The sequence below is a fragment of the Heterocephalus glaber genome, unplaced genomic scaffold (assembly GCF_053883595.1).
Source record: "Heterocephalus glaber isolate CG9 unplaced genomic scaffold, H.glaber_assembly_v1.0 deba00001442, whole genome shotgun sequence".
Classification (NCBI taxonomy): domain Eukaryota; kingdom Metazoa; phylum Chordata; class Mammalia; order Rodentia; family Bathyergidae; genus Heterocephalus; species Heterocephalus glaber.
The window spans coordinates 34,061,430-34,205,608 of NW_028258296.1; the positions used below are offsets into that span (position 1 = coordinate 34,061,430).

General features: G+C 36.2%; 1 protein-coding gene and 1 pseudogene across 7 annotated transcripts; both read right to left on the minus strand.

Annotated features, from left to right (window-relative positions):
• Positions 1-4,122: 4,122 nt before the first annotated feature.
• On the minus strand, positions 4,123-115,932 carry Plppr5 (phospholipid phosphatase related 5). 6 transcript variants are annotated; one of them, XR_002390679.2, is made up of 8 exons: positions 115,213-115,932; positions 114,627-114,815; positions 70,712-70,844; positions 67,300-67,550; positions 37,117-37,293; positions 28,100-28,234; positions 5,105-5,231; positions 4,123-4,866 (listed from the first exon to the last, which is right to left on the minus strand). XR_002390679.2 is itself a non-coding variant. In XM_021247842.2 (6 exons), the coding sequence occupies exons 1-6, from the start codon at positions 114,861-114,863 to the stop codon at positions 4,834-4,836; spliced, it is 951 nt and encodes a 316-aa protein (XP_021103501.1). In that variant the 5' UTR covers positions 114,864-114,953; the 3' UTR covers positions 4,123-4,833. The 6 variants fall into 6 exon arrangements, 3 of the variants coding, with proteins under 3 accessions (XP_021103501.1, XP_004869161.1, XP_087069299.1); XR_002390678.2 differs by lacking the exon at positions 115,213-115,932 and having other exon boundaries at positions 28,115-28,234; positions 114,627-114,955; XR_002390677.2 differs by lacking the exon at positions 115,213-115,932 and having other exon boundaries at positions 114,627-114,955.
• On the minus strand, positions 9,189-25,377 carry LOC147827683 (gametocyte-specific factor 1 pseudogene; annotated as a pseudogene). Its single transcript, XR_015452009.1, has one exon. The product of XR_015452009.1 is annotated as a gametocyte-specific factor 1 pseudogene (transcript).
• Positions 115,933-144,179: the final 28,247 nt, after the last annotated feature.

Consider the following 144,179-nt stretch of genomic DNA (forward strand, 5'->3'; position numbering starts at 1 on the left):
CACTAGCATAATAATGAAAATAAAAACCAAAAAGAGGAGTCAAGAATCAAAATGAAAATTAAAAAAATTCAATAGGTTTACAAAACCTAATACTTAGAACTAGCAAAAATATGAGGATATAATTCACAATATAACAAAAATTTGCAAGTTACTTAGATATAAATTTAATATTTTTCTAGACATCTATGAACAAGACTATAAAACTACTGAAAAGTCATTAAAGTATTGCTGATCTAATGAGGAAACATCCCCAATCCCTGGACCTCAATAATGTAGAAAGGGTAGTTTTCCACAGCTTAATCTGGGTATTGCATTTCAATCAAATGCCAATGATATTTTTAATGGAATTTGACAAGCTGATTCAAAGGTACCAAAAAAAAAAGTTTATCTGGAAAACAATAAATATTTTCTTCAAAAGGAAGAGGAGAGCTTTTGCTATCATTTAAGAAAACATAGCAGGGTCAGGGATTTAGTTCAGTGGTGCTGCTGCCTGCCTCATAAGCGCAAGGTTCTGAGTTTGATCCCCTGTACAAAAAAAAAGAAAGAAAGAAAACAGCAAAGCTGATTTAAGGAGTACAGCATTAACACAGGGACACTTAAATAAATCAAAGGAAAAATAATAGAGGATTCAAATTTATACACCTAAGAATAAATTGGGATTTCATTATGATAAATGTAGAAATTCAAATTAGGAGTAAAAAGCTAGATTCTATGAAACAAATCAGACATCTGTTTATCATAGTGTTTCTCCTGTGTAATAAACCCAAAAGGTAAATAAGGACCAAAATAGATGATAGATATTGGGAAGTAGTAAGAAAATGTTCAAATGGAAGGGGAAAAAATGAAGGGGGAAGAGAAATGAAAGGGAAGGAAAATAGGGATAAAAAATGAAAAATATAGAAGGAAAACAATAGAAACATAATTTTCTAAAGGGAGAGGGGAAGAAGGACTGAAAGGAAGGGAAAGGAATGAGGAAGAAAAGAATTGAGATATATTATGTACAGGCACAAATTCCCTATGATGAATTTGATCATTATGCACATCAAAAGTATACCAATAAAATTAATTCTAAAAAAATAAATGCCAACAACATCGATTTCCCAGCTACTAATACAGTTAGATCCTTACCTCATATTGTATATAAAAAGAAATTTCAAATGGATTACAGACAAAATAAAAATAAATTTATCCAAGTATAAAGTAATAGAGAAAGAGAACTTTTACAATATGGAGATGAAGAGAGCCATCCTAAGAAAGGCACAAAAATCATAAAGAAAGTAAAAACTGATTTAACACACTAATTTTAAAAGCCTTTATGGTAATATTACTCATGATTCTATGCATTTAAAAAATGGCTAGCTGGAGAAAATATTTGCAAGAAAATTGACAAAAAATATTCAGAAAAGATAAAGCTCTTCCATAAGAAAAGATAAGGAATCCAGATGAAAACTATGTAAAATATATGAATGTAATAGACAAAAAGAGCTATTAAGGACTTAATAGACAAAAAGTATCCTTTTTTTTTTGAGACAGGGTCTTGCTATGTAGTTTAGGCTGGCCTCGAACTCAATATGCAGGCCAGGCTGGTCTTGAATTCTAGACAATCCTCCTGCCTCAGTCTCCCAAGTGCTGGAATTACAGGCGTGCATCACCATAATCAGCAAAAATATACAGTACATTTTAAAAATAAATACATGAAAAGATCAAGAAAATAAAAAAGTGTGAATGTCAACTAGTTCTAGTTTGGGTGGGAAGGGGTGAATTTGGTAGAATTCATCCAGAATTGTGAGACATTCTCCAAGTCACATGCTTTTTGAAAATGTGGGTTATTAAAGGTACATACATAAGATGCCATTTATTTTAAAAATTGTAGATTTTTTAAAGGATGTTAATGATTATTTCTGGGGAGGGGAGAAGGGTTGGTGGTGGGGCAGATGTGGGGGCTCTGCAGACATGTCTGATGAATTTTCCCAGTAGACCACACAAGTATGTAAATAATAACCCACAAGGATCCTTTATTCCTCCATCCACAGTACAGACCAACACACAAAGAAAAAATCATTTTTAATTTAATTTTTAAAATTTTATTTGAAAAATACAATACACAGCAGAGAATTATTTCCCTCTCTACTGCTTTTTCACAAAGGAAACTCTATGATAAATGTAGCTGAGATACTTGACTAGCTATATCCTGAGAAGAGAGGCCCAGTTAGAAGTAGAGTGGACAAAGTCTGTCAAAGAAGGTTCACCTCTCTTTTAACATAAAAGAGCCTTTTAAGTTATCTTAGGAATCAGATAAAACATGTGCAGAATTTCTGCCATGCAAACAGACACTACTGAAATTTTCAGGTTGATCAATTTATACTGACCTGGGCCCCAAGGAAATAGAATAAAAAGGATGTCTTTATCAGAAAGATATGTTTGCCTGCCATATATATATAGGTATATATACATATATAATTTTTGTCAAATGTACTTTTCATTATTCTTGGTAATAGGATCATGGTTAAAGGTTTTGTGTTTTGGCTGGCTTTTGCCTTATTCACATGTATCTTCCTTTTTTTCCTGGTTTTCTTCATGATAGAATCATTCATTGAGCAATCTTGGATCCATGATGTTTAAATATTAAAAGTGACCTTACTCTGATTCCAGGTTACATCCTGGGTTTTTGAAGAATTTACAACTCCTGTATTCAGACCAGGTTTAGCAGCGTACAAAGATACAACACTGACATACTAATTTATAGCTAAGGCTTCCAATAGGAAAATATTTCTGCTTGGATCCTTAGAAAGCTGATGTGGAACCAATAGAATCAATCAAACTTTAGAAGCCTTATTGGTGATCCAGCCTCCTAAAGCATTATGATCACCCCTCACAACCACTGCCAATAACTGAATTCCCCATTGCTGTTATTATTTAAAACCTTATTCTCTGAAGAGGGTCAAAGCATTCAAAGCTTTTTCATGTTCTAAATTTCCAACAGAATTGAATTGCTATAGATATTTGAAATTGGTAGAAATATAATTTACTTTATTTGGCCCTAGTAAATATTTTAAGTCCTACCTTTGGAAATGGACAAGTGGCATCCATTTGGAAGCAATGGATGAATTTTGGTTATATATATATATATTTCTTTTTTTTCTGATTTCTTTTGAATTACATAATGAATTAAAAGTTCACTTTCTTTCAAGACTAGAAAGATTTGTTTCAACTGATTGCTGCTCATATAAGACAAAGTTAATCAGGTTAGCTTTAAAGTTGGCAAGGAGACTGTTGAGGAGCTCATCGTCTTCCTTTCTATGGTAATTTCTACCCTTAATTCCACATGCTCATTGTAAATCATGGCCCTCAGGTCTTCTGAATGGGTCTGGGGTCTGGAGTTGAGAGTGGAAGGAAAGACACTTGGTTCAGGCTTCATTTATAAAGGGCCTCCAATCCAGGCCTTCTACATTAATTATTTACAAACCAGATTACAAATAGGTTACTGTGTCACTGTGTATTTAAAAAATGTGCATTCTTAAAAAGTAAACATTTAAAATATAGCAGTTTTTGTAACCCTCTTTTGGTATTTCTGCATTTGTTGAAACATAGGTAGTTGCCCAGTACTTAATGACCTCTCAAAGGCCTTGGTATCCAAAGATCGCATGACAGCTGTGGCATCTTGGAAATGTTTGGGGTCATAATATCTAAATTTGGTTTTGACGCTGCCTTTTCCTAGTTGTGTAGGATCAGGCATGTTGTTCACCCCATCTTGGCTTCATTTTTCTCATCTATGAAATAAAGCCATACTTGTAATATTTACATGGGGTGATTGTGAGGATTAAATGAAATCATAAAGCAAATGTATTTCATACTGTAAAGCACTAACAAAGGCAAAGTCAAATATTTTAATTCTATTTCTAGCAGTTATCTAATTTAAATTGTGTCGGGGTGGTTCTTTCCCATTTGAATAATGTAAAATCTGGCCCAGTAAAAAATATCTAAGAATGGGACCCATTGACCACACTTGAGACACTGTTGTCAATGGAAAATTATTCCATAATCAGCTGGATTTACTCATTTAACTGATCCTAAACACTGCCAGCATTCAGAAACTACAAATCAAAAATTAAACCACAACTGTCAGGAGAAAAACTCCAAATAAATAATTTTTAATTATGATACATTACTTATTACAGTAAAAATTGGCATTTTCCCCTTCAAAAGCAGAAGCACCAGTCTTCGAATGTATAGTATGAATGGTATTTTAAGTGACAAATAGCATAATATAATGTGCAAACATTATTTAGTAGTATAGGACATAGTTTTTAAAAGTAATTTCACACGCTGAAATCTGTTAGAATGAGAATGTCATGCTGAATAATAAAATAAAACCCCCATGACTTTCAAAGTCCACTTCAATTTATATATGATATGCTACTGAACAGATAATATGAAAAATTAAAAAGTTTAGCCCCAAATAGTGGCTTTTCTAATACAAATGTGACTCATGTCAAGGTTTCTTTTTACAGTCTCAGAGATTTTTGAGAAACTAAAGTGAAAATTTGATTTAAGAATTAATTTGTTCATTTGATCATCTCATTTTATTGAACACCTACTTTGTGCTAGGTTTTGTTATAGGTGCTGGGGATACAGAAAAGGAAGACACGGTCCTGCCCTCGAGGAGCTCACAGTCTAGTGGGGGAAACAGATACACTGAAATTAATTTGAAAATTATAAAAATTATTAGACAATGTTATAAACTTTTAAAAAAATCAAACAAATTTTGGGTGTTATGAATGGATGGTAAAAAGAGATGATGTCCAATGCAGGGAAAAACCATCTACTTCAATATCATGTGACTTCCGCGAAGGCAGCGATGTGGTTCTGTAAAAGAGAAAAGGAATTAGAAAGTGAGAGCCTTGGGAAAATTGGATTTGTCAAATATTTAGAGCCTTTCCACATAATCACTAGAATAGTATAAAACTGTAGCCCATGTATGTCTAAGTTGCCAAAACATACAGCGTTATTCAACTAAAGTCGGTGTAGTATTACATAATTTGAGCCGCTAATTATATATTTTATTCAATATTCTCAATTAACAGAATAGATTAAAATGTTATACCTGCTTTATTCAAAATTGACACTGGAATTTGGGGAGATGAAAATGGCAATGCCAGACACGTTAATATTCTGCTCCAGTGTTAATGGAATTTTAATGCTGCACATTGGAGTTGCAGATTAATTGCTCCCTGTGAGACAGATGGCATAAAGTGAGGTGGGGAAATGCTCAGACTGAAATGGCATTTGTTAGTTGACAAAAATCTACTCAAATACTTCATTTTTGATGCACGAATCCAGACTCCATACAGGCTACAATCTCTGTTTTTTACTGCAATCACAGGATTCATTATAAAGCCCCATTTTTCTGTTTTTTCTTCTTAAAGCAACAAATTGTATACTAAGACACACCGTGGAATGGCTGATATTTAAATAGATTCAGGCATGCAACAGTCCATGTCATAACTGCTGAAACACTGCAGTGAAAAACTGATGCTACATAATTAATTATGCCATAGGATTGCAATCTGGACATATGGGATTCTGTCAAGATATAACATGAGTGATAACCTCAGTACATAGCAGCAACTTTGCAAAAGCACTCTATTCCACATGACCCATTTGGGTTGTTTTTCACAGTAGTTGTTGCATAGGCTCTTTGTAATACAATGATATTACAGGCAGAATTTCATATGTTGAATGTGTGCCATAAAATGTCTTCAACATACATTCAGCTCTTTTCAAGTTAAAGTGTTTTAACTAGTTAAAACATACTTAAAATGCGTGTAATGAAATTAAAATTCATTTTTATTAAACTTAGGTATATGAAACCACAACTCAAGTATATTATTAACTACAATTTAGAACATTATTGTCTAGGCTTGACTTAATACTAGAGAAAAAGAATATTAGTAGGAATCAGAAATGAGCATAGCATGATTCAAACAAACTACTGATAACACTTTAAGAACTTTAATTTCCCATTTAAAAAACTTTATGATAAAAACCTTCAGAAATTCAGCAATTTGTCTTTAAGTTTTCTTGATAAAAGCTCAGTCAGGACTTTAGGACAAGAAAGACTTACCAGAGTTATACAATGCACTATGATTGAATAAAAATTATAAGAAGTCTGGAAAGAATACAGTTTTACAGAGTTTCAGTTTTACTTCCAGTGCTCCCATGGGGAACTGAAATCAGTAAACTGAGAAAAGACAATTTGATAAAGAGTGTTTCAGTACAGAAGTGACATGAGAGTCACACCCCTGGATAGGACCCAGGACAAAATAACTGCTAGAAAGATGTTAAGATAAAATTTGAAGACCAGTCAAAAGGTGGGTTGGGAATAGATGAAGAAGAGATGACAGGAAGAGAAGAAGAAAAGATTAAAAAAAAATTGAAACTAGATGATATTCCAAAGACCCATTGGTGTAGGTCTCCGTGTCCTGGCTGTTGACCCTAATAATGAAAGGAACATGGGCTCATTTAATTTCCTAAAGGCAATTTTAAGTGAAGAGGAGTGAGACAGAACTAAATATTAAAAATACTAATAAAGCACAGAAATAAATTAGTAGAAACAAACTACTGATGAGGGGCTAGGGATATAGCTCAGTGGTGCCACCCCTGCCTGGTAAGTGCAAGGTCCTGAGTTTGATCCTGGGTACCGGAAAAAACAAACAAACAAACAAACAAGCAAGCAAACAAAACCACTGATGAGCAATACCAAGCTTGACAGCAGCAGAGAAAGAACAAGTGTATTAGAAAAAGCTGGGGAGAGCAACACAAAAGGTACAGAAACTGGCCAGACCAAGTGAGTTGTTGTTTAATCTGGGCATACAGGAGGGTAAAAAGGATGCTAATCATAAACAAAGACAACAGGCATAAATCAGGAGTGTGACTCAAAGAGATAAGCATATGCTGTTATTTGAATGTGTCCCTCAAAAACATATGCTGCAGTTTATCCTCAATGTAACTGTGGGAAGTGGAGCCCAGCGAAGTGATTAGGCCATGAGCATTGAGCCCTTATAAGTGGGGCAATGACACAATTGTGGGAGTGGGTTCCTTATAAAAGCTCTAATTCAGTCCCCCTGTCTCCCTTGCAAGCTCTCCCTCCCCCTACTTTCCTCCCTCCTTCTCTTTACCCTTTATCAAGGGATGACAGTGCTATAGAAGATCCTCACCAGATCTTGCCCTTTTGGTCTGAGATTTCCCAGCCCTCAGAAATGTGATATGAAGGGCCAGGGATTTAGCTCAGTGGGTTTGCCGCCTGCTGCACAAGCACAAGGACCCGAGTTCGATCCCTGGTACCAAAAAGAAAAAAAAAAGAAAGAAATGTGGTACGAAATATTTCTATTCATTGTAAATTAACCAGTCTATTGTATCCTGTTGTAGACACCTTAATAATGATCCAATGAACATATGTGTTGTAAAAAATGGAAGAATTCAGTCTTGTTTTTTAAAATCACGTGTTTCAATAGCCTCTAGCTTGCCTTTCATTGCCCATAAGTTCCAAATAATATTCCCCTTCTTTACTACCACATTAAAATATAAGACGAAAGGTCTGTCTATAGATAAACTACATTCTTAGATCCCAGGTTCTGGAAGAAACTCCTGTGCTTTTTTAAAAAAGCATTCTTGTCATTTCTCACTACATTAAGTTTCAACCTGCCAGATGATGGCTCCTTCACTGGAATGAGAAGGTTCCATTTAGGGCTCCTCACCTCAAGTTTGTGGTGAGAAGAGAGACAGATGAAAATAAACATTGAATGGGGAAGAAACAAATAAGGAGAAATTTAATAAAAGGCTTAAATACATGAGTGCATAAAGAGTATTGAGACCCTCTGTTTATCAACTTCACTTTCTAAGAGCAAAAGAACCTATACTGTAAAATGAAAGAAATGGATTCTTTCTTTCAATAGGCTTTTATTATTTTTCTAACATAAGGGTGATTTTCCCTGAAGGCACCTAGTGAAGAAACAAGGTAATTATATAATAAGATACGATGTTACCATCCATTAGACTATGATTCTATATTATACAACTGACATTAGTAAGGTAGGCAAATGCATAATTTGAAATCCATTATACAGACATAATAATTCCTGTGCAGGATATTATGATGTTGCTTACTTCTCTACCAACATTTTTGTCAGTAATATAACAAAACCAGAACTGCATTTAATATTTTCAAATCCCATTTGACCACCAATTAATCTGTATGAATTCTTAATAAGCAACACTAATCTTCACTTGCAGATCACAGCACAAGCAGGCAATAGGCACCCCCAAATCCATGCGTAGGAGCAGTCGTAGAATTTATCAGCACCCGGTGCTTTCCTCCATTGCACATTCAGAGGCTTACGGTGGAGAGGACAGAGCTAGAGCCCACTTGATGAAGATTAGAATATGTTACATAAAGAATGGTTCATTCAAATCCACAGCAAATCAGTGAGCAAAATACTGAACCTAGTCCTTGAGTGCAGGGATTCCATGGAAAAACAAGCGTTTTGTTTCTTAAAACTGTTCTTGGATTTTAAAATTTGGAAAATTCTAATGTCTATAGCATGTCTGCTTTCAATGTGTCAAGTTCTATGTGAGAATACCTAATTTATTATTTTATAACTCTATAGAAAATGAATATTTAATAGTAAGGATCCTATTTAGAACAAAGCTGTCATGTATTTGTGACACAAAATTTGATAATAACTTGCTACCTGATAAAACCTGCCATTCAACATATCCCTTTTAAAATAGGGAATTAAAAAATAAGGACTTTGGAAAAATGTTCACAATTATAGCTATAATGAGCCATTATTAGGGTTATTTAGTTAGGAAATGATAAATTCACATTGAATGAGAAAGAAAACATATCTGAAAGACTGATGATAAGAATAAACAAACTGTATAGTTTTTAGATTCTTTTTGGTTAAAATGGAAGCCTGTACAGAAGGACACACGTTCTCTGTATTTGCCTTAGCTTCACAACCCAACTCCCACACGGTGCACTCCAGTGCACACACGTTTATTGCCTTAATTGAAGATGTCCACAGTGGCTTATTCCCATTATCCAGTTGAAGAGCCTTGCAAGACAGTCTTTAAAGGAACTTCCCTGGGAATTTTCTTCTTGACCATTCTCAATAGGTTGATGTTGGGATACCTACAAAATGTGTTTTGCATATTATTTAAGTACTGACTTCTTTACTTAGACCAGGTATGAGTTTATTTAAAGTTCTATGTTGTTACCTTGTTAGACATTAGCATTTATGCTAAAATTAAATACCATTTCAATTCCATTCTTTCAAGGTGGTTATTATAAAAAGATTTTGTGTTTTAACAAGAGATTGTCAAGAGTCAGCTTAGATTTTTAACCTAAGTATAAAATGGGATCTATGTACATGATGTCGTTAATTCCATGAGTTGAGTCATTGGCCCTCTTGGTAAGAAAGCAGCATGGCACAGGGACTTTGCAGTCCAGTAATTTAAATGGCAAATCTCTGAATGTGGCTCCATCACAAAGGAAATTTTCACAAGAAGTTTAACCGTATGAGGCAGCTTTCTCACGTGGGAAATAAAGATAATCCCATTAAATTGACCTTTGTTAAGGTTAAATGAGATTAAATACACAATGTTCTTTGTCCTTACTGAAACATATCCACTATTCATTTATTGTTTAGAAAAACCACAGAAGCAAGCTGAAAGTAAGTAAAAAAGAAAGATGAAACAGTAAGAAAAAGAAATGATTTTTAAAAAGACTTTTTGAAATTTTATAAATAAAATTCACCAATTATCCATTTGATCATGAAGTCCACAATTTTACAAGTTTATAATTCTAATATCCAAACAAACTTTAAAATACAAACGTGTCTTAGATGATCAGTGTGAACTCATTTGGTGGCAAAAAACTAACCTAAACTGATAAGCCATACATTTTGCTGCACACCCTTCTTTGATTACAAAATGATCCTACAGACCCCACTTGTGTAACAGAGTAACAAATTTATAAAATATAAAATATTTTGCTTCCTGAAAAACACCTGTCACAAAGGATTTAGGATGAGGAATCATGGTCCTATAATTCAATCAATCAGTGGTTCTGATGTTATAGAGACACAACTTAGATTTTTATCAGGGGAAGAGAGTTGGGTGTCAAAATCCCAAATATTGGTACTCTTTTTTATTTGACATTAGCTTCCCAACTTCATTCACTGTGTCCATAGAGGACAGTGAAGAGGCAAGAGAAGAAAGAAAAGAGAGGGTATAGGAAAGGGAGTCTGTACTCTAGGATCTTACCTTGTCACAATTAAGTTTTCCTCCTATTAAGTTGTGTAATTGTAGGGCACTTTTGTAAAAAAAAATAATAATAATGTTTAGGTCTATCTAATAAGAAACTATTAGTGGAATTCAGATTTGGAGCTATGAAGTTTATTGTAAAATTTATGTTAAGCAATTTCTTGTTATTTGGAGAAGTTAGGGTTATGGAGACATAAATGTTAAATTTTGAAAGAAAAAGGTTTCCTTGAAAAAGAAGATTTTTATTGGACCATTTCTTTCCCTACGGTAGTTCTCTCCCTCAGTGCAGAGTATTACATTAGTTCAGTTTTGTTTCCATTGAGGAATTTCCTTTCTGTACTATTCAGAAAAGGCCTTAACATAACTTTCTGAGAGGATACATTCTCCCTAGAGAAAGTCTCTAGGTGGCTTTCTTTGATAAACTAATTAAACCAAGGCAGGCTAGTTTTTACTGGAGCACTAGCTACAGATCTTCTGAAGTGTTTTCAAATCCTGAGAAGCCAAAGAAGTTGAAGGCTTTCCACACCAAATCTTTAGGGGCACTGGTTCTCATCCATGGTTTTACGTGAGGAGTGTAAAGAAAATACTGATTCAGTCCTGGAGATTTAGATTTAATTGGTCTGAGGCACGCTCTGATCACTGGAGTTTGTAAAGGCTCTCTGGATGAGTCTAACATGTGGCCAATATTGAGAGACACTGCATCAGAAATTCTGCTGGCCCTGGATCCAGGGCAGGTGGTGGCTCCATCCTCAAATCACCTCAGGTGGCAGATACAAGGTACCTGATTTGTATAGTCCAGATCCAGAGACCCAAACCAGGGCCTACTGGATTGGAATCTCTTGGTCTGTATCCCAGAAACTTGCCATAAGAAATTAATTAGCAAAATAAGCATTGCCAGGCATATAATATCAATTCTTACTGTAATGTGCTACTTTTCACTGGTAAAAAAAAACAAAACTGCCTAAAACAAGTAGTAGTCCTGAATGATCCTAAGAAACAGCTTAGTGTTCAAACCCTTTGCAACAGTACACGTCATATGCCTTGCTTCAAGCTTTTCAATACGTAAGAGAAAGGCTGTAGCAAAGGCTTTCGTTTCACTCTAACTCAGTGTTTCCCTGATGTGATATGAAACTTCATATAAGCAAATCAATGAATATTATTGTACTTAAGGGACTTGGTGGCTGCTTCATATTTATTTATTTTTTTTCTATTTGACTTCTTTATTGAATTGTATTGCATTAACAGTCACACTTCTAACTTGGGTTTTTCTAAACTAGTTAGGATATCCTGATTACAAGTATAATATGGATAGCCTTGTCATCACTACCAAAACAAACAAAATCAAAAGTTTTGTATTTTCTAGAAATATGACTATTTTAAAAGAAAGTTCAGTTATTGTGACGTGTTGATTAACGCACACAGAAATGGTTAGAGCTGGGGACATATAGTGTTTATTTTCCCCCCAGTGTATTATACCTCTACAGAAGAAATGGTCTAGTGAGTTGCTTAAGACCATACAGCTATAAACAGAAAGAATATTATACTGGGCCTTATCTTGGAATTGTTTTTAGTTTAGAACTAAATAAACAAGACAGCTCTGCTCTATCAGGACAGAATCTTGTTTTGTGTAAAACTCATGGAAAGAGACATTTTTCAAAATCCCATTCCCCTTTCTTTTTTTCTTTTCTTTTTTTTGGTACCAGGGATTGAACTCAGGACCTTGCACTTGGGAGGCAGGCGTGGTGCCACTGAGCTAAATCCCTGGCCCCCATTCCCCTTTCTTATCTGTCATTATCTGTCACTTGCAAACAACACTAGAGAGGTTATTTTTTGAAATATTTGTCAGTATACATTATTCAAAACCCTATCTATGCCAAATCCAGAATCCTTTTCCATGCTATGAAGTTTTAAAACCAAACCAAACTAAAGCTGAAAACAACCAAAAATGGTCTTGAAAGGCTAGAGGTGGAGCTCAGTGGTATAGCATGTGGTTAATATGCACAAAGTCCTGGGTTTAATCCCTAGCACCAGAGGATAAAAACACAACAACAACAAAAAAACCCAAAACAACAAACTCCCACAAATGTTGGTCCAGGGAGATTATGAAGTCTCCTTATAAGGGATCACAAGTTGCTAGGGTAGTCACAGCCTTTGGTGTTTGAGAAATCTAAACTGTTACACACATCCCAGAGCAGTCATCAATGCCCTCATACATTTAAACTTTGAAGTTTAATCAGATTTCACACAGGTGGAAAGCTTATCTTTCTTCTGTATGTGTACATTAGTTCCTCCTCTTTATTCCAATCTTTATCCTTACAAAGTCTACACCTAGTTTGACAGCTAGTAAGTTTTCTAGCTGGAATGTAGGGAGATAAATACAAAACAAATCTAACCTATGTTGGAAATATTCAGGCAGCAAGATGTCCCGAGGATTCTGAGCAAAAAACAAGAGTATTCAGAAGATGTTCTTCTGAGTATGAGGGTTCAAATTAGTGAAGACTCAAAGAGTGGAGGGGGAAAAAAGGCACTTGTCAGTTTGAAAGTCACAGACAATTTTTATCATTCTCTAATTAGATAAGAAGAAAAAAGCAAGAAGCAAGAGTCTTTGAGAGTCTGGCATTTGAGAAAGATACTCAGTTACTGTGCATTTCCATTGTTTTTCCATGGCTGAACATACGGCAGGGAACTTGCATGCCTGAAGCCAGGTTGCTCTTATGTTTCATAACTATATTGCTAGCAGGACTGTTGTTGCCACAGAAGCTGGCTATGCCCAGATAATTGGGGTGCTAGTTTGTTCCCACAAATCTTTGTCTCAATCTTCATTGCAAGGGGGACAACTGCCACGTGCTTTCAGTCAGAGTCTCTTGGCCAGGGTTTCTGGTCTGGTTGACCACGTCCTGCTCAGTGCAACTCTTGTCATCACAGCTTGAGATATGGTGACTGATTTCTGCCCGAGGAACCTGGTGGTGAGCACTGAAGGGACAAGTAACCAATTTGCTACATCAGGATGATTCTTTCTGCACTTGATAGGATAATAAGGAACCCTGCAGGCCCTGATCTGGTGGTTTTCATCATAGGGACACTATAATAGCTTTTCAGGGTCCAAGGAGCCAATGTAAATGTCTTCCATACCGAAAACGAAGGAGTTTATTTCAAGGGCTCAGCAGTGCCACATTCGCCCCACGGCCACTTCACCCCACAACCACGCCTGCTTTGTATTTACGGACTCTGTTCTCCAAGTTTCTTACCCCAAGTCACAAGATGTTCCTGTCTACCACCATCTTATCCCATATGTACCCAGATATACTCTTTGTTTTTTCAACTTTTTTATTAGTACATGTTTCCACTACATAATGATCACATTCCTCATGAGGAGGTGATATTTGTACATTGCACATCTGAAATCTTTTTGTTTAACCCCTTTCTCCTCCTCTTCCTCCATCGCTTGGTCCCCTTCCCATCTGCAAAAACTCTGTCTCCCTATGTCCTATTATCTGTCTTTTATTTTGCTCTTTATTTACATCTTGGGTTTCTCATATAAGAGAAACCATGCAACATTTAACCTTGTGCATCTGATTCATTTCACTTAGCACTATGGTCTCTTAGCTATATTCTTAACAATTAATCTTACTAGGAATATAAACTCTTAGTTTACTTCCTGTCCTACCTCCCTGAAACTCACACTACAAAGTTTCTTTGGACATTGTCTGACTGCTAATTTATCCACCTGCCCTAGACTGTTCATCATGAATTCTACTTTAATCTTCCTCCCTCCTTTTCTCTGTTCCCTTTCCTTCCCTTCTTTGTTTCCTTTCTATTTGTGTGGTACTGAGGATCCAACCCAGGGCCCTGTGCATGCTAAACAGGAGCTGTACTACTGATTTACATCCCCAGTATTATGGCTTGTGTCTAGTTATCCCCTCAAAGCCTCATGTGCTTCTAGGTGGGGAATTTCAAAGATGACTGGATTAGGGTGTGTGAATGAGGATTAAGGGTGTAATACTAGGATGAAGAGTGTTGGTAATGAAAGCCCCATGCTGGATATGAATGACACTAACCAACAGGCTTACAGCCTGTATGAAATATAATGGGACAGAAAGAAAGCAGGCTTGCTGTTGCTGCTTGCTTCTTTGCTGATGGGTACCTGTTGTGGACTATGTCTCCTCTGCCATGTCCCTCTGCCATGCCACCCTGCCTTGGGACCAGTTGATTATGGACTGAAACCTCTGCAAACTGTGAGCTGAAATAAACTTTTCCTCTTTTAACTTTGGATGTCCAGTAATTTGTCTCAGCAATGAGAAAAGAAGACACCCAGGCCATGAATTACTGTTTTGCACCCATTCTGGACCCCCAGTCGATCATCTGAACAGCCTTTAACAGCCTCATTTAGTCTCTGCCTCATGTTCTTACTTTATTTGCCAAACAAAACCTTTGCACTAATTGGCTCCTTATCTGAAAATTCTCTTGTCTCCTCCTCACTTGGACAGTGGTTCTTGAGATCTCCCATAGTTGACCCTGAACTCATTGCTAAGTTTAGACTAACACCCACATGGCTCCTGTAGCATAGCCATCATCACTCTTTCGCATTTGCTTTTAAAAACTTACCTCTTGCCCCAGTACACTATAAGGTCATGAGTCCTGGAAAATGTACCACAGTACTTAATTGATACTTATTCATTGATATTTATTAATTACAAATAAAATTCTGGTGCACATAGCAAATGATGATAATAAAGTCAATTTATTCAGAAACTGTACTCATGTCTTGTTTTATACTAGTATTTTAACCTAACAAAATTTTTTCCTTATTTCATTTCTCTTTAACTTTTCAAAATACTTAGAATTTACTAAGTCACAGCCTTATGCCACCCAATAGAGAAAAATAAGAGGATGCAAATAGTACATCAAGTGGATAATAAATTCTTTATAAGCAGGAGCTGACTAAAATTCATTTAAAATCTTGCTGATTTTCACAAACAAGCACCAGTCAGTAAAAGTCTACATAAGCCGCATCAAGAAACTTTTCAGAAATACTCAAAGCCACAAGGGATATTAGTAGGATAGTCTGGAAATCTTTTATAAAGGCAAATATACACTTATCATACCATAAAACCATATAACCCAGCAACCACACTCCTAGGTATACATACAAAAGAAAAAATTCATATAAAATCTGTACATGAATGTTCATGCCAGTTTTATAATTGGCCTAGTGGAAAACAATCCAAACGTCCTTTAATTTGCTAAAAGGAAAACAAGCTGTGATATATTCACACAACATAATACTACAAAGCAATAAAAGCAGAGGACTATGGGTACATGTAACAAGGAAGTTGGATTCAAAAGGCTGTAGAGTACATCTGTCCATTTATAGGATAACTTGGGAACAGAAAACAGATCAATAGTTGGCAGGAGAGTCTACCTACAAAGGGGAAGGAAAGATTTTGGAGTGACAGAAATGTTCTATAACTTGATAATGCTGATGATTACATGACGGCATACATTGGTCAGAACTCTTAAAACTGTGTGCTTCTGAAGTAGGGAATTTTATAGGATGTAAATTATGCTTTAATATACTCAAAATTTAAAAAAGATCAGGGCTACTAGCCATGAACTAAGTCAAAAGGCCAGTGGCAACTAGAATTTGATTTGCCATCTGCTGAGTCATTATTTCAATATCTGATGGTTTCAGTCACAAAAAATACAAAATAAATTTATTGTAAAATATTGAAATAACATATTAAAATGAAATGCTTCATTTATTTTTGGCCTATAAGATTCATTAATATTATGAAGAACAATATTTTCCATTGTTGGGGGGACACAGACATTAATTAAACCACGAGCTTGAAGAATATTCATATTTTTTCAGTATTTCCCCTTCTATGAATTTATCTTAAATCATTATTTGGTTTTTCAAAGATATTTATTGTAATGATCCTTACCCTTGTAATGTTTATAATTGTGGAAAACTGGAAGTGGAAGCAATTTTTATGCCAAGCAAAGGTAATGGCTATACAATTTATATGAACTGAAACTTTTTCAAATATAAGTTTATAGTATAAGTGATAATGAGTTGGATCCCTGAAGTAACAAATATGAAACATATTTCCATACAAATAGAAACAGTTTTTATGTCCTTGTTTCAAAGCATAGGCCAATTGCGTGACCTTGGGCATCTTAATCTCTGTCTATTTCTCAGTTAAACAAATGTAACACACTCTGAAATTATTTCTATAAAAACTTAAATGACATTTTATGTGTGAAGTTCTCCTCACGTTTCAAGACAAATATTAAGTTCTGACTGAGGAACAGCTTTTACTTGTTGGCTTGATATGATTATTGTATTTATTGATCTAGAACCACATCTATGGTGTATTGTTATGTGAATGGAACCAGGCTACCAAAGAAGTCATAGCAGGGGACCCTGTACATGCACAGCCTATACACACACTCACAGAGGCCTGAAATTTACTTTAAGAAAATGTTTAACACAGATCCCTATGATGAGTGAGATATGGATACTTTCTTGTGGCAATTAGGCTGGATTGTCAATTTGATGGACTTGGGAGCCACCAGCAGATTAATAAAGCACACTTCTGGGTGAGTCACAGATGTGTGACCTTGAGTCAATATCTAGTGCTGGCCCCTTCCTCTTTGGCACCATCTCCCTGCTCTGCTTCCTGGCCAGCTATGCTGAATATCTTCACTTTGCCACATCCTTCAGCCACGATGTTTCTTCCTTGGAGTCAGCTGAGCAGGGACTGAGTTCCCTGAATCCGTGAGCAAAATTTAACCTCTCCTTTAAATTGTGGGTGTTGGTTATTATGTCCCAGTGACAAGAAAGCTAACACATGCCTATTCTTGTTTTTTTTTTTTTTTTTTAGGTTTGTTTTTGGAGTGCTGGGGATCAAACTTAGGGTTTTGTGCATGCTAAGAAAGCACTCTACCACTAAGCTACTCCCCCACCTTAAATTTTCAAATTTTAAATCATACATACAGATTGTTTACTTTTTGGTTGAATCCTTAACCAACACAATAAAAATCAACATTTTTTTTCTCATAAGATTAACTTGAGTCACTGTTTATTTTATTTTCCTAGTTTTAGTTCAAATTTTACATTTTTTTCTAAAGAAAGTTTTCATAGTATTGTGGTGTCCCTGATTGACTTGAAGGCCTCAATACAGGTTCTAGGATGGTCTACCCTAAGGAAACAGATCTGAGAGAAGGGGGGTTGAATAGCTGTGAGCAGTTTCTCTTTATAGTACAAAATGTTATATATAATGTATAGAACTAATTATGTATCCATCAGAAATAAATTTTAATGTATTATTGTTTATTTTTCCTTACCTAATAGCTTTAATAAATCACATAATTTTGAGATGCAGTAATCAACTGTATATAAATTCACACAAATGAAATGAGAATGCTTTTTACCTACAATGAAAACTGAAAGAAGCATTTATAAAAGATCTACTGAAAACTGTGGAAAAACTGGCCTTTATTCTTCGTGTAGTGTATTATGATTCATAAATAGTGTGAAAAAATAAATACTGAATATACAGGCATGCAAAGAAGAAAAATGACATATGGCAAAGTAATGACAGAATGTGCTATTTTTATCCTAAAAATGCTAATGCCTTTTGGAATTTTTATGTTTCTCTTTCAGTCTATTTTTTAAAAGCAAAATTAAACAAATGAGAACAGAGTATAGCATACAAATATTGATTTACTTCAAAATTTTTCATAAATGTTCAAAGTTTAGATTAAGGCACAATGCCTAAAATATGAATATACAATATTTAGTGCCACTAACTTCCAATATTTAAACTCTAATAAAGCTGCTTTGACATGATCCTATATAACATTTATATTACAACTCGGCATTTATAACATTTATATTACAACTCTCTGTAAAACAAAATTTCCATTATAGAAAAGCAACTGAACCCTAAATAGATTGCCGGTGTTCTTCATGCACAACATTCAAAAACACTCAAAGAGATTATCACAGGGAGCATGGTAATGTATAATCATATTTGTCTTGGCAAGAACCACAAGATTGTTTTGCTGTTGCTATGGCACTAATGTATGCAACATTTTATACTGTAATATTTATGCCACATGTCCTATGTATGAAACAGACAATGTGCACCAACTTTAAAGTTCATTAAATATTTTTTTCATTAAATATTTTTGTAGGGCTGTTCTAGTCTGAATGAAGTCAACAGAACTCTCATTAAGGGCATTACTATTGCTGCAGGAAGGAATTTGTGTGAAGCACCCACTGTACACTGTTTACCTGTGACCTGTTAATTCCAAAAATCACCCTCATGGAAACCACCATTGTATCAAGTTTTTAGATAAAAAGAAGAACAGTTTATCTAACTCTACCTAGTTATTATGTAGATGAACCTGACTTCAAACACAGGAATTCTGTAGCTAAAGGGTAGCTCTCTTTCCAACCCCCATCTGATTAAATTTCAGCTCATGATTCACCATGATTTCTATAATCTGCAAAAGAATCAATATAAAGGTCAATGCATATGTTTTCCTGGGTCATTGTGAATTCTCTTAGAATTTCACTAGCTATATAATTTGCTTTTGCAATTACCACAAGAATGAAATATGGTAATTTCCATCTGTAATTGTTTGTTCTCACTATGACATTTCTAGAGCTTTGGATTGTTATCACTGCTTACAATTATTTTTCAGCCAATGCATCTGTTAAGCTGCATGTTCTTTGTTTTTTGGTACAGGTTAATGAAAATTTCCTTACCCTGAGTATAAAATTAAGTTTGTTTCTAAACTATACCTGTCACTACCTTCTTTCTCTTATTGGCAAGAAGGAATTTCTTTTGGTTCAACTGATCAAAATCATATCAGCTAAAGTGAAAATAATACCCGGGTTCAGATGGCAAACAATTCTTAAAAAGCATTTTGTATACTTGACTCTACCAATCTGAGCTTTCAAAGTTATCCCAAATTAGCCATGAGTATCTACAGTGGCCTGCTACAACTGTCTTAATAAGTCTATGTGGATACTAATTCTTGTTAAATCTATTGGAAATATTATATTATCTATAAAATTCTTTCACCCATATATTTATTTTTAAATGTGTTTTTTCTCTTGACAGATAAAGGGCCTCTTTCCTTCAATCTTCTAAATGGCATCAGTTAAAATCAACAATGTGCACATTATTTTCCATGTGCTGACCTACACTAACCTATGAATGTCAGCGTCAGGCTTCAGCAGAGAACAAATACAGGCAAAAAGAGAGGGAAAGGACTAAGTCCTCAATGCTTGACTGTGGGCATGATGCAGCTTGACCCAAAAGAACCACTTATGGATGGCCATGAATACCTTACCCCTCAGAATTAGGAGCAGGAGAAATCTCAGTAAAGTAGTCAGGAACACAGTGGAGGGGTCAGCACATTCCCTGAGGTGAGGGAGAGGTGGCTTCTTAGGCACGCTAGTTAGCAAGCAGCCCATTTCCACTGTGAATCATGGGGATGGTAAGATAACTGCTCTGGTCAGAATCCTAACCTGACTAAAAACAGACTTTGCCAAAAGATACCTGGGTAGTCAGAATGATAGGACGGCTTTATTGATACCTGGTCGACATCATGTTAGAATTCAACTTGAGTTTCATAATATCTTTGGAGATTATTTCGGTTTTGATTTCTATCCAATGTTGCCCTTCAGTTTATTCTCCATTCTGAACATGTTCCTTCCTTAAAATTATGGCTCCCAGTTGTTCAAAGGGTAAACATCAACTTTTTAAGCTCATATGAGACTCCTCATGAATTTTTATCCAAAATGACAGAGAACATCTTTCTACGTAGTTCTGTTCCATGTGTATTTAATCCCTAATGATTTGACTATTCATGAACTTTACCCATTTTTCAATTAGAATGCTTTATATATTATAGATGTTGACATTTTGACATGAGGGTGGTTTATACTATATACTCTGTGATCAGGTTTTTCTACATTGTTTAAAAGTACTCTTGGCAACTTTGTTCTACAGAATGCTTGAATTTTTTTTACTAAGCAGTAGTAAAATCTGAAAATCTTCAGTCTTATACATTTGCTGGTGTTATTTAGATTTGTTTTACTTTGCCCTTATTTTCTTTTGTTATATATCATGTTTAAAATAAATTTTATAATTTGCAGTATTTCTATTAGCTTATTTTACTATGGGTTATTCCAGTTCTGTATTTAAATGGCCTCCCATCTGGCATAGTGGTGCACACCTGTAATCTCAGCATTTATGAGGCTGAGGCAGGAGGATCACAATGAGTTCAAAGTCAGCCTGGGCTACATAGTGAGACCTTACCTAAAAAAAAAATGGCTTCCATTCTTTGTCAATTCATTCATCTCATGACTTTCCTAATTTGAGAGCTCTGGACACTGGTGCATTACTCAGCTGGTAACTATTTTCTGGTAACTTTTTATGAATAGTATAGTTTGTGACTTCTGACACAGCTGATATTTTGCAGTAATCTTTATATTTAAATGACCTTTTGAGTGGGACTAGAGCTCCTAATGTCACAAACTTACTCCTTGCAAACTCTGAAGACCTCACTCCATCTACCATAAGTGGAATCAAATAGATCTTACATCTGATGTTATGGAGAAGTCTGGGGCCAACATGGTGTTAGTCTTGGGTTAGGTAACTTCCTTTTCTGACTGGTGTTTATATGGTTGCATGCTCATACTATGCTGTATGACACCCTCAGAATCTTAATGGCTTCTAACAACAAATAATTCTCCTACTACATGTTGCTGGCTGGGTTCTATGGTTCTGTTCAGGCTACAGCTTGGTTGCAGGCCTGCTTCCCATGTCTTCCCACTCTGGTCTAGGCTGAGGGGACAATCATTATCTAGAACATAGGCTTCTCCAGGAAGAAGGCACAAGATCAATGTGGCTTTGACTGATGAATCAGTTCTATTCCCATGCTATTGATCATGCAACTGGAGCAGGAAGAACCCTGTGCCAAAGGAAGGAAGCAGTAATTGTGAACAATAACACTGTCCATTACAGTATGTGCAGGATTCATTCTTTAGTTGAAATCCAAACACTTCAATGAGAAATATCTAACTTCTCTATATATTTTAATTTTACATTGTGTCTGGTTAATCTCTCAAATTAAGGATTCAAGTGTTTATTTGGAAGAAGTTTCCTTAAAGTGTATCTCTGAGTGTTGTTATGGCCCCATTTGTCCTCTTCTTCAGAACATACATGTGTTAGGTTTCTGTGGTATGCCTTCTATATCTATTATCCTTCCTTAGATCAATTTCATTCTCTTGTTCTTAAAACCTGTTGTTAATGTAAGTGGTTGGACTTTCTTTGGTGTGGATTTTCTTTGTTATGATTTTTAGTATTGGTTTTACTCCCTCCTTGGGATTATTTGTTTTCTTACATTTGTTACTTAATTGTACCAGTTATCTTTGACCTTGGACTTCACATGGTTTCTTTAATTTCCTTGACTGTCAAAAGGAGATACCATCTATAATAAATGTAATTAAATTTCTTACAGTTAATCTTTGAAATAAGGACACACTTTCTTTCTCTCCTGTGTCACAAAACATTTGAAGGGATTTAAGTTCTTATCCTGATTATTCATGCTTGAAGCAGGATAGATTTGCTCAATGTATTTTCCTGAAATGAGTGAGAGAGGATTCGTCAATGATCTTGTAACTATTTCCATGCATAGCGAGGAAATCCTCTACATAGATTCTGAGTGGAAGAGCTGGATGATATAGTTTTAAATCATCATTTTTATAATTTACTACAATGTGAGAAGAAGTTGAGGCTATAGGCATATCCAGGAAGATAACTTTATTTCTATACAGTTTTATCCCCATGTTTGTTGACTTCTACTCCAGAAGGGTAGATGCTATTCTGGGAGACAATTGTTTTCTTTTTTTGCTTTTTAAAAAACTTTTTATTTTTTGCGTAAGGGTAACTGCACATCCAGTTTTGAGTACCCATTCAGCTTAGAAAAGGTCTCTTCATCTAGTACTAGTCTGTGTTAATAAGAAGCCGAATCAGAAGAAAGCTTCTTACTGGAAGACTTTTTGTGGGTAAGTATTAGCTTATCTTTAAAATCTGCCTCAAAATGGTGTTGGTACAAAATGTTGAAATACACTCTAAGTGGAATGGATTCCTCACTGTCGTAGAACTTCCTCCTGTCTCCCATCATCACTTGAATTGTTAGTATGACTCCAGAATTTTAGATACTCCTGTATGCTCCTCTAACAGCAAATAAAACATCTTATCCTTTGGGGGAATTTCTTCAAACTTGGTTTACTTAACAGGATACTCAGTAGAAATTCCCAACATTATACTCTATCTAGTTCTCATTCTTGGTGACACAGCTATTAAGATATTAATTCTTTCTGATACAAAAGACTAGGGAAAGTGAAAATGTCAATGGGTCCATTTCTAGAAGGAGAACTAGACTTGTTTCTTGGACTCCCAAGGGAAGTTGATGGTTCATGTTTCTGGTAACATACTGAAGGCAGCAACAGTGAAGATTTTCTTTGGAATCCCTCAGTCCTTGAAGGAGGAGCCAGAAAACTGTGCTTCTCATGAAGACGTGGAATGGCCCATGAAGAATTGGCTCCAAAGTCCTTGGGTGGGTGGGAACATAGCAGATCCTGCACATAAGAGGCATTTGCACATAGCTGACATGTAGGAGCTCAGGGCTGACAGGACCTACCAGGGGTATGGCTGCAGGTGTGCCAAGGAAAGTGGGACCCATGGAGCCAGGGTGTGGAAGCTACCTGCAACCAAGACTCCCATGCTTAATTTGGCAGAGAAAAATAATCCAAACATTTTCAGAAATGTCATGTCAATTGGAAGAAAGGAGTACAGGAATTTAAATTACTCTAAGGGAATTTCTCTCAAGGGATTTTGGTCAATCTAAGCATATCAGTTTGCCAATCTCATGCAGAAGCATAAGCAAAACCTTAGAAAGAAGCTTAAGTTAACTGAATACTTTAAAATTGTAATTATTCTTAGATATATAGTTATTCATGAATAGTATGACATTTCATATGTAAACATATAGAGGGGAGAAAGGGAGGGTGGGTGAGGAAGGGAAAAGAAAAGAATGGTTGAGGAATGTAAAGTCACTCCGCTGTCTGAGCCTTCTCTTTAGGTTTGAGCATTGCTTTAATTCCCCCCGCCCCCCGCCACTTTCTCTCTATCTTTCTCCTTCTCTCTGCCTATATTTGTGTCTGTCAACTTCTTATCTCCATATTACTTTCTGTGGTACTGGAAATAAATAGCTCATGTCATATTTTTAATAACTGGCTTCATTGTACACATACACACATTATATGTATACAGTGGTTCCTCAGTTCTTGAATGCTTTTGTTCACAATTTGGTTCATAAACAAAAGCATTTTGCAAAATTTTGGTTTTTTTTACAAACTACGTTGAGGGACAAACATGTCCATCTGTCCCATACAAACACAAACATGGGGCTGGGGATTTAGCTCAGAGATTCCACTGTCTGCCCCACAAATGCAAGGACGTGAATTCAATCTCCAGTACCACAAAAAAAAAGTCCCACTGTAAACACAAACATGACCATCTTTTCCAAAATTGTGGAACAAATTAAGTTCATGAACCAAGGTACCACTACATAGGCATATATTTTTTCTTAAAATCTTTTTCTATATATTGGAAAACTTTTCAAATCTTGAGTTACTTTCTTCATTTTAACTCTTAAAGAATAATAATAATAATTGGTAATTATTAAGAATATCATAGGTGCCAAATGCTATTTTAAGTGTTTTACTATTATTTTACTGAATTTTCATAAAGACCAATTTGTGAGAGAAAAATAGAGTCACTGAGCATTTCAGTAAGTTATCTAAAGCCAAAAATCCCAGCCAGTTCACCTCCAGGACCTATGAGCAGAAGCACCATACTAAAATATACTGAATCTCTTTATAGGAAGGAGCCACCATTGCTTTAACAATTCACTACAGATGTACATTTAAGCTTTTCATGATTTTACATGATTAACACATATAATATAGTTAGTGGTAATGTGAATATTTAGTGGACATTGAGATATGAGGGATCAATTTCCACAGATGACTATTTCTTTTCATAAAATCTAAGTGTAATAAATGTTCAGATTTACATAGCTTTCAAAAAAATCATGAATTTTCCTCATAAACTATGGTAATTAACCATATGACAAACTCCCTATAATTAAGGGATAAATTGCTGGCATAAAAATAAAGCATGCTTGCATGCTATAATTACTCAGTAGCATATAGTTTATCAAATATGTACTTTGAACTGAAAGGTTATATAAGTACAGAACTTCTAGAAGAAATCCTTCGCTTTCTCCACACAAAACTGACAAGAAAATCATAGCTTGGCATAACAGTGCTAAAACTATTGGCCATGCCTGTGGGCCAAACTTTAAGTAAGGCTTCCTTTGTCTCCTAACTAATATCACTGTTCAACAATCAGTTACTAAAATCAAAGTGTTTGGGAAGAATTTTGCATCACTTTATTTACCAATGTGAACTATATCAAAGCAATGTATTTAATTTATATACTCCTTATCACAAGAAAAGTAGAAAAAGCTACTGCAGGCTACTCTTAAGTGATGATCTTCCTCTCTTTCTGGCTGATGAGCATAAATAATTTTTGCAGCACAGCTGGAACCTATATTCCTAGCATCTCACTTCCTAATCTACCTGTGGTCTGTGTGTGTGTGTGTGTGTGTGTGTGTGTGTTTGTGTTTATGTGTGTAGGAGCAGACCACGCCCAGTGCTAAAAGCATCCTTTCTGAAATGGAATAAACAGAGAGGGGGCCCATACACCCCCAAAAGTGAGAGTCAGTCAGTTTGAAACTATCTTCATTCCCCAGTACCAGAGTAAAACCAAAGCACAGGGATTTGACATGAAAAACAGCAACAAAATTAATAAAAGAAAGAAGTTAGTAAGTACTTATCTCTGGTAATTTATCAATTCTAATGGAATTGTTTCCTTTCACCATTTAATATTTTAAAACTCACTGTAAATAAAAATGAATTAGCATAAAATCAATAGGAATGTTGAAATCATTTAATATAAGGAATAATGTAATAGTATATAAAATATTTGACAACATTGGAAGCTAATAAAAACTATAATGCAAACAAATATGCTAGAAAGTAGAAGACTGGTTATTATTCCAGTAAGTTTCATAGGAATACAAATAGAAAAGACTCCAATTGTTACATGAATTATTTTCTTCAAAATATATTTAAGATCTTTTCCTTAATTCCATTACTTTCTATCTTTATTTATTAAGTTAAACAAGATCTAATTTTGTATATATTATTTAGTTTTTATAACACAATTTTTTTCACATTAGATATGTGTCTCATAGCATTACACTGTATAATTTTTCTGTTGTTTATCACTTGGAAATTCAATTTCTTAACTGTAAATGGGAAAATTTATTATAATAGGATATCAGCTAAGCTCCTGTAGAAGAGAAATTTAAATAATCAAATGGCTGTGCTCACTTCCATAGCACGTAAACAATCAAAAGGCTCAGAAGAAAAAGCAGAAAGAGCAGCTTCATTTCTTTTTTGGAACCATCTAGTAGTGCAGGGTGTGTGGCCTCTGCTCTAAGAGTTCATCTAGTCACCTGAGCTGGCAGGGTAGATCGGTCCTCTTACCAAGGGACTTCCAGGATGGTTCCAGTCCTTAGCTTATCCATTTAGTGAGTATGGGTAGAGAACACCCAGGCAAGAGTCTTTAAGGAAGCACACCAGAGACTGAACTTATTCCTTTTGCTCACATTTCATTGTTCTAAACTTGATCACTGGACATACCTAAAGGCAAGAGAAGATGGGGAGTATAGACTACAGCTGGGCAGCTGGACCAGCATAGCTATATTGAGGGAGTCAACTAAAAAGGAAGAAGGGAAGATGGACTATTGCTGGTCTATGAGCAGTCTTTGCCACTATACTGAGGCCCAACTTTAAAAATTGTTATGAGGCCTGAGAATATATTTGTAGAGCACAGAAGTGTTTTCAGGGAACTTACAGAAACCGTCAGCACAGTATTTGACATTCACTTATATAAGATTATTAAATAGTAGCCATTATTAGCATTGAAATTATCATTATTATAATAAATTAGTATCTCTAGCCTCAATTAAATGTTTGAATTTCCTTCCATAGGATCACTGATAAGTGATTATTTAGCTATTCTGGAACTGCTTCAGTAAAAGGAAATAATTGCTCTTAGGGCAGTCATTCCAATTGAGAAAGTTCTTTTTCTCTTCTTTCCAGCCATTACTTATCTTCTTAAACCCACATTCTTTTCTTTTGTCCTGTTTGTCCTCTCTGAGGCCTTATAGAACAATTCTCATTAATTCATCTTACAATAGTCTTTCAGATACTTATAGAAAACTATGGCTTCTTCCATGAGTTTTCTTTCTCTTTAGTCTAATCATTTTTTGTTCCTCCAACAGTCTCTCATTATACATGATTTTTAATCCCTTCACCATCCTGGACCCATTCATTCACTCATTTAAAGCATATCAAGTGCTGGCTATTCTATTGTATCAATCTCCATCTGAAAAGTGTGTTGCCAAGGGCAGTTCAGAGTATTCCAGTTATTCTAACCAGAAATGAGCACAGCAGATCTTTGGTCTTCTCATTCAGGATATCAGTTTCCCTAAATGGGCCTTAAGATCATAGAGATTATTTTGGCAGCTATATCATGCTGTTGACATATGCTTGATAGTGGCCTTCTGTCCCCGCTGAGCATTTTTCATCTGTGCAGTAAACCTAAACGCGCCCTAACATACACAAGAACTTCCTTTTTGATCTAAATACAAAGCTTTTCTTTCTTTTTAGCAAATTAATTGTACCTTACTGAATTCTCTCAAGAACTCACATTCTTTCATCCAATTAAGCCTCACTGATTCCCACCCTCTATATACCTGATTAGCATGTCACTGAGCTCCTTATCTAAAACACTGATTAAAATGTAGAAATGGGCAGAACTGGGGAGAAGGCATGAGTAACCCTCTGGGAAATCATTTAACTAGTTATAAATACATGCAACCACATCAATATTATGAAACAGAAATATCCTTTCTGTTTACAAAAATCTCAAGAAGAGTTTTTGTTAAATCTCTGGCTCTGTACTCACTGCCATGCCAGGTGAGGCCATGGCTCTCTACTCAAAGTGCTCTATGATCTGGTTGCACCCAGCCCAGCCTGACCCTCAGTGTCTCCTTCACCAGGAAAGTGTGCCTGCTGTTTTCCTGCTGTCAGGCCTTTGTATGTTGAGGTTCAATAAATATTTATCGAGCCCTGATTGTGTGCCAGGAATTGTATAAACACTTTCTCATAAACATGGAGCATGGAATAAATGAAAAATTTCGTGAAAGAAATGCATATATTTTCAAGTGAAAGCATTTTATTATTTTGTCTATATGTGAAAGCAGTGCACCATATTTTTGACATGGAAGCGGTGCCAAAGTATTGCATGGATTCCACATGGAGGACTCAGCTCTGGGCATGAGGGATGCAGACAAATATTTTAAATGTGATAAGGATTTTTCTAAGATAATCTATTCAATGACTAAGTTCTTGCTAAATAGCACATCAAACTGTGAAGTTAAGTACACCAGCAATAGCTGTGCAGGCACTTTCCTGATACATGCGCAGAAATAATTATTAATTTGCTCTCAATAACAATGACAGTTTAGAATTTAAACTAGAAATCACCTGTACAGATGTTACCTTTTCCAAAGGACTTTCTACTCGAGGAATGCTGATCATTGGCATCTGGGCCAGGTTATCCATGTGTATATGTTCATTTTCTGGTTGTCGTCCTTTGAAATTATTTACCACACACACGACCTAAAATTTAAAATTAATTATAGGTAAGTAAAACCATAAATCTCTTGACTATCATTCTTTTGATTAGTATAATGCATTTAGATATAGTAATAAAGTATAAAATTACTTAAGAATTATGTATGTAAACTTTGATTTATTTCATATAAACTTTAATAGCTACTTCAATGCAGATAGGCTCAAAAATTTATCAATTAGTATGTAGCTCAATTAATAATGACAAATTCATCATTCCAAAATTTTCATTATAGTTAATTTTCAAATCAACCCCAAAATAACACCATAACCTTATAAAAATTCATAGCAAGCTAACCTTTCCCTAATGTGGCTAACCTACAAGTCAATTTAAATGCTAATTACTTTCCATTGCTTCAAGATTATTACATTCATGATAAACCTTTTACAATTGCCACTCTAATTCAGTAACATCCCTTTAATTAATCTACTTCATTGTCTATTATTATGCCACATATATACTTGGCATTTCAACAGTATCTAGGCTACTACTGAAATAGACGACCCTTTGCATAAAGGAAATTGACCCTTGTTTAAATTGATTATATCCCAGAGATGAAAGAATTTGAAGTCAACCAGAGTTTTTCATACTTTGTGTCCATAAAAATAATTTTAGCATTGTGAAAAATGCTAATTGTTATTCCCTCCTCTAGAGTTTTTCATATAGTAGGTTAAGAATGGGCCTAGCAGTTGGTACTATTAAATAGATAATGTGAAATCAAAAGGAAAGGTCCAAAGGGGAAGGGGAAGTTGCAGAGGTAGGGGAAAAGAAAGAAGGGAAAGGAATAAGTATGAGAAAAGGAAAAACTGGAAACAGTCTTTGTAAATAGGGAGGGGTGGAGGAGTTCAAGGGAGGGCAGGGGAATGGGGAAAAAAACAAGAACCAAGATATATCATGTAAACATACAAATTCCTAATGATGAATGTTATCATATTATATATCTAAAATGTACCAATAAAATTAATGAAAAAATACATTCTAGAATTTTCTGATGCAAATTGATCATATTTAAGAAATGATAAATTAAACACAGGAAAATTATTTGCTACTGTTTGCTTATGTTAACTGGTGGGCAAAATAGTGAGTATTCTTTTCATGAGTTGCATATATTATAAACCAAAATACAGAATTTACTTGCAGTTACAACCTACCATTCATTTTTTAAAAATAAATGTGTAACCTATAATAATACATTTACACAAAACACTAATTCTTCATTAGAAAGCAGAAATACTTGTTAATGAATATTTTTAAATATCCTTGGTTATTTTCCAACTTTTTAAATAAAATCTACAAATCTCCACTAACACTCTGTGAAATATCAGAAAAATATTTCCTTGCAAACTGCTATTTATTTCTTATCCTTCTGCTTTCTAAAAGAATTACAAGTTAGAAACATAAATCCTAATTATTTGATAACTCAGCTTTACTGATGTCACCAAGATCTGCAAGTAAGGAATGATAAGGGCTTGACTACGGGTACTTGGTAAATCCGCTGTCAAATGATGTTGCCAGCTTTGCCACCCCACAAAAGACTAATAGATACTGATTGCTGAGGAGATAGTCAGAAATTTTTGTCGGGAAACAAAAGATAGTATTTTTGGCTTTACAGGCTTACAGTCTCTGTGGGAACTTCTCAACTCTGCCCTTCTGATACAAAGCAGTCACCGACAGTTGATGAGTGGGTATGTTAATATTCCAATAAACTTTCTTTACAAAAACAAACAGCAGGTCAACTTTGGTTTGTAGGCTGTAGTTTACTGATTAACCACTGTCTACAATACAAAGGATATAATCAAGAATTTTAGCTGACAGTTAAAACAAAATAAATAGTCATCTCACATCTGCCCCACAAAACACAAACACATGCATATATTTTCTATTTCATTACTAAATAAATTATTGGAAAGTTGGATAGATGAAACATTGCTAAAAAATCTTCTGAAGTAGAATTTATTGAAATGCTGTAACTATGTACATAGACATTAAGAATTCATGGAATGAAGTTCATCTAGAGTTAATATAGGTATCTGAAACTAGTATAACTGGGTTTTTTTTAACATTATTTAGGTTTGGAAAACTCTTTGAAGGAATCTATGGGTTATCTCTTTGCCTTCATGAAAAGTTAGGTTCAGCTGGGTGTAGTGCTGCCTGCCTGTAGTCCCAGCACTCTGGGAGAATGAGGCAGGAATTCAAGCCCAGCCTGGAAAATTTAGTAATTTAGGAGACCCTGTCTCAAAATTTCAAAATTAAAAAGAAGAGTGTTGCTGGGATGTAGCTCAGTGCAAAGGCTGAGTTTAATCCCCAGTACTGAGAGAGAGAGAGAGAGAGAGAGAGAGAGAGAGAGAGAGGGAGAGAGATATGCTGAGAGAATTCATATGAGAAAAATTTAAGCACCTAATCCATAATAGAGACTGAATAAATGGCATATATTGACATAATAATTATTCTTCTTCACTCTTGGTATTTAAATCATAAGGAAGGAAATTACCAGATCTTCTTTAGAGTCATATTCAAACATTTAATTTTATTTATTTTATTTTGTTTTTTATAAATTTAATTTTATCCCATTTCCACCTCCAGCCCCCTTATTCAAACATTTAATAAGTTATCTGCTAACATCCACAAGTTCAGAATTGATTTATATTAGTAAAAACAAGAAAAAACAAGAGTCTGATTTTTTGATCCTGAATCTGTATTTTCTCAGACAGTTCTCCCGGTCTCAATTTCCTCATTAGAAGAGATTGAAACCCATCACTAAGTCAACTCCATTTATTTTTTTGGCAAAGGTATGACAAATTCAACAAACATTCAGCACTGAATCCAAAATTCACTCATCTCCTGCACCACTTCTGGACCCTCCAGGGAAAGGCCACGCCCCTCACCCAACCTTCACCACAATGCAGTTGTCTAAGGCTTAAAACTTTGGTTTATCTTTTACACTTCCTATACTCAATCACTGACTGAATCAGCTCAACTTTACTTCCTAAAATCCTTGATGATTAGAAATTTCATTTGAGCTAGCTATTCCTCAAAATGCTAAGGGTATCATATTACAATGCCAATATTTATAGCTGCAGAATTCATAATAGTTAAATTCTGGAAGAAGCCTGTATGTCCATCAACAGACAGATGGATAAAGAAAATGTGGCATCTATACACAACAGAATACTACTCAGTTACAAAGGACAACTGTCTAGATGTATAAATATGGATATATCTGGAAAATATAATATTAAATGAAGTATATCAGACACAGAAGCTTAAATACCATATGGTATCTCTCACATGAGTAAGGTAAAGTGTAAATACAGAGCAAATACAGGTTTGATAGAAGAAAACGGTGAGCTAGATATCATACAAATGGGAAGGAATCAAAGAGACCAGGGCAAGGGAGGGGAGCAAGAGAAAGGGAAGTAAAAAGATTTAAGATGTCTCATGTACATGTACCAAATACCTACAATGGAGGTTAACATTTTAAGTCATACATATGAACTAGAAGTAATAATATTAACAAATGAGGAAAGAGAATCTGGAAACAGAGGGAGGAAGGTAGATGAGGATGGGAAGGGGAATAAAACAGAATCAAGATATATTACGTATATGTACCTACTCCCTAAGACAAATGTAAACTTTTTGTATTACAAACATGTACTAATAAAATAAAATGTTTAAAAAACTGGATTTTGTCTATCTGCTTCATTCTATCTCCACCCTCAACTAAGTAATCACCACCTCTTGCCCACATCCCTGCATAACTTTCAAAGCTGTCCCCCTAAACCCAGTCTCACCAGTCTACAATCCATTTTCTGTAATAATGTGAGAATGATCTCTCTAAATGCAAATTGGATTACCTCATCCCTTTAGAGACATTTTGTGCCTGGGCCAGAGTGTCTATTTTGTGAGCTATTTAATACAATTTAGGTCTCCATTTTTAATATATGCAAAATGAGAACAATAACTACATTTCAGGGAGATGTTTGTAAGTATTAATGGCGTTAAGGTAGTAATGCCATGAATAACTTAGTGTTAGTATTGTATAAGGTAATAACTTGGTGTTATTATTATATAAGTTAAATATGATAAACTATTGTGGTTCAATAATTTGAACTATTCTGGATGACACTGTAATATATCATTTTTGGAAATATCTTGAGTCATACTTTTGGTAAAATAATTTAATCAATCAACAACTATTGTTCAACTGTGTTTTGTATAGGTATTCTGTTCTCTATCTTGAGTAAATGCACATGGAAGGTGATACATTTACATAATATAAATCCTGGTAAGATGATAACCGGACAGGCTGAAAGTGTGATAGTAATGAAGGAAAAATGGAAAGGCCAGGTAATGAAGGACGCTGCACGGGGAAATTGAAACGGGCTTCAGCCAAAGAATTTGAATATACTATAGTCGTCAAAGATGATGATCATGACATTTAGCACTTGCTTGGTACCAAGAACTTGTCTGTACTTACTACATTTGGGATTTCATTTAAAAGAGCTCTGGGAAGCAAATAAAATGGCTATTTATTCATTCATTCTTCAAATATTTACTAAGTACCCCTTATGTGCCAGACCCTGTTAGTCATGGGGATATGAAATAAAACAAATAGAAGACTTCTTCATGAGAAGCTTATGTTGTAGTGGAATTGAGAGTAAAACAAAATGTTTTGTGTAGTATATTCAGATTTGAAATGTGTTATGGAGAAAAGTAAAACAAGGACTGAGAAAAGGAATCTTCTTCAGGAGGAGTAGTTGTTTCACACATGAGTCAGGAAAGGCCTCACTATTTCAGAATAATGAAGAGCTAATTGACAGGTACAAGGTCAAGCATACAACAAGCATCAAAAGCAGAATTCAGAGGAAGATTTTTCTGACTACCTCCTGTTTTGCTCTCTGGAATATATAGAAGAAAGAACATGCCCCCTGAGGCAAATGTGCAAGATGGACAGAGGTTGTTTGTGACAGGGGAAGAAAGTTGATTGGACTGAAAGTGCATAATTTACATACATAATTTACATACATAATTTACATACATAGGGGGACAAAAATTTTGGTAGAAAGATTACAGCCAGGTTATTGAGGACACAGAAACCCAACGAAAGTGTCTGGTTTTGATATAGCAGGAAGGAAGTTTAGGTTTTGCTTTGTTAGTAGGAGTAAGTTGTTATAACATGCATAGACCCAAATGGGAGGAGTGGTATTTGGAAGAAAGTCAGAAGTGAGGAAGCAGCTAAGAACCTATGCATATAACAGAGGTGAGAAGTAATAATCTCTGGAGTGAGAGCTTCTGGCCAGAAAAGCAAAGATACAAGACATGGAAGAGATAGTTTTAGTAGTGGAAATGAATTTGAACTAGATCAATCACTGGTAGTAGAGGATGAACCAGAAGAGTCAAAGGCAAATGCTAGGCCAAGAGTCAGGGGATGGGGGTGGAACTTTAACAGAGCCAAAGAGACTTGGAGCAGGTTAATGTTCATTTTACTTTGGAATCATGTTTGAATCCCACACACACTGCCAAATAATTGAAAACACTCCAGCATATTGGAAGCCAGAGCTAAAGTCACTGCTTAAAATAAATGTTCTACTGAGTTGTCCAAATGAGAGGCTAGGGAATCATCATAGATTGCTCCCTCCAATTGCCTCACCTGAATCACTTCCAGATGTTTCCTCAGGCTCCAATCCATTCCACTTCACCAATCCATTCACCTGTCCTCCTTAAGATCTTCCCCTCTATTGGTGCCACTGAGATCCAATTTGCACCATTTTATTTCCCTGGTTCTGTGTATCTTGTCTTCTCTATTCTCACGTGGAGTTTTTTTTTTTTCCAGCAAAGATATTTCAAAGCACAAACATCACAGAGTAAAAGGGAATGAGATGAAACTTTGGGACTTGTCATTCATGTAGCCACATACCAAACATCCACTATTCCTTTTAATCTTTGTAATGCTTAAGAATGATCCCTTGGGGAGGGTGTGATTCATCTTATTTAAAGAGGGAGATGCTGGGGCTTTAAAAGGCTAAGTAAATAACTGGCACAAGATGAGTACTTGAGTAAGTTGGGATTCAACCAGGCTGTGTTTTTTTAAAATGGGTTAAAGTCTAATAGGGGCTCCTAAATCTCCTATATTTAGAAAAAAAAAAAAAAGCCAGGTGATTATCATGACAAAAAAGGTCATTCAGGATACCTCCACCAGGTCCTTTTCCAGTCCCATCTCTTGTCACTCATGCAAGAGAACTGCTACCATTCCAGGAAGCCATGCTCCTTCGTGAGCAAGCTGTGCCCTGTCTCTGGAATATAGCAGGGGCTCTGTGCATGCCAGAGCTATGAAGTGTCTTGTCTGCCTTTGTGCACTGTGCCATTTGCCCCTCATTGCTTGTGACCAACCTAGATTGACTTACTTCACACACTTGAAGAGCTTACAAAAGGAAAGCTGAGATATTACTTCTGTTTTTTGATTTGCGCTTAATCCCAACAGAGTTCATCTCTTGAATATTGGTACTTCTATCATTACATTTAACCCTTTGTAAAACTTTATGTCTGTTTTTTCCACCAGGCTGTTATCTCCTTAAGTGCATGGACTATATTTTTTTCCGCTATTTGTTTCCAGCATCAAGCACAGTGCCTGGATTAGAACAGAGATGTTCGTTTTATGATGAAAGAAAAGGAGATGACATTTGAAATAATACCAGTATTGTTTGATTCTTTTGGAAACAGACTATGTTTATCTGAATTTCCTTGCATCTCCACTTCTTGCACAATGCTTGGTAATAGGCACCCACATTCATAAACTCTCAAGAATGAACATGTATATGCATGTTTATTTATTATATGGTTAAAGCACTGTCTTTGCGTGGCCTTTGCATGAAGTCATTTCCCTGGATATATGGGAGTGTTTGAAGGGCAATCTGGAAGTGTTCTGAATGTACACAATGAGAAGGTCTTGTGTATGCACAAGGAGAATACGTAGTACACCTCATCATTCACTACATGGTTCACAGACTGGGAAGTGACCAGGAAACCACCACTGTTCTGGTTTTGGCTTTGCAAAGTGTTACAGTGGTTACTAGAAGTAATAGTAGGATGGCAGACAACAACCAAAGGAAGACCAACAGTAAGGCTGATGAGATGCCAGTGAATAAATTTTGGACCTAGGGAGCTGAAACACAGTTTCAGTTCTGCCACTAACACTTTGACTGGTGTGTTCTTTGGTTAAGATTTATGGGGGCTGGGGATTTAGCTCAGTGGTTCTGCCACCTGCCTCACAAGCGCAAGGACCTGAGTTCGATCCCCAGTAACAAAAATAATAACACCCCCCAGAAGATTTATGTATGATTTTGTTTTGTTTTGAATACTAACCAGTTTCAATTGTGGTGAGTGAAATCAAGGAAGAAGTTTTAGTTATTTTGGGTCCCATTCTTTATGAGGCTACAGGATATCTCTAAAAGTGATGTCTTAAATCAGTAAGTTTGGCCTGTTTCTGCACTTGGATGACCAAATTTGTCCTATATGGTGTCTGCATATAGTGAGAAATATTGTAGATTGGTATGTAAATAAATTGGAACCTAATCTACAACCATTCACCTGCAACCAATCAACTAAATCTTAGCCATTCATACAGCTGAATCTCCAGCCAATCAGAGGCTGAAAGCTGCTAGAACATGATTATACAAGGCAAATACTGCATGCACCCAATCAGGTTGTTCCTTTATGTCATTTCTTTTCCTTTTGCTATAAATATAACCCATACAAATGCTAAGGTGAGGCATTCAACTTTGGTCTGCAATGGTACTCAATTTTAAAATTCTTTTTTCCCTCAAACTTTATTAAATTTAACTCATCTCAGCAATTTTTTTTTTAACAGAGGGTTGGAAGTCCCTCAACAACCTTGAGAGTTGAAGTGAGTAACATCATACACACATACAAATGTACAGCAGGTAGAATAGATGTAAGGTCCCAGTCAGCACCTTACCACAGAGAAGTCTTGAGGAAATAACCTACTTAAGCTACAGGTGCATAAGTTGTGATCAAACATTCGTTAACTAGAGAGGTTTACGTACATTTTTGCTTATGGGTAATCAACTAGTGAAAGAATGTTGAGGAAGAAACGATTAAGAGTAAAAACCAATTTAAATATAATAAAAATGGAAATAAAGCCTTTCTTAAATTATGATATGTCCATACAGAAATACATCTTGATTTATAGTCTGTTCAGTTTGTCACCTAGGTAAAATACTATATAACTACATTTACAATGTATTGATAAACTCTAAAATACATTTTCCACAATCAGTACTCACATAAATATTCTAAGGATACTTTTTAATAAAAGCATAGATGTTTACATCATTAGAAGTCTCCTACTATGCTCACTACACAGTAAAGTATGATTTGAGATGGTGCTGTCTTAGAAACTATCTGTAACTGTTTAGTTACTGAAATGAAGTGACCCATGTCGCAAGGAAGCACTGTCAGCAGCCTTGTGACCTGTGGGCTCATGCAGAAGACAGGAGCGGGACTAGGGAACTCTGAGATGAGGCTTAGATAGTCCTGATGCAAACTACACCATGGAAAAATTTTAGATGCCTAATATCCAGGTCTTAAAAAGTAGCCAAGGAGGACTGTTTTTAGCCCTGCTCCATTTTATATGAAAGTATTTTGTTCACCTTTAAGTACAGAATTTATTTTTTTCATTTCTAAACCTGATTTAAAGCAGAATAAATGGGAGGGCTCATGACTGGGAATATATATTCTTATTTGTTATATTACATTTAGATAAACTCAGTGTTTCACTCCTGTATTTTCTTGTAGGTAGTTATTTAAATTCATTAAATAATCAATAATATCTAAATAAATTTGTACTTACCAGAAATACTGCTATAGATATTCCAACCAGAAAGCCTGCTATCACATCTGACCAATGATTTCGATATTCTGCTACTCTGTTGAGTCCGGTAAGAAAGGCTAAACACATTAATCCCAAGCATAGAACTGGCTTAGCAAGTCTGGTTCCTTTGGCTTTGATTGTGTTGGTAATGTACATCTGAAACAGTAAGTAAAAAAATGTGACTTTTCATGAAGTTATTTCCTTTATATGTACATATAGCACATTATGTATATATACTTATATATATTTATAGATATATATGTTTATTTGGTTCAAATCACTAACTATAATTTATATATTTTTGAAGGAAGTTTCTTAAAAGCAGAGTTCAAGTAGCAATTATTAAGTTTTACACCTAATAAGGCTACATATTTTGGTCAATTCTTATGTAATAATGTCTAATTATCTAGGAATAATGACCACAGATATTCCAAGTGACCTTTTTTCTTTTCCAATTTTTAATGTACCTTTTAAGGTATTACTTGAATTTATATTTTAGATCAATTGCAACAGCATTGTTAGAATGAGAAAGTTGATATTTTTAATGCTTTTATCTTTAAATAATACACTGAGAGGATGTAAACTTGATAAAACCAGAATAGTGAATATAGTTAGAAAAACAGAATGGAGATTTCCACTATATAAATGTTACTCTGAAGAAGAAATTTAAGGTTCAATTCAATGCCAATATTTGCTTTTATGTTGTTATTTGAAATTGTGTAATTACTCTGTTTAAATTTATCAGCAAAAACTAGGACAACAAAGAAAATTGTAATGATTAAAATGTGTAAACTAAAAGCAAAAAAACCCAATGAAATGATACCTATATTTTGGCATTTTCACATATGCTAATAAAGAACATATAGTGTCAATTCATAGCACTGAATGAAATATATCTAAGTTGGGAGATACCATCCTTAAGAGTAATTGGTCCTTCTAATCTGATTAATTCTACTGCTCAACTGTTCATAATTTAAAGCATGTAATAGTCTATCAGCAAACCTGTTGACTGTACTTGGAATGTGTCAATTTTTATTCAAGTCAATAGTAAATTACTTATATAAGAGATGGCTTTGAGAGAACAATTTTAGAGTAGATTTTATGGTGTTAATGACAGGAAGTATCTCATACTAATATTATACTCAGAAAAATACTTAGAAATTGATATAATCACTTGACTATTATCCTGATTGAATAAAAAATACATTTACATAAGAAAATAAACCAAAATTAGTTCCTCACAACCATTTTAGAATGCTATGAAATTCAGTAATTATCTTCTGCATTGTTTGTTTTCTAGGTAATATATGCAGTACTGTTAGCTACCAGAAGAAGCCATATGGATATTTAAACAGTTCAAATAGTATAAGTCTTCTCTAGCCAAGTTCTGACCCTTTGTGATCTATCCCAGGTCCCAGTACTCTGAAGGAAAAAATTCTGGATTGTCTCCGGGTTGCACTCTTCCTTTAGAGCTAGGTCTATATATTCTCAGATTCTCTTTGGAAAGGCTTAACAAGTTCAGTCAAAGAGGATAAGCGTTCATAAGAAGGAAACAAGAAGAGATGTGAACGAGGAAAAGATGTTTTTGCCACTCTGAGAGAATGTGTTAAGAGCTCTGTCTGCAGGCATAACAAGGCAGGGATATCATGACATTTCCGGTTGCCAGTGATGCAGCTAACTGAGCAATTCCTTGGATGACTCGTGTATATGAATAGGGAGTGAGATTTAGGCTGCTGCTGGAATTTTCTTTAACACAGTCATAAAGGTGCTTGATTGACTCCTTCCTTTTGCATTTCTTCACATCTCAAAACTAAAGATAGCCTATTCTTATTAGGACAAAATAAATGTGAGATAATCAAATAATATGAATACCACTAATATTAATTATAGCTATCATTTAGTGATAGCTGTCATCTAGGGCAATGTCCTAAGCATTTACATTATCTCATGAAATCCTCAAACAACATTATAAGTTATCATTATTACCTTCATTGGATAGGTAAAAAAATGGAATCAAGATAAAGCTTACTATGAAGAATGTACAACTTGAGGTGCTACTGCTGAGAAATAAGAGGCTGTAACTGGAAAGTAGGAGGAAAGCACTCAGTTACTTCTGAATCTTAAGTATTTAAGTATCTCTTACTTTTCCTTTCTTCTTTTTCCATTGGTTCCTTGGGGGTGGGGAGAAGTGACTGAAGGACATAAACTGAGTGTCAGAAAATAAGAGAGAGCTGGAATTAAAGACAGGAGGATGACAGTCCCAATAATATCACAGAACTGAGGCCGCATCTGAGCTTTGCCATTAAGGAGAATAAGGAGAAAAGGGAAGTAGGGTAAATGTAGTCCATATGCAGAATCTTCTAGAGAATCAACATGGCTTTGATAAGTGCTTTGTTCCCCTCCTGCCGGAAGGCCGTCTCAGGTACCACCCAGCTCTTGTTCAAACTGTAGAGGCCCACAGTGACTTGTAGGTTTAAGCAAAAACCTTCTGATGTTTCTCAGTTGTGTCCTAAATTGCCCTAATGACTCAAATACATAAAGCCCCAAAATGGCTACTAATCAAACTACTAAAAGAGTATCAATATTGTAAGTTGTCTGAGATTTGTATTTTCCTACCTCAGATCCCTACTTGATATTCACAATGAGCAGGGCAAATGTGAAGTGATTGAATTTCCAAGGGTTATGGGTATTCAAGAGTTAGAGATTTAACTTTAAGGTGGATTATGACTGTGCTTTAAAATGCACAGGTTTGTCTGGAATGGAATCACCAAGGATATAACAAAAGAAAAATTAAAGAGTTTTCACTTGGACTTGGCAACTCTGGTACTTTATAAATATAAGTGTGTTTTAAGCAGTCAAATTGTGTTACCCTTGCAGAAAGTCTATTATTCTCAGTTTACAGAAGAGGAAATTATGGCATAATAATCTATTAGGCAAGTTGGATATAGGACAGGAATTGATTATTTATGCTCTCTTGGTTTTTAATTCACTTATGAAGCCATCTAGGTTAACCAGATGTCAAAATGTAGCTAAAATAAGCACAAACAGAAGGATAATATGACTTGAGCAGGATGATATTTATACAATTGTCAAGGGTCAGTGGGTGCTCACTATCTTACAGTCAAACCACTTAACCATACTAGCGTTCCTCATTCATTCAACAAATATCTCTTAGCACTAAGATGCAGAAAACTAAAGTTAATTATTTTCTCCCTGCTAATAGCCTGATTCCTTTATACCTTTCTCTTTGCTTATTCACAATATGGTATGGTGCTTTGATGAATAGTTTGCACTAAAAGAGAGTCAGAGGCTCAGAAACAAAAATTTTTCTCTGCCCTTCTCCCCTGCCCTTCTATCTTCCACTGAAGCAAGTGGAAGAATTCCGCCCTTCTCCCTGGAAGCAAGTCATAGAAACTAGAATGGTTTTTCCCTAAGGAAGGTCATGAAACAGAAAATTTCTTACTATTCAAACACTCTCTTTTGTCCAATCATATTTCTACATGATTGTCTATTCTTTTTTTCCCCTTAAATTCTCTTATTGGTACATTTTAGGTACACAATACATTTACATTTACCATTGGGAACTTGTACCTTTACATGATGTATCTTGGTTCTTATTTTTTCCCTATTCTCCTGCCCTCCCTTGGACTCCTCCACCCCTCCCTATTTACAAAGGCTTTGTTTCCTATTTTTCCTTTTCTCATATTGTTTCCTTTCCCTTCTTCCCTTTCCCCTACCCCTCTCACTTCCCCTACCCCTTTGGACCTTTCTTTCCTATTTCACATTATTAATTATTCATTTTAATCCTTATTTACACTTTTGGTTTCTCACACCAGAGAAACTGTCTATTCTTCATTGAACCTAAGCATAAACATGTGTCTTCATTTCTTAAGTTTCTTATGTCACTTAAAACTTGATGAAATACATTTATTATCCATTCTCTTGTTAACCTGTCATTTGTTATAGGACCACTGGCCATGCATCCTAGGGTAACACAACTTTCTGCCCCACAAAAGTCATAAGGTTTATATATTACAATCTAGATTGTGTAAAGGATGTCGCTATTCTATTTTCCATAATGATCTAAACTTCATCATGAGTAACACTTGGATGAGGAGGGAGGAATCATGAATAGATAGTCAGTTATTCATGGTTTCTTACTTTTAATTAGGCAACACTGCAGTCTAGTTAGATGCCTGTAAGACCTCATGACTGACATGAGGAAACAAACTGAGAGCAGTGACCCAGGACTAATGTTCAAAGTACCCTCTCTGTCTTCCCTGGCCTCCACTGTCATGTGAATGCCCCACTGTGTCACTGAGACTCTACTGACAACCACTGCTAATACGTTTGTGGCTTCATGCTGATTTGGTCCATCTAAGCTTACAGGTGATAAAGATCCTTTCATCTCCAGCACATCTTCCTTGTAATCCATGATGGGACGCAGGTTCCTCTCATGGCAGTGACTGATGTGCTGCTTGATCTGTCTCAGGGGTCTTTAAAGGGGAAGTTCTCCCAGTTTCAAGTCAAAAATGAGGTAGAAGACCCTCCACTTTTTGTTATTCAAGGATCACTTCTTTCTCTGGGCTTCAAACCTCAGGGTGGACCCCTTGGGGTGCCATTATATCCTTCCATCTCCTAGAATCTTCTCCCTCCTCCTAGGTTAACAGCACTGTCCTTTACATTATGTCCCATGTTCTCTCTATTATTGACTTAAAAGACTCAAATCTCTAATTTTGCTTTTGATGTGCAAAAGTACTTTGGGGTTTTCTAAAATCCTATACCCTCTTGACAAAGACCCTTCTATTAATGCCTCCCCTTCTCTGAGGCCTTCAATCTAATATGGAAGCTTCTAGCTATTGTAGGTATTGAGCATTATAAATGTGCCCAGTGTGACTGTGGTACCAAAGCTTTAATTCCTTCTGAGTTTAATTAAATGTAAACCTCAAAGTATTTGCTAGATTATTACTGGAAGCCTTTCAAATATGAAACTACTGGAGTATGCACATCTATTTTTTTACACAGAACTTTATGAAATTAAATACAGATCAAGTATTTCATTTGAAAATTTAGTGATGGAGTTGAGGTACCAAACATGCACTAGATTTAGAAAACTAAAGAAAAGGAATAAAACTATAATTTTATATTGATACATGTTGAGATAATATTTTGGTTATATTGGGTTTAATAAAATGTGCTTTTAAAATTAATACTACTTCTTTTTACATTTATAAAATATGCATATTAATAAATTTAAAAATATATGTATGGTTCACTTTTTATTTCTGTTGGACAATGGTGACCTAATCATAAACATCATAATTTAAATGAAATGAAAGTGACCAGTGAATGTTCTGAAAAGATTATGTCCACTCCATCCTTATTAATATTGTATTCTTTTTATTTATTATATTAATTGAAATTGGGTACTGAATCCAAAACTATTTTTTCAGTCCACTTTTCAGAAAACATTTATCTATATCTTTTTATCATTTAATTTTATAGTACATATTGTAATACAATGATATTAATATAAAATTATTTTGAATTTTTCTGGGTAACTTGTGACTATCTTTTTTTTCTAGTTCTAGTGATCACAATAGCTACTTTTAACAATTTTATTTCATTAAAGTTAACTAACTGTTTTGTATTTTATGAGTTTAATAATCTCGGTTAAAAAGTCAGTCTACCACAGATTAGCTCCATGACCTTAGACAAATTGCTAACCTTCTCTGAGTTACTGTTAAAATAAAAATAATAATTGTACTCATTTTGTAGGATATAGCACAGTAATCACATAAGGAGTGTACATTTTATTATTATCACAGGGCACCTATCGTCTTTCGTTTGCTTTGTGACTAGAATAAAAGAAAAAGATTAAAATAGCATCTTTCTATTGAACTATACATTTGCTGGCAGAGAGAATAAACTAACTTATGGGCATGGGAATAAAGATCTCTGTTGTGGTAAAAAAAAAAATCATAAGTATCCATTTTCTCTATAATAGTCTTAATGGGTACCTAACAAAAGATTACATCATCACAAACACAGAATTTATCCTGTAGTTGACATCTGTGAATGGGTAACATTAGGGAATCATAAATGTGATGTAAGTAACAACAACCTCAGTGTTCAGGACCAGCTGGTACATGCAGTTAGGATCAGAATATGCCCAGTAACTCAGCTGCCCTTGGTACAATGGCCGATTGATGTTCTGCTTGTGAATAACAGCCCTTCATCATTGACTCATCTACCTTATCCTTAAAGTGCGGCCACGGCTGATTTCACATGGAGACTATTTCTCTCCAGTATGACCCCCCCCCGCCCTGTTAAATATATGGCACACACATTACTTCATCCATCAACCATAAGAACAGAAACACTTTTAATTGACATTGTCATCTATGAAATCAAGAATGACACTTCTTTACAGCTCAACACGTGTTTTCCATATACCAGATAAGTTTAAAATAATATTTACATAAAAGTAGTTTGCTATCTTATTTCAGCTTTCGATACAAGAAGAAGCAAGCTGTTTGACATGTGAAACAAATTACCTGCAGCAAAAGCTATTTGATTGCGATGATGTCAAGAACTCTTTCACCTGTGAGATTTAAAAATCCTCTGACTAGCAAGTAAGAAAACCTTGTAATGAAAGGCCAGCCTGGAAATCTTTAAATTCTACAAAAATCTGCACTAGATTATTAGGTGAATTGAGGGATTCGTTTGGCTTACCTTAAAGGCAAATAAAGAAAACAACTGAAAACTATTAAAATATGTGAATAAAAATTTTCAGTTGAATGTTAGGAATAAGAAATTCATAGTAAACTAGTGACAGTGTATTTCAAGTATCTCTGACTAATTCTCAAAACTATTTGAATTTGTAGTTAAACTTTTAGGACTCAAAATATTTTCCAGTTAAAGAAAGAAGTTGTAATTAACAATGCTATGGTTATCTATATGCATGCACTTTGAATGAACTACATTATATATAATACACCTGGAGATCATAAAAACAGAAAAAAATAAGTATTTATAACTGGATTTTAGGTTTTGAGATGTTATATTAAATTATATAGTAGCAGGGAAAGACTAAAAACATATCTTAGAAAAATCAATGTACTATTGGAATGAGGAAGGCAGAGAAAAGTGCATGCTCACACACACATCCACACACGCATGCACTCTCAGGTCACTGTGTGTATAGGTGAACAAAGGGCATATGTAGGTTTACAATCATCCACAAAATAGAATTCTACATCATTTCAATAAGCATCATAAATATTAACCATGATGTGACATCTCAAAGGCAATCTTAAAATTTATGCATGTGCTAATAAGTTATTTCTGACCTCACGCTTAACCCTTGTTGGGGATTAGAGGAGGAGCTTTTCTGGTTGGGATCTCAGGAGATGTTCTTCTTTCCCTGCTCTTATGGTTTGAGATTTTCTTCCTTCTTTCCCTTGATTTTTCATTCAAGTAAAAGTTGGATATATCCACCAGCATCGTGCTGTCACCTGGTTTCCAACTTACTTTTCTCCCTCTAAAGAAGGAGGAGGGTACAGAGAATGAACTTCCATAACCTCTTCTCCCATGGTCACCAGCTCTGACCCCTTACACCAAGAAACCTTGGGTTCTGAGCAAGGGCTGTCTGTCAAAATATCAAAAGATACCTCTGCTTCCTTGCACTTCAGATCACATCTGCAGCCCCAGTCCTAGCTGTTAGAAGAAAGGAGTAATGAACTTTCTCATTTTGCTACCCATATTTTGTTCCACACTATTATGACAAGAATTGTCATTTTTGTATTGTAGTAATATATGTTATCCTTTGCTAACATATGAAAGATGGAAATATCCTTTCCCCTTTGCCTAAGTGCCTAGCATGTTCTGCTCACTCTCAATAACCTAGCTGATCTTACAAAATGTTAAAATATGTTGAATTCTTTTCATGAGTCTAAGACTATGGTAAGTCTTTTACATGTACTAAACCAAATAATCTTATGATATTGGTACAATAGGGGGTAACTAGGACACAAGGAAATTAAGCAACTCACCTATGGACTCACAGCTAATAGGAAATGAAGCAAGGATTCAAACACAAGCTGTTTCCCTGCAAAGCCCCCTTTGTGACAAGGATGCTGCAGGTGATGCAGAAGTGAGAGGAGAGGTGGTGTCCACTCTCAGTCCTGAGGGTGGGATTCTTCACACAGGAGCACATGAAAAAGAGAAATGATGGGGGGCACCTGAAAATAACTCAGTGTGTCAGCTGCAGGCTGTGAGTGAGTGCAGAATGGGGAGCAGAAAATTAGTCCAGAGAGATTAATAGGGACAGCTTACAAAAGGTTTTGTGTGTCAAGTGAAGGAGTTCAGATATTTATTAAAAGGAAAATTGGTAGCCACTAAATGACAGAGTACATTGAGGTTTTTTGAAAAAAACTATTATATTTAAATGATTATAATTGTGTATATTTATGGGGCAAAATGTGATATTTTGGTTTCTGTATACATTATGAAAAATACAGTCAAGTTAATTAACACATCCATCATGTCACCAATTTATCATATTTTTGTGTGGTGAGAACATCTAAGTTTTCAAACAACACCTTGGGTGAAGTAATTCTAAGTTGTCCCATTAGGAACGAGAATAATGGCTGCAGTTATGAGCAGACTGTAATATTTAGGAAGTTGAGTTGCTGACATTTGTCTTTAAATTGAGTGTATGCCTGTGTGTGCAATGAATGTATACTGAGTGGAGAGCATGGGTGGAGGTAGAAAGCACGGAGAACGAGGAGGAAATCCTGACTCATTCTAGATCTGTTCCAGAACTAGTTGTGATAGTGCAGCCCACACAAGCTGCAAGTCAGGAAATCTCCATTCCCACCTGGAGGGACAATTATGTTTGGATGTGCACCAAGAATCAAATCATCTGCCCTGCTCTTCTATGGAAACATAAACCTGCAGGGTAGCCTTGTGCTATTAATAAATTTTAAGTACATCATGGATTAAATAGGAGTTTGAAGGCTGAGCCAGTTACTAATCTGATGTATGACATGGTAACAGTTTCAAAGAGCTAAATTCAAACACAAGTCTGGACCTCCATGAGGACAAGGGTGATGTCTTACTCGTCCCTTACTCTATGGTTGGCCGCTAGCTCCAGGGTAGGAATATAGAAAACACTCATGAGTGAATGAATGAATGAACATGGTGCTTTGGAGTGTGTCTGTATTACAATTGTAATATCTATTTAGAATAAAAATACATACAAAATTTACCGAAAATTCCACAATAAATAGTCTAACTTTCTGACCTTTTGGCCTTATGTGTACTTTATTTTCTCACCTTGTGTGGTACTTACTATAGTATTTTGAGAATGACCTCTAAACAGCTGTACATTTTCTAGGAATTCATTGGTCTTTGGAAAAATTAACACACTTGGTATGCCAAGGCAAAGGAATCTACTTCCTCATCTCTCTCTACCCTGCAGGAAGTATCCTTATTAGGTGGCTTTTATGAGTGGATCATGCCTCAGGAAGAATCAGCAAACCTGAGCTCCAGTCTTAATCACAGCTCTTTTGTAGTAGGATGTTAGGTGAATGATTTATCCTTACTGAACCTGAGCTTCATCACTCATCAAGTGTAGAAAGTAGCCATGTTGCTTTGCTACAGCTCTACCTACAATTCCTTACCTGAACCCTTAACTTGAGAAGCATTGCAGAATTCAGAACTTGTTCAGATTGTGGAAAGGAAGTACCATCCATTCATTACATTATACCTTCAGTGGAGTTCGATGTTCCACCCCACAATGAAACACATTCACATTTCTACATCCAAACACATGGATATTCTTACTAAGCACAACAAGCAAAGAACTGTAATTTTTTATCCAATAGATTCAGGACAGATGAGATTTTTCCATCTAGAAAGAAACAAAAATAAACAACCTTATTTTGAGAAGGCTGATTTTTTTTGTTTCATTATGTTTTGTGTTTAAATTACAGAATTGAGAATAAGGAATTGTGGAATAGCTTTTTCAAGGACCAGATGAGATAAGAACACTGAAGACGGAGTTCTTGGGGTCTTCTATATACAGTATTATGTCATCTGCAAATAATGACAATTTGACTTCTTCATTTCCTATCTTTATTTCTTTCTCTGGTCTAATTGCCATGACTAATGTTTCCAGAACTATATTGAACAAGATTGATGATAGTGGACATCCTTGTCTTGTTCCTGATTTTAGTGTGAAGGATTTCAGTTTTTGACCATTTAGTATGATATTGGCTGTTGGTTTTTCATAGACGGCTTTTATCAATTTGAAGTAGAGACCATCTATTCCAATTTTCTGTAGCGTTTTTATCATAAATGCATGTTGGATTTTGTCAAATGCTTTTTCTGCATCTACTGAGATGATCATATTGTATTGTCCTTGGCTCTGTTGATATAGTGTATTACATTGATTGATTTGCATATGTTGAACCATCCCTGCATCCCTGGGATGAATCCCACTTGATCAGGGTGTATGATCTTCTTCATGATCTTCTGCTTTCTATTTGCCAGTATCTTATTAAGGATTTTTGCATCTATGTTCATTAGTGAGATTGGCCTATAGTTCTCCTTTTCAGTTGGGTCTTTCTCTGCTTTGGGGATCAAGGTGATGCTTGCTTCCAGGAGTGAATTTGGGAGTACTGCTTCTTTTTCAATTTCATTGAAGAGTTTAAAGAGTAGTGGCAGTAGTTTCTCTCTAAATGTCTTGTAGAATTCATCAGTGAAGCCATCAGGGCCCAGGCTTTTCTTAGTTGATAAGTTTTTAATTATATTTTCAATTTTATTGGTTGATATTGAGTTGTTTAGAATTTTTAGGTCTTCTTCATTCAACTTTGGTAATTCATATGTATCTAGGTATCTGTCCATTTCTTCTGTGTTTATATAAGGACTAAAACATGTAACAGATAATGTGAAATAGTAAGAAAAGGGGCAAAGGGGAAGGGGAAGTGGGAGGGGTAGGGGAAAGGAAAGAAGGAAATGGAATTAATATGAGAAAATGGAAAAATGGAAACAAAGTCTTTGTAAATAGGGAGGGATGGAGGAGTTGAAGGGAGGGCAAGGGAAGGGGGAAAAATAAGAACCAAGAGAGATTATGTAAAGGTGCAAATTTCCAATGATGAATGTCATTATATTATATACCTAAAATGTACCAATGATTAGAATGAATAATTGATAATGTAAAATAGGAAGAAAAGGTCCAAAGGGGTAGGGGTAGTGGGAGGGGCAGGGGAAAGGAAAGAAAGGAAAAGGAAAAATGCTGAGAAATGGAAAAAATGGACACAAAGTCTTTGTAAATAGGGAAGGGTGGAGGGGGTGAAGGGAGGGCTAGGAATGGGGAAAAAATAAGAACCAAGATCATCATGTAAAGGTGCAAGTTCCCAATGGGAAATATAAATGTGTTGTATACCTAAAATGTACCAATAAAATAATTTAAGTAAAAAAAGAAAAGATAAAAAGAACACTGAAGGACCAAGTGCAGACATGAAGAATTGAGCTCCCAGTGACCAAAATGTCTACTTTAACTTCCTGGCAGTTCCCCTTACACCAGGAAGAAGCTGTGACTCTGACTACACAGGAAGGGGTTTCCATTCAGCTCTGGAAATTGCACAGTGTTAAAGACAACAGTGCTTGAACTGAGATACTCTTGCCTTGTACAGAGGCGGCCAGGGTCGGGGTTGCATTTGATGCATATTATGAAGTGAGCAAAGGCATCAAGGGTTTGGCCTATGGCACAGTCAGGGCAGAGTGTGTAGACCTATTTGTCTAAAGCTGGAGAATAATGCTGGGAAAACTAGCTCGGCCTGCCTGCAGTGCTAGATGAAGTAATCTATGGCTTATCCCGAAGGAGAAGGGTAGTATTTTAGATGTCTGGCAGGTAGAAGATGGTGAGGATGATGAAGGAATCCTCAGCTTGCATCGTGTTAGTCAGGACACCTGGCAGTTAGTTTCAGAAACATGGAAGTTTAGACATACTCAGGGGATAAACTCAGAGAGGAATATGAAAGACAGAAGAAACTGTTCCACAAGTGTGTTCTAAATTGTTTGTTTTCCTGGAACCTGGAATTTGGCTGACAACAAGACATAGCTGAGGGAGCAGAGGCAGGTGTGTCCTTGCAGACAGGAGCCAGTTGTCTGAAAGTTTCTCATTCCCAGGGCCAAATACAGCAAGCAGGAGATGACATGGATTGTTTGTTTCTTCACAGATAAGAAAAGCTTTCCCCAAATACCTTTGAAAATAGTGTATTCCTGGAAAAGCCGTTAAAAGTTTAATCATGAGAAAGAGATATGGATAAAGTTCATTCATTCATTCCCTCATTTATTTATTCATTCATTCATTTTCACTGAACTCTTGTCATGTCTCTACTGTGTCCTGGACAGTGTGCTTGGATTAGGGAAATGGAGATAGAGAAGTCAGACATTGCTGACCTGAGGAGTTCTCAGTCTAAAAGGAAAAAGAAACATGTAAAAGGACTGGTTACTAAGAATAACTGAGCTGCATGTGTAGGAACACAAAGGATTTGTAGAAAATCGAAGTTAGGTTGGTCAATAGGGTTTTTTGTATTAAAAAAAACCCTTTTTTAGCTATAAAAAACCCCTTCTCTTTCCCTCAAAAACAAGCAAGCAAACAGACAAACTGAAACAACAACTAATCTAGACATGGGGAGGGTTATACTGAGCTTTCTGTGGGAGCTCTTTTCTTGAAAGGTTGAAAAGTAAAGAGACAAAAAAGAGGGAAGGGGCCGGGGATTTAGCTCAGTGGTTCCACTGCCTGCCTTGCAAGCCCAAGAACCTGAGTTCGGTCCCCTGGCACCAAAAAAAAAGAGGGAAGGGATGAGATTTTTAGACATTGAGAAAGAAGAAGTACCACTGTCAACCTTAAGAAGAGGGTTACAAATTAATTTACCTTAAGGAAGAGTCAGTCAAGCAATATGAATGAACCAAATGATCTGAGGAGAGAAAAGGCCAACAGCAAAGCACAGTGACATAGGTAAGAAGCTCCGCCTTGTTCTCAGGAGGCAACAAATGGAGACTGAGACCAGCAAGAGGGAACAAGTGCATCCACAGGGACAACTCCACCAGCTGGAGCCATTAGGGTACATATTCCAGAGCCACCATATCACTCATATCTCTACAATAAGAAGTAGAATTCTGATATGAAATTTATCAATTTAAAAAGCTGGCCAGCCAATTAAAATTTAAAAGTGTACTAGACAAATCTTAACTCATCTTTCCGTTGTTAGTCATGTACCAGTAGTTCATTTCCCTAGAGATGGAAAGCTCACAGCAAGGCAAATAGATAAAGCAGGTCCCCACTGTATTCAGAAAAAGGGTTGTTTTTAAGCATGGTGTACCATGATGTGGGCTTTCATGGTTTCTCCAGCCTCATTCTGTCACTCCCTCCTTCAGATCTATGCTCCACCCCTGCTGAACTGCTTGTAATTTGCTAAAACAAGACCCATATTCTCTGCCTTCTCATCTGACTCCTTGTTGTGGGCTGGACAGTGTCTTCCAACAGATATGTCCATGTGTTAATCCTTGGAACTTATGAATGAATGTTCCTTTACTTGGGAAAAGGGGTCTTTGCAGTTTTTATTAAGTTAAGTATCTCAAAAAGAAATCATCCTGAATTTTGAGTGGGCCTTAAATCTACTAGGAAGTCTCCTTGAAAGAAGATACAGACAGAAGAAAGGAGAAACAAAACAGAAAAAGGCAGAGCCTGGAGTTATGCTGCTGTAAACCAAGGGACACCTACAGTCACCAGAAGCTTCAAATTACAAGGGAGGAGTCTTTCTGGTGCTTCACAGGGAGTGGGGCCTGCTCAAACCTTGCTTATAGATTTCTGGCCTCCAACCTGGAAGAGGATGCATTTCTGTAGTTCTAAGCTGCCATAGTTGTGGTAATTTTTCATGGAAACCAATGTACTTCTCAACCACCTACCAATCATTCTCACCAGGTTTCTCCCTCCCTCCCTCTCTCTCTCTCTCTCTCTCCATTTCTGTGTATTGGAAACCTGCCAGCTGCCCCATCACCCTGAGCCTATCTATAAAAGCCACATTTTATTAGTAGTGTACAGTGGTTTTTGGCTTTGACTCTAAGTTACACCTGGATGTTAAACAGCCTCAGTGTAAGGACTGAATGTCTTTGTTTTTATATCTTCAGAACTCCTCTGTGTTCAATAATTACTTGTTAAATTGACTAATAGGTGAATCAATTGTTTTCAGTGTTTTGAAAGTTAGACAACTTATAATTGTTTGGTTTTATGACCTATATTTCTTTTGCTCTTATGTCTAACAGCTGTAAATTGATATAAAAATTAAATCACCATTTGTTTATTTTGAACCCTGTTAGAAATATCTTATTGAACAGTAAGATAATTAATGAGAGTGAAAATGACTAATTGCTTCCACCTAGATCTGTGACTATAAAGAAAAAGATAAAGGTCACTGTTGAATGAGAATCCAGCGAATCGTGTATGACTATCAGGTCAATAAAGTCAATAGTATGATGCGTCTGAGAAGACAACCAAACAAACAGACTCCTAACAAAGAAGCAAACAAACAAAAACAATGCCCAACTTGGTTAATTATCACTGGATTATTTTGAAGGATTTGTGTAAACATTAGATCTTTGACATTTCTTAATAACTACATTTGTAAAGCACTTCATGGTTCACAGACTTACAGACTTCTAAAAGTGGCAAGAAACTTGCACAGAATTTAACTGCTTCTAAACCATATTCCAAAAATTCTCAGAAAAGTCATGAATGAGCTTCTAGAGCTTTTATGGAGGTAAGGATGGGGTAGGGCTAGATTATATGATTGTATGTTACAGGAATGGTTACATAACTTGTAGGGCCTAATACAAAATTAAAATAAGGAACTTTCTGTTAAAAATCATGAGGAATTTCAGAAAATGACAGCAGAACAGTAAACTCATCATGGGGCCCTTCTGAGTACAGGCCCTGTGGAGTATAAGTTACACACATGTGAGCCTGGCCCTACATGTTATGACCTCCATATTAGAAAGTTACGCAGGCAATTACATTAAGAACAAATGGATCACAACTGACCAGAGTAGAGGCTATTAGGAAACTTTTGTTAGTAATGCAGTCTGGCAGTAATGAGGTTAAGTTTGTGCAAATGGGAGTGAAGTTTTATCATCGTAGCTCTATTACCTTTACTATCTAAATGTATTGGTAATAGTCACAGAGTTACAATCTGAGTCTTAATTTGTGAGCTTCACAAAATAAGAGCTACCCAATAAGACAACTTTAGGGGACAAGGAAAAATGGTTAAAAGAACAAGTTAAGTGTATTGTACCTGTGATTCTGTTAAAAATTGCCCAGCTGAATTAGTGGGTGTCATTTTAAGTTAAACTTAATAGCAAGAAGTATGAGAATGCAGAAGTCACTAAGAACACTTAAATACAAATCTGCCTCATTTTTGTGCAGAAACTTCCTTTAGTGTCCCTTGTCTATTGGGAGCACTATAATCTCCCTCTCCCTCTTTCCTAACAAGGCAGCACTGCTAGAACACTTCATTAGGCCACGGTTATATGAGTGGCAAAGGACCATGCTGAGAATCAATATTCCATTCCTGAGAAACTGCAGAGATATTAGCCACCCTGAACAAAAGGTCCAGTAAAGAGACCTGGAATTTTGTGAGGTCAGTGACCCCAAAGTATGTGTTTTAGCTATTGGCTGTGTGGGGAAGATAGTGGAATGGATCACTTCGTAGAGTACACTTGAGGGCATACTAGATTTAGATCCTGGCTCTAGTGTAGACCAGCTGTGTGACTCTGGGCTTAGTTGTTTCTCTGAACCCTAATTTTCTGATCTTTAATTAAGGAATTATAACAGTACTTATGGAATGCACCTATATGAATTAGGTGAGAGAATTTGTGGACACAGTCCTAGCATACATAGTGGAAGAAGTTACTCACAAATATAGTGTACTTTTTAAAGGAAAAATAAGAACAAAAGTCTTAAGTTTTAGGGGTTTTTAGAGGGTATAAAGTTTGTTTTGAAGTTGATTCCTGAAGAGTTTAAAGCTATGCTGTACAGAATGCTAAGGACATGGCCAAGAATAGTTGCAGACAGAATTAGGGACTCCACCACCCAGCATCTCCAAATCCAATTCAGTTGCTTCTAGGACCTCAGGTGTGATAGGTGTGGCTAGGCTTGTTTATGGGTGTGCAAGAGGACCTGCCAATCCTCTGACATGCACTGATTTCTTTCAAGGAGCCTCTCCAGCTATCAGATTGATGAAAAATTTTCTCATTTGAAGTCAGAGTGATGAAGAGGCTCAGTAGGAGGGCATGTGGGGCTTTATATAAATGTCAGGGTGTATCCCCATTACCTCATTTGGCTCTAATAGAATTGCCAGATAAAATGCAAATGCTTGATTTATTTAAGGAACTAGACCAATTTATTCAGAACAATCAATCCAGTGCTTTATGCAGTCACAGCCTCCTCCTAAGTATTAAGTAATTTTTTCCATGTCAGTATAATTTGAGACCATAGATTTATTAGAGGACAAGGGCAAGCCATTTATTTAAAGCTCTTAGTTTCAGATAATAAGCTCTTAATATATGGCTGCAGTTGTTTGAGCCAATCAACATACTTTTCTAAGTCAGGATTGTATTCACGCTGTGGCTACCATTTTGGTAGTTGTAAAGAAATGGTCTCTAGCCTCCGTGAATTTATCATTTACATGAGGTGAGAATACAGAAATAACAATAAAATCAAGCTAATTTTTAAGCTTTAAACATTACACATTTTGAGATCAGAATATGGGCCATGAAATGCTAAGGGTGTTCTGTCCCAGATGTAGGCAATTATGAAACCTACTGCTCTTTATTATTGCCATGCTCTAGCACTTCTAATATTGTCAGTGACAATTCACTCCTTCTCTCAAAAATCTTTTACTCATTGTGGAAGTCCATGTTCTTCAAAGAGGGCTGCAACAGTCCTCCACTCCCACCTCTTGCTTTCTTAGGAGCCCCACACCAAGAGAGTCAAGTTTTCCTCCCTTTGCATGTGCACAGTCTTGTGACTTGGTTGTAACCAACTAAATGGACCAAATGTGACACAATGAGCTCATAAAAGCAGGGGAGCATCTGCCTAGTTTATCAGAACACTTGTGTCTGGAGTCTTATGTAAAGTTGGACCTCTTGGGTTGCCATGCTGTGAGGAGCTCAAGATGTCTGGAAAGAGTAAGTGCAGGCAGTTGTGGTCTTCACCTCCTCTCTGCCCAGGTGTAGAAGAGAAAATGCATACTCCTTCAGATGGTTCCATGTGCCAGCTAGAAAGTCAAGTTGCTCTTTCATTCTTCCCATTTGAACCCAGCAACATCACAGAACAGAGAGATGATAGAATCACACCGTAGGTATTTCAATTATTTGGCCTACAGAGTCCTTGGCTCTGATAAAATAGCTGTTTTATGCCACTTTTGGATGGTTTTACTATGGTGGTATTATTCTACAGTATTATGGATTAATAGTGCATGAAACTTTATTTCAAGTTGACATAATTGTTGGAGCTAATGCTGAGCATTAATGTATGTAAACTTCAATTAGCACATTTTTATTATACAATCTGAAATAATTATTTTATTGTACTTTGATATTAATCTAAAGAGCTCCAAAACAGACATTTGTCCCTTGGCATGTGGGCTTAGATATGCATATGTGTCTGGAGAATAGGTTTGTAAAGAGGTTGAGAACTACTCAAGTGCTTTTTTAGCTATGTCTATGTCTCCAACCCCTGGAGAAGGCATTTAAATCATATTTGAGGGAAAACAAACAAACAATAGAATACCATAATATTTATGAAGAAGAAAGAGAATTAGAGTTTTTCCAATTCTTCCAATCTACACAACTGCTTGGAGCTTTTATTTATGTCCAAAATTTAAAATGAATAATGTGAAAGGAAAGTATATTTTCATTGAGTAACTTCATCTAACGTGAATTTCTTCTCAAAGGGCCTATCTCAGATACCATCACGTGGGGGGTTAGGGTCTCAACATATGAATTAGAAAGGATACAATTCATTCCATAGCAGGAGGGAAAGGGGATTAAATAGGGGATTAAAACAGGGGACTTTTACAGTCCCCTAGGTTCCTAGGTTCACAAACTTAATTTGTTCCATGATTCTGGAAAAGAGGGCCAACTTTGTGTTCCTGCAAGAAAGATGGCTGCATTTCTATTTATGCAGGAAAGATAGTTTGTCACCTGATGCAGAGTTTGTAAACACAAACAAAATTTTGCCAAAGACTTCTGTTGCGAACTAAATTGTTCACAAGCAAAAGCAATCGTGAACCAAGGTACCACTGTATATCTGTAGGAGTGATGAATTTTTATGAAAAGATGGATGTGCTTAAAACTCATGTTTTAGGAATGGTACTTCAGTGACAGGGTATGGAATTAATGAGGGTGAGGGAAAATTATATGAGGAAGCTTGAGAGGCTCCTTGAATAGTCAAGGCCAGCAATATAAAAGAGTTCAGCAACAGAAGCACAAAGGGGAAATAGAAGAGTCTGAATGTGAGAGATACATCAAATGTGGAACCAAAAGAATCAGTCAGACATCTGGATGTGGGTGTGTGGAAGAGGGAGGGCTGGAGGATGACTCAGAGATTTCAGGGTTGGGTAACTGGGAGGGGTGGAATGCCAATCATCAAATCAGATGACATACAAGCAAGAGCTAGCTTGCAGCAGTGGCAAGATCATGCTTTTGGCTCTTGAGATTCTGAGCTTAGGTGGCTGATGGGACACCACATAGATATTTCAAGTTAGGAATAAAGTCTGCAGCTCATCAGAAAGGTTGAAGCCAATGGAGGAGTTCTGGAGTTCACTTGAAAAGACACGGAAAGGGGTAGGGGTGAAATCATCCTTGGAGAAAAAAAGGTCTGAAACTTCCTACACTGGAAGATACTTTCCTGACATTGAAATAAAGAATTTGAATAAGAAAGGAAGCAAATTAGGAGAATATAATGTTTTCAAAGTCTTAAAAAGAGAAAGGCTGAGATAGAATGGGAATGATCAAGAATATCAATGCTACTGAGATGCCAGCAAAACAAGGATCTAAAGAAACTCTTAATAAGATCACTGGCAGATGAAATCTGAGGAGTACTTTCAGGTGTGTGCTTGTGTGTGTGTTGAGAGGAAGGTCAAAACCAATGTTGTAACAGTAAAGAAGTATAAGTAGTGTTTCTAGAAGTTTATTTGTAGATTGGGCCATAGTTTGAGTTAACAAAAACTTGTTCTGTGGTCCTTAGTTTTGTTTTTTGATAGTGGAAATTTTAAGAACATGTTTTCCTACCTTGTTCATAAGCTAATAGCACAAGTCCCCCTACAGAGAAAGAAAGAAAGCAGTAAATATATTGGGTATAAAGTGCTCAGCACATTAAGCATTCTATAATAATAACTATTTTATACCTTAAATTGCTCTATTAGTATAGAGGAATTTCCACTTGTTATCTGAATTTCTTTATTCCCCTTCCAAGATTCTCTGTAAATGGTATAAACAAATAACGCAAAGCAGACTGTGTTCATAAGAAAGTAACCTTATAGCAATACTACATAAAAGGTGCTAAGAAATCTCAATTTGAACTACATCTTCAATTTAGAAGTTGATGACAGTACTCCATTTTATTAAAAAAAAAAAACCCACATTTTCTTTATCCAGTCTCCAGGTGATGAGCAATTGGGCTGTTTCCAAGCTTTAGCTATTACAAACTGTGCTGCTATAAACATGGTTAAGCATATATCACTGTGGTATGATTCTTTTAATTCTTTTGGAAAGATACCCAGCAGAGGAAGAGCTGGGTCAAATGGAACTTCCAATCCTAGTTGTCTGAGGTATCTCTATGTTGATTTCCACAATGGAGTACTACTCACCCATAAAGAATGAGAAACTAGAGACATTTATAGCTAAGTGGATGCACATTGAGGCCATACTCTTAATGAAATAAATAGGACACACGTGTTAATATCAAATAGTTTCTCTGGTGTGAAAAACTAAAAGTGTAAATAAAGATCAAAATGTATAATTGATCTTGTGAAATAGGAAGAAAAGGTCTTAAGGAATAGGGGAAGAGGGAGGAGTAGGGGAAAGAAAAGAAGGGAAAAGAAAAAAATATGAAAAAAGGAAAAAATGGAGACAAAGTCTTTGTAAATAGGGAAGGGTGGAGGGGGTGAAGGGAGGGCAGGGGAATGGGGAAAAAATAAGAACCAAGATACATCATGTAAAGGTATAAGATCCCAATGATGAATGTAACTGTACTGTATACCTAAAATGTACAAATAAAGTTAATGGGAAAAAAAGAAGTTGATGACAGAAATTAAGTGCTATAATTTTTTTTCTTACATGTTAAGACACTTAAAATACAAAAAGTATTGGACACAGGGAGGATCACAAAAGATAATAAATCATTCTATCAATCCCTTGGTGTGCATTAACTTATTAGGTCCTTTTTATGAGTTAAAATTTGATGAAAACAGTGTAGCAGGTGCATAGGTAACTTACTCTGATCTGCTTTCCAGAAATATGGGAAGGGAGGATAGAAGGAAGGAAGGAAGGAAGGAAGGGAGGGAGGGAGGGAGGGAGAGAAGAAGGAAGTGCTGCTGTAAAGAGAGCAGTGAACTGAGTTTCTACTCACAGTTCATTTGGATGATATAAACTTCCAACTAGGCTGGCTGGAAAATGATGGAGTCATTTTATCTGAATAAAGTGGAAATGCCTGAACAGCTTGGCAGATAGTAAAGGGAGGAATTAAAAGGTTCAGGGCACCACTGGAAAGTATATGTCATATGAGGCTTGAAGACTCATCAGAGGACTATGTGCTACAGGAGGACCTAGTGGACATACCATTCACAGAGGCAACAGGAGTGTTCTGGTGAAAAGGATGCCAGCCTTGCTCAGAACCCCAGGGCTGCCTATTTTCTGCAGGTCAGGCCTTATGGTATGAGAGGCTGTCATAGAGCTGAGTTAATACTAATGAGGCTTACTCAGTCTCTGAAGAAATGGAAACCAGCTTAACCATCAAACTAGAAACTGGGAGTCTCGGTTGTACAAGAATGCACAAGGCCAGAGTAACAGCGACTTGACTCACAGAAAGTTTCAGATATAGTTAATAGAATATAGCATCCCTTAGGACAAAATAAATGCAGATACAATGAGATTACTTAATATATATCATCACAAGAACATAAAAATGTGTTTAAGTTGATAGTAGGCACCACAGTAAAAAGTCCAATCCTTTGTACAGTTCCTGAGTCTGAATGACTTCACTGACTGAAAAGACATCTTGCTCCCATAGGGAAAAACTATTGCATAGACCTGCAAAATTATATCCATATCCCATAGGCCTGCAAAACTATACAGCATACACAGTGACTTCCCCAGTTCTTCCCCCAAAGAACCACTGACTATTTATTCGAGTATCTATACATTGGGAAAAGTGAATATCCATATATTTTAAGGACTACTGGACACAGAATGTGACTGGATATTGATACTGAAAGTCCTGAATTAGTGTCATCATAGACCCCTATTAGAGAAGGGATATATGTGAACTAAGGAATAGATGAGTTCAGGGCAAAGTCTGGCTCACAGTGGATTTATTAATTCTGTTAATACATCCAGATGCAATTTCCCAGTCTACAAACCTATAAGTAGAACATCTAATGCTTGACAAGTGGAATAACCCCTTATTGAGAGAATTCAACCCAAAGCCTCTGAAACTGCACCTCTTGTTCTCTACTAGATGACAAATCAAAAGCAAAGCTGAAATATGGGCAAGAAGATGGTGAAAATTTAAGGCCACTACTCAAAAGTCTCAAGAATGCAAGAAAAAGAATGCAAGAAAATGCAAGGGTGGTTGTTCTTATCTGATTCTAAGTAATTTAGCTCTCAGAGGATAATTATAGTCTGTGAAATTTTCAACCAAATAGGAGTGGCCACTGATTTTTCCAACTGTTCTTTTCTATCCTATTCGAGAAAGACTAGAAACAACTCACATGTACTTACCATAGGAAACCTCTTGCATCATAGTTTATGTCAGTGCTATATTAACTCCCCCACTTGATGCTATAACATCTCTAGAGAGGTATGAACACTGTGGCTGTCTCACAGTTGGGATGTCTTTGATCTTTAATATCAAAGACATTGTGTTGATCTGACAAGATAAATAGGAGGTGGTTACCATACTGGAAGCCTTGCTAGGACACATGAATTACAGATTTGGTGCAATAAACCTTATAATATTTAGGGGTCTTAGGACTTCAGTAAGTGTTTAGGGATCAAGTTATCAGAGGCATGCTGGATATATCCTCCAAAGTAAAAGACAATTATTGCATCTTGTACTCATACCACAAAAAAACAGACATAGTACCAGGTAGGTCACTGTGGGCTCTTGTGGAAACACATTCCATGCTGATGAATACACCATGGTCCATATTCTAAATGCTATGGCTAGAATGTTGATGTTTTGCCCCTAAATCTATATGTGAAAATCTTAATCTCAAGATGATGATATTAGGAGGTGACTGGGTCATGGATATTCTGATTTTTAGAAGTGACCCCAGTAGTGTCTTCAAGAAGGTGACATCTACCATTATGGTTTAGATCTAATTTCCCCCCAAAGCCTATGTTCACAGGTCACTCTTTTGGAAAGTAACTGGAGCATGGTGTGCTATACTCATCAGTGGATTGATTCATTGATAAATTCATAGCTAAGTGTGCTGTTAGGAGGTGGAGCCTGGACAAAAACGGTGGGTCATTAGGGGCATGACCTAGAAGGATGTATTCTTATCCCTGGCTCCTCCCTTCTCTTGGCTGCTTCCTGGCTGCCATGAATTCAGCAGTTTTCCTCCCCCATCCCCTTCTACCATGCCATTTTTTGCTTTGGAGCCAGACAATAATGTATGAACTGAGCCCTCTGAAACCATAAGCTAAAATAAACCTCTGCTTTTTTAAGGTTGTGAGTGTTGGATATTATGTCTTAGCAATAAGAAAGCAGTGAATATATCTTTAAACCACAAATTAGGCCCTCAACAGACAATGACTGCTAGTACTGTGGTCTTGGATTTCTCAACCTCCCAAATGGTTAAGAAATAAATTTCTATTGTTTATGAGTTACTTGGTTTTTTGGTATTTTGTTATAGCAGCCAAAATGGACTAAGACATTAGGTGACATTGAAACCTACCAGTTTTGAGAGAGACATGGGGCACAAGGGGGCTCTGTTACAGATACTGTGGGCAGGCAGCCTTTGTATTTAAGCCATGTGACCCAACAGATGCTACAGTGCTTTAGGGTTTCAGTGGTGAGAAAACATACAGTTTGGGGTTCAAAGCAAGTCCCAGGTGGATGGCTCATAATATAGACCCCAGGATTTTAAGAGGAAGGCATCTTAGGTATCTTGAAAAGCAGGCTCAAGCATATTACTGGGCCTAAAGACATAGATTGGCTGAGAGTACAAAGGAAAACAATTTCTGAGCTGCTCATTATTAGCTGGCTTCTACTGGACCCTGTCAAAGTAGTATTATCCAGTGTGGAGTTCTAATCAGCTGTAAGTACTGACAATGTTAGTTATAATGGTATTATGTAGCCAATTATTATGTATTGTAAAGAAGCTAAAGATAGCATAGAAGTTGTCATCTTAAAAACCAATTGGAAGTTCTTTAACATCAATAATGTGCAGAGCATAAAATATTAAAAATTAAGGATCACAAAATAAAATATCCAGTCACTAAAAGCTAAAGTACAATTAAAACTCAATAGTCAAATCTATTTATATTAGTTTTGGTGCTTGAGCTACTTGGTCACTTGGAAAGTTGGACACAGATAGGAATTTTTAGAGTGCATACTTCTTCAACTATTTTCCTAATTTATACAATGCAATGTTCAATTGAAATTAACTAACAAGTTTTCTTCATCTACCATGCGTGAGCTGCTACTCTGAGGAGCACTCAAAATGTGGCTGCCTTCTCTTCAGTGTGCCTTCAACACATCACAGGAGGTAGTGTGATAAAGAGACCAAATGTGGGATTTGAAGTCACACTAACCTGGTTCATATTCCTGGCTCTAACACATACCAATAGAGTAAACTGGAACAAGTTAATTATCCTCTCACATCCTTAGTTTTGTTACCTGTTAAAGACAGCATATGTTCATTTGGGCTACTCTGAAAATTAAGGCATATAAAGTACTTAGGGAGAAGTTTCTCGAATAAATAGTTGCTTTTGTATTAAACATAGCTGGGGGGATGAGGGTTTAAGATAAAGCAGCAAACTGAGTGCTAGAGTGAGGTCCACGGAGGATACATTTAGCCATGGTGTTGGCATCAACAGTGATGGTGTGTAAACCCTGAGGTGCATTGGTGGATTGCCAGCTCTCTACCTACCCAAATCATATCTGCCTTCAAGATCCGTGATGGTTAATCTGGATTAATTTGATTGCTTGAGGGAGGCCTAGGTGATCAGTAGAGCTCACACCTGGGTGTCTGAGTGGGTCCTGGGATAGAGACCTTGAGGAACATATTTGGTCCTTAGCGTCTTTCTCTCTGACTCTTCCCATGCTCTCTCCTTCCTGGATCCATGGCATAAGCAGCTTTTCTCTGCCATGTTCTTCTGCCATGATAATGGACTGAAACCATGAGCCAAAATAAATTTGTCTCTTTAGTTGTGAGTGTCAGGTATGTGTTTCAGCAATGGGAAAGGTGACCAACAACCACTCCATGTGCAACTGACTTTTGAAGCACTCTCCCCACCCACTCCTACCACCAATACACTAAAAATCCTTTCCACCAGCACTTCATTATGTGCCATCCTCTAGAGTAAGCACTATACCTACAGCCCACATTTCCAAGGAAGGGTGAAAAATGTCTTAAACTTTTTAAAATCAGAAAAATTTTAAGTTGAAGAAAAAATTTAATATTCAATTTTAAGAATTCATTTTTATAGCAATATTATAATAAAATACAATTTTAAGCTTTTTCATGATACAGAGGCCCATGAAGGCATAGCAACTAGGAGCTAAGAGTCATAATGCAATGCTGACTAACTTAAATTGTCCTATAGAACAAATCTTCTTTCCCTAATTAGAATGTACACACTGCTGCCAGCAGTCTCCATACTGGTGTTTGCCAATACCATACTTAAGAAACCCCAGACATATTAATAGAATTCTCTGATGTATTTTTCAATATCTCAAAGAGCCTAATAGAATATTTACACATATTAAGCGCACATGTACTAACTGAAATGTCAATGCTCTTTGCTTTTAGCTAGGACTATGAAATCCTCTGACAATGCTAGCGATCTCTGACTTGTTCGAGACTCTGATACACTGTTGAAAATGCAGGAATTTCTTTAATGAGACTGAAGAAGCAAATACTATTATAAAGCCACATGTCAGTCCCAGAATATTCAAATACAAGTATCACTTATGGAAACTAGGTAAAATTAAAGATGGAGAGCACCCATGTGTCTTTGTTTACCACACCAGTCATATCAGTGTTTTTATTTGCATAATTTCACTATAGTGTTATAATATAGTTGTACTATTATAGACCATTGTTTAATATCTGGGCTGAAAGTTGGGGTGAAAAAATAATTCACTAAATATTAAGATTTTTAAATGTAGTTCATAAAGGAATGTGAGGACAGAGAATCAAGATGAGTGACACAGGGGGTCCACCACAGTAAATATTCTGGATTACAATGAGTACTTCACAGACATCCTTTGGACCTTCTGTCACCTCCACTATAACCTTAGCTGAAGGCTAACAGGAGTATCAATCAAATAAAAATAGTGGCTGCAGCACCAGTTGTCATAGTCATAGTACAGCTGTCATGTTATGCGGGCATGCTCGGTAAATATTTTGGGTGTATTACCTAGTAGACAAGACACTCATTCAAAATTTCCCATTTGAAATTTAGAACAGGAAAGCATTACAACATGGCTGTCTCATGGTGGGTGGGTCTCACTAGCCAGTAAAGACAAACACAGGAAGGCAGCACAGAACTTATCTTTTCCCCTACCACAGTCCTTGTCCTCCAAATGTGATTTCCAACTGGTCTCAGGATAACAAATGCTACCGGTAAAGTGTCATGCATTCCCCAAATTTCTGTACCCCAGAACGAAGGCTGTTCATGCTTTTACAGAATTAGGTAAAAAGTCACAAAAGTGAAGGGAGCAAACTAACACCAGTGGGTTGTGTGTATTCCACCTTTGTCTTGGCTGCCTGTGAAAAGCGGTTGCTGCACACAGGATCCTGTGAGCTGATTGGCAATGTGGCAATATATGCCTTATTTTTTTGGCAATAAAATATAGCTATGTGGGTAGGATTATGCTGATGACTGCCCACCAGTGAGAACAGAGGGAAATGACATTATAGCTTTCCACTAATATTCTGGGGAAACACTGGTAACTTGTTGAATGTCCACATTTTCCTCTTATTCCAATACATTTACTTCTTTATAATCTGACTTGGTGGCACCTCCCATCTACTGGTGGAGTCTTTTCCTTGACCCTCAACAGCCTAAGCAGACCTTGGGGTTTGTTGGAAAGACAAAATATAGTAGTAGTAACGTCTAGGAAGCTGAAGAACCTAACCCTCAAGAAACTCTCTGGGGAGGCTGCACTAAGATACCCTTGGGAAGATGACCTGAAAGAAAGACTTCTCCAGGAAGATAGAGGCACAGCTATTTGATCTACCTCACCTGCCATTGATCCCAGGTGAATGCAGGCCAGGAGAGAAGCCCAGGTCAGACCACCAGGAAAACTGCGAGTCAATGCCCTAAATCCAGAGGATAAAAGATTGCTGTTGTCTTGAAATGATTTGTAATGAAGCAATGTATAATGGAAACGGAGGCCAACTTTGTCTTTTTTCAATCTTAATTTCAAAAGGAAACTAAGGTCAGAATTGGAAGTGTCCCAAAAAGATGATTTTATGCCTTTTTGTTTCAATGATTTATGGAGTTACTTGGAAAGTTACTAAGCATGATTTTTCATTCTCAACTTGGAGATTCATTTGCTTTTAATTGGAAAAATAATTACTAATTTCATAGGGGAATAAATACCAAAAAGCTAACTTTAAGTGTTATTCTAATGTAATTTAACAGTGAATTATAAATTTGGTAGTTGAAGGTTAAATAACCTTCAGAGTTTTTCCCCCCTAAAAAACCATCAGAATTCTCAAAAATAGACACGGGGATTTTTATTTCCCTGAAAGTTTTCAGTAAAGCAAAATAAAGCTCTATTATCAAATTATTACCAACACCTTAACTGAAGTCGCATGCTTAAAGACAGCCCAAATTTCTTAATTTTATTTACTAATCCATATATGGAAGCATCAAATATTCCTCAATTTTTATTCAAATACTTCACAATGGGACTTATTTATTTTTGTTTATGAGCTTACATATGTTTATAACACATTAAATAATTTCTAAATCATAAGACTTTTCACAGAGAATATTGATTATATGACTGTTTTCTCGTATTTAGGAAAATCTGGCAAACATTTCATGAGACTGCATTAGTTTAAAACACCAAACTTTCCTATCATAATGTCTTCCCAAGGCCCCTCTGGTGAATTAGGGAAGAAGTATATTTGTATTTAAGTTCAAATATAATGGCAAAACCTGACTGAAAGTCTGTACTTGCAGCAGGAATTATATTCGGAGTTACCATAGCAGCCACCCACATTCATACACACATACAAAAGGGTAATGAGGTAAAGAGGAAGGCAGTGAGCTGAGCACAGTAGCTGTTATTAAACAGACAGAAGTACCTCAATGTCATTACAAGCAGGGATCCTAACTTTTATTCTGAAACACCTTTAAGGATAGAAGATTTCCCAATGTCAGTGTGTTTATTAAATAATTGTGCTTTAAACTCTTCTGCCATCTGTAACCTGGCTTTTACACTTTACTGGATGCTGAGATTGTGCAGGAGAACATAAGTTCCTACACTTTCTAAGTGTTCTCTTCTGTAAAATGGATGTAATAAGACCACGTGTGTCAGAGAAATGTTACAAGGATTAAAAAACATAGCACAAATAATCAATTGATAAATTAAAAATCTACAAGAATTAGTAAACAAGTTAGTAAAACAAAAATCAATTAATACCTGGTTAATAGTAAATGCTCAATACATATTTCCTAAAATAATTATGATTAATTATTAATACCCTCAAGTCTTTATTACAGACTAGACAGGATGCTCTATAATCCATAAGTTGCTAAAACAAATACATTCAGGTGAGCAGTAGAACTGGGGAAAGATAAGATATTAATATTCTTCCAGTAACTGAGAAGATAATGCCTTCTCCCATAGCAACACTCAGAAACACTATTTTGGTGGACTAAAAAGGCCAAGTATTTCATTACAGTCACACATTCACCACCTCTGAAGAATGCTGGTTACACAGTAAAATCTAACATCTATCAGTGATAAACTATTTATGCAACATTAGTTGGGGACAGGGAGCATTCTGGAATTTGTCTTCCATCATGTGCTTCAACACGTATCTATATGCAGATATATTTGCAACTTGTACACAGATATAAAGGTACACATCAGATTTTGAAGTAATGGCAATGAATACAAAGTGTTTTGTGACTTCTCACTCATTTTAAATCTTCATTTTAAGGCTGAATGCTTCACATTCAGCAGAAGTGGAACATGTAGTCAAGAAACTTAGTGAGCAGGAAAAATATGCATGTGTTAGCATATTTCATATCAGGCCCAGAAGTACCTAACAGTGTGTAGAAGAAAGCAAAGCTGATGAGCTGAAGAAATCAGGAAAAAAGAGAGGAAAAGAGTTGGCAAGTGGAGTGAGAGGGTAAGAAGGGACTTGTAAGAGACAAATTCTGCAAAATTCAATAGGCAGTGGACGAGAAAATGGATAGGATAAAACTGAATACTTAATCCATGCAAATTTTCTTGGTGGGATATTTTTTAAGTCCAGGCAGTGAGAAATAAAAGTAATTTGCCTTAAAACTTTTAAAAATGTTAAAATGCACATCTTATGGCTTCTAAAATTATCTCACCATTGTAACAGTTTAAATTGTCCTTCCATCCAATAACCTTTATTTCCATTTTCAAGAAGAAATGTCACAGGGTATTTCTATAGACTCTCTCTGCTTTCAGTGTGACTGACACAATCACATTAGAAACTTCTCCATTGTCAAGTAGCTTTTTGAGGATAAAAACAATACTGAATTTTTCCAAGTCATTAGAAATACTCAAATCAGGCTTCAAACTGGGCCTGAGTATTTGTAAATCTCTTGTTAGTAAATTGAAATTGGAAGGAAGTAGATATTGGTTCATTAGAAAGGAGAACCCTAAAAGACATTTAAATGCTCAAGTTCTTATTGGAGTTTAAGGAAAAGCCTATGGAGAACACCTTCGAGTCCAATTCCACAGCTGCAAGGTAAATCCTGGTGATGGCAGTAAGGGGTCAAGAGCTGCCCGCCAAACCTGCTCTTCTTTCAATTCTTTCCTACACTAATAATACACTCAGTTGTGACCACTTACTCTCAACTTACAGGTCCTAAGATAGCTGCACTCAGGGCCTAGCTCTTACCACTAAAATGATAGCAAATGCTTGATAATAAAGGCAAAATACCATTTCTGAGGATATTTCAGTTACTTTGAGAAAATATTAAAACACTGATTGAGACACTGTGATGATTCAATTACCAATAATAAAATTGCTTTCTATAAACAGAGTGTCCCCTCTTTACCCCCACAAGGGAATATTAGAGCTTGAGTAGGCAGCCAAGAGCCCAGACACTTATCTTAATTGCACTATTACCAGTTCATGGGGAGTGCTACAGAGCAAATGTGTTTCCATTAAGTCCTATTTAACACAAAGACAAACATATTCACAATAGAAATATGAATAGCTATATTTTTATTATAACCAACTACCCACACATAAGCTCATGAGAGTCAAATGACTTAATTTCATTCACAGTACAAACAGCAATTATTAGAGATAAATTAAGTGGCCAGTAGAAAGCTATTACTATAGTGTACAAAAAGTAACTTCCATTATGGCAAGGAAAACGACTTGTAGCTTAGAAGAATGTGTAACCCTGACTTACTGTCAGATACATGGCTGCGTAGACACTGAGAGCCGCCTCTTTGGATGGGAATGTTTTCCTTGCCCTCATGATGAGATCTGGGTTCCCTGTGCAAGCCTCTTCTCCACTGATGAACTGTGTGTACTGCTGACATCCTAGTGCCGTGTAGTTGGGCTTACACAGGGCAAGAAAATGTGGAGCCAGATTTCCTGTAACAACTTGTCCAGCATTTACAAAGATATCTGTTGCAAACAGTCCAAATGTATAAATTCCTGAGGAAAAAAACCAAAGAATTTTAGTTCCCCTCTTTTTTTTGTATATCAGCTCAAAATAAGCCAAAATGAAAATACTTTAGACACTATAAAATATTCTATACATATGTACCCTTGGTTCATTTTATTTCCCTCCTTTCCAGTTTCTCCCTTAGCTTTCTAGAGTAGTAGGAGTGTTAAATTATTTAACACATTGAGCTGTCTACCATGGGCTACATTTTTATGCATGGCAAGTGTAGAAGACATAAGATAAAAGAAGAAAATATATTCTAACGGTATTTTTGGGTAATGTGATGTTTAAATGGAGACATGTATCCCTTGAAAGGTTATTGTCCATCATGTTTTACTAATGTTAGCAATTTTTATTTTTTCCTTATTTTTGAAAATAATTTTTGTCTCACCAACACAAAGCAAAACAGTTGTCTCTCTCTGATTAAGTCTCTTAAGCCCATTCAGACTGGCATTAGCTCTGCTGGAGGTGCCAATTAGCAGTAAAATCCAATGCCATCAGTTCTCATTTAAGTAGAGTGGAAAATCTTAAGTAAAGCAGAATGCTTTCAGATTAATCTTTACATTTCCTTCAGAAACATTTTTAAAAAGCACAGGAAATCTGGTAATTTAGTTCCTCCCTCTCTTTTATAGATTGGCTATTTATTAAATGTGGGGGCAATTTAGCAAATAATAAGGCAATTAATATTATCATTTTAATTATCTTTATGGTATTAAAATTTATTTATTTGAGTTACCTGAAGGTATAAAATAAGTACATAGATTTTTTTCTCCTTTTGTAAGAATGTTGTCCATTTACTTGAATACCAAAAATATTTTCTAAGTTCTGAATCATTGGTCATTGTTGTCAAAACTCAAGGAAAAATAAATTATTTGCTATTAATTTCAATAAACTTACAAATACAGTGTTCAAGGGTGTGATCCTGATGTAAAGAAATCCATTCTTTCATAATTTAGGAAAATAAAATCCATCAGGACCTTTTAACACTATACCAAAATAATATTTCCTTGGTTCATTGGTTCATTTAACAGTAATATAACTGTATCATAAAATTACGTTTTCTTCTTAGTCACATATTTTTTGTTTATTTTCTACCTTTTCATCACTATTGTCTATTATATGGAAAATCACCTTGAAAGTTGCACAAGATCAAGTAATTTTCCAATATTAGAGGCCTGGTTCTTCATTCAATTTCCAAATATTATACAAGATTTATGCACAAAAGTTTTATGCACAAAAACTTGCATGTAGTATCCAAATGTCAATGAAACAAAGGCATTAGTTCTCCTTTTATCTCACAATTCTAATTGGAAACAATAATACCTTTCTTTACTCTCACTAGCATTACATGAGTCATATCAAATAAAGGTTACTGAAAGCAGAAGATTTGCAAAAGCAGAGAAATGAAAGAAAACTGAGCTCAGTAAGATGTTAATGTATACAGTCTCACCTTTCAAAATCCCAGGTCCAAGCACATGAATCTAAATTATGAGCTTTCTTCATCTGTACTCCTTTGAAATCTAGGCTAAGATGTTCTCACTTTATTTAACTAAACTATTCTTCTTATCTAGCAAAATAGAAGTAGGTGATAAGAATATAGAAATATCTCTTGATACTGCTAAAGTTCCCAGATGTGTTTTAGAACTAAAATGTCAGTGCATCAGATCTAAGGCCATTGTTGTAGTTGACTACACAGATAATTATAAAAGTGGGATCCCATGAGTGTATCTGACCTGCTGACCTCAAAAAGTCACTATACAGAGTGACATCTTCTTATATAGTAATGTTTCAGTTATAAGCTTCAGTTATAATGGAACAAACTAAAAACACTCAAATCATGAAAAAGAAAAAAGAAACAAACCAAGCTCTCCTAAATGTTTTATAAAATTATATAAGTAATAAACAAGCAAAGACTTAAAGACTCAGCTTACTTGGCCTCACACATTATTTAGAAATATGTGTGCAAATGCAGGAAAATATTTTACTTTTAAATAGATAGAAAATAATGTGCTTAACAGTATTTAGGAAAGCATCAATTCATCAAATGCTTTTAGTTTTGTATACATTATTGGTTACTGCTTATTTTGTTATTCTAAATGACTGTAGTACAAAGAAAAATGAATCAAGTAAAAATACTGATGCATATAAAAAATAACTTTATAAGATTTCATATAGAAGTTATTCCTACAACAAGTTAAATGAGAGTTTTGAAGATACATAACTTGTTGGCAATAAAAAGAACATTTAATGGATAGGGAGGCCTTTTGTCTTCTGAGAGATATATAGGCCTGAATGTATCTGGCTAAACTTTATTGAGTTTATCTATGTATTTGGTCACCCATGCATAATATCTCCAAAGTTTTTGTTTTGATCCCCTCAATAGGAGAAATATAGTGAATGATTACAATATTGCTAATGTATCAGATTTTATCTTAGATGCATATATCTATATCTATATATCTTGTTTATACAGTACTGGCATTCTGACGCAGGGACTATTCTATCACTGAGCTACATCCACAGCCTTTTTTATATTTTATTTAAAGACATACTCACTTTTATCTGCTGAATCTAGGAAACAATAATTTATATTAAATTTTGTTGTTTCAGTTTAAAAACTTATTTTGACCAAATTTCTATTGAACTGAAATAATGTTCAGTAATTTGTCAGTGTTCATGTTTATTAGTGGTAATATTTGAAATTGAAAATTAAAGTACCAGTAAATCTAACTTCTATAAAACACCAATATACTTTTGTTTATATAAAAATAGCTCAATGGAGCAGAGTACTACTTATCAAATATAGTATTTTCCAAGCATTGTTCTTGTTTTTATGATAGTGAACATATAACCTAGGTTAACATTTCTCTTCAAGCATTGTTTCTGAAATTTTATAAACATAACAAGTCATTTATTTTAATTATACAATTTTTAGATTCTTAAAGAATATTAAATATTCAAGTATTTGAGGTCAGTCATTTTTTCTTTAATGTGGAAATGACTCCTGAAGTGGGATATTGCAAAGTGAGAAAGTCGTGTGTGATGTTCATTTGTAAAATGAAACAAATATTTCACAGAAATTATAACCAATATTTGCATAAATTCATAATATTGTTTCAGCATGAATAAAAACAATTCAAGGAACACATACCGAGGAATCGGACAGTTCTGCGCACCAGTGGGTTTATATAGCAACAGTCTCCAGTTAAAATAGTTTTTTCCTGATTTTCAAAATCTCGTGTGGCAAGTTGCAGGCAAAACACAGCTGTTTCTCCCACTATTATCTTGCAAAGAAAGAAAGATTAAAGAATATTAGAATATAATCAATATGAGTTTTTTTATTTTTTAAATTAAAAAAACCTCTTTGAATAATAATCTTGATGTAAAACTGAGCTATACTGGCTGACTAGACATTCTTTTTATACTTTTTCATATATAAACACATATGTATATAAACCACATTTCTCTCAATTCAAGGAAGTATTAAAATGATAAATTATGAACAAAAATAGACTATAATACTGTTGTTTTCTAACAGACTACATTAAAATGGAATATACAAAGGAACGCGAGGGAAGTAATCAGTTATTTTTGGCATGTGATTGAGTTTCATTTTCTTTTAAGTGACTATGCCTTATTTAAATTTAACTTCAATTTGAATCTTCTATAGAATTTGAAATATTCTCTGAAAATATTTTTGAAAAAAATCTAGGATACACATACTAATTTAAAATCATATTAATAATTCTGCCAGCAAAAACACATTGGATCTTGAGATTATCCTATTCTGAGCTATTATTAAGAGTTCCATTGTAATCATTAACATATTCTTTATACCTTAGTATATATGTGCTGTATTCATCTACATAGAGACCATATGAAGCAGGAAATATTATCATACTCTTTTTGCAAATGAAGAGATAAAGACTTGGAACACAAGTGAACTGCCCAAGAGCTAGTAAGGAGAACTAGTTTCTTGTATAGATTAATTGCTCTTCTTGTGACTAGAAAGACCTGGCTGTCTTCTACTTGTGTTTGTACCATTTGCAGTTGTTTTCACACATGCTTCTCAAAATCACCAGCAAGTTATTAAAGCAAATATTATTTTTTCATTTTATGGATGAGGAGATCAAAATTTAGGAAAGGTAAATATCAGTTCCCCTTTAGGCCAGTCAGAGCCAAGCAGCAATTTCTGACTGATCTTTCTTTTGGCTCTATTTAATACCATGGACAACAGCTAAGGATTAATAAAAGAAAAAGAAACTGGAGTCAAGAAATAGTATGTCTGCTAATTTGTCATGGTTAGTTTTGTCCTTAGGACTGTATGTCTTTTACAGTATCTCGCCAAGGTTAACTAGCATGCTGTGTTGAGTCCCTGATATTCTCCAGGTGCTGAGGTTTGAGTGTGTTCCCCTGAATCCATGTGTGGGAAACCCCAATATGACGTGTGAAAGACGTTTGGAGATAGGTCCTTTGGAAGGTAATTAGGATTCAGTGAGATCATGAGCTTGAGGCGCCATTATGGCTTCAATGTCTTTGCAAGAGAGAAACCGCGTGGCTTTATTAGGAGAGACACGATATAGCACACTTGAGCTGTTCCCTGTGTGATGCCCTCCCCCAGCTTATGATGCAGCAGTAAGGTCCTCACCAGATGCCAAGCAGATACAGTGCTGGCACCAAGCTTTTGAACTCCCTAGTTTCCAGAATTGTTAGCTAAATAAGTTCCTATTCTTTATAAATTACCCTCTCTCCAGTATTTTGCTATAGAAAGAGAACAGAGGACAGAAAAAAGACTAAATCACCAGGGAAATGTTTTGGTATCTCTATGAAAAGTATGATTAGAAGATATGCAAAGTAGTAAGTAGAAGTAGAGAAGGGGGTCACAGAAGACTGGGGTATTTTTATTAACTAATTTTATTGGGATATTTTAGATATACACATTCATCACCTTCATCATAGGGAATTTGTACCTGTACATGATATATCTTAATTGCTCTTTTTTCTCATTCCCCTACCCTCCCTTCAACCCCTCTTCCCTTCCTTATTTACAAAAGTTTTGTTTCTATTTTTTCCTTATTTTCTGTTTTTTAAATTTTCCTTTCCTTCCTTTCCTCCTCCCTTCTCTCTAGTTCTCCTTCCCATTTGAGCATTTTCTTCCCATTTCATAATATCTAGTATACATTTTCCTCCTCATGTACACTTTTGGCTTCTCACACCAGAGAAACAATGTGATACTTATACAAGTGTGTCCAATTTACTTCATGTAAAAGTATGGTCTCCAGGTGCATCCATTTACCTAGAAATGTCTCAAGTTTATCTTTCTTTATGGCAGAGTAGTACCCCATTATATTAAAAACCCCACATATTCTTTATCCATTGGTTGACTGGGTGTTTTGGCCATTTCCAAGATTTAGCTATTATAAACTGTGCTGCTGTAAACATGAGTGTGCATATATCACTATAGCATGATGTTTTTAATTCTTTTGAGAAGATACCAAGAAACGGAATAGCTGCATCAAATGAAACCTCTAATCCGAGCTTTTTGAGGAATCTTCATCTTATTTCTACAGTGGTTGCACCAGTCTACACTCCCACCAACAGTGGAAGAGGGTTCCTTTTTCCCTACAACCCTGTCAGCATTTGTTATTGGTTGATTTCTTGATAGCCCTTCTTTCTGGAGTATGATAGAATCTCAGCGCTGTTTTAATTTGCATCTCTCAAATGACCAGTGATGGTGAACATTTTTTTTCATATGTTTATTTGCTGTTTCTACTTCTTCATCTGAGCAGTGTCTATTCATTTCACCTGCCCACTTTTGTATTGGGTCTTTAAATTTGTAGATTATGGTTTTCTTTATTCTTTTTGAGTTTTTCATATAGTCTAGATTTTAGTTCTTTGAGGAACAGCTGGCAAATTTTTTTTCTTCTTTCCATAGTTATCTGTTCACTCTCTTGATGGTTTGTTTTGCCGTGCTTTTTTTTTTTTTTTTTTGGTACCTGGGATCTAACTTAGGACCTTGCGCTTACCAGATAGGCACTGAGCTAAATCCCTGGCCCTTGCATATACTTTTTAATAAAATTAGATCCCAGTTGTTGATTCTTTGTAATGTTTCCCACGTAATCGAGGTTTTGTTCATAAAGTCTTTGCCTACACCTATATCTTCAAGAGTTCTACATATTCTCTCTTCCAGCATATTTAGTGTTTCTGTTTTAATATTTAGATCTTTGATGTATTTTGATTTCAGTTTAGTGCGTGGTGAGAGACATGGGTCTGAGATCAGATTTTCAATCTATTTCCACCCTAAATTGAACAAGTTACAGCGTATCTATTCATTTTAACCCTTTTTTGTAGCTCCTCTTTCTCTTTTCGAACTATACCTCTACTGTATTTCTATGAAGGTCAAGATTAAATGGAAAACCAGAAAATGTTGAGTTGAAGCTTATTTTACAAGTCTAGACTTGCCTATCTGGTAATTCTGGGTTGAATTTGGAAAAGACTAGGACTTCAAATTTCTCATGAATTTTAACTTTGCCTTTGGTGAAGGAGAGTAGGTGTGGTATGAAACAGTTAATCCAGGTAAATGAGGCACAAGAGCTATTTCACATGCGTACATGAGGTGTCACTAGGGCCTGAGAGAAACCAATACACAGATAATCTGTGTTTGACACTTTTTTATTTCCCTTTCTGAGTAACTCTTTCATGTACTACCTCCTCTTTTCTACACATCAAAATATATTATCACCAGGATGCTTTCTAGGCTTTCAGTTTCAATTTCTAGGTTTGTTTTGCTGTAGGATGTTCGAAATTCCAACAATCTGCCATCCACTCTGCTTCAAGATTAACCAGGTCCCCAGTGAAGGATTCCTTCTTCCTGTTCTCCACAGAAGTGACTGCTAGGTCTCCATTCCCAGGTTGACCTCACTTTACACCATGCTGAACCTCAGCTCAGGAAGCTGACACACTCAACTCCTTAGACTATAATAGAATATAAGCAATGCTTATGGAATGTGTAAATGTATCCCATCCTCATGGAGTTTACATCTTCAAAAGATCAAAATGTCCTAGTCTGCTATTGACCTTCTGAAAACCAACTTCTACCTTGTTCCTGTGACAAAGGCTCCACCTGATACTCTACTTTTTATAAGCAGATCTGGTGTGTACTCTTCCTGACTTGTTAACTCTTCCTTCCTAGATTCCTTCTACACTGAGAATTCACTTTCAGACTGAGAAGTACCTTGCTTGGACCACTCTACTTGGGGTACTCTTCCCACTTTTTCCTGATGCTGACTTTGGCTGTCTGCATCTCAGCATATTCCATGTTCCTGCATTTGTTTCTGTATTAAACATATCTGCCAAAATAGTGTCTCAGTCAATGTCATTTGGCTACTACTATTAGAACTTCACTCAAACTTTATTAAGCAAGACAGGATTATTCTAGAATTGGTGGGTTATCACAGAGTCTATAGGAAAGGGTTGGAGATTAGGACCATAGATGAGAAGTTCTCATGAGTTCAGGCAATAGCTTTTAGACTCCTCCTCTTTCTTCCCCTGGGGTCACACTGTCTCCCATCTCAGCTCCTCTATGAATACCCAACTTGTTCTTAACTTTCTGCAACTAGTTTTCCTGCTTTCTAGCATATATGTTTGCCCTCAAAGTCTCTAGAAATCTTATTTTGAACTTATTATCTCAAATGAAGGAAACAATTCAAAATTCCCCAGAAGTTCAGTTTCAGGGAGGTCTCTCTCTTGGTCCAATTAACCAAAGTTAAGAAATTGTGTCATTATATATAAGAACTAGCTTTCTGGGTACAGAAGGTGGTTCTCAAAAAGAAGAGGTGTCCTGTAACTCATTCCCTACACCTTTCCATCCAGTTCTCAGCCTACCCTAACCCTATCCACCATGATCTTTGGATGTTTTCCATATGTCTATTTGGACTTCATCTCATCCAAGTTGTTTTCCTGGGCCCTGGTGTCTGCTTTCTTCCAGTGGTTATATCTAATTCACATGCTCTAGTTTTCTTACCCTCTAGAATTCATTGTGACATCTTGGAAATTTTCCTCCAACCACATTCTCTCTTAACTTCTCCCACCAGATTTCCTGTGTGAAAACTCCTGTTGCTTACAGTTCTTGGATAAATTTAAGCAATAAAGTAAAAACAATTCTAGTTATGGTAAATAAGTTGAGTAAATGCCTTCTGAGGGCAGGATGGACACAATGCCACTGATGTCAAGGGAAGCTTTATAGTTTAATTGAAAACCAAAATAATTAATAAAGCTGCTGGTCCACATATGCTGAGTTTTGTTTGACTGCTGTTTTAGTCACAAGTCACTGAGGGTATCTGTGGTGGCTTTGGACTGATGCCCAAGTGCTCTGATCCACTGCTATATCTGTGCTGAGGCCATTCTTCCTAGCCAATGCCTACTCGACATGGGGCATTAAGGAACATCTATTCTCTGAAACATGGTACCTACAACTGGAAATTTTGGTTTGAAGATTCTCCATGGCCTTGACCAAATCTTTCTGGAAACTGTGCTACAGTCTGATGCACTACTCACCAATCCTCCTTTCTTCCCCTTTTTCTGCACTGACTTCAGACCTCCATCAGTCTGAAGGCTCTCCCTACTTTCTCTGGCTTACCTGCCAACCTTTTTCTTTTCCTTGTGTTTCCTCTAATAAATCTTTTACATATCTAATCTCATTTGTATTTGCTTCTATGAAAACATAAACCAAAACAACATCAAAGACAGTATGTGATACTGAACACACTTAAATGAAGAATTGGGATTAGATAAGTCTAGAGAATCTAGAAGCATTCCTAACCAGCCAGACAGAGTGAAGAGGGGTGTGGAAGTAGCTTTTCCCCTGGTAACTCTCTGCTTGATCTCAACGGAGGTTACAGTAGACTGAGTTGGCCTTGGAGGGAGAGGTATATAAGTAACATGTTAACCATTGTCATAATCACTGAAAAAGTTACTGATAACAAGTACATCATTAGCAACAATAATAATGTTGTTAATGCCAATAGCATTAATATTCAGTATAACATATATATGCAATCATATTCAATTGATGATATTGCTGTTAATAATAACTGATATTAGGGCCAGGGACTTAGTTCAGTGGTTCGAGCACCTGCCTCGAAAGCACAAGGTCCTGAGTTTGATCCCCAGTACCAAAAAAAAAAAAAGCCAAACAAATAATAACTGATATTCTTATCTACTCTTTTTTCCTAACCTTAGCACAGCAAAATGTGAAAACTTTGCTTCTCATTTTCTTCCTCTCTCTCTCCCCTTCTGACTGATTTACTGTCAGGTTAGGGTGATTCTAATGCATACATTTCTCTTTTTCCCTTGAATTTGAATTATCTCCAGAGAGTGAATTACAGACTTAGATTCTGTGTTCTTCAATATTTTGTCTTGGCTCTTTCTTCTCCTTCTAGAAGCTCTCTTGGTTGATTTATTAACTCCTGAGCCTTTATCAACTCCTGCTACTCTAAGGAATCCTAAATATTTATCTTTCCTCTGAACTGCCTACTAAGGCGTAACAGCTCAGAATACTCAGATCTACCTATCAAAATCATTACAGCCCTCACATCCACATTGAAACCCATGGACCCCACCTAGAACTTCCTAGTTCTTTCATGGCATCATCTCAGTAAATACACTCAGGCTCCACTCATACACTCAAGCTAAAACTCTCAAACCCTTAGCTATCAGGCTGACCTCTCCATTTCTCTCACCCACCTTGCTCCATCAATGATTATAGTTATATTATTTTTAATTGACAGAATTATATATACTATGGTATGGAATTTTAAAATATGTATACACTGTGGAATGGATAAAGCTAAAAATTAATATATGCATTGCCTCACATACATTTTTGTGTGGTGAAAACACAAAATCCACTTTCTTAGCAATTCTTAAGTGTGTGCATATATATATATATTATTCATAATCACCATGCTGTACAAGAAATCTCTTAATTTATTCCATATATCTAACTGAATTTCTATCAATTGCTAAATCCTGATGGTTTTATATCTCAATTTTATCTCAAATATATTCTCTTCTAGCACTATTTCTATTTTAATATCTAGTCTCTTACCATTTTTCTCCTCTATTACAGCATGCTTAGAATTCACCTCTGCTCTTCAAATTGTCTACTACCAGATTTACCTATTGATACAAATTTTGTGCAATGCATATTTTCTATTTACAATTTTCAATGTGTCCTCATAGCCTACATATTGACAGGAATTGTCATAAGAGAACATTTATAGCCAAGCTTAGTCTTTTTCAGCTTTTGAAATTCTTACATAGCCACCAGACATGCTATGCTATGATCACAGCTAAATGTTTTTATTCTCCAATATACCAGGCATTTCTGTACATCCAGGCTTTTATACTTGGTCCATGGCTTAATATAGCTTGGTAAGTAAGGCATTGTTCAGTGCTTGTGACATGATTTAAATACTGTCTTCTCTCTTGCAAGTTTATGTCTATTCCTGCTGCAATTCATTCTTCCCTTCTCTTTATTCCAATGGCACTTTGTACATTTATTATGGTAATTTCTATATGGCTTTATAAGTATCAGTAACAGCTGTCTCCTACAATCAATTGAAAGCTTCTCTGAGGCAGAAACTGTTAATGTTTATGCTTCCAATATTAAAGCACAGTGACTGACAATAAATGTGAATGCCATGTAAATGAATGAAATTCACTTCAATCTACTCATTTTATAGATAAAAACATCCACCCAGAAATAAATACAGGAATTAAACATGCCTGGGTTACAGTTACTAATATAGGCAAGTGAACTCAAGTTCATGGCTATTTTGACCACATCTTCTGCTTAGGCGCTTATAAGCTTTTCCTCCAACATTTCCAGGTTAAGTCAGGTCAGCCCCTTTTTCCTGACTTACAGGCTGCCCCTCACAGTTCCACAGAGTCCTAGCATTTCTATAGTTTTAAAGGGAAGGTGTTGGGCACCTTATCAGGACTTTCCAAACTCCTTGATTGTACAGGCAAAGAGAACTGAGCATAGAAATAAGATCTTCCTGATCCTGTTAACACACATACCGGTTTTCTCACTGAGATCAAAAGTATCTCACACCATGCTTCCCAACTCTGATATTATTTCTTGATATTCACTTTTGAATGAAATTTCTTATTGCTTTCTCTTCAGACTCTTAGATCTTACATGGAACTGAGGGCCTAGAGTTCTGGTTGTTTTCTCACCTTTATGAAGTGGTTCTTGCCACTGGAGTCACTCGCTGCCATTCTATTAGATTCCCAAAGTGGCTCTCAGATTAAGAGTATGATTGGTTGCTTTCCCTGGGAGCAGGTGAGGGGAAAGCATGACAATACCAGGGCACATAAGTGAGAGGTGTGAATTCTGAAAGCACTGGTGCTTCATAGTTTTCCTTAATAAAATCTTCTTTCAGAACTAGCAAATAAAAGCTGTTTCTGAGGGAGCTGAGGTGATGAACTATGTTACCTGAGAGTAACTCAGGAGCATGGCCCTTCCTCCTGCTGCCACAGGCACTAGCTCTCTACAAGTGAGAAGGGAGCAGAACCCAGTAAGAATACCTGTGGCTCTTGTGGGGTCTCCCAAGGTCTGCCTTTCACAGGAGACTCACTCATCCCTTACCTGAGCAAAAGCTATCCACTTAGTGGGACATGAAAGAAAAAGGAGGAGGAAAGATTCTACTGGGGGACACCAACTATATATGTGCCAACTCCTCATTTCGGACAGTCTCATTTCCTGACAGGCTACCACCTTGGGGGCAACAGTTCTGCTCCCACACCCAGTCTGAGAGACAGAAGCCTTACAGCCTACTCACAGCACTCCCCAAACTTGAGAAGCATGCTTTCTGTCACACCCATCCCCTTGTAAGATCACTATATTGTGCTTTATTTTTATTAAACTCCGTTTTAAACATTATACAGTCATTTGAACCTTCCCTTGCCTACTAGGCTGGACCTACACACTTCTCTTTCCTAATGACTTACCTAAATCTCCATCCTGTCTTTGAGGACATATATATTATCTAACCCTATTTCTCATCCAATACCTCATCTGCCAAATAGAAGTCTACAAAACTGCAGGTAAGAATCATAAATGTATAAATGTCTCTTGTGTAAGCATAAAAGCATGGCTTCCATTCTTCAGGACCAAGTCCCCTACAGTAGTTGGTGCCACAATATGGAAGGCATTGTGGTGCCCCAGTACAGGTTCCATAGTGTGAAGAGCTAGAAGAGTGAAAGATAAGCTCTAATACTCTAATAGATAAAGCCAGTGACATGCAGGCATTTGTTACAGCAGTTAGAACTCACTGATTTCCCTGCTGTTTTGTTTTTAGTGAAAGATTAAATCTCAAGCTTAAGATCTTTAACAGAAAATAATAACTGATGAGAAGGGAAAAATACTGGTTTTCATTGTATTTGTGTTATGGTTCCATTCTATTTCTCAAGTGATTTCTAAAAATTTATGGGAATGACATAAAAGGTTCTTTTATAAAAATTTGCTTGTAAAGTAGACATATTTAAATAAAAAATTAATGATAGTTGAGGAGGTATGTAGCATAATAGAAATCCTAAAGGTGATACTTTAAGGGAGAAATATGGGAAGCAGTTAACATATAAGCTACGTTGCATGGCTTTTGCTGAGCTTTAGGCAGTGTTCTAACTTCTTTCTAAATATTTACTAGTTTAATCTTCAAAGCAACTCTATGAGGTAGTCTTACTAAAATTCAGTTGTAGATGAATTAAGCAGAGATAAATTAATGTCTACATGTTATTAGAAGTGATTACAGCTGTGGGCTTGTGGCAATAGGAGCTGTGAATACTAAGGTTTGCAATCTTTATGTGACTCCTATTAATACAACTTCTAAGGGATAAGAAATGTGAAGCTGTCATCCCAAGCACCGGGTTGGATAAGCTTACTGAGTCATTTCTCAACTGGGAAACCAGTGGAAAGATATTTTTCTATTTTAAGAGCTCTGTGGGCTGTGGCACTTGGACCAGCAGCACAGCACTACCTGTGACCTTGACAGACATGCAAATCCCCTGGCCCCCTGCAGCACCACTGACTCAGGTGCTCTGGAGGTGGGAGTCCAGCTATCTGTGATTTCACAAGCCATCCAAGCTCTAGTAAATATTTTGAAATGTCTAAAACTACAGAATACCACATTTTAAATTTGTCAGCTATGTTTTAAAAGGGTTTTTAGATGCTTATTTGAACAAATAATTATTATGTACTTGTACTGTTCTCAGCTATTCTAGTCATCATACTGAAGGGTGGGATTATAGGAAGAGAGGTTAAAGAAATCTCCGAATGAAAAGAAATCCAACACTCTCACTTTCCATATACTTGAAATGTGAATAGAAGTGAAATATCCTAACACAGAAAGCTCAGCACCCAGCAAATCCACTCAGGTCTCCTGCCTCACAGTTCATTACCCTGCTCAATGCATCTATGGTGGAGGAGGCCTCAACTTACTGGCCAGAGCAGACACATGTGCAAATAATGCTAGCGAATGAATAAAGTGTTGAAGTTAGTGCCAAGTGGTGATTGAGGACTAGGTATCCAAGTGACGAAAGTTACATGAAAAAAACTTGGTGTTGTTTTTGGGAACACTCCTTGCAGAAAGGTATCCAGTCTTCTTTAACCCCATGTAAGAAGTGTAGCCAACGGTAACTCTTTAGGCCCACTAATCTGAGAGTACTGGACAGGAAAGAGTGTGCTTGGCATGTCTATGCTAAGCACTAGAAGGGAGAATTCTCTCTTTCATGCAGTATAGTATGAACTTGAGAGCCAGACACCGGAGTGCTGGCTTCACCTCATATTACCTGAATGACCCAAGATAAACTATATAACTTCTCTTCATCTCACTGTCATCTTCTATAAAATGGGGACAATAGAAGTGACACTATCATGGGGCTGTTGTGAGGATTACATGAGTTAATTGTCATGAAATTCTTAGCATAGTGCCTCTACGGTACTGTGGAAACTCAGCCATCATTAGAAGATGACCTTGGCAGTTCTGTGGAACTCTTATCCATGAGAGATAGTTTGTAGGAAGGGAGTGAAGGAGTCTGAGATGCCTGGAATATGATAATATTGTAGTTTGATAATTTAGAATAAGGTAAAAGTCTTGACATTAATTTTTCAGTGTATGTGTGTGTGTGTGTGTGTGTGCGCACGCGTGCGCGCACAGGGGCAGCAAGTGGATACAGAAAAAGGAGGTGCATTCTGCTTAACAAGAGTGTTTAAATTTACACATTCTGTACATTCTCTTTATAAATGACAAGAAGTTCATGTAAACCACTTGAAGATGCTTTCCTAGCTAAAATAAATGCTATTAAACATTACATGGTCATTATGCTTTGCACAACCACCTATAAAAATAGAGTGAACATAGTCTATCCACCAAAAAGAATTCAATACAAACTCATACAGTATAATACAAACTCATAACACAAACTTGTTCTCTATATTTGCAGTTTATTATCATCATTTCAATATGAGGTCAACTTTTCCATGTTCACAGATCAGTTATAGGCCAGTACTATTATAACGTGTGTCATTTATCAAAATAGTAATTAATAAAATTAATGTATAGGCTATTATCAAGCTGTTCATTTTTTTCTTAAAACACACATTATAATTTATTTCCCCTTTTCTTTATCAATAAAAAGTTCAACATGATAAACCTTAAATACACTCTGTGACTTTGAGATGATGGTGTTTTGGAAATAATTCTTTGAAGCACAAAAGAAAATCAACTGTCCTTAGGTCAGTGATTTCCAAACTATATTTAGCACGATGTTAAGTAATACTTTTAGGGAAAAAAAGACAGCTGCTTGTGCCAGCTAATCCTAATTGTCAACTCGACTCCTGGGATCTGATTGGATTATGAAGGTACTATATTCATCAGTGTAATGAATCCACTGATACCTGTTAGGAGGTGAGGGCCGGTTGGAGAAGGTAGGTCACTGATGGCTTTGGAAGACACAGCTCTTGCTAATGTTCTTCCCCTGTGCTCTGGTTTCTGGTTGCTACAAAGTGAGCAGTTTTGCTTTACCATGCCCTTCTCCCATGATGTTTCTGCCTTGGAACCAGCAGACAATGGAATAAAACCTCTGAAACTGTGAAGCCAATAAACCATCTCCTCCTTCCAGTCATGAGTTTCAGACATTTTGTCCCAGCCAGAGGAAAGCTGGGAAATACAGAAAATTGGTACACCAAGTGGGGTAGTTGCATGTCTACCTTACCATGGGTTAAAAGCTTTTGGAACTGATTCACTAGAGAAGTGTTAGTTACTTTTCTTGTTGCTGAGACAAAATACTTCATAACCAACGTTAAAGGAGGAAAGGTTTATTTAAGCTCACAGTTTGTAGAGGTTTCAGTTCATAGTTGGCTCGCTCCAAGGCAGGATGGCATAGTAGAGGAAAAACAGTTCATGGCATGTAGTAAAAGCAGCAAGCAACAACAGCAGCACTCTTTCTGTTTCTTGTATTTTATTCACTCACACCAAGTGTGGCAAACCCTTAAATCTAACACTGAACCATGCATCAATCTCAGTATCACACACTTTAAATCTAGCCACTTTTGAAAAGCTCTACCTATGACCACATGAGGGTTTTGAGGGATATCTAGATACAAGGCATAAAAAGGAGTTTGAAAAAAATTGGACAGATAGACTACAAAATGTCTAAAATGTCATTAGCAGGTGGGATGGGCAATTCTAATCAGAGCTCAAAAGACCAGGATGCTGATGGGAATGTGAACACTGAAGGCCAGATTGATGTAGTTTCAGATGGGACTGAGGATTCTACTGGGAATTGAACTAAAGGCCATGTGTGTTACACTCTACCTCCCCTGAATACTGTTTGCATTTTGTTCATGTACTAAGACTTTGCAGAAAGCTGAGTTTAAGACCAGTGGACTGATTTTGTAGAGGAAATTTCAAGACAGCCCAACAGTCAGGTTGTAGTATGGGTACTGCTAACTCCTTCTAACTAGTTTTATGGTGAGAATTAGTGGCAAAAAGCAGAGCAGAAGGACTTGAAAAACTTAAATTTTCAGCATAGAGGAACCATGTATAAAGTTGTGGCCAGAGAAGGAGTTGCTGAAAAGACTGGCACCATTAAAAACAAAACTAAGCACCTTGAACCAGGACAAGAAGAACAATGCCTTGAGGGCATCTCAGGAATCAACAAGACCTCACCCACTGCAGCCTCAATGGTGCAAATATGCAAACCTTTCTTTTGAAAAGAGAACCTGTGGGCCCCAAGAAGAGCCACCTGGGGAAGTGGTTCCCTGGTATTCATTTCACCATGCTAAGCCATAAAGGTACTCAGAGATTGCTGCAGGCGTGGTCCAATGGGGCTCAGCTTTTGCTTATGCTAGCAGAAGACCTTGGCATCACTCACATGGTTCTAATTTTTCAGGCATGCACAATGCAAGAGTTATGGAGTTATAGAGGCTTCCACTTTGATTTCAAAGGAAGGCTTAGGAGGCCATGGAGAAAATGTATGACAGGGTCAGAGTCTGTGCCAGGAGCACCTAAGAGGTTGACACTTGAAAGGTTGTGGGAGTGAGGCCAAGGATTCAAAGGAGATCCCAGGAAGCTGGAGATGCCAGGAACTTGAAACATCTACTAAGGAAAGCTTCAGGCTATGAGCCAAGCCAGCCGAAGATAGTGGCCAGATGAGCAGCAATCATCAAGGCCATAGGGGTGGGGCTGTCATGCCCGCTGGAACTCATATTTCACTACTGTGTCCCAGATACTGCCCATGGGGACACAGAACTTAGTTTGCCCAACTTCTTTGTGCTTTCTTTTGTCTGATTTTTTTCTATTCCCCATTTCTCCCTTTTGGAATGGGAATGTTTACCCTGTGCCATCGTACCTTGGGATCACGTTTTTGGGTTTTGGTTGTTTTTAGTTTTTACAGAGTTTCACAGATAAGAATTTATCTTAAGTCTCAGAAGAGATTTTGCCTTGAAGTTTTGAAAAACTCTGGAACTTTTAAAGTTCAGAGAAGGGATACTTTCCATTCTCAATCATATATAAGATAGTTAAAGCAATTTATGGTGGAATTATTATCTCATTATTATGTTTATATGTAGATCAAGGATGATTTAAGGAGCTGTAATTAGGTGTCAAATTGACAAAAGGTGGACTTGTGTGAATTAATCTTGGCTCAATTAAGAAACCCCATGAAATATGAGTGGATCATGGAGCTGTATTCATCAGTGGATTAATTTACTGATGTTCATAGCTGAATGTGCTGTTAGTTGGAAGTAGGTTACCAAGGCTGTGCCTTTTGCAAGTATATCTCTAGTTGTTGCTTTTTACCTGATTCTGTTTCCCAGCCACTATGATGTGAGCAGCTTTACTCTACCATGCCTTCTGCTATATTTCTGACTCAGAATCAGATAATAATGGACTGAAACCATGAGCCAAATAAACAATTTTGTCTGTTAATTTGCAAGTATCAGATAATGTCATAGCAACAGGAAAGCTGATGAAGAAAAATACCCAAATCTTATAACTTCCAACTCCTCTCAGGGATTGTAATGAATATTAGTATATCAAGATTAGTAACTTCCAGAAGCCACATGATGGTGTTATTTTGTCATTTTCCTCTTCTAGATGTGTGCATACCTGTGATACAAGCAATCTAAGAGGCTGAGGCTGGAGAATCACAAGCTCAAGCCCATCTTGGGCAGCTTAGTGACTTAACAAGAAGTTTCAAATACAAAAATTTCATTTAAAAAGGGTATGGGGTGTAGTTCAGTGCAAACATGTTGGGTTCAATACGTAGTACACACACACACACACACACACACACACACTTGCTAACAAGACTATAACTTACTGCATTACTCCATTTTCCATTACTTTAACAAAATACTAGAGGCCACATAAACTGTAAGTAGAGGCTTAACTCATAGTATTAGAGGCTGAAAATCCAAAAGGCACTGTGCAAGCTTTGCTGAGGAAACCCTCTGATTGTAATCACATCATCGTAGATGGTATGGGGGAGAAGGTATGCAAGAGCAAGAGATTACATTGTGAGGCAGGAAGTCAAAGAAGCTAATGGCCAAACTAGTTCCTTCATAACAACCCTCTCACAACTCAGGGTATCATGAGAAATCCCATATTCCCTTTTAAGGGTAAAGTCCCTAACAGAGACCCCCTCATAAGCCCCACTTCTTAAAGGTCCCAATACTTGTTAATATCATCATTCTGAGGATCAAGCCTCCAACACATGAGCCCTTGTGGGTCACATTCAATCCATATCTAAACCCTAGCACTTATCTAAGGTTATTCAGTTAATAATCCACACAGTTCAGTTCTGGAGTTCAACTTGACCTTATAATATTTTATTATTTTGTTTTAGTTTTAGGAAGAAAAATTTAGCAGTTAAAGCTTTCTTGTTTGACCTCCTGAGTTTATAATTCCATCAAGATTATTTTCCTGCATGATATTCTGTTAAAGAAAATTGTCAACTTTATTGCCCAGTGTTTTTCAAATTTATTTAATCTTAGATATCTCTATTCTAGGAACAATTCTAAATATCCAGTACAGTTTACATTCCAGAAACATAGCTGAAAGTAGGCAAAAGCAAAAAATTCTTCTTTCTTCCTAAAGGAAATTTGAATTTAAGGAAGATTAGCTAGTGAAGCTACTATATGATAACTGGAGAGAAAGAATGAGGCCTTTTTACAAGTGGTTAGCTGAAAAAGACTGACTTTATAAAGTGACAGTGAGCTCATTCACCAGTTCCCTGGTTATTAGGAAGAAGAGAGAGAGAAAAGCTTAACACAAAAGATGATAGATATTAATTCACACAATGGGAAAGAAAAGAAAAGTATACACTAAGAAATGACAGAGGTGTGAAATAAAAAAGGCATTTATGTAGTGCTTTTTGAGATTTATGTGCAGCAGCAAGTGGCCAGGAGAAGATACTGGAATTTACCTTACCTTTCAGATCTCTGGCTTAGAATAACATTCTTTTCTTATAGCATAGAAGAGTTATGCTTTTCCCCATATGACTTCCTTGTGGAGTCAACTGTATCTGGAGAGAATTATCAAGGACCTGAGCCAGTGTGGAGGTTCTTCATTACAGTCTGGTAATAGACAGTAATTCTGCCCCTTTCTCTTTTCTCTGTCTTCTTTTGGCTAGCTCAATCTATGTTGCTGTGTGGTTGAGATTTCTTCTGCTCCAAATACAGATTTCTGTTGTACAATAGGACTGAATTATTAGTGGTCACCTTTAACTGCCTTACCACCACATTATGGGAATAAATATTCAGTGGACCAAACCATGATACTCTGAATAACACTCTCCTTTTCATCAAAGTAGGCTTTCGAGGTCACAGCTCTGCCTGAGAAAGCAGATACAGTATTCCTCACAATTTCAAATTCATCATACAGCTCATTCCCTAGAGGCCATCTTCTTCCAGTTTTTGTGACTTTCATCTCTCCCATTTTTAAACAGACTGTCAAAGCAAATGTCTTTTAAGGCCATTCATTATTTACTGAGAAAAGGTCTAGATGCTTGAAGGACTTTATATTTAAAATGCTTTCACTGGAATAGTAAATGATGATTGCAAAGGAAATCCTTATACTTTACCACAGTATTAAAAATGTTTAAACAGAACATACAAAGAAAATAATGATTGAAACCCAAAAATATATGAAAATGAATCTTGGAATATGCATTCATTTTGCAGACTCTTCATTTGTATTTGGTAAAAGTGCAACATTTCAGATTATTGCTCAGAGAGTATTAGGAAAAGATATAATTATAATTTAAATGTGAAACTCTGAAAGCTCTGAATCACTTGAAATTATTAAGCAAGCCAATTTAAGAATTTCCAATAGATAATGGCAAACATACCTTTTCCAAACCTGGCTATTATCTCAAATGACTTATGATATATACATACTATATAAATTCACACAAATATTCTCTTTCATTGTCATTTTTTTTTAGATCATTGGGTGCCATTTTATTTTTTTTAAATTAATTTTATTGGTACATTTTAGGTATACAATATAATGACATTCATCATTGGAGATTTGTTCCTTTATGTACTATATCTTGGTTATATTTTTTTCCATTCCCCTGTCCTCCCTTCAACCCCTCCACCCCTCCCTATTTACAAAGCCTTTGTTTCCATTTTTTCATTTTCTCATATTAATTCCATTCCCTTCTTTCCTTTCCCCGACCCCTCCTACTTCCCCTTCCCCTTTGCACATTTTCTTCCTATTTCAAATTATCTATTACACATTTTGACCCTTATTCACATTTTCAGTTTCTCACACCAGGGGAACCATTTGGTATTTAGACATATGTGTCCTATTTATTTCACTTAAGAGTATGGCTTCAATGTGAATCCATTTAGCTATAAATGTTTCTAGTTTCTCATTCTTTATGGCTGAGTAATACTCCATTTTACTAAAAAAAAACCCACATTTTCTTTATCCAGTCTCCAGTTGATGGGCAATTGAGCTGTTACAATGATTAGTACTTATCATGGACAAATAGAACAGGTACTATTCTAACATCTTACATGTATTAGATTTGGTCCTCATTACTACCCTATGAGGGAATTATTATTATCCCATTTTAAATATAAAGGTCTCAGGGCTAGTAAATGTAGACCTGAAATTCAAGCACAAGTAATATGACTCTAATTTTGATATTATATTATTATGTCATTATAATATTTTGTTTTACTTTATGTTAGGAAGAAAAGTTAAAACTTTATCTGAAATTCTGTTTATAAGTCTAATTTCCCCCAATTACCTTTTCTGCATAAAGAATAATCATGCAAATCTGTTCTTTTTTTAAAAAGCTAGCTAAGTAAGTATGGCAGTTAGGGTTAAACTTTGACTTGATTGGCTTTGGGATCTGCCCCACAGATGGATAAAGCACATTTGTAGATGCGTCTAAGTGGGTCATGGAGGCAGGGCCTTGGGTTCTATGTCTGGTCCTTCACTCATTCCTCTCTGGCATTCTCTCCTTGCCCTGTTTCCAGCCCACCATGATTTAAGCGGCTTTGTCTCACCACATCCTTCACCACAGTATCTCTGTTTTGTAGTCAGCTGGTCATGGACTGAAACCACAAGCAAATTAAACCTCTCTTAAGTTTTAGGTGTTAGGTGTCTAGGTGTCTCAAAAACTGACTAATATAGTGTAGATGATAATATGCTAACAAATGGCTACATTCATTCAAACAGAGTCCATATTGATGGACAAACTGGGATGAGGCTGGGAATACTACTTTTGGCAATGTCTCCCCAGACTACTAAACTTTATTTTAAAAATCAGCCAACTATTCCAAAATGTCTTTTGAAATATTGGGTGTGGGGCAGTTTGGTGGAAGCTGAAGAAAGTAACATGATTTCAGGTAGTACTTAACAAGAAGTTTATTTAAGGAAAAAAAGATTAAGCTTTGGACAAAAGTTATAAATTAATATTATTTCTCAAAAGAGTAATGATTACATATTTATTGCAGAGGCTGACCAGCTTAGAAGCCTATAGAATTGATATAAAGCCTTTCTATTGATTTTAATTGTTAAAGGTAAAGAAGTATGATTTTGAAGCCCATTATCAATTCCATAACAAAAATTAGTTTCTATACTATTTTTTGATTACTCTTCCCTGCAATATTCAGGTCAGCATTTCCTTTATCTGACATACATGTAAAAGATTACTAAGATAAGAATTCTTGACTTTTACAGTCAAAAGGAAATCAATCTTAATCAGCCCCTTCAATCCTTCAGAATAATTATTCAAATGTCCAACTCATGAATAATCTTAAAGTCTACTTCTCTATTGAGTCCTATTGTGGTCCGTCAAAATATTAGTCATCATATCTCAGCAGGTAGCAAGACTGCTGTTGAGAACATAAAATGCCAGCTCCAAACTCTCTGAAACCAAGGTCCATAACAATGCCCTAGAAAGTTTTAGAAGCAGATTCCCTCTATTTTGTACATTCTATTTCTTTTTTTGTTTTGTTTTGTTTTTTGGGGTTTTGAAATTTATTTTTATTTTTATTTTTTTCATTCTATTTCATTCAGAAGCAAAATGCATGTTTCTGGTCCTCTAATTGTGTGAAGTATTTTCAGGTTCATAGTTTTGGCTGCTTTTCATGCCAGCCTAGAAGGCTGGGCTCCTGTGGTCTCCCTCACTGGGGCATATGTACTGCTGCCTTCAGAAGGTTGAAAGGACCCCCCATCCGCAGAGCATATTATTAACATGAGTGAAGGATTGTAAGCACTGCTCCAAATTTTCTGCTTTCTCCTCAACATAGCCATGGAGGCTCTCGAATTTTGTGGGGCCTGAACCAACACTGGATGGAAAGAGAGGGCATCACTATGAGCCTCTAAGACAGCATTCAGCATCCTCGCTTTGTGTTACAGGACATTTCAAAAATCACAATATTATGGTCTATTGTTTGTAACATTTCACAGTTGACATATATTTTGAGAATTCTGCAGCATGAGCACAAAAGGTAAATTTGTAACAGAAATTTGAAATTCTATGGACTGTGGTGTCCTGTGGGATTCAAGTACTTGGAGAAACATTCCCACAAAAAGCAACAAGAAACAATTACACTTAATGAGCAATTCTGAGTATCATCTGCTGGCCAGCAAATTTAGATGGCTATTAAAATCTCAATCAAGTTTCCTTTCAAAATCTTAATTATAATCTCTCCATATGAATTTAAGCAAAATGGTATTAAAATGAATCTGTTATATGCAGTACTGGAAATTTAAAAATTCATGACATCATTTGAATACCTTTAGAGAAAAATCAAAATTATTTATATTCTGCCTTAAAACCAAAACCTCATTTAATAATTATTAAGCCCAAACTTAACATGTAGCAGACACTGTTGTTTTTCTAAATGTTATCTATCCTCTTCCTAAAAAAGCCTTGGTTTTGTTCTCAAATTTCCTACAAGGGACTAATCTTCACGGCATTGTTGGACCAAAAGGATAAATGATTTGTTGAGTCCTGATGCCTCTGTGTATTCAATCTATGACATTTTAGGCCTGGAAGCATGATAAGATTTTGCCTGATGAAGCATCAGGAGACTTCTGCTAGGAATGGGTGTTACAACATGTGTCTGGATGTCCCTCCAAAGCCTCATGCACTCATGGGTGGAGATTTTCAGAGGTGACTTGATCTAGGGTGTGTGATACTAGGAGAAAGTGTGTGATGCTGGGATGAAGAGTGTGTGATTACTAAATTAGTCCATTGATTGGTGTGGCATAATTTTGGGTGTGGATAATGGGAAGGTCTACTCTGGGTATGAGTGGCACCACCCAAAAGGTGAGTAGCCTGGATAGATACAAAGGGACAGAAAGAAGGCTTACTGTTGCTGCTTGCTTCTTTGCTGCCTTCTGCCGACCTTGAACTGTTTCTCCTCTGCAATGCTCCTGTACCATACCACTCTTCTTTGGAGCCAGCCAACTACAAACTGAAACTTCTACAAACTGTGAACTACAATAAACCTTTCGTCCTTTAACTCTGGGTGTTGGGTATTTTGTCTCAGAAATGAGAAAAGTAACTAAGACAGATGGGTGCTTCTGAAATAGAGATTCTTATTTTTATAAAAGATATCCATTTATTTAGAAATATACTCCTTCTGAAGGATATCATCATGTTTGAGTGTTATTTCTAAAGCAAAATGGCCATCATGCCAGCATGATGGGGAGTAAAGCAGACCAAGACACATAGTATGGAAGAGGAAACAGGGAAGAGACACCTGTATCATTGATTTTATGTTCAGATATTGAATTAATCCTATCTGAACCACCCTAGCTTGCAACATTTGTTATGTGACATAATAAATATTCCTTATTTTTTAAATGGTTAACTTAGTGTTTTATGATATCTTCAGATGGAAGCAATTCAATTGGTAAAGATTAATGCTTTGAAGTTGTTAAAAGCCATGAAGATAAAATTTAAAATACACAAATAAATACATGTAAATGTAGTTAACTATAACACCATGTTGGTAAATATAGAAGTTGAAAGCAAAAAGAGAATATATAGTAGGAGGGGGGGAGAGGCAAAAAGTATCATGAAAACATATTTTCATATGGCATCTGGTTTGAAAAGATAGAGCTGTGTTTACCACAAGTAAACCTGAATAGAATAGAAACTAGGGAATAAGATTGAGAAAAGTAATAGAAGATAAAGCTTTCTAGGTGAGGGGACTATTTAATTTATCATACAAACTACTACACTGTTAAGTGTGAAATGGGAACCTTAGTGATATTAATACCAAGACAAGGATAAACAGGGACTGACCCAGGCAAATCAGGACATATGGTCACCACAACAATAGCACAAAGGAGAACATAAGTAGTACTAGAGGAGGGGAAGTGAGCTGGAATCTAGATTAGACATGGGAACTTAATGGGAGATTATCTTGGGACCATGATATAAATGCTTAGAATCTAGGTGAGAAACTGGTTCTTAATTTTATTCACAGTGAAAGGCCACTGAATTTCTGGGCAGTGTGAGAGGGTGCTCAAACCTACACTTCAGGAAAATCAATGTGGAAAGAAGCAGGGGAAACAAGAAGAGGTGGAAAACCCAGTAACCAGCTGCTGTGGTAATTCTTTCTGAGTAATGAACCACATTTGTACCAGTGAGAAAGCAAAGGGACACATGCAAACAATGGGGATGGGAGAGCAAAGAGAAAGGGGGATGCCAGGGTAAATTTTGGGATCACTTACATTTTAGGAAGTAGGAGATAAAAAGGGAAGCAAATAAAAGGCAATATATGGGAATATCAGTGGGATGGAAGAAAACTGTCATGTCATGGAAACCAGGGGAGGATAGACTTTCAAAATGAGGGACTGAGACCAAACATATTTAGTGTTGTAATGAAGGGAGGAAGCTAATGTCCTGTCTGGGAAGTTATTGTTGGTGACTTCGATGAAAAAGCTTGGTCTGAGGAAACCAGAAAACATTTAAAACATATTTGTCTTTCAGAAAACCTTGTTCACTGAATCAGTAGAGTAACTCCCCAAAGCTGTCTGACTTTAAAGGACCTGACAATAGGTTTGCCATAAATGATTAATTCAATTGGGTGAGCAGTAAAAGAGGGAAAAAACTGAAATGAAATCACAAGAGCTTGATCCTACTTCATTCATAGCTCTGCACTACCCACCCCCACCTCCATTACAAAGTTGAGGGAACTTGAGTATTTCTTTCCCTCTTGGTCCCCAAACTTTTGGTTCAGCCTTCCCTGATCTCTGAAAACCGATCTTAGGAAGAAAAGATTTAAAGGACTCTAGCCTAAGTTCTGTGATTCAGTATCAAGTCCCCTTTTCTGGTAATTCAGTTTGAATGTTCTGGCCTATATTTGATAACAAGATTTATGCATTATTCCTGAAAAGCATTTTCTACTCTGTATTCAATTTGTTAGCTGATGCCTGTTCCCGAGTTTGTGCTTTGATCACCTACTTAGCACCCGGTCCCTCTGAGGCTGGAAGTGTTGGTTCCTATCTGTCCTCCATGCCCTGGAGTTTTGCTCCTGAGCTTTACAGTAGCTAAGATAATATTCTTATTTAGTAGTAAGTGCTCTTGATGCCTCCTATTCTTAGACTCCTGGGGTTATATTCTGCCCACCTCCCAGACATGCCATTACTCCCCATCAAACCTCCCTGATGCAGACTTTTTCCTACAATATCTGTCTTCTCCAACTGTTCCCTCCAGAGTCATTGTTTGTTGCAGTATCAGATGCACAGAGCACCTCTGAGGAAGCCTGCCTTTCCATGCTTTTACTGTGTCCATTCCTCAAAGGTAGCCACACCTCAGCTCCTTAATCCATTCTAGCAAGTGACAGCCTGGGTCTAGGCTTCACTCTGTCTTGATGCATAACAGGTTTTTGTATCTGATTCTATTTATTATTTAAAAGCATCCAGGCAAATAGAAACACTTGCAAATTGAAACCAGAGGAAAGCAGATTTTGTGTTGTCCCTGCACCACCATTGACAACAATCACTGCATGTGCCTTTGAATATTTGAAGATAAACAGGAAGCAGTGAGAAGTCCTAATTCATGCATACAGATGAAGTAAAGTCTCTTAAGGTTGCAGCGGCATATTTGTTGCCAATACTTGCAGTATGAATAAATGATAAGTGATATTTTAGTGATAATACTTGAATTAAAAATGAATGCATCTCTCATGGACTTCTTCCAATATCTATTTAATCTGATAAGATGCCTCTGATAAAATAAGCACAAAAACAGACATAATTTTCTCCTGGTAGAGGTATTTCCTTAGAAAGGAGAGTCTGGCACTGAAAGAGGAACTAAAGAAAGAACTTTCACAACAGCATCTAAAAAAAATGAAATATCTAGGAATCAACCTAAGGAAAGAAATCAAAGACTTCTACTCTGAAAACTATAGCACTCTGAAAAAAAGAGATCAGAGATCGAAGAGGATATCAGAAAATGGAAAGACATCCTTTGCTCCTCGGTAGGAATAACAAATATAGTGAAAATGGCCATACTTTCAAAACTACTATATAGATTCAATGCTATCCCAATTGAAATTCCAACAGAGTACTTCACAGACCTTGAGAAAACAATACAAAAATTCATCTGGAACAAAAGAGACCTAGAATAGCAAAAGCAATTCTAGGCATGTCAAGGTAGGAGGGAGGTATCACAATCCCCAACTTGAAACTATACAACAAAGCTACTGTGATAAAAACAGCATGGTACGGGCAAAGAAACAGACCCCAGGGTCAGTGGAACAGATTAGAAGATGCAGAAATAACTCCAGACTCACTCAGCTACCTCATCTTTGACAAAGAAGTCAAACACCCTTACTGGAAATAAATCCTCACTGTTTAATTAATGGTGCTGGAAAAATTGGGCTTCAACTTGCAGAAGATTAAAAGTAGACTGATATCTCTCACCATACACTAATCTAAAATCAGAATTGATTAAAGAGCTAAATATTAAAACAAAATCACTAAACCAGCTGGAAGGGAGGTTAGGTAGAACTCTTGAAGACATTGGCATAGGAAAAGATTTCATGAAAAAAACCTTGGTTTCACATGAACTAGCACAAACAATCAAGAAGTGGGATCTCTTCTTATTAAAAAGCTACCCAACAAGAGGAACCCCCAGCAGTGTGAAGAGACAACCCACAATGTGGGAAAAAATATTTTACAGCTCTTTCTCAAAGGTCTATTATCTAGAATCTACAAAGAACTTAAAAAAATCAGACCTCCCAAATTTAAAGACCTAATCCAAAAATGGGCATCTGAAATGAAGAAACATTTCTCAGACAAAGAAGTAGAAATAGCAAACAAATATATGAAAAAATGTTCAACATCACTGGTCATTTGAGAGATGCAAATGAAAACAATGCTGAGATTCCACCTATCTCCGGAAAGAATGGCTGCTATCATGAAATCAACCAATAACAAATGCTGGCAGGGCTGCGGGGAAAGAGGAACCCTGCTCAACTGCTGGTAGGAGTGTAGACTCATGTAACCACTGTGGAAATCAGTATGGAGATACCTCAAAGAACTAGAACTGGAAGTCTCATTTGATCCAGCTACTCCCCTGCTGGGTATCTTTCCAAAAGAATTAAAAGAATCATTGCACAACAATATTTGTGCACCCATGTTCATAGAGGCACAATTTGTAATAGCTAAAACCTGGAAACAGCCCAATTGTCCATCAACTGGAGACTGGATAAAGAAAATGTGGGGTTTTAAAAAAAATAAAATTGAGTACTACTCAGCCATAAAAAATGAGATACGAGAAACATTTATGGCTAAATGTATATACATTTCTTAAGTAAAACAAATAGGACACACATGTATAAATACTGAATAGTTTCTCTAGTGTGAGAAACTGAAAGTGTAAATAAGGATCAAAATGTATAATAGATAATGTGAACTAGGAAGAAAAGGTCTGAAGGGGAAGGAAAAGTGGGAAGGGTAAGGGAAAAGAATAAATATAAGAAAATGAAAAAAATGGAAACAAAGTCTTTGTAAATAGGGAAGGATGGAGTGGTTGAAGGGAGGGCAGGGGAAGCGGGAAAAATATGAGAAACAAGATGTATTATGTAAAGATACAAATTCCCAATAATGAATGTCATTATATTGTATACCTAAAATGTACCAATAAAATTAATGAATGAAAAAAAAAGAAGAGAGTGTAGAACCTATTGATAATTAACATATTTAGGACCTTTAATAAAAGTAAATGAGAAGAAGAACACTTGCCCTCTTCCAAGCTATCAGGACACAGGACCGCCACTCTACCATGCCAACAAAAAGTAAGTGATCTGTCTTATTGAGGCTAGCAGTGGACAACATATGTTAATATTTGTGATTTTTAAATACAATTTTCCCAATACACTGGGGGATCCTGTTAAACTTCTTTTTCATTGTTTAATCCCATGTAACACAAGCTGCCTGGCAGTTAGAATTGTGCAGATTGATCCACGTATTAAGTGGACAGTGACAGAACCAGAATAGTTTTGGCTCCAGAAAATATACAAGTCCTCTGGTCTTTGGGGCACTTGCTGCCATAATGTGTGCTAGAAAGTAATTCCCTTTGAAGAAATAAAAAGAAAAAAGAAAAGAAAATCAAGAATGCCTAAATAATCCCATGAATAACCTTTCTTTGCAACATTTTAATACTTACAAAGAACTAGCAAAAAAAAAAAAAAAGAAAAGGAAGCGGGGGTGGGTGCAATCCACACACAGCAATGAATTTTTTCCTCCCACTGGGTAACACATGGAAGGGAAATCTAAATCCTCTGATCCAAGTTAAAGTTATAAAAGTGTTCTAATATTTTCACATACTTCTCTATTTCCTAATCTGTATAAAATATTTTTTATTTTTAGAAAAGTGTTTTTAAAAATTACATTTGAAACAGTTATAGCAAACCAAGTGTATAATTTGAAAAAATATTTTAAAAATTTATTCAGGTATCTCCTGAATCAAAATGATGCATATCAATCAAATGATATTCCCTTGATTCAAAGAAAAAAACTAGGAAACTAAATTTCTTTAATTATCAAAGTAAATATCTAGATCTGGTGTATGCAATGCAATTGTCACCAGCTTTCATCACTTGGCCACTAAACATTCAGAACTGGCTGGTCCAAACTGAGAAGTCCTGTAAAAGTGTAAGCAGATTTCAAAGACCACACAAAAGAAGAATGAAAAACAACTGCAGTAATGAATTTTCTATATTAATTACACATTGTAAAGATAGTATGGATACATAGGGTTAGTAAAATGTTATTAAAATCAATTCCACCCATTTCTTTTTTATTTTTTAATGTGTCTACTAGAAAATTTAAAACATGGCTTGCAATATTTTTCTGTTAGTTCTTATGGATCTAGATTCTATCTTTATGTTTCTAGCCTACCAGAACCTCAGACAATTGCTCAACAATCATAATTGCTTAATAGATTCTGAATTTTAAAATGAGCCATAGCAGAAGAAAGAGGCTGCATGGGTGTCATGGATATAGATTTCAGAAGCTGTATTTAGTATGCACATCTGATTGATTTCCTTAGGTACAAATATAAAATTAAACACGAGGAGAGCATTTAGAAAACTATTCATCATGTTTCTCTCTTGCAGTATCTTACTCTGTGGATGGATTAAACACATATATGTGAAACCGTAGTATATTGGATGGGTGTTTAAATCAACTGTCCTGACATGTGTCATGTTCCTGAGTTAGATCCAGTTCCAACATATCCATCACATCTGAGGTTTAACCTACCACAATCAATTTACTAGTCATGATTCCCCCATAGTCAAACTAGAAAAACATCACAGAGGAACCATCTTACAGAATCTGTATCTTGATTTTTTTCCCCTTAACTTCTTGTCTGAAAATAATCTGTCATTGTTTCTGTGGACATGTGCTACAGAGAATTTCTAATGTTTCTTTTTATGTGTGATACTGAGCTTTTGCTTATCAGCTAGGATTCTTAAATGTCCTTTTTATAGACACAAGCTATTTAGACGAAGCAAGTTCAATAAATTCTTCTCTGTAAACTATCTTCCCATGTTGTTTCCCATCCTGACATTATTGAAACCCACCTTCTTCCCAGTATATTTTCAATCACATTAGTTTCTGTATAATGAGTGGACGTTCTCTGATATTTGCTTGGGAAGATTTATCCTATGGTAGATAACTGGCCACTTAGAGACTCTTACAGAACATTCATGTCATACACAGTGCATATATATAGTAGATGGAGCTTTAGGAAAGTACATCAGTCATACAAATCAGTAAACAAAGAAAATGAATTATAATCGAGTGGCAAAATATCAAGAATGTTAACTATTTGAAATTTCAAAATGTCCATCCAAAATCCAAATTTCCATTGATGGTACTGGTATAAAGTAGGTCATGAATGTGACTTTACACAAAAGTGGTATAATCTTTTGACAGCTCTAACTTTACCTGTCAATAGCAGGAGAAATGAGTTTTAATTTATCTGACCTCTAAAATAACATTTCAATGATGCATTCTTGTTGCTTTCACTTATCTTTGTAGAACTACAACCTTGCTCAGTTCCTGGAATAACAAAAGCAATCAACAAATTACTGTTGAAGATAGAAAGGAAAGAAGTTTCTTCTTCAAAAAGTAGTGAAAATACACAATGATAGAAGTGCTGTGAGAATTAAATTAGCACCCCCACAATTAACATGTTCAAAAGCACTCACTTTTATACAATGAGCACCTATTATAAAGAAACTGAGTCACTGAGGTCGAGCAATGGACTCTACATTAAACTGATTAGTAGTTGAGGTAAATCCAAACCCAGGTATTACCTCAATAAATATTAGTTCTCATTCTTTCCTAACTAAACCAAGGACACTTGATAGGAAGATATGGAAACATGCTGTTAGCTGTTATTAAGAAATTAAAATGCCAAGGTCTCAGAGAAGCCTTGCTATAGACTGAGTCTAAGTCAACTACCTTCTTCACCAGGCAATGGCTGAGTGTCTCCAGGTCCTGGGCACTCGCTCAGGTATGGGAGTGAGTTGTGAGAATGTTAGCTTTCATGAAGGCTGTTTCTGCATGCATCTGGATACTTATGTGGCTAAATTTCTGGAATCAGAAGAACCTTTCTTGTTTTTCTTCACAACAGTTGCTCACTGTCAAATACCAAAGTTTTAAAATGCCAGAAATAAGTTCTAAGCTAACCTCGGCCAATATTTTGGCTGCATGACTGTGAGCAATCCTAATTTTTCTGAGCCTCGATTTTATCATCTCTAAATGATTCTAATATCCATGTCATGTATTATTGGTAACTTTTCTCTGAGCCATAGAGCACTACACAAATGTAAAGGCCATTTTCTGCTGCTGTCATTATCACATTATTATGTAATCCATGGATGCCAGTATGATCACCTCACATCTGTTGTCTGGACTCTGACCAGATTCAATCTCTGACCCCTTCTGAACTAGGAACTGTTGCCTCCTGGGTTGGAGTGTCTAACTGCTGGGGATGGACAACAAGCCCCACGCTTGACTGTGCCTGAGACCTCATCTCATGGCTTTCTTCTGCCCTTTGTCTCCTCTTGTCTCCAATTCTGACCACCCTGCCTCGTCTCACTAAAAGATGGTTTCCTCCACTTCACTCCCTTTACTTCCAGCATACTGCCCTGCTCTACCCTCCCACTCAGCCATTCAGCTCCAGGTTGGCATTTTTTCTATAACCCTAGTTCAGCACTAGTCTCCAATGTCCATGTGACTTCCTGTGAAAACTGCTTGCCAGAAACCTGCCTGTCCACATCCTTGCCCTGACCTTCCTGGTCCTCAAGGCGCCACACATCCCACCAGGCTCTGTAATCAAACCCTAAGCATCAGGGCCATTCCAGCCCCTTTTTCTGTCTGCCTGAATTGCCCATCTCTTCTCTCCTCTGCCTAGCTTTTCTGGTTTGACCTGTCTATGTACTGCTGAAGCTTTCACTTCCTTTGCCCTCTGAGGTTTGTTCTTGCCTTGTCATTAACCTGATTGCTTGTATATGCTTCTTTTGCAAACTTTAATGTCCCTCCTCTTTTGAATTCCTCCACGTTCTCCCTTCTAAGTGAAAGAAGCCAAGACACTAGCACATTCACATCATAAAATTTATGTAAATCCAATTAATCCAATCAAAGCTTGTTTGTGAAAAGCCTGTCTTATATGCTCTTTTGAAGTCACTTCCCATGAATGGAAATCTTAATTAGATGACTAAATTTAGGAGAGTGTATCTTGCAAGAAAACCATGAACATTTAATCTTTGATACTATAAACTGGAAAATCCAAGTTTCTCCTACCAAGAATAGTACTGTTCAGTTTCACATTAAGTTCAATCAGTGCTTTCCTGAAGAACTACAATATCATATCTTCAGGTTCTAGAACAATATATAAATATATATTTCACTTCAATTGCCATTTATAATAAGAAAATTGAAGGTATTTATTACACAGATGAGCACACTTGTTATGTAATTTAGAAAATGCAAGTCAAGACAACTTAAAAACAGCAATATAAATAAATTTGGTAATTTAAATTTTAATTGTACATTCCCAAAATGCATTTTTATAATTATAAAAATATTAGTCTTCAGCATTGTCCGTGGTGCAAAAAAGACAAAATCATGTAGTGTATGTGTCACAGAAGTTAACTTCTTACAATTAAAACATGTAAAAATTTATTTCTGTGGTATTTTTATTTCTAAGTGAGAAAAACATAAAAGTTCTGGAACATACTTAGCAACTGAGACCTATGTGATAAATATTGCCCTAGATTCCTTACAACTCTAAAATAACATTTTTCTTTTTTCTGTCAATCTAGTAAATTAAAATCAGTCACCAAAATAGAATTACAGTATGTTTGTTAGACAAATAGATTTAGAAGGTAAAGAAAGTAAGGCTAAGAGGTTAGAATATGAATCACAGGTTTACCTCTGAAGCTTATAAAGAAATCTGAACTTTAGTCTATTGAGTATCATTAGATTGTATTTTCTGCCAAACAGTCCTATGTTCTGAACCTAATTATTTCTGTCCTATCCATCCTCCCATTTCAGACATGTTTACTGTTCTTTCAACCCACCAAGCTTCCTCCGCCCAAATAACTGCATGCTGTTTCCTTGGAACACCTTTACCTCATTGTCCTAACCAGCTAACATTCCCTCCTCTCAGAAACATCCTCTTTCACAAGATTCACTCTTCCATCTTCCTCATTTCACTCACACTTGCTGATATATATTCTGTCAGAATCAGTCAACATACACTAAACTAATCCAGGGGCCCTTTTTCCCATCTGTGACTATCTACAACCCATCACACACAAAGCCTCCTCCAAGAAGGACTTGGTAAATGTTCTTTACACATTAAAGAATGAATTCCTGAATACCAGGTCACTGTGCATTAACATGATTGCTGGCAGGCTACTTCATTTGCACCCATTTCATAAGGTGAGGAGTTAATTTACACTTGTTTAATATTTCACTCTAATTGGGAAATCCTGAATTTCACTGAAAAGTATCCATAAACTATAAAGTCCTAATTTCACTTTCCCTGTTTTCCCTGAAGTTAACTTAAATAGTAAGTGATCTGCTTGCCCAAGCCGCACTGAATCTTTCTTTACTCATTAATGTCATTCTCTAAAGTACCACTAGTTTTTATCATGCTCTGAGGAAAGAAACTCTTCAAAAATAGTTCTATGTACTAAGTCAAGTGTTTCAATTCCAAGCTATGATTACTCATGAAAACATACAGGGTATTATTCAGATATCCTGAGTGACAATAAAATCGTGACTCATTTCATTTAGAAATTCTGCCAGCTATTTGAATGTACCATCACAAGAACATAAAAAATAAAGAGCTTTAATTTTGCCATATATACATATTGCAGATGTAAAATATATTGATGGCTTAACTTATGAAGTTGAAAGGGAGATGAACTGCTTTTAAGTCACCTAATTTACTTTAGGGAAATTTTTTAAAATATATATTTAAATTGATAAAATGTCACACTTATTGAAGAATATACACTACATAAATACATAAGTGATAATGTCACAAACATATGTGCTATGTATAAGAAAGGCATGAAAAAATGAATTAGTATTTATAAAATAAAAATATAATTATGTTAAAGATTTTTAAAACAATATGATAGGTATTTGGTATATTCTCCAACTCTAGTAAATGAGATTTGTTTTAGACTACATTCTGTATAACATAGATTAAATAAAAAATGAATATGCATAGGAAAAATATCTGAAATTATTGATGAATGGATATAAAATAAAACATAAAATATATGGCTTTTGAAAATAAAAGTCAGGCTTTATAATCCTAAAATCTGTGGATGTGTACTGAGGATATTTTATCATAAAGGTAGCATTCATTCAAGTGTCTAAAACAGTAACAGTAGTCTTCAATAAGAGTACCTAATATGATTTTAATTTCTATTAATCACTTTCTTCTAAAATACACAGGTAAGTATTTATACTGTATACACCATTTGAAGGCATTATATTAAGTAATATGTTGTGAATAGAAGGCAAAAATATGTAAAATATATTTGCTAGTCTATATTGATTTATAATCTTTTGATAGACAGTTTGTAATTATCTGTGATGTATAATCATATAGTAGCACTTGTCAGGAGTTTGATTTTAAAGATTGAGAAGACTGGATCAGTTTCAGACAGAGAAAAATCCCATTATATCTTAGCAGTATCTGCTGTGATCACACGAGAGGGACAGTGTACATCATCATGTTGTGTCTTCACCAGTGTAGAAAAAAGGGGAATCTATTTTTTTTAAATGACAAAATTGACTACAATGTGGTCCTATACCCACCCAAGGATAGTGGATTAATGAACAAAATAGTATCCAAAATAGGTATTTATCAGAAGTAAAAGTACACCTGAAATGCATCATTCAGCACTCAACATAAAAGGTATAAGACATCTGGAGAATAGATGTAGGGAGCCAAAATGGCAGAACAAACTCAAATCCATGTCATGGGAAGATGAAAATTTGCAATCTCAAGAAAGGTAGTCAGAAAACTGAAAAATAACTTCAAATATTGGGAAACCACCTAGACTGCTCATATGGCTTCAAAAGGTTGAGAGAAGCCAGAAAGCAAAAGATTCAATAAGACAGCCTTTATTTTATTGGAAGATAAAATGTTCTAATAGACTTGTTTTATCCACAGAAAGAACTGCCTGGGGAAGCAATCTATCAGTCTACTGCTCCAACTAGAGCTCAAACCTTTCCAAATGAGATATCTAGTGATACAGAGACCAGAAAAATGACCTGACTTTCTCAAGGTCTAAAAGCTAATAAGGCAGAGTAAGAAAGAATACTCAGAGACTCACAGGGAACCACTGTTCATTTTTGCCTTGTTTCCTTTCTAGCAACTCACTGCAAATCCACAGCAACCCTTCTCTTTTTTCAAGAGTATATAAGACAATGGGAAAGGTGATTATCCAAAAGAGAATTGATAGGAAAAATAGGTTGTTGTTGATTCTAAGTGTCAAAGAAAGAGTTATCAATGAAGGAGCCTGGAGCTACCTAAATTAAAAGATGGAAATATTGAAATGGATGAAAATGAAGACTAGAGAGAATACCAAAGCACAACATTGCAGAGAACTGCTTTTCAAGTCACCACTGCTTCCCAGGAAAACTCACTAGGACTGACCAGGAGTTTTTGCTATTATTCTAAAAATATCCCTAAGAATATTTAAATAAAATATATGAGTTCAAAATATATGAGTTCAAAATAGACCCTTTAAAAATATATGAGTTCAAAATATATGAGTTCAAAATAGACCCCTTAAAAATATATGAGTTCAAAATAGAAATACATAAATGCCTATGCTTTTCTCTTAGACTATTCCACCAATAGCTCTTACATGCCTCTAACTTGTTGAAAAACCTTAAAGAAATGACCATGTCTCAGCCACAGTAGATATGCTATATGTTAGTTATACTGTTATATTAAAATTGCACTATAAGAATTTAAAATCTGTGAATCAACAATTATTTTTTATAAAACTTAAGCATGGTTCAAATGTTTTACTTTTATCTAAGAAGACCTGTTGTTACAAACATAAAAGAAATATCACAGAGCCAAATGATTTAGGAATTAAATGGGTTGGTTTCTTCATCTCTTGCTACTCTTCATTATCATAACTATAATGTTCAGAAAATTCTTTGGGGTCAACAAGAATAAAGTCACAAGAGTAAAAATATCACATTCTCTTCATTTCTGTCTCTCAATTAATTCTGCCCTACAGAGATTCACTGCAGCAGGCTGTAGACCCTCCAGGAGAAGGCGAAAGATAGCTCAGTGCTAGTGACTAGGGCTACCCTCATGTTAAAACCACGTCTAGAACCATTCAGCCCAGGAGGCTATTTCTTTCATGTGAGATCATGGGTTAGTGCCTTAATCTTTGAGTCTCATTGATCTCACCTTTAAATTGAGATAGCAAGAGGGTCAATCTCACAATGTTGCTGTGAAGGCTAACTTAGTTAATATGTGGAAAGTGCTCGTGACAATATGTGATATATACCAAGTCCTCCATATATGTTAGCTATCTGTATAATTTCTCATTAGTTGTGTGGTATTGAACAAGTCATTTAATGTACAAGCATTGATCTGAAGATTAAGAGATAAAGCTGTATGATTTTTATGTCCTCTTTCATGGCTAAAAAGTTCCAACTATGAAGTACTGTGTAGTCTTTCACATCGAATTCACAAATCTTTTCTAAAAATAAAATGGCAGAAAGCACCTGATATTGTGGCTTGAATAAAGTGTCTACTGGATTCCCATATTATTCTAGACTAAGCTCAGAAAAAATGAAAAGGGGACCCCAAATAATCATGTGATGAGGAGCCAGAGCAAATAGGAAACAAAGGTTTCTTTGTGAAAGACCAAAAAAGTTGTCATGTAGTCTTGACTAAATCTCCTCATTCATTTTAGTGACTGAGCAGACCCAAAACTGCCCAGGCACGTGTGAAGGAAGAGGTCACTGTCACCAAACCAAAGACATTTTATTCTTCTTTTAATTGGAAATGTTAGGGATTCATTTTAAATAACAAGATGAATCCCCAGGTGCACTATCTCAATCCAGTGCTGCTTGATTTGGTGTCTGTGAGAACATGACATTCTGCTTTGATGAGGTCTCTGGAAACACAAGATGCTGCTGAGGATGAAAAGTGCTTCTATGCACCCCAGTGTGAGAAAAAGCTAAATCTGAAATGGAAATTTTTTTTTAAGTACAGTTTCTGCTGGCACTATTGAAAGCACCCTTTTAAGAAAGGGTTCATTGCACAAGAAACACATAGAGGTTCTAGTTACATCAACACAATCCAAATTCCCTTTGAAAGGACATCCCCCAAGTTTTTGATATCATGCAACTATACTAGGAGTACATTTATACTTAAGTGGCCTGCTATTTCCCAGTATTGCTCTGAAAAATTAAGGGAGGGCTTTTGCTGTTTTTACCCTGTTTGGGGATTTGGAGCAAATCAGCTAACTTTAAAGCTTAATTTCAAGTAATGATGCACATGGAAAGTTCTCATCAAGTATTTGTTCATAGAAAGTATGAATGAAGGAGAGAAGGAGGGAGGACATAGGAACACAAAGGAAAGAACTTTTTACACCTCCATTCTTTCTATACTGCTTCAATTTCAAGTGTTTCAGATATTTTTATACCATGCCAAACATAAAGCACACCTCAATAAGTAAAAAGTTTCAACAGACTAGCAAAATATGAATGTGCTGACAAAGAAAATAAAAATATTAAGTTATCCACTTAGCTAAATTATTTTTAAATGTGCATTACAAAAATAATGTGGATAAAGAGACTCAGTTCCCAAATTATGAGCACTACAGTTTAAGCCACTTCATCATAATCTGTTATATGCATGTACCCATTTGTTTATGTTCTGATTGGGAAAGCTAAGCTAAAATACTACTAAAAGGGAAAATCTTGTATAGTAACATTGTATTATAAAAGTCCACCCCAAAGTTGCTGCCAAGTCTTTATGCTGTCTGTATGTTAATTACCAACTAATTTAGTTCACATTGTGGATGTAAAAAGAAATTTTTTATTCATGAAAGCTGACTTTTAATTAGTGTGATGAATGCTAAAAATGGTCTTATTGGTGAAATCAAAGATTTTAAAGCAATGTGCACTGACTAAGATATTCTGGAGACATTTCCCACCCTTGAATGAGCAGTGTATGAGAAGCTGGTGGGGCTCCTACCCTATCCCCGCTGTTTTATTCAGAATGGATCCAGTGTCCAGTCATTGTTAGGTTAGGATTTGGGGTTGGAGAATGTCAGCCTCAGGACACAGAATCCCACGTTGGCTGTGCTGGCCTTTCACACAGAGTTTATTAATCCTGACACCTCAAAGTTCAGAGTGGAGAGCTCATTGAGCTTACAGAACGGGGTAGTTGGACTGTTGTGCTTGTTTGAAGGAAAGGTTATTAAATGACTCTGGTCTCAGTAGATTTTAGCTTGATGGTTACATTCAAATTCATTTTAACCTCATCACCTAGAACTTCAATAGACAGGCACCTGGACACCAAAATGAATCACCAAGTTTGGCAGGACAGAATTCCCTTGAGTCACTTTATAATATCCTGACTTTTCAGATGCTCAAGTCTAGTGAGGAAACATTTAAAACTATGCTATAACACAAAGGGATCATAGGAATGTAGCCATTTGAACTTGGAGAGTCCAAGGAATTGATCCTATGTCAGAATGTTCCAGAAAGTTGGAACAAAAAGTTTTCGCTTGTTTGTTTGTTTTGGTGAGGGGAGAAGTCATGGAAGGAGGATTACAGAAGTTCAAGGAAAGAGAGATAAATGTAAATTTATTCAAGAAATTACAAATGCAATAACCCCTCTCTCTCTCTCCCTCTCTCTCTCTCTCTCTCTCTCTCTCTCTCTCTCTCTCTCTCTCTCTCTCTCTCTCTCATATTCTCTCAGTGAGAAATACTACCAAAAACACTTTTTATAAAGTTTAAAATGTAGCTGGCCTGGAAAAAAAACTTTGGAATTGTGTTTCTAATCCCCCCCAAATGGTAATTTTACTGACAGTGATTCTCAGACTACAGCTGTCATAAGACTGAAAGAGTAACCAGCCTGAGTGAAAACTGCCATTCCCAGAAATAGTTTAAATAGTACTCAATATAGAACTGTTTCATATGTTTTAAAAAATCATCTATCAAAATAATATTCCTTACAATTCTCCAAAGTCTATAAAAAAACAGTCCTCTTAACTACAGATTAAGATCACACCTCTGACATCAGTGTTTGCCCTCTCAACCTTTATGGATAAAATGCCGATTCTGGAAAATCAAGTTGTATTGGCTAATGTGCTGGTCTTAGGAATCCAGGAAGTTTTTTCTTCAAACAGATTTTAAATTGCCCTTTCATATTTTTTTAACAGGGGTATACTTTATTAAGCATGTGGTTACTATAAAGGACACACTGTTATATAATCAAGATGCTTTATGTCTTTCCTGCCTAGAAGGAATGCCACCACTTGTGCTGTGAATCACATTTGTAAGCAACTGCATGAAGTCGACAGAACACTGGACTTAAAGGAATAGGTTCAGATCCAGGATGTGTCATTTACCAGCCAGAGTAAATTGCTAAAGCTCCCTAGATGTGTTATCTCATACACTGTGCCATCTGAGAGGATTATGTGAGCAGTAACTGGCTTACTTCCTTCATTCAGTAGAAATGATTAAATGCACTTGATGTCACTTTCATCTACACTATCAATAAAAGTTACTAGCATTTATGATAAAGAGCTGTCATCTATTGAACACTTAGCACATGCATGTGTTTACTTATTGTAAATCCCACATTAAGTATTACTATCTTAGCTTTATAGACAAAAGAACTGAGGCTCAGAGATGTAATCTCCAGTGGTGAAGAGCAGGGAGTATGCTTTATTCATTTTCTATCCCCAAGCAACGGCACTGACCTTAATATACAGTTCATGCTTTATTTTCATTCAAAACTTTTATAAATAATGTATTTTTGGCACAGTGAAATATAAAAATCAATACGCTACAATAAACCACCTAACAAATAGTATCTGATATCAGTAGTGCTCCCTCTAAACATTATTTATTTCCAATGAATAGGGTGATTGTTAATAATAATCTTGACATTAAAGTTTACTGAAATATTTCAAAAAACATATTTGAGTATTGGAATAATAGTCTGTAATAATTAAAGGCCACTTTACAGTTATACTGTTGGCTTTTTATTTTTACTATTCTACATGAAAATCAGCAAAGAATTATAAACATCATTCATAATTCATTTTTCCAAACCACAGTGAGTGGGGAAGGCTGGAAAATGATGCTAACCATCTCCAATGACCAAGTGGTTTCAGACCCCAGGTTACCTGCTCACATTAGGTTTCTTGTATATGTATGGAGTGACTTATTGTCTCTAAAGTGTTTTCTCATCCGTCCAATTCTTACAACAGTTCTGAATAGTAGGAAGGAGTAAGTTAACATTTATAGATATGTCAACTGTCTCAGAGAAGCTACATGGATAATGAGTGCTGGGGGAAAGAGGAAGAGAGGAGAAGTGGAACAGGAGCAAGGAAAGGGAAATAGAGAGTGAAGAGGGAGAAGGAAAAGCTAGCTGGTGTTCTGATTCTGGGATCTTTACTTTTCCCTCAGTAGCAGCATCTCCTTAACAGGATGCAAAACAGAGAGGATACATGTAAAAAGAAAGACAAAGAATAATGAAAGAGGAAGAGAAAGAAAAAGGGAGGAAGAAGGAAAAAAAGGGTGATGTGAATGAATGAGTATTAATGATACTATCTGAGTAAAGCAAGATATTGAGAAATACCAGGCAGTGTTCAAACAGACCATAAGCCTCAAAGAGAAGTTCCTTTAGGGGATACTGCACATTGTTGATAATCTGATTAAATCATGGAGACTCTTACTAAAAAAATGGCATGCACACATAAATATACACAAAATTTTACACACAATTCCTGTGCATTCATTGCAAAATATCGTGCTAGGTCCCACTTTTAAAAATATGCCCTAGAAACAAAGGTGGTGTCAGCTTTCCATTCTCTGTAGTCTGCAGACCTGGAGCCAGAGGGTGGATCTCCATCAATGTGGGTGCCTGCAGCACTGTAGCAGCATGTGGCACTGAAATAAGAGGTGAACCTGTCTATCAGAACAACAGGACTTTGAATTCCTTCTGCTGCCACCCACCTTTCCACAATGTTTCCAAGCTTAATAGGATGTGAAATAATTTCCTGCACCACTCCTAGAGACCATTATCTACAATGGAACACAGAGCGTCCCATCAAATCAGGAAAACTGAAATCAAGGACAAAAAAAAATCTGAGACAATTGTGACTTTCTTGGCATTGAATTACTTGACTAAAAATCTTTAAAAAATAGTCAACATGTCAGAATAAAACTGTTTAACAAAAGAACTAAATGCAGCCGGGGATTTAGTTTCACTGCCTGCTGCGCAAGCTCAAGGACCCGAGTTCAATCCCCAGTACCAAAAAAAAAAAGAAAAGAAAAGAAAAAAAAAGAACTAAATGCACAGGTTTGCATGATTGGTGGTGTGTCTGTGGGACTCTGAATTGGTCATCTAGCCTCTCTCCATCTAAGGCTCCTTTACAATTTTACTGTGGAAATGAACTACATTAATGAACGTCAACAACTTAATCTGACATAATAACCTTACCACATGTCTTATACCTCATTGGTAAAATGGATTTAATGATAGTATGTTTAAAAAACACATGATCATGGGGAGAATTACATGAATAAATGTATAGGGTCTGGTGCATATGAAATGAAGAATAAATATTAGCTAGTGTTATCTTACCTAGTGAAATGGGGGGGTCATTAAAGATGAGAATCATTAATTTGATTCTAAGAATAGAATTCTTGTTTTACTTTTCTTACTATTCAGACTCCCCAATTTATGAAGCTGGGATTGAACTAGGTGGTTTCTGTCTATCTCTAATAAATACTTCAGTCTTGGAATATACTAACAAAGGTATTTTTGCTAAGATCTTTACATAGTCTTGGTTGAAAACTGCAATCTTAGAAGGAATAATGGTAGTGAAACACACATGGCTGGCCCCAACTCTGACACATCCATGTGTTAACTCATTTTCACACTAAAAATGACATTATGAGACCAATATTCATATTATTTCTATTTTATAGTTGAAGAAATGAGGCATACCATGGTACAGAAAGACTGACTTAAGTTCTCATAGCTGGAAAATGACACACCTGGGTTTCAACCCAAGCAGTGTCAGACTCCAGAATCTGTGCTCTTAACTTTGACATGTACTGACACTGTAAGAAGCGGTGAACTTATTTCTAGTTTATGAATGATTTGCCGAAGTCACATAACTAGTAAGCTAAAAAAACAGGATAAAAATCTAGAATTGTCTGTCACCTGTGTTTGTACTTTGTTTCCTATATCATGCCACATGAGTGAGTTCCAAGAATGAGGACAGCAGGGGACACCAAGGTGAGGTTTGGGGGAGAGAAAGTCTATGTCTATGGGAAAGCTTGGCATATGAAATGCCTTTCAGTCATTGCCATCTTAGGACGGCAACCTTAGGATGGCAGCAGGACCTGTATCCCTCACATCAGAGTCTCATCTTTCTGATGCAGACATAAAGAATCTGGGATGTCCTTTAACCTTCAAACCCACCCTGCCTGGTGTCAGGGCCCACTTTGGCGATGCTAGTTTTCTTGATCTTGATCCTGGCTCTCTGAAGATGGATAATCTCACTTTGTCTCCTTCAAGTCATTTGTGTTGCCCAAAGACCTAAAGAACAATAACTCTGAGTGGTCCCCAAATCCAAATTTGGAAAGGATAAACCACTGCCATCACTATTTCCTTCAATCAATGAAAACCAAATATCATTAATTAAATTTCTATCTGGGTATGCTTTTATGCATCACTTTAACAAATGCTACACAGATCAAACTAAACAATACCCGTTTTCAGGGTTTATAAACCATATCATCTATGTAAAACAGCCCAAATTGTCTTTTTTCTGGAAACATATTGCACAATGTTGGGGACAGAATTTAAAATGATAATATGTAGACACATTGATAATGGAAGAGTTTTCTACACTCTTGTCTTTGAAATGCTGTGCAACACCACCCATCAAACTATGTCCCTGCTCATTTCCTAACAAACTCTCAGCCGGGCATTCCAGTTCTCATAAACACAACTTCAACCTATGTCTTCAGTCATGGGTCCTTCTTTCCCCTGGACATGACTCTTCAAGATGAACCAATACCTGTCTCGAGAGTAGAGTCTGCATTTTCTGCCTACATGGACTTGTTCACGAAACTATTCCCGTGATGTCCTAACTCGGGTGTCATTTCAACTTCTTCTTTAACACAAACCTCAAATGCCACCATCTCCTCCAAGAAGCCCTTCCTTACCCCTCTAACAAAAGTGGTTTTTTTCTTCTCTGTGTCGTCAGATATCTTTGTGGTACATGAATAATGTTTTATAAATACATATGTACATATATACAACTTTTATTATGATTAGTTATATTATGATCTTTAGCATGGTTAGCTAATTTCCCAAATTAGGACATGAATTTCTCTTGACCAGTGACCATGATTTTCTCCTGAACTTGCCTTAACAACTTCTATTCTGCCAAATATAGTACTTGGAACACTACACATAAACAGTGAACAGTTATTGTATTAATAATAATGTTCAGCTAGGGATGTGGCTCAGTAGTAAGCCACTTCCCTAATGTGCACAAGGCCCCAGGTTCAATTCCCAGCACACAAGAGGTAGAATAAAATAAATAATGTTGATGATATAGTGAACTCTTACGGAGTACAACTGTGGACTAGGAATGACATTTACATATTATAACTAATGTAACATTCAAAATCCTTTCACTGGGGGACGTGAAACTTAACAAGGTTAAATAAATTGTTCAAGGTTACACAGCAAGTAGGGTTCCCAACTCTTATTATAGCAGTGGGCTATATCTTGGATCCAAATTTATTAGATTCTCAATCAATTCAACACTGTATAAAGTGATAAAATGTGAAGTATATATGGTTTTTAAATTTTAGATAAATTACACAAGTATGAAACAAATCTATAGAGTGTAGCAGAGAAGGGGGCTACTTTTCAAAATTTCTCTCAAAGATTAGATTTGACTTTTTAAAAATACCTATATCTTTATAAATATATAGATAAATATCTACATATAGATATATATTTATATATTGAAATATATATAAAATATAAGGACATACATAAAAAGATATATATCTATGTATAGAAAGATATCTATAAATATGTATCTTTCCATATATAGAGAGACAGAGTTATCACCATAAGAAATGTAATTGAAAACAATTCTGAGACATTTATGTAGAACAACTATTTAGGAGAAAATTGAATTTTCATATTGTAATAGAAAAGAAGTGGAGTCTTGGAAGTTTAATAGTCTTAGGTTAAAATTATGAGAATAATCTCATAATATTTTAGTCCTGATCCTTGGGCATGTTACTTAATCTTTCTAAGTCAACATTTTCCCAATGTTGCATGGTCCTGAACAATGACAGCTTTCAGAGATAATTCAAATATTAGATGGACATAAAATATGTGGAAAACCTGTTGGAGTATCTAACATAAGGTAACAACTCCACTGATGTTGGATATTATTAACACTGTTTTCAAAAATATTTCTATGTCAAGGGAGTATGCTACACCAGTGTTCTTGAGAAGAACACTGGAGAGGCATAGCTGCCATACAATTTCTACTCTTCTTGTGGTGACAGAAAGTGCTACACCTAAGAGCAGAAAGGGAAACAAAGTCCCGGATCAGCCATCCTCCAATTCCCAACACTTCCTTCTTTTCAAACTGACTCCATTTTATTCTTTTGTAAAAAAAGGTCCAAACAATGAAAACCAAATTTGATCCACCCTATAAATAATCTATCCACTTTTATCTTCAGTGTCTGCTCCAGCACCTTGCACCTGTCTTTCAGAGAACATGCTCGTTCACAGCAGCAGAAGTAGTGTGATGTTTGGCATCAGATCATGGGTACACAAACATCATATCCACCCTGTTTTGTTTTCAGATGTTTCCAAATTATTACCTGAACCTTGGTTTCCTCAACTATTAACTGGAAACAGAATTTCCTGGAAGGGCTGGTCTACAAAATATACGCATCCACAGCCATACAAGGCCCAGCACAGAGTAGACACTCAGTAATGACTAAGTAACTCCCTTCCTCCTGCCTAGGTTCCTCCTAAGTGGAAAATCATCCAAATCTGCAGACCAACATAGCATTGGCCACAAGGGATGGATGGTTTGGATCTGAAAAGAGCTACCTCATATAACTAAGACATAAAATGGCAATTACCAAGAGACAGGTTACAGACACTATTGATGATGGTTGAAACCAAATCAATGACCTGAAAGTAACTCGCTTTGTTTCCTTTTTAAAATAAAATACCCTTTAAAAATCCCTTAATTTCCTGGAAAACATGTACCTGGAAACCCAGGAAGTCAAAAAGGCCTAAAGATCAGATCAGTTTTTTCTCTGCCTTATTTTCAGATGGAGAAAACACAAACATGAAGCTGGATTTTGTGTTTCTGGTACATTTCAGAAAGCTGCAATGTCAAAATACAAATCAAAACATTTCCTGGGGCAGTGACTAACATATTTCAAACCATCATGTTAGAGATGAATCTGAACTCTGTTATCACCATACCTGTGATAAACAAAGTTACTTTGAAGTTATCAAAAAGTTGCTTGGTTTGTTCATAACATTCTATTTTTTGTGTTAAAAACTTTCATTATTTTGTAAATTATTAAACCTTTTCCTTAAAATCAAAGAAGAGGTGAACATGAAAGCTTAAAAGATACAACAGATGTTCTTAACATTGGTTAAGAGGAATTTATAACTTCAACTACTGTCAATAACATCTCACTTTCTCTCTTCATTTTTTAATTTACTATTCATTATTTGGGAGGATAGAGAAGGATATCGACTGCATCAGAGGAAGGTAATTTCCTCCAATACACTGGGAATATAAAGGAGCCACAGTGTAGCAGGTTTTCTACAGAAACATCACCCAGTCTCCTAGGAATAACTCTGCACTGTATTCACACATGTAAAGGATGATGTGATTATCATCTCCATCATTTCATATGTATGTGTGCATAAATTAGTGTGTGAGCATGGATCTGTATATTCATGCTCTCACTTATACACATACACCCCCAGTCCATAAACCCACAAGGCTTTACCAGCCGGGTTCCAGGAGGCAAGGACTGGAGCCCACAGAGGGAGCAGCCTTTAAATAAATCTGAAGTGCTCTTGTGATTAAGACAGCGCCGACCTTCCAGCAAGGCACTGTTGCTGAGGCCTCTTCATTTAGAAATTGCCACATTCCATTTTAGATATCTGTTCTCTGGCCAGCTTAGCCCACTGGTCCTTTCAGCCCAACCGGTGAGAAATGGTAAAATGGGACTGCGCCCGGACTCTGGAAGCAGAAGTCCCTTCCACACCCCAGCAACTGGCTCCTTTCCCTCCTCGCTGCCCGGCTGCCGCTCATCTTCCCGGCGTCCAGGGGTGGGGGGCGAGTGAGGCGAGGCCACAGAACGGATGGAGCCCACGTTCGCCCCAAGCTCACCTCCTCCCGGTGCCCGCACCCACCCATCACTGGTACAGTCGTTTTCCCCTTCATCGCCTCCCCGTCACCCAACGCTGCAGCCGCCAGGGCTGCGGGGGTGGTGTGGGAAACACGGGGGTTCCTTCGCCCCCACCCCTGCGCACCCTAGAAGAGAGCCCGCTGGGGAAGGGGCTGCAGCAACTTGGAGGAACTTAGGCGGGAGGCAAAGGCTGCCGCGCCTCAGCCTCCGGGCGGCGGGGCCTCCGCCCGAAGGCGAGGGCAGCACCACCCCCGGGCTTACCACGAGCACGGGGACCCCGGCGGCCAGCGAGTAGAGGAGCACGGGGGGCACGGCGCTGCGGTCCTCCGGGCCCGGGTAGGGCTTGCGGTAGGCGTTGTCGTGGCAGAAGAAGCCCTGCACGTTCACAGTGAACGTGTCGGTGTATTCGAAGTAGTACGCCAGCATCACCGTCCCGGCCATGATCACCATCTGGAAATAGAGCATGCTGCTGGTGAGCGCCGCGGGCAGCCGGGGCATGCACGCCTCCCGGCCGAGCCTGGCGAGCCCCCGCCCGGGTCCTCGGAGGGAGGCGGCCGCCCGGCGCGGGGGCGGCAGGAGGACGCGGAGCGGAGGGAGGCGGCCGCTGGAGCGCAGGCGGAGCAGTCCGGGCTGGAGGCGCGGGCAGGCTGCGGAGGAGGCGGCTACCGCCGGACGAGCCCCCGCTCCCCTGCCCGCCCCCTGCCCGCAGCAAGCGCCGCCCGCCCGGGCGCGGGGTCGCGCGGAAAGGCGGGGGGGTCCCGGGGCGGGAGCATTCGTGGGACTGCGGCGCTGGGTCCAGCCCTCTGGCCCCGGGAGGACGCGGCGGCGGCAGGCGGGACAGCGGCACCTGGACCCCTCGAGGGGCGGAGGCTGTGGAGCTGGAGGCGCTCCGGGCGGGGGTAAAACCAAACTCCAAAGGGGAGGGGAGGCAGTAGAGATGGAGCTTCTAGAAACTCCCTTTCCAGGCACCAGCTGGGCTGTTTGAGAAACCCGCACAGCGCCCGGGAAAACGATGCGTGGCCCGTCTTCCCCGCTCAGAGGCCACCGAGCGCAAAGTGCCCGGCGCCGCGCGTGCAGCTTGGCTTCCTTAACCCGCGCAGGACACCAGCCAGAGGTGGTTTCCAGGTGCAGTTGGGAAAATGAAATCAGAGAATTTGGGATTCGGGTTTCTTTGCCTCCTCTCCAGCTTCATGGGGCTTTGTTATCTAAGAATACGGAAATCATGGTTTGTAGCTCCACAAACATCATCTCTTGCACCTTGCTCCTTATTCGTTGTGTATATAATCTTGCTCATCTTCTCAGTCTCCTTTTATCAGGTGCTAATGAGACCAGACATGGCAGGTTCTTGGGACCCAGCAGTACTAGTCACCAGGGAAGAGGAAAAGGCTGTTTGCCTCATTTCGCTATGTCAGGAGTTCAGGGAACTGCAGGGATTCCTCTGGGGTCAGGTGAAAGGAGGAGACCAATGCAGGCTCCTTACACATGCATACAAAATGGACTCATACGTGAGCATCCACGCCTGTGCGTGGATATGCGAGTCACTGCAGAACTGCATATACACGCGAAGAGCCCGTTCTGAGACGCGGTGTGGTCCCTGCTGCGAGCTCAGAGCCTGGCACTCACTGCCCACACTCTCCACTCCAGTGAGCAGGGAGGAGGCTTGTATACAAGGCAAGGGGAAGAAAATATTCTTAGAACTCTGCCCGTCTCATTAAAGCATACGATTACCTTAGCAGGCTTCAAGAATGTTAATTCGTTTTAATAGGTTGTCGCTTGATGACTTTTAGAAATTGGCCTTTATCATCAGGAAAATACTTATTAAACATGGTTAGGCTAAAGGAAAGCAGTTGAAAATTGTCAAATCTTTGCTGTTTGGAGATGGGAGAGTAATGATATTGCTTTTTAAAATTTTGAATATGTGTTATATACATCTTCATGTTATTGTAAATTATCATTCAACAACCAATTAGACTGCACTAACCCATGTGTGTAACAAGCAATTTGGAGCAGTGGAAATCAACTGTTCCTAAATGGACAAGTAATACTTATTGTATTATGAAAATGTAACTACTCTAAGATATATGGTTTAAGTCTTCACTCCGAAAATCATTCTACAACTATCAGGGTGTTTTAAACTGCTTCCGTGATTCTAAATAGGAATCCTGCAGACCTTCCCACTTAATAGAATTTTTGGCAGAATGATGTTAATTACTAATGGTAACTCATTTGTTCCAGCTAATGGAAGCAAGCATGATTTTCAAAATTAAAATATATTGTAACACAGTTAATGCATATTGAGTGCAATGTAATAAGGCAAAAACTTTGCCTGTTCCTAGCATTGTCAAAGTATGGCTGATTGTAGGTATTCAATGAGTATTTGTTGAATAAATTAATAAACTGACTCTTCTGACAACAAGAAAGTGTTTTCACATTTGAAATGTGTCCAAGGTCCAGAAATCACAGTTTTTATGTTTCTGCTTAAGCACAGCCCACACATTGGCATGGTCACATCCACACAGAATGTCTGAGGCTGGTGTAAGGGCAGCCATTTTGGTTGCTACCTCAGTTTCCATGCCACCCTGCCACTTGCCAACTCTGGAAACCTGGGCAGGGTGCTTGACCTCTTTGTTCTTTAGTTCGTCTCCAGCAGAACTAACAGATTCTAGTGCTCACTCTGCAAGGCTGACATGAGGATTAAACGATTCTCATTTCACTGTGTCTGTCATGTAAAGACCACCTGTATAGTGTTTAAATTCTGCCAAAAATATATCTAACTTACTTTAACTCATCTCATTTAATTTCAATATCTACTACCAGTCACTGCCTTCTCACTTTCTTGCCTTCAAACTGCTACTAGGTTTATCCATATTTATGTAATTATGCTCAGTTTTAATAGATTTTGTGTATATTCTATCTGCTTTTTTAGATATTATCTCAGGAATAAGATTTTCTTTTTTACTTCAGAATTCTAATATCCCCAATATTTGTCCAATTAATGATGGTCAAAGGGTGTTGTTGACTGATTCATGGTTGGCTAACGATCCCATGCTGAAATTCAAAGGTAATATTGAATCTTAACTTACATTATAAGGATATAAACTTTAAATTCTCCTTCCATGAATATTTAAACAGACTGGATATTCACACAAATGCTTCAAGGTGGATGAGAGAGCATGAGTTATATGCCCTTAAGCTGCTTACTTTGCCTTCCTAAACCTGAGCTTCCTCCATGGTAAAAATAAACTAATTTTTCTGACCTCTCCTTAATTTTGGTAGTTATGTGAGAATATGTAAACTACTTGGTCAAAAGAAAGTGCTTATTTAGTGCATTTCTTCTCTCTATTTTCTGTTGACTCATTTATTTCCCAAAAAACATCTTTTCAATTGTAAATAATCTTTAGAAGTCCTGCCTTAATTTTTATTCAAACTTCTGACTCTAGATTAAAACAGTACTATTGATATTGAATCTACTTGAATAAAGATTCTTAATTTAGTTTAATTCTTAAGCACATTAGTGTGACTTCCATCATATTATAGGGATCAGCCTTTCTTAACCAAACACTGTCCTGTCCTTCAAACTCTCCCATCTCAGCTCCTACATTTGTGAATAAAATAAGTGAAAAAAGTATACTTTTATTTTCCAACTTCCAGTACTTCATATTATATTTAGGTGCTTGTGGTTTAACCACTCATACCCCTACCATGTATCTCCATGGCGAAATACATGGTAAAATATTGGGGAAACTCCAATTAATTACAATATCTCTCTTCTCTTCACCCCAATACTATGTGCTCTAGTAAAAATTAGTAAGGTACTAGACCAGCATGGGAAGATATAGCCTTTGTCCATATGGTTTCCATTATCTTCCAAAGACAAAAGTACAGAAGGTCAAAGTCGGAGGGGGGAGTTTTATGTTACTGAATAGCTTGGGCAGGCAGGCTTCAAATATTTGTGTATGGCTAGTGAGTTCATTTTTCCCATTTAATTTGGAAAACTTGAAGTGTTTACTAGAAGGGTATAGATAATAAATGCCCAATTTTTCAAGATTATTACCAATTAATCTGTTATAATTGAAGCAACATAAAATATCCCATTAAGGGCCAAGGATTTGGTCCTCATTGTATTATGGACAGAATGGTTTTAGCAAGGAGATTTCTCAGCATTTCCAAATAAAGCACAGAATAATAAATGTTAATTTTCAAATGTTTCAAGTAATTAATAAGCCCAGCCATTTTCCTGAAATTTTCTCATTCCATGTCCAAAAAACAGAGATAACATAACCTCCAATGCATAGCTGAGACAGTGGAATACAAAGGACTTAGAAAGCTTTATATGAGACAAACTAGGGAAGTATCTTTAAAAGAATAGAATCCTTTTAAACAACAATACAACCTATATTCATAATTGTAAACTTAAGCTAGAGATGTTTAAGGAGATTAGAGAGTGAAAAGTTAGACAAATTTGTACTGATGAGGAATTTTAAATATTCTCATATAGATTGGTAGAGAATCTCCTGAGAAGAGACTGGGAAAGAGTTTTTTTTTCTTTTTAATCAGTGAGATAGCTGCTTTCAGAATAAATAAGAGCACCTGGTAATTCATTCTAAAATTATTGAAGCTGTATTACAAAAGGCAGTATGTATCAACTTACTACTGGGTTGAATCTGGAGAGTGAATAAATACAGTAGCCTACCAACATTCAGACTATTTGTTCAGGGAACATGTCTTTAACTTGAATGAGAAATAAGACAAAGAGCTGGTTAAATTATGAAATATGGTGCTTAAAAACACTCATATAAATTCAGATATAACATTCTGAAAAACTTATTGAAAAGAGGTAGGAACATTGGACATTACATCCTTGACTTCTTGTTATTGACATGATGGAGGACTGGATCCTCACAGAATGGTTTCCAGTGCTTTATTTAGGAAGTAACTTCTTCCTCTAGAAAAAAAAAAAAACTAGAATAGTAATTTGAGTGTCTTTTGCACCCTAGCTGTAATTGGCTGATTATCTCATAGGTCAGATACTTCTGACCTGAACAACTGGTATTTATCTTCAGCTGGACCCAATGAGATGTCTTTAAAGTTCTTTACTCTGTGACTACATTAGAGCTTCTGTTCTATATTTGTAATGTTTTAGTTTAGTTTTTTTTAACTTTCAAGGCATTTATCACAAAACATTTTATTAGTGAGACTAGTTATTTTCCACTGAAGCTATATGTTAGCCAACTTTCCACCACTAGGACAAAATACCTGACATAAACAATTTAAGGGAGGAAAGGTTTAGTTTGGCACACAATTTCAGAGGTTTTGGTCCATGATCGACTGGCTTCAAGGCAGAAACACCATGGTGAAAGGAGGTTTTGGAAAGCTCCTCAATGCATGGTGGCCAGGAGGTAGACAGGGAAGGAGGAAGAGAATGTACGCATTAGAAATTAATAGAGTAGATTTTAAAAAAAGATGAAATAGTTCATAAAATATTAAAGCTAGGGAAAATAGAAATGTTTAACTAATATATCATATGCTGTTGTGTTAAAGTGAAATGTTAAAATTATTGTTAGCAAAAGATATTTGGAACATGCTGCTCATATTCACTTTGTAACACTGGCAATTAATTATCTTCTCTAAGTCTTAGTTTGTTCATCTGTGTAATTAGTTTTATGAACCTTAACACAAAGATATTGAAATGCTTATATTTATAAAATGCTTTAGGAATATTGGGAAATTCTGTGTTAGAAAACATATAATCAGCTGTAGAGAATGACTCATCTAAGTGGGTCCTAGGTTTTCTCCCCATAACTAAGTCCAACTCCCAGAACATAGGAATAATCACTACCTGGTCTATTTACATGGCTGTGAATAATAGACTGTTTTCCAGGTGTTGTGATCATTAAAGTACACATTGTTTTGTTAAAAGAAGAATCAGTGGATCCATAATGTTGGGGACATTTCAAACTATTCAAGATCCCTAATACCTTCAAACAATTTTTAAGGATGTGGATAGAAGAGAATGTCAGTAAAGTATGGTGCTTCAGCCCAAGGACTGAAGACCCCACAAAATTAAGTTTGTATTTTTGCCCTGTGGAATCATGATTATGGGGCCATCAACAAGTCATTTCAATGTTTCATTTTCTACAGTTTCCTAAAATGTGGATAGTGTTGCCTGCTTCATTGAGACACAGCATAGTGCCTATGCCATTCACAATTACCCATCATCACTGTTTTTATTCTTCACTATGCCAGTATAATCTGGCCATGCTCCTGGATGAGCAAAACTTTCATTGATGCATTTGGAAATGTGCCTGTATAAAATCCTTTCTGTTAGGCTGGGGATTTAGCTCAGTGGTTCCACCGCCTGCCTCTCAAGCGCAAGGTCCTGGGTTTGATCCCTGCTACATAAAAAAAAAAAAAAAAAAATCCTTCCTGTCATTGGACCTTCATGTTCCTTGAAGGTACCTGAAAGTCATTATTTGTGCTATGATAAATGAGGACCATCCTAAACTAAATCACAAATCCTGCTAATGTTTGATAAACAAAAAGACTTTAGCAATGATGTAAATGTGAGACAAATTATACCAATGACAGCTGCAAGTCTATTGTCAAAAATAAAGTTTGTGAATGCTAATCAGCATTTGTTTACTTTTCCTTCTCTATGCTGGGTAAATGATTGAAATGAAAACACAGCAGAAACTAGACACTCAAAATGATTCCTTAAGTTCATATATGGACCATAATCAACTATTACCTTAATGTATTTTTTAAAACCTGGGATCAAGAGAAAATGAACACATTAAGATTCATAACTTTGATTGATAACCGAATTTATTCATAACCAGATTCCATACAAACTGGAACCCTCTAAACATTAGGTAGAATAATTTTAGTATTAGTGTTTGCACATTATTTTTTTGAATGGTGGCAAATCAAAATTGATGCTATTTTTTTCAGTAAACTCTAGGTAGTTTTAAGGATGAGCTATATGTGAATAAAAATACTCTGTTTCTAATAGTAGTGGTCACAAAATTAATAGTGTTGTTGTTTTTAAAAGAAAACAAACATATTTCAGGGATTTTTTTTCCACAAAATGTCCAGAATTTATCCTACCATCAGGATTTAACAAAAATCAGTCTCCTTCGCCTTATGCCATCACAGTAATGAACAGTAAGAACTGAGCTTCAAAATAATGACCATATGTTACACTATCAAAGAAAAATACAGGGTATTCAGCACATTTTGATTACTAATTTAGGAGTCCTGACAAAGAAGTAAAGAGTTTCTATTAATAAAAGCAGTAGTTCACTGTGATACCCTATTTCATGAAATTATTTAAAATTTTATTATTCTTGTTCTATTTTTAATAGAGATCTGTATAAGCCAAAAGAAGTATTAAACCAAACCATCAGTGAGTGAAAAACAAACTAAAATATATTCTCATCTGTTACATTAGGTTGAAGATATTATTACACACAGAACACATTGAGGCATTGATTATAATAATGGTATGATCAAATATGACTAGCAATACTAATTTAATAATAAAACAATCAGAAAAGTACACTGTAAAGCAATATTCACAATGATATATTTATGTCATAATGTATGATGATAAAATACCATACATCAATGTGTGACACAATATCAAACATTAATAATGCATGATTTGTGTGTAATAAAGTTATACATGTGACATGTATACTACGCACATGTGTACATAGGTATATCATACATATCACATGATAATGCATTACCATGCATAGCAGTGAATGGTTTGTATGTAATAATGGCATAATATCATAATGAAATATGATTAGTAATACTGACTTGATCATAAAACAATAATCAGAAAAGCAAACTGTAACACAGTACACATAGTGAAATATTTTTCTTCCAAATACTTCTCCCAACTTTCTTTCAAAATGATATTTTTTTTGTTTACAGTGGCAGAGTATACATACGCACATTTATGAGGGTTAAAAATTTCTATTAGCATTTTCTAATTCAGCAATTAAATTCTCTCCTTTTCTTGACCAAAAATTATTTTGTTTATAGTTATAAATTCTTTTGGGGGGTATGAAGAAGCCCAAATAATTTAATAATCCATTTATGTACGATTAAATTTAGAACATGAAATCAAGCCAGAGCTTTTGCATCCTTGCTAAAATAGCATTCTGAAAAATCACCTGAAATTTTATCACCAAACACACTTGAAACAATTATTATTTGCCCTCCTTGTGGCACAATAACTTAATAGAAGAACCTAAGGAGCCAACTAGACAGAGCACTAAGTCCGTTTTTCTATGTTCATCATTATATCAAACACAAGAAGAGCCAGAAGTGATCTGCTATTTGAATCCCATCTACTTGGGATCGATCTACTATTTGAATACCATTCATTTAAGTCTATGAAACCCACCCCCAAAGTAATTAATTCTAAGATCGTACCACTACAGCACAAGGTAAACAATCCCAGTTTTCATATTTCCAATCCATTTTATTCCTACTATTCTTTTCACTAAAACAAAGTCATGTCTTTAATCCAATAGTTTTAGTTTTGACTGGGAGTATCTATGTGTCTTAGTTACTTTTCTCTCATTGCTGAGACAAAATACCTGACACCCAAAGTTAAAGGGGGAAAGGTATATTTAGCTCAAAGTTCATAGAGGTTTCCGTCCATAATCTGCTGGCTCCAAGGAAGAGTGGCATGGCAAACAGGCATCACAGAAGGGAAACAGTTCCTGGTGGGCAGAAGGTAACAAAGCAATAAAGAGACCTTAACAGTCTTTTTGCCCCTTTTATATTGTATCTAGGCTACTGGTATTAGGGTGGTGTCAAACCAATCAGTGGACTGATTTAGTAATCACACATCCTTAATCCCAGCATCACACACTCTAGATCCAGCCACCTCTGAAAAAGTTCCACCTATGACTGTATGAGGCTTTGGGGGCCATCTAGATACCCCAGTAACACTGTATCTCTTCTCTTTAAGTCTGCCTAAAAGATTTATTATGAGAAAGGATTCCAGTGTGTTCTAGACTCTCAAAATTTTAGTCCAGGTGTTCTTCCACTGTAAAACATTCCTTGTTTATATGTTTACCTAATTAATATGAAGATAAATGATAAGGAGCAAGAATTTATGTAGGAAACTTAACAGTTTTCCTAATGGTCCCAATAATAGGTGGTTTGGGTTGAGAGAAATAAATGAGATAACCTATCCAAGCATACATTTTAACATGTATTACAATGGGATTTACAGTTGAATTTCCAGTTTCACATTTAAGACTTGTTCACGTCAATGAAATCATTAATGATTAATAAAGGGTCTCTGGGACAAATAGGCAAAATGCATGCTAGGCACAGGACCTTCATGTACCATTATATCACAGAGTCCAGAGGCTCAATTAGTGTGGAACTTGAGTCTGAAAATATTTAAATCTAACCTATTTGTAATTCTGATGAAGTAGAAAAAGCTGCTCTAGAACAGTACAAGTTTAGTGGACCTGGAGACAGCCCCATAGGCCGCAAGGGTGGGTGTCCCTATCCCTTCTAACATTGGACAATCTGACTTCATTACTGACCCAGAAAATGGGGGGAGGATTAGGACGGGCACCAACATCAGTCGGCTTGGGCTGTCATAAGAAAATATCACAGTCTGAGGGGCATAAACAAGAGAAGTATGTTTTCCACAGTTTGGAAGACTGGAAGTCTAAAATCGAGGTGCCATCTGGGTTGGTTTCTGTTGAGGACTCTCCCTAGTTTGGAATGGAGGCCTTCTGCTGTGTCCTGACTTGGCCTTTCTTCTGTGTTGCATACACAGAGATTTCTGATGTCTCTTTCACCTCTTATCAGGACATCAATTATACGATTAGGTCTCACCTGTATTACCTCATTTAACTGTAATTACTTACCTGAAGGACCTATCTCCAAATACAATCACACCAGCATCAGGGCTTCAGAATATAGGGTTGGGGGGTGACAACTCCATTCATAACAGTTCTCACCTTTCTCCCAATTGAAAATATTAATGCTTTCATTAGTTGAGCTGTGGGCAGTTGACATTTCTGAAGGTTTAAAACCTTCACTAGCAACTTCAAATGGATCAACCTATACCAGGTCATCACAAGCTTGCTTTATGGCTGGAATATCCAGTTGATGACCTTATAAATTATAATATTGGGGAATAATAAAATATATTTATTCATTTTTAATGATATCCATGCCTCCCACTCTGATAGATTTCCAGTTGAACTCTTTAAAGTCTGAGACTAAGTTAACTTTTATTACTTCATTGTAAAAGTCAGAAAGCATGAGTTAAAGCTCAATCAATGGCACATAACTTTAACATTTTACTGGGTTCAACATGATTTCATACTACAAATGTTGTCATCTGAAGGGCAGTCTTATTCAATAATATAGCTAAAACTATAAAGTGAATAAAACATAGCAATTTTGGATAAGCACATGCATTTTTTCTAATCTTTGGATCAGAAATTTAATTGCTTCTTCTTGCTCATCCCAATAAGGAAGCCATATTCTAAGATCAAGGAATTACAGCAAATCAATTACTGACATGTACTGGATTCCAGTGTCAAGTGAGATAAGAAAGTGTAGAAATCAGCTTCATCGAGGCCTTTACCAGTGCTGCCTGAATCACCCAAACCTCCTTAGAATTCGAGTTTTGTGTTTTTCTCCCTGGCTGCATATGACTACATGATGAGGAGCAGGTGAAATACTTATTTATTATATGTCATCAACAGATTACAAAGAGCTTCCAGCTCTACAGGATGATATTTAAACCAAATTTCCTAAATTCCTGACTCCTAGGAATTCACTTCATACTACAAAAACACAAACTAATGTTTTGCATTTGTTTAGAAACATATTTATTAAGAATTTACAATATGCAAAGATTTGTACTGGGTTTAGTACAACAGATTATCTTCCACCTACTAAAAAATTCAATTATTTAAAAAGTCAGCATTGTGAGTTTTCACACTTGAAACTTGGGAGGATAAAATTTTCTAATAATAAAAACTACACTACCTTAGGGCCGGGGATTTACCTCAGTGGTGACACCATCTGCCTCATAAGCACAAGGTCCTCAGTTCAATCCCTGGTACCAAGACAAAACAAAACAAAAAAACCAAAAAACTACACTACCTTAACTTGGTGACAGGTGGGAAAGAAGAGACACATTTGACTATTTGCTATATGATGAACACTTATATGCTTTAATTTTATTTCATTCTTTCTGAAATTTATGAAATAAATATTATTATCCCTTATTTTGTAAAACCTAAGCTCAGAGACACTTTCTTACTTGCCCATAACTAATAAGTAAAACTGATGTTTGAATCTTGCACTATATTGACAAATTTAAATATGTTATACCTATCTTACAAATACCATTATGTATATTAAAATACATAGTTGAGTAAATAAATAAGCTGTGTATATCCATATGACATAATACTCAATAATATAAAGGAACAAATTCCATAACTTAGATGAATCTCAAGGCATTAAGCTGAGTGAAGGAAGCCAATCTCAAAACGTTGCATATTGTAGGATCTCATGAATATTTATATGTCATTGCTGAAAAGATACAGCTCCAGTTTTAGAGAACAGGTCAGTTGTAGCCAGAGCTTTAGGTTGGGAATATGACTATAAAAGAACTGCCTGGTGGAACTGTTCTGCATTCTGATTATTGGGGTTATTATTTGAACCATATATATGTTATAATTCATAGAACTGCATACCAAAAACATCAAAGAAAAATAAAATATTTGAAAAATAAAAAGATGCAGAAAATCTGTCAATATAGTAATAAGAGTTCTGATATTTTGTGGCTTTATTCTTACATAGAAAGTGACATGCTTTGTGAGAGTTTGTAGGCTCTTTGTAGACAGGTACATAGTCTGATTTATCTGGGTTTGCAAGATCATAAAACATTATGCTTAGGAGTCATAGAGACTGACACGTAATAGTATGTTAGAGTTGGTTTTCAAACTTCTAAGAAATATTGTTAACATCTCAGTCCACAGATTGGTGCGTTGAGAGGAAGACCGCCATCTAACCATGCAGAAATATGTAGATAAAGCCCACCTCCTACCAATCCTTCCCATAATAGCCAGCAGAAAGAAGCACCTTGACCCAGTGATGAGGAAGAAGTGTGCTATTTCCTATGGAGAACTAGAGAACAACAAAAGAGGAATTTAGGGAAAACAGATTTGTGTTATTTGAGCCTAGAGAATTGGAGCTGGTGATGAGCCAGGGGCTGATGTAAGAGAGAAGGTCAGAATTCAATCTGGTAATAACAGAAAGTGGGTCACCCTCTGACCACAGCCACTATTTCCTTTCAACAAACCTAAATCTAATAATTTAGCCATGATTGGCTTTGGAACTTGCATCATGGGTAGTTAGTGACAAAGGTTGGGGAAGGACCTTTAGTGTTTCTCCTGCAACTTAAAAAGGTTTTTGAGCATTCCAAGGTTTGGGCATGTTATTAAATGTGTGAATGTGTTTGAACTATAGGGTACCATACAGGTGGTAGTTGCTATTAATTTTGAAACCGGGAGCCTAGTTCAATGGAATACATTAAACGAGAGGACTAACATCTGTAAGGTAACCACATAACAATTGTTCAGTCTTTCAAATTTTCAAACATGAATTTCAGGTAAACACAATTTATGTATGCATGCACATTGTGTAAATATTCATACTGCACATTAATAAACACATATAAATGAGCTGAAAGTTGTGAATTACTCCCTAAAACCATAGCTGTCCATCTTGATGAGAACATTACCCTTTCAGAAAAATCCATGAGAATGCAAATATGTTAAATAAAATTTGGAGGTGGTCAAATTTCCTTGGGAAGTACAGTCTGCTAGCAATATTGCGTCTTTCCAGAATTTCCATCTGAATTGTACTAATGATGTTCAGGCTGGGTGAGTAATGAAAGAATTCCTAAGACTATGGGCTTCAGCTTTAGCAGATGTTATATGTTCTGATAACTAAATCAAAATGAGATGGATTAAATTCTTTGCACTCACTTTACATCTATTTACTAATAGGGAGATAGTCTATCATAACCAATTCACAGGGAATTAAGAAACTATGCATTATTTTAAAATAACATACTGCTTACATATCAAAATATTAATTATATTGACAACATTACACTAATGTCTTTGGTAAGGCATGCTGGGTAAAGACTTGAGTTCTGTTTTTATAATGGCTTTCTCAGGCATATCTCCTCTCCCCCCAGATGATCACAAGTGATACCAAGGACAACACATCTGATGTATTTGTGGCTGCCAGGCTTCTCAAATGAAAACAGATCTAGACTGAGATAGTAAATAGCTACTTGGTTTATCACCAGTGTCTCATTCTGCAAAATTCTTAGTCTTAGCCCTTTAAAATCCCCCAAGCACAACTGTGCAAAGTCACTGTCTGAGGTAACCCAGTGGAGGGGAAGTCTGCCAGGCTCTCAAAACAGTGTCATTTTTGTCATCTTTTCATCCTCATCTGAGGACCTCCATCCCTGCTTGCATTCTAAGATTCCATCCTTTACTCTGCCAGGGTTCCCAAATTTGCTGCACACTGGAATCACCTGGGGAGATGCAAAATTCTTGCTGCCCAGGTCACACCAAATCCTAATTAAATCAGGATGTCTATGGGTAGAAGCCAGACAGCCAGAGATTGTAATAAACCTCAGATAACATACAGCAAAAATTAGAAAGCACTGCTTTTATGGCAAATCTAATACAGGGCATATTGCCTGACACACAGCTGGTGAATCCTTTGCATTTGTAGCATATTTGAAGAATTCAGCCTCAGAACCAAAAGCCTTCTAGCTATTAGGGTTCCTTTGTACACCGTTTGTAGAAATTTCTTCAACACTGATTCAGATAATGATTGGACAAAAGTTAAACTACATTAAATACACATATGCAAATCAAAACAATGCCATCACATTCGATTTTTAAAATATTAAATTGCAAAATATATATGCAATGATAAAAATCCATACTGCCAAGAATGTATGAAATGCACTTTTTTTCCTAAGCTGTAGTAGATTTCTTGGAAAGCTATTATGTAATAAGTAATAATAATTGACCACTTGACCCAGTAGTTGCATATTTCTAAATCTCTCCTACAACAATAATTGAGATAAGAAAAAATAGAATTTAATTACATCATTTACATTATGATAAAATAGGGAAACTTAACTGTGCAGTAACAAGGTTGAACAAGTTATGGTTGAACAAGTTATGGAATAATAAATAAATATGTCATGTAGCAAAGATAATTATTACAAATAATTTTTAAGAACACTAAAAATTTTTTATTAATATTAGAATTGGACTCAAAGTTTTTATTCTTCCTCTACTTTTCTCTATTTTCCAAATAACATATCACATTTATAATGCAAAAATAAAACAATGATATTGCTTGAGAAGACCATCATCTATGTCTAAATTGACAAGATGTAGTTTTAAAACATGGATTATTATTCTAGAAATAATGGGAAGTTAGCTAAACTATTTGATCAAGAAACATACAAGTTTCAAACAGCACACTGAAGACATTAGTTTTTATAATTCACAAAGTGGAGGGAGAGGTGACAGATACAATCAGAAGACAAAGAAAGTGATATCAAAATGCAAGGTGATATTTTAAAAACTTGGTATTTCACCATTGTTCATAAACAGCTCAATAGCATTCTTGATTTCAAAATTTAAAAAAATATTCCTTAACACGGTGTATGTTATGGCTTGTATCTAGATGCCCATCCCCCAAAACCTTCATGTACTCATAGTGGGGCTTTTCAGAGGTGGTTTGATCTAGGGTGTGTGAACATGGATTAAGGGTGTGTAATATCTGGATTAGTTCCCTAAATGGATTGGGATAGCTCTGTGTGTGGCTGAATGTATTTACTGAAGAAGGAAGTCCCATTCTGGGTGTGGGTAGCACCAATCAATAGGCTCCTAGCTTTCATATAATGTAAAGGGACAGAAAGAAGGCAGGCTAGCTGTCTCCTGCCTGCTCTGCCATGGACTATTTCTCCTATCCATGTTGCCCTGCCTTGGAACCAGCTGGCTATGGATTGAAACCTCTACAAACTATGATCTAAAATAAATCTTTCCTCCTTTAATCTGTGAGTGTTGGTTATTTTGTCCCAGCAAGGCCAAAGTAACTAAGAAAGTGTATAAGACCCTGCATGGTTCCTATCTACCTTTCCAGCTCCCTGACTCTACACCATATTCTCCCTAACTCTGTATGTACCTAGCTTCTTACAACCTCTACTCTCCTTATTACCTCTAACCATAAAGCATTTGGACCTATGGAATGCTACCAGGAAGGCTCCTCCCTGCCCTCTTTATCAAAGTAATCTCTACTCATATCTTACATTTCAACCTGAATCCCAGTTCCCACACACATCATTTCCCACCTCCCTGTAGCTCCAGTTATAGGCTTGCAAGGTGCCAACTGCCTTTGAGCCATTGAATTTGTCTCTGTTGAGATTATATAATTGTTTTGGTTGCTATTTGATAACTCTTTGTTCACTCTTCTAAGCCCCATGAGGAATGAATAGATATTTCATCTTTCATTTATATCTCCGCTGTCTAAAAAAAATTTCCTGGAACCTGGTATATGATTAAATAATAGTTGTTCAATAGATACATGATAAACAAAATATGGAATAAGGTGGTGGAATTCCAAATTGGAGAGAAAAGATGAACATGAAAGTTATCTTAATGGAACCAGTAAAGAAAAAGAAAAGTGATGAACGAAAGAAGATATCAAAGACTATTGCAGAATAGTAACAGTGTCATAGACTGTGACAGAGGGCAGCTCAGGCAAGATGAGGAGGTGGTGGGTAGTTTTAACACTGTGAAGTTCAGACATGTATATGACTTGGGGATCAGATTTGAGAATTACCTTCATAAGGCTGACAGTTAAAACAGCAAGAATAAAGTGTGTCTCACTCACATTGTGTGTGCATATATAGCTTTGTATTTCCTTGTGGAGCAACTTCTACCAGTAACACTCATAATGTGTATTACTCACTTCTGTTCAAGTGGAAGCAGTGACATTCATTGGTTCATGTTTTTCCACTGGGAAAATCTTATCTATTTAAACATTCATTGATTTGGAGACTTGCTCTTTTGAGGGTAGGGAGAAGGTATTCTGAATAAACTATTTTCTAGAATACATTCTTTCAATTTCAGAGTTTGGGATAAGTACAGAGGCAGAGGATTAGCATCTCTGTTTGCTCATAAATCTATAGGAATATTTAATATCTACTTGCTGATCTCATATATGTAATTGTTCAATTGGTTCAGTATGATGCAGTGAAATTAAGTGATACACTATTCCCTCCCCAAGAGCCTAGTATTCTAGAAAGTTTTACAAAGAAAAGTGTAAGGTGGGAAGATAATAACTCAGCCAGTAAAACAGAGTAGTCATTAAACATGCTTGCTGATATCAAGGCTTTTCCAGGATCAAGAAAACCAAGAAAGGAGAGCTTATAATGAGATATGAAAGGGCCACAGATCAAATTTTCCAATCAAACAAGGGAAGTATGATGAACTGTGAACTATTGGGCATGGTGATTACATAAAAATTGTATTCTACATGATATGCTTGAAGAGAAAGGTAGATTTCAGAGGGTAATGAATATACATAAGCAGTGGGGCCAGATGATTTGTGCTAGAAAATTTGAAAAACAATAATGCAAGGAGACTAAAAGGGAGAGGCTGGAGGATATAGCAAGGGAAAGAGATTTTGTTCTGTTTTATTTTCCCCCAAAAGAGATCAGTGTTTCTATTTGATCATTAAGAATCAATACAAATACTCAGAGTGAATGAATAGTTCACAAAGGAAAGTGCCAATTCATGGGAGTGATTTTTGACAGAGACAGAAGTGGCAGAAAAGGCCAGGTTGGCACCAGCTCCATGCTTTATTGAGACATGCTATTTTCATTGAGACTTGATAGTGAAATTAAAGAGAGGACAGTGATATCCTCTACCAAGAGAAGTTGAAATAAAAGAGCCACAGAGAAAGTAGACCAATAAAAATATATTGATCTCAAGAAGGCTGATGTTTCCCAGTTTATCTGAGAACAAGTTCTGTTTCCTCTTCAATTTAGTTCTGGTATCAAAATTTCTCTTCTAGATTGTAGAGTGAGTGAGAAGCATACTAAAATATGACACACTAACCCAAAGAAAAGCAGTTTTAGAAGGATGTATATGAAGGGACCAAGGCGTCTCAGTTTGGAGACCTAAAATCCCACAAGAACAAGGCCTCATCTTAAAATCAAAAGGCACACTGTAAGATTTCTGCTTACACGAATTAGGTACTGCTCTTCTGTGACACTATCTAGCCCCTAAGCCACTCTTTCTTCTCTTGTCTTTGAGAAGAATAACAAGGACACACGTACTTTTATTTTTCTCTCTTAGTAGCTAAAATATGTTATGAATGTGTCATTTTCAGAAAATTCTATATCATGGAAAAGTTGTGCCAAATCCACTGATTGATCCTGTGCCATGTTTTGAGGCTGAACTAAGTCATGGGACACCTCTAATCAACATCACTCGGGAAAAGACAAAGCAGAAAATTAATCTCACAGGGTTTTTCTCAAGCAAAACTAGAACTAGAACTTGTCTGTGAAAATTAGCACTGTGTTGTGCCCCTTCCCCCCTTTTCTTGATGAGAAAGGTAGAGTACTCTACAAATGTAGAGTAAAAGAGCTTGGTATTACAATCAAAAGGGAAAAGGAATGTAATCATTGACAAGACTGGTAATGCTTAAAATAATGTTTAATCATGATTTTCTACAAATAACTTGAAGTATAGAAAAATAAACTTTATTAATTATCAATTTTTACCTTTTTCCATTTAAAAATATGGAAATGAAGGTACAAGAAGAATAAGATAATTCAATAATTTTCCTGGAACAGTCAGTTAATATCAATTGAAAATAAATGTGTTAACCTAAAAATATAAATAAACTGGGTTATTCAGAGATCCTCATTACTTTCAAATGATCTAAAAATAATATCTTTAACATTATATGTGTTACAGCTAGGCATTGTGCTTGTCGTCCAACTTTTTCCATTATTCTTTTTAGTATTTCAAACATTCAGATAAGTATAGGAGTAATATTTTTAAAAACTTGTGGATCCATCTCTCAGTTTTCAAAAATATGAAAAATTTCAAAAACATATTTAAAGAGAATAAATCCTGTGTCTTTATTGCCCACCTTTGAAAATTATGTCCTTGTAATATAATATGTCCAATGAAATCTTGTTTTATCTTTACTCTTCCCCTGCATTCTCTCCATATTATTTGAAAGCAAATTTCCAAACTGTTGTTTCATTCATAAATAATTCACCATATATCTCGTTTCTTTCTAAAATGAAATAATGAGCTATTTTCCCAACATACTATGGTTTTTTTGTTTTGTTTTGTTTTTAGGAGGAAAAGGCATTTAGAGACCAAATCTGGACAATAGAGGTTGCCAATTGTGGCCAGGTTGATCATTGTTTTTAGACCTTTTTGATGGGAAGAATTAGACTTTTTCTTTCAGAGAAAGTATATTATTTAAATTCAAAGTCATAGTATAGGATTTGTACTTAATCTTTTTGGTTTTACATCTGTAACTCTTTTCTTGGGTTTTAAAAATCTGGCTTTTCAAAGATAGCAATACAATTACACATCTATTTTAGCACCCAATGCTCAATCAGCAGACTAACAACACCAAGACTGCCACAAATAAAATAAACACAAAAAAGCTTAATGTTTTCATTGTGGTTTTATTTCAAGGTTGAGACAATTTTGTTTGTGTGTGTGTTTGTTTGTTTCTATGGAAGCAAACATTCTATTCCCATTAGGAATATAAAAACAAATTCCTGTGTTTTAAAATTATTTTAAATAATTTCTTCTCATGTAGTTATGTCATCAACTTGATAAATAGTTTAGTTCATTTGTTTAATTTTGCGTTTCAGTTTTGAGGATTAAATTTTTCCTTCAAATTTTGTTTTATAGTTTTATAAAATATTTACAAAATAATCTAGAAGTGGATCACAGCTTGGTCGAACACTACCTGACAACTTTTTTGAGGCTTATGGGGACACTGAGTCAAGGACTCAGCTAAGCCATGCCTGAACTCTGACCAATAGAGGCTGTGAGATAATAAAGTTCACAGTTCTAAACTGTCAAACTTGGAAGTGCATTGTTACTTGGCAATAGACTAAGAATACATTCCATTATTTTCTTGTTCATACATCTAACTCAGGTGTTCATAAGGTTGTTGGTATTTTTCTATTTTTAAAATGTTATATATTAGGTTTGTTATCACTTTATATGTAATTTAAATGTATTCCTAGTTTAAAACGATTTAATTTTTATGCACTCAAGATTTTCAGTCTTCTCTTTTTCAATTTTAATCACGGTGAATTTTTCCCACTACTAGATTATATAAAAAATTACTACTACCAGGTTATATAAGAACTTACTCAAGTATTTGTTCTAGTTCTTATATGGATTTATTTATGACATTTTGGCCTCTCATTTAAGTTTTACCTACAAGTTGGACAAGCACAAGACATTATAAGATTGTATTGTTTAAGTAGCCAGATAGTGTTCAATAATAATGTTAGGAATTAGATAGATTTCGGTTTGACTCTCAGCTTTGCGTTATAAGCCCTGTAAACTTGACAAGTTATTTAACAATTTTGAAACTTGGTTTCTGCTTTTTAAAAATGAAGAAAAGTAAATGTAAAGGACTTGGCATAGTGTTTGACTCTAAATAGGCACCCATTCTATGTGAGCTGATACAAAGCTGATGTTAGACCAAATTATCGTAAGCATTTAAGCTTCTTTGAATTTCATTTTTTTCTTTGAAAAATTAATTGCTAATTAATGGGTTTACTACAATGCATGTGCAAGAAACTGTGTGTATGTGTGCACACATCAGCATGCAATAGAGAAAGAAAAAGACAGCCTTCAAGTCCCTGATTGCATCTACAAAGATTCTGATGCAGTTTTCAAAGTTCATTCTAGCTATTATCTTGATTCCTTTTTATTATTATATTTTCCTTTTTCCTTCTTTCTTTGTTTGTATTTTTTTAGAAGCAGTTTCTTGAGAAAAGGAATCATATCAACTATATTGACATCCTCATATCCTGTTCTCTTTTTCATTCACAATAATCTGGTTTCTGATCTCAGTGCTCCACTGAAACTAATCTTTACAAATTTACTTAAATGCCAAGCTCTAACGAACACACTCTGACCTTATAGTACTTGGTCTCTGTGAGTTAGAAGTTAGACATATTGATAATGCCTTCCATCTTGAGATTCTTCACTTTATTAACTTCCTGGATGTCTCTCAGTCCTGGCTTTTCTCTCATTTTGTAGACTTCTTCATGGAATTCTTTGCCTCTTTAAATGTTGATGTTTGCTCATATCACAAACTCTGTTTATCACTCACTTTCATATCATCTACAACATCTGATATTCATAATTCTGAAGTCTATCTTCTTACCTAACTTAAATTTTCTCTGTAATGCTTGTTACCATTTGTCACCTGGTACATTTAATTATCTGTCTATTTTTGTTCTCCTCAACAGGGAAGTAAGCTCTATGGTGGCAGACATATGATCTATTTTGTGTTTCATAGACTCTAGAATGATGTGTAACATGTAATAGTTAAGAAACACATGTTGAATGAGTGAAGACAGACTGCATCTGTGATCAGATTTTTCCATTCATCCCATTATTCCCAAGTAGTTACTGCATGCTGCTCTGTACCAGGCAGTCACCTAGACACTGGGGATAATGCAGTGAGCAAAGCAGATGAGATCTCTGTCCTTACGGAACTTGCATTTGAACAGAAAAATAAGATAACATAAGTAAAACTCACTGAAGGTTAACCATTGATAAGTACACACAAAAAATAAAGCTAAGAATGAAGATATAAAGTGCCAAGACCTCAGTAAAAAATAAGATGGCTTTTGAGTAAAATTCTAGGCATTAGAGAACTTGCCATAGATGTCTCTGGAGGCATAAATGCTCTTGGTGGAAGAAACAGAAAGTGTAACCCTGAAAGAGAAGCTTGCCTGACTTGAAAAAGAGAAAGGGGCCAGTGTAACTAGAGAAGAAAGAAAGAGTAGGAGCAGGTAAGGTCAGCAGGGCACAGGGCAGCAGATTGTGTCTGGTCTTGTCCATCACTGGGTTTTTAATTTGAATGAGGTGATACGACTGAACTTACTGTGTAGTGGAAAATAGGCTGCTGAGGTCTGAGATGGAGCAGAAGCATAAGCAAGTCAGTTTGAAGGTGATTTTGTGATCTCCTAACTTCTTGATCTCTGCATTCAACTGCCTGATATCAGTGACCTTCAGTACTTTAACCTCAGCATATTCAAGATGAAAGGCACAGTTTCTGACATCAACTTTTCCTCTTGTTGCCCATTTCTGTGAACAGCATCACTGTGTACGCACTTGCCAGACTAAGGAGCTTGAGAGTTCTTTCGTTGTTGCCCCTCCTTTTCATGTTCACATTAAATCAGTCCCTAGATATATCTGCGCTCTCTCTCTCTTTCTGAAATCTCACTCCTCTACTTCCTTTGTCAACATCTCAATTCAAGTCTCATAATTTCTTGCCCATTTTATGGAAGAGACTGATATATGTTTTAACTCTTGATTTGTATCCCTCTGATCTCCTCTCCATGTTGCTTTCAGTGAATTTCACAATATGTGAAGAGATTCTATAGTTTTTCTCTGGTTAAATAAGTATCATCAATGCCTCTTCTCTTCACTTATAATCATTAAAATTTCAAATTTCTGTGTTCTGTATAAGCCCTTCCCTTTCTTCACTATATTTGCACATAACACTTCCACATATGCTTAATGAATAATAATCTTTTAGAAGCTACCTTTGATAACTTACATCAGGATTAGTATCCTTCCTAGAAGGTCATACATTTTTCTATGTTTACCTGCCTATTCCAATCATTTTACTTTCTATAAGATTGCATTTATTGGTCTTATTTTCCAACAATTATATTATATATGGTTTTGGATCAGAGATGGTGTAGTGAACAATCAATCTTAGGTTTTAAAGAGACTTAGGTTTGCACTCTGGAGCTATTATTTCCCAACTGTGGTAGGATACCTGATGCTCACCTTTCTCCTCTGTAAAATGGCAATGTATTATAGAGAAATGCTGAGAGGCTTAAATGAAGCAATACCTGTCATATATTTGGCATAACTCATATGAGCATTTAATAAATATGAGCTGTTATTACCATTACTCATGGCAATAGAAGATTAATGAAGATAAAATCATGACAAGGTCAAACTGGGTGGGAAGCAGGCCCATCACCAAATGGAAGAACTGATACAAGAAAAGCAGAACTGGGAGCCTACTGGGGACAGAAGCTGCAGGTCACTGGGTGGCTCCTGTAATTAGACCAGGAGTAACAGCTAAACCAGACCCATGAGGCAGCTCGAAATTCAGGCTACCAGTAGCTGGCTGAAAAGCAAGGTTAAAAAAAAAAAAGTAGGACACACAAGGGACAGTTCTTAGAAATGTGTTTTTAACATTGCTTTCCTGAGTTGATGGATTTGAAGTTACTTTGGTTCCTTTTAGAGGTAATATTAAGAATAGATGCTTGGTGTTGTAACTTGAACCATGTCCTCCAAAAACCCTATGTTGCAGTTCTAACCCTTAGTATCTCTGATTGTGACCTTATCTGGAAATAGGATCTTTGAAGAGGTAAGCAATTTAAGATGAGGACATTAGAGTGGGCTCTGATCCAGTAGACTGGTGTCTTTACAGAGGGGTAAATTTGGACACAGAGACAGGAATGCACAGAGGGAAGATGATGTAAAGATAAATAAAAACCACATAATTATGTGACTAGATTGATCTACAAACTAGGGAAAATCAAGGACCGTGTCCACTAGAAGCTAAAACAGGCCAGAAAAATCCTCTCAACTGCCAGGAAAAAAACATGACTTTGGCAACACTTTGATTTCAGACTTATAGCTTCCATAACTGTAAGAAAATACAGTTTTAAGTCACCTAGAAAATTGTTTCCTTTTCTTTTCTTTTGGCACTGAGGTTTGAACTAAGAACCTTGTACTCTTGAGACAGGTGGTGGAACCACTGAGCTAAATCCCTGGCCCATAGCCAATTGTTTTAAACCACCCAGTTTTTGGTACTTTTCTGTGGTAGTTGTGTTAAATTAATACATCTGGTCATATAAAATAATAGCTCATTCCTGTGATTTCCTTTTTCCCTTAATTTTAATTTCAATTTTTATTTGATAAATAAGCATTTTATAAATCCATGGTATACAACATAATCTTATGATACATATCTATATTGTGGAATGATTAATCAACCTAATTAACATATCCATTCCTTGGCTATGTTAGCCAATTTTTAAGATTTAAGATATACTCTTGTAGCAAGTATGCATGTAATACATTATTAAAATTAAACACTAATTATGTTTTACAATAGATCTGAACTTATTTCCTCTATTTAACTGAAATTCTGTATCCTTTGACCAACATTTCATCTCTGTCTCATGCCTTAATCCCCAGCAATCATCATTCTATCCTCTGGTCAAGTACTTTTCATGATTTTCATATTTAATACTAAAATTTCCATGAGTTATGTGTTAACACTGAAGTTTAGAGAGATTAAAGCACCTTGTATGGGATCACAAAGCTATTAAAAGGCAGAGCAGAAATTTGAGCCTATTGTGTTTAACCAAGGGTGCCAGTTCTAATCGATACACCATGTTTCCTTGGGGCACACAATGGCATGCTGAACTTTAGAGGAAGTGTGGAACAAAACCAAAGGTGAGGATATAGTCACCCTGAGAGTGATGACAGCAAGATGGTGAAATGGGAGTCCGAAGCTTGTATCTCCCCCACTCTTAGAAATAATTAGAAGCCATCCACAGGCAAAAGTGCTTTGGGATTAGGGCAAAAGGTTGTTCAAACCTAGTGAAGCTCAAGATCATGGAGGACCACATTTAGAAGTCACAAACTGTAATGGCAGGTTCACTGACCATAGTCCCAACTATATACCAGAATCAGCTTTGTGCTCGTGTGGATACAGCTCAGTTCTGGCTGACCAAGGTACTGACACCAGCTTCATCTAATAAGGGATCTAAGAAAAGCTACATTCATTTGTGCTCCAAGTGGCAGGCCTTAGACCTGGCTATGAAACTTGAAGGAGCCTTGTGATACAGCTTTAACCCTTTTCTATGCAGTCTCCTGCCTACCCAAGATTTGGTGGGGCCAATGACCATCTGTGGCCCTGGAAACAGGCTCATCAGCCTAAGAACTAACTGTGGACCCTGAAGTAGCCCTGAAACCGAGCTCCAGTCCCATCCCACTGTGGTCTAGTGGGGGCAGTCTTACCCACCCAGATATCCTGTGCCCAACAGCTCACTAACAGACCTGCCAAATGACCCTGAAATTGCCCTAGGATTTGAAACCAGCCCTTCCAGGCCATTTTGTTGGGGTAATTCTGCTTACTCAGGAAACTTTAGGGAGCCATGCTGGCCAGCACCCTCGGGAACAGGCCCACTGACCACAAACTCAACTGTGAACCATGAAGTAGTCCTGTGACCTGTTTCCAACCCTGCTCTATCTCTGTCCCAGAGGCAGTCCTGATCAAACAACAACCTTCCCGGGGACATGATGGAAGCCCACTCAGGAACCCAGAGGCAGCCACACCCATCTTTACTTCCAGTAACAGGCCTTCCACCTGCAGACTTGGGTCCAACCTTTTCAACAATCCCAGAGGCAGCTCAAAGAGTCCACATACCATATAACAGAGATTTTATCCACTGAAACCAGTCTACAAGGGTTAGAAGAGTTGTTTGCTCCTTTAAACACACAAACACCAAGAAAAGGATACATGATCACAATTAGGCAAACATAACATCACCAAAAGAAGCTGATAATTCATTAGCAATGATTTCTAACAAAATAGAAATCTATGAACTGCTTGACAAAGTGTCAATTACCTAAAGAAGCTGAATGAAGTATAAGAGAAAAGACAATTAAATGGAATTAGGAAAATAAGACATGAACTAAATTAAAAGATTTAATAAAAATAGATACCACAAAACAAAACCAAACAGAAGTTTTGGAGGAGAAAAACTCAATGGTCAAAGTAAAAAATTCAATAGAGAGCTTCATTAGCAGGATCAGTGGAGAAGAAAAAACCAGTGGGCTTGAAGACAGTACACTTGAAATTAATTAGAACTAAAAATGAATGGAAAAGATTGAACAAAGCATACAATATGGAACACCATCAAATGAACCAATACATGGATTATGGCATGCAAAGGCAATACAATATAACACAAATCAATTAAAATCATCTACCACATTAATAGATTAAAAGATAAAAACTGTGATTATCTCAATGATATAAGAATTGACAACATTTAATATTTGTTCATGATTACAAAGTTGAACAAATTAAATATAGGAGAAATTTAACACAATGGACACCATAAATGAAAAGCTCACATCTATTATCATAAGTCAAGGAGATGGGGATTGAGAGGTTTTCTACCAAGATCAAATAAAAGGCAAGGATGCCACTTCCATAATTCTATTCTATGTAGTATTAAATCTCCTAGCCAGAGCAATATGACAAGAAAAAGAAAAAAGTAAGCAAAAAAAAGAAAAAAAGATAAAGAAAAAAATTGAAATAAGAAAAGAAGTAAAATGATAATTTATTTTGCATCTGGCAATTGTAAAGTCATTATAAAAACATAAAGAGTAGCAGAACTAATAAATTCAGTAAAGTTCTAGTATAGAAAACCAGTATAAAGTATAATATAGAAAATATCAACAGTATTTCTATGCAATTATCTATCAGAAAAAGGAAATTTAAAAGATCTCATTTACTATCTGGAAGCAACACACTACCTGATATCCAAATATATTGGAAAGCTACAGTAATCAAAACAAACATATAGTAAACAAAACAACATATCGTACTGGCAAAAAATCAGACGTGTAGACCAAAGAAACAGAAAAGAGAACTCAGAAATAAATCCAAGCTTTTACAATGAATTAATATTCAGTAAATGTACCAAGAACACATAATAGGAAAAGGATAGTCTCTTCAATAAATAGTGTTGGGAAAACTGTTTACCCATATAGCAATAATGAAATTGGACCTTTATCTCACACATATGAAAATCAACTCACAATGGATTAAAGACTTAAATGTAGACCTGAAATCTGGATATATATATATATATATATATATATATATATATATATATATCACTCAAAGCATAATCAACCAAAAAGCAAAAATAAAGGATTGGATCAAAGTAAAAAATCTTCTGTATTGGAATGAAAATGTCAACACAATGAAAAGGCAGCCCACAGAAGGTAAGGAAATATTTGCAAACTATATCTGAAAGGGGATTAATATCCAAAATATATAAGGAGCTAAAACAGCTCAGTATCAAGATAACAAATGATTTGTTTAAAAATAAGCAAACATTTTAAATAGATATTTTTCAAAAAAGTCATACAAATAGCTAATAGGTAAATAAAAAGTGCTCAAAATTACTAATCATCAAACCAAACCACAAGAAGATATCAATTAACACCCATTAGAATGACTATTATTGAAAGCCAAAAAGAAGCATTACTGAATATGAGGGGAAAAGGGAACCCCTTGTGTAGTCAGTTGGTAAAAATGTCATAGCCATTATAGAAACGCCAATCCCAATGCTGATTATGTGTCCTGAAGCGATGGAATCAGTATCTCAAAAGGATATCAGCACTCTCATGTTTTCTGTAGTATTATTCATAATAGCCAAGACAAGGATACAACCTAAATGTCTGTGGGTAGATGCATGGGTTAATAAATGTGGTGCATATTTATAGAATAGCATATTATTTAGCCTTAAATAAGAAGGAAATTCTATCACTTGCAATAACACAGATGAATCCGGAAGACCTTATGCTAAGTGAAACAAGTCAGGCATAGACATATACTTCTTAGTTTCACTCATATGTGGAATTCAAAATACTTGAACTCCAAAAATACAAAAAATGATGGTTGCCCGGGACTAAGAGGTGGGAGAAATGAGAGATTAGTCAAAAGGTACAAAGTTTTACTTATGCAATGTGAATGAATCCTGGAAGTATGGTGAACAGCCTGTTGATTACAGTTAACAAAACTGTATTATAAACTTGAAATTTTTTAAAAGAATAGATCTTAAATGTGCTCAACCCCCCCCCACACACAAATGATAACCAAGTGTGAAGATGGCTATGATTGTGATTATTTCACAATATATACATATGTCAATACATCAGATTGGACACCTGGCACTATACAATTTCTGTTTGTGAAATTATATACCAATAAAGTTGAAACATAAAAAAACAAGGCAAAAAAATGAAAGAGGGGGTATTTTCATTTTAGTAAATGATAGATGCATTTCTATATTTATATGCCAATCTTTGAACAATGCTAGAAGCAGGCTGCTATAGTAACCCTGGAATCAGATGGTATGGATTCAACCACAGATATTTTGATTAGATAAATATTGTGCTTTGGGACATAAATACAACTTTTGAATTTCTTCTTATACAAAATGTATTGGGAGATATTCTAATTGTCTTCCTTCCTTCCTTCCTTCTATCCTTCCTTCCTTCCTCCCTCCTTCCCTCCCTCCCTTCCTTTCTTCCTTCTACAAATGCATCCTAAGCAATCATTATTTACCAGGGTGCAGGGGAGCCATTGACTGTCAAAAAGGAAAATACACTCCCTGCCTCTCAGAACTTCCAGTGTCAATTTCTGCACCTCTAATACTTGTTGATTATTTGTATTTCATGTGCAGTTTCTGTGTATGGTGTTTATCCTGAGGACACCTTAAAGATGAGTCAGATTTTTCACTATTTCTTCATTAATATGTACAGCCATAAAGAGCATTGTCTTAGGAAGAAGACTGATCTGAGTTTGAATCTTGGATACCAGTATGTTATTCATGTGATATTAGGCAGGCTACCTAAGATTTTTCTCCCATCCAAGAACTAATCAGGCCTGACCCTGCTTAGCTTCAGAGAGCATACGACATAGGGAGCATTTAAGGTGGTATGGCTGTAGACCCTCAGATCTTTACATTTGAATTTTCTTATGTGTAAAATGAGAATGATGGCACTTATCTCATATTGTACAATGATAACCCTTACCATTTTGAGAATTATATGAACAAAGCAAACAGTTTAGTTCCATCAAATTGAAAGGCTGAATTAATCTGATTTTATTACTAATTGCATGCTATATTTTCTGCAGCACATTAAACATTAAAATGGTTTATAAAGTAGTGCAATAAGGTAAATGAAAGCATTTAGCAACTATTGGGTTATAAAATGTAATACATTTTCTGCAAAATTTGCATATGCTTTTAATCATTCTCCATTACTTGCTTTCTCAAGAATAAAATTTGAAAATAGTTTGGAACACTGTTAAATGCAGTACAATAAGTTTTCATTCATCTTGAGGAATAAGTTCATGTACATAACACAGCTTCTTTTTGTAATCCACCTTTTCTTCCTCCCTCCCTCCATCTTTAAATCATCTTCCTCCATTTTCATTTTTTGTTGTTATTATTTTTCTTAATCTATGCTTATGACATATGTTTACATTTATTGTGGGTACTTGGTACCTTTACATGGTATATCTTAAATCTTCTTTCTTCTACTTTCTGTCTTTTTCTCCCCAGCCCTTGGTCTCTTGGACCCCTTCCCATTTGCAAGACATCTATCCTCTTGTTTTCTTTCATGCAGCCTTTATTCTTCTCTTTGTTTGCATGTTGCCTTACTCAAATGAGAGATACCATATAGGTTTAAAAATTTCATGTCTGGTTATTTCACTCTACATTATATTTTCCAGCTGTATCTATCTCCCTACAAACATCTTGAATTTATCTTTCTTTATAGCTGAGTAGCATTCCATTATGTATAGACTCCATACCTTACCTATTTGTCTGTTGATGGGTATACAGGCTGCTTCCGAGATTTAGCTATGAATTATGCTGCTAGGAACATTGGTATATTCTGAAAAATTAGTGGTAAAAAAAGCTTGTCAGTATTTGTTCTAGAAGATAAAAAAAAGTAACTCAGTGTGAATACTATGAAAATGTTCAGAATCAAAATGGAATTGTTTATATCAACCAACAAAATAAAAGCAGAAAGTTATAAAGGAGGGCTGTCGTGCATACTAGCTCACCATAAAAACTATTAGAACAGTCGGAAGAGATCTTACACACATATGCCTATAACAAGAACTTTCCCAGAGGCCTTTCCAAATTGTAATTTTTTATTTTATGAAAAAATAAAACAAAATTTCATACTCAAATAATAAGAGAATAACAGTAGTTATTACACTGTATCGTTATCATCCAAGTACTCAGAGAACAAGATATAAACCAAAAAGACTCTTACAAAAAAGAAACAAACACTTAATAATGTAAATCTTTATTTTTAAGGAACTAAGATAAACTAGTAGTATCAATAAAACCAATTAGCATATATATTGAAATATTTTTAATGGAATTTATAATTTGAGGAAGTATTTGAGCTTCTCCCTACTTCCTGTTTGCTACATGAGTCACAAGCATAGCTGGCTGGATTGCCAAGAACCCTCTCCTGATATGTTGAACCGATGTCAACTGTTGCAAGCCCCTGTAACCAAAGTTCTCTTTGTTTCAAAACAAGTTACTTGTACTTCTCTCTT

Coding starts and splice junctions, on each gene's coding strand:
- Plppr5 (XM_087213173.1), bottom strand. CDS start 114,863: ATGCCCCGGCTGCCCGCGGCGCTCACCAGCAGCATGCTCTATTTCCAG. Junction 70,845..114,626: donor CCGGGGTCCCCGTGCTCGTG/GTAAGCCCGGGG, acceptor TTTCTTTGCAAG/ATAATAGTGGGAGAAACAGC. Junction 37,294..67,299: donor ACGCAGCCATGTATCTGACA/GTAAGTCAGGGT, acceptor TTACTGTTTCAG/ATGTACATTACCAACACAAT.